The sequence below is a fragment of the Petromyzon marinus genome, chromosome 36, assembly GCF_048934315.1.
Source record: "Petromyzon marinus isolate PM22_M1 ecotype Great Lakes invasive population chromosome 36, UKy_Petmar_22M1.pri1.0, whole genome shotgun sequence".
In the NCBI taxonomy this organism is placed as follows: Eukaryota; Metazoa; Chordata; class Hyperoartia; order Petromyzontiformes; family Petromyzontidae; genus Petromyzon; species Petromyzon marinus.
In genome coordinates this window covers 10,824,947-10,968,106 of record NC_133702.1, presented here as the reverse complement: position 1 = coordinate 10,968,106, position 143,160 = coordinate 10,824,947, and the positions used below count along the sequence as shown (strand labels likewise).

General features: G+C 50.9%; 4 protein-coding genes and 1 long non-coding RNA gene across 8 annotated transcripts; all 5 read right to left on the bottom strand.

Annotated features, from left to right (window-relative positions):
• Positions 1–25,514: 25,514 nt before the first annotated feature.
• On the bottom strand, positions 25,515–32,385 carry IL17RE (interleukin 17 receptor E). Its single transcript, XM_076072121.1, has 4 exons — positions 32,139–32,385; positions 29,938–30,051; positions 28,864–29,418; positions 25,515–27,684 (listed from the first exon to the last, which is right to left on the bottom strand). Exons 3-4 carry the CDS (start codon positions 29,405–29,407, stop codon positions 27,254–27,256), a joined length of 975 nt encoding a protein of 324 aa, XP_075928236.1. The 5' UTR covers positions 29,408–29,418; positions 29,938–30,051; positions 32,139–32,385; the 3' UTR covers positions 25,515–27,253.
• A 3,768-nt stretch (positions 32,386–36,153) lies between these two features.
• On the bottom strand, positions 36,154–38,647 carry LOC142930064 (uncharacterized). Its single transcript, XR_012946013.1, has 3 exons — positions 38,318–38,647; positions 37,755–37,802; positions 36,154–36,985 (listed from the first exon to the last, which is right to left on the bottom strand). It is a non-coding gene; the product is annotated as an uncharacterized LOC142930064 (long non-coding RNA).
• Positions 38,648–52,130: 13,483 nt separating this feature from the next.
• CFAP100 (cilia and flagella associated protein 100) lies at positions 52,131–77,506 on the bottom strand. Of its 4 annotated transcripts, XM_032966412.2 has the most exons (14): positions 77,373–77,506; positions 72,819–72,922; positions 67,140–67,359; positions 65,308–65,375; positions 64,841–65,004; positions 64,120–64,200; positions 63,295–63,467; positions 62,093–62,163; positions 60,554–60,705; positions 57,781–57,916; positions 56,995–57,197; positions 56,132–56,225; positions 53,757–53,902; positions 52,131–52,244 (listed from the first exon to the last, which is right to left on the bottom strand). In XM_032966412.2, the coding sequence occupies exons 1-13, from the start codon at positions 77,437–77,439 to the stop codon at positions 53,789–53,791; spliced, it is 1,647 nt and encodes a 548-aa protein (XP_032822303.1). In that variant the 5' UTR covers positions 77,440–77,506; the 3' UTR covers positions 52,131–52,244; positions 53,757–53,788. The 4 variants fall into 4 exon arrangements, with proteins under 4 accessions (XP_032822303.1, XP_032822304.1, XP_075928235.1 ...); XM_032966413.2 differs by having other exon boundaries at positions 52,131–53,902; positions 56,995–57,294; XM_076072120.1 differs by having other exon boundaries at positions 52,131–53,902.
• Positions 77,507–82,846: 5,340 nt separating this feature from the next.
• GRAMD4 (GRAM domain containing 4) lies at positions 82,847–114,642 on the bottom strand. Its single transcript, XM_076072118.1, has 21 exons — positions 114,336–114,642; positions 108,727–108,827; positions 107,719–108,025; positions 106,366–106,465; positions 105,523–105,667; positions 104,206–104,267; positions 103,552–103,693; positions 100,868–100,893; positions 100,352–100,443; positions 97,761–97,859; positions 95,209–95,300; positions 94,062–94,110; positions 93,651–93,725; positions 91,139–91,182; positions 89,768–89,877; positions 89,119–89,270; positions 87,736–87,874; positions 87,273–87,366; positions 84,190–84,274; positions 83,570–83,638; positions 82,847–83,086 (listed from the first exon to the last, which is right to left on the bottom strand). The coding sequence occupies exons 3-21, from the start codon at positions 108,007–108,009 to the stop codon at positions 82,889–82,891; spliced, it is 2,064 nt and encodes a 687-aa protein (XP_075928233.1). The 5' UTR covers positions 108,010–108,025; positions 108,727–108,827; positions 114,336–114,642; the 3' UTR covers positions 82,847–82,888.
• Positions 114,643–121,800: 7,158 nt separating this feature from the next.
• Positions 121,801–139,346, bottom strand: TRABD (TraB domain containing). The gene is made up of 9 exons (XM_032966416.2): positions 138,909–139,346; positions 129,004–129,109; positions 128,014–128,165; positions 126,526–126,666; positions 125,955–126,065; positions 124,852–124,991; positions 123,625–123,800; positions 123,152–123,251; positions 121,801–122,391 (listed from the first exon to the last, which is right to left on the bottom strand). The coding sequence occupies exons 1-9, from the start codon at positions 138,960–138,962 to the stop codon at positions 122,256–122,258; spliced, it is 1,116 nt and encodes a 371-aa protein (XP_032822307.2). The 5' UTR covers positions 138,963–139,346; the 3' UTR covers positions 121,801–122,255.
• Between the last annotated feature and the right edge of the window lie 3,814 nt (positions 139,347–143,160).

The window sequence follows — 143,160 nt, the reverse complement described above, 5'->3', positions numbered from 1 at the left end:
TCGGGATACAAAGGCGGTCGGGCAGTAGTGCTGGCCACCCACCGCCTCGTATATCGTCCCGACCTTCATAGGTGCTCGCTAAAAGCGCTTGCCCCAAAAGTCTGTTAAGTCTTTGTCTTTGAGTGTATGCTATTGTGTTAATATCTGTTCGGTCGTGAGGTTGAGACTCCGCATAGATGTTGATACAGAAACCAGTGCAGCGACTCTCCCCTGCAGAACAAGCACCAACCTAACTTCTGGTCTTCCAGTGTCACGCATTTGGTTCGCGTAATTGCGAGAGGTTGCTTAGCCTGCGTCTTTTTGTGTTCATTTAATATCGCAGCCCTAAGCGTTTTTATGTTGACGTTGCTCCTTCAAGCGGATGGAGAAACCGAATCGGTCCCTTGGTCCCCGACGTTGACAGGCACAGACAGGGTCCTTTCTGCGACTGATCACATTCACGACAACTCGTTTTGTTTGTAACGATTCATGGCTCTCGACGGCGTAGCAACATCGAACGATGCGGCGGTAGTGCTTTTATGCGGCAACAGAAGCCGACCGAGCAAGCACCACGCCACATCCCTGATGAGGTGAGATGCCCGATCCGGTATCGTTAAAAATGCCCACTGAGTTATGTGGCTCTTTTCAGAAGCGACCTGGCCACAAATGATAGCCCAACGAAATGGCTCATCACGTGGAAACTTATAGCAGCCAAATACTCTAAGCGCACGCTGTATGTATGTTGAATTTCTTTTGCATCGTACGTAGCCAACCGTGCTTATTGGAGGTGTTGAGTCTAAGTGTGGAGGGAAAACCCGGAGGACCCGTAGAAAAAGCAATGCGACCATGCAAACTCCAAATTATACAGCAGGCGTCAGGGTCGGATTTGAACCCACGACCTCCTGTATACCAGGCGAGGTGGTTAACATCTCCTAGCCACCGTGGCGTCCTTAACCCATCTCCGTGGCCGGAGTGGGTGATGGCGGTAGCAACTGGCTAGCCCCACATCACCATCATGATCATGTGACGATGGCAGTGACTCGGTAAAACTCTGGCCGTTATCTTAATGCTCGTGCGCTATGTTCGCAAAAATGTCCAGAGTTTGCTTTCATTGAAACGAACGTCATGAGATGTATCACCAGAAGGTCGTGCAGCCGATTGGAACGTGGAGAAAAGACTTTAATCGCCTTTCTGGAGAGACATTCGTCTCGCCGCGCTTCTTTGCATACTTGTCAGCTGTTACGTGCGTTGTCAATGTCCACGATTCTAGCACACACGCTATAGCAGGGAGTACGCATCGACACTTTCCTCCTGCCACGTGCGTGCTCTGCTGATTTTTCACGATCAACTTAAGCACTCCAGACCTGCTCTCGCCCAGCCTTCATCGTTGATCGTCCCAGTCTGCCTTCAATTACTCTCTCCATCGATGCACATGGCCTGCTGCGTCTTCTGGCTGTGTCCTCGTTGGACACGGTCAAACCTGCAAATGACGAGAATAGAACACTGCGACAGAATAATAGTAGAGGCCAGAAAACCGTACATTTCAAACGATACGATTTTGAATGTGACAATTCTTGTCCATGAGTTTATTTTCCGTGAGCAATTATTTATTAATGCTAAGGCATGGGTGATCGCAACATATCCTAGAATGGAAACAGACTCGCCAAATGGTATTTAGAATTCAGTCTTTCACGCGATGCCAGTGATGAATCTCTGGCATCGAGGGGGGAACGCTTCGCCGTACGTCACCGAAATCAAATACGTCAGTCTTGGGAGTGTCGCTTAGATCATCATTCAATTCACAAAACGATGATAAAGCTAACCGAAAAACTAATGCAGATGCATTCGAATCTTAACGCACGTACTCTATATTATTATTTATTCACAAAAACTATTGGGAAGCGATGCATGGAAAATGTAGAGACTAAACATTCCGCGTCATGCAGTCGTGTTTCAGGTAGGCTACGACGTGTCTCCATGAGATGCCACGTGAGCAATGAGCACTTGGCCCACCATACCACGCATTTCCCTTCGTCACCTATTGCACTGTATTGTCCAGTGTTACCACTCTGGGATGTGTATAAATGCGTGGCCTCGTGGCTTAGCACAAGAGGTGACAACGTGCAGAGTTTACTTCTTGCGTGCGTCCGTACCCTCTGACGTCTGTCCCAGTCATCGGCGGCATTTGGTGCTCATGCGCACGCGGTTCGAAGACTGACAGTGGACGGCCCGTTGAGCCAAACACGCGCCTATGGTGCCATTGCCTCTGAATTAACTGCGTTGGGCAACGACAGTGATGATGGAAAGAATGAGCAATAGTCTCGCAGGGTCTCGGGTATTAATAGCGCCGCGCTGGGGCACAGATACCCGCAGTGGCCATGGGAGCGTGAGAGCTGTAACACCTCGGAGACATCGGCTAAAGGGGAACGCAGAAAAATTCACCATCGATGCAGAACCGACTCGGCCTTAAGACGGTGCGCATAGCCAACGCAGAGAGGATCACCGCCCACATCTGCACGGGCTCACACTGCACGTGCTCACACTGCACGGGCTCCACACTGGACGGCCTCACACTGCACGGGGCTCCACACTGCACGGGCTCCACACTGCACGGGCTCCACACTGCACGGGCTCCACACTGCACGGGCTCCACACTGCACGTGCTTACACTGCACGGGCTCCACACTGCACGTGCTCACACTGCACGGGCTCACACTGCACGGCCTCACACTGCATGGGGCTCACACTGCACGGCCTCACACTGCACGGGCTCCACACTGCACGGGCTCCACACTGCACGTGCTCACACTGCACGGGCTCACACTGCATGGGCTCACACTGCACGGGGCTCACACTGCACGGGCTCCACACTGCACGGGCTCACACTGCATGGGCTCACACTGCATGGGCTCACACTGCACGGGCTCACACTGCACGGGCTCCACACTGCACGGGCTCCACACTGCACGGGCTCACGCGGTGCAATCTCCTGCGAGCAGCTACACGGCTGTTGGGGCGCCGAGGCAAGGGTCAAGGTCAGTCTCTTGCTTTACAGTTAGGCACAGGTGAATTTGTTCCACGAGTATATACGCTGCATACATACTGTATATATGTGTGGGTGGGTGCGCCCACCTCTCTCAACACCTTGGGTGAGCGTGGAAGAGTCGAACAAATTCCCTTTGGAGCGTCTTCTAATGGTGGGGGGGGGGCACTTTCTGTCTGCAATGGCCTGAGCCACTGCATGGCTGCGCCTTCGTTACATCACAAACACACATTGCTTCCGATTCACTGAATCCGAATTGCATTAATTAGAAATAAAGCTCATTCGTTGTGGTATTTAACATTATTATTATTTTCACTCAAAGTAAATGTTGTTGTTTTTTTTTGTTCAACCGTCAGACTGATTGTGCAAAGCCCTTTCGACAGGAATACAAAGCAAGGCGCTAATGGCAGACCGGGTGAGCGGCACTCCCAGTGGCCCCAGAAGCCGCCCGCTGTTCGCCCGTGCCGAGAGGTCGAACGTTCGCCTTCCCCTGAGAGTGAACGACTTCACGGTGGGGTCATTTGGAGGTACTAATGAGGAACTGGGCTCCTTGTGGAATTCCGAATACAAGAAGGGCAAATCCTGCACGAGCAAACACAAGTGGCCATTTAGCGGTGATGCTGGGTGGGAAAGGGCTGCAGCCTTAACTGTACGCGAGGGGGGTGGTGGTGGTGGTGGTGGGAAACTTTGGCAATGAACGGCAATTGCACCACTCAACGGGCTTATTGATGCAGCCGTCGCTCGCCTTCGCGTGCTGACTTGCAGACGGTGTCCGACAAAGCACTGGAGCGTGTCGAACCCGACTTTGGGAGCCCCGATTTGAGCGGAAGTCACAACCTGCATCATGCCGGGGTGCCTCTTGATGAGCCACACCACTGCCTGCGGGGACTGTCAAGAGGGCTATGAGCACCGCCTCAGTGCTCATTGGGGCCAGGATTCCCTGTGGTGGTGGTGATCGCTCACATTGGCGCTCACAGTCGCCGAGCAACACACGGGAGGGATGCGCATGCGCTCGTGATGCAGGATTTTTGCGGCATCCCACGTGCGCAGGCAAATGCCGCGATGAAACATCCAAACTATAAGGAATGCACTTAAACTGTTTGTTATTGACCAGAGAAGGCCCGCTTGGCTATGCGGATTTGTGTTTCAGAAGCGACCTGGCTATCACAAATGATAACTCAGCGAAGTGGCTTATCGTCACGTGGACATTCATAGCAGCCAAATACTCGAAACGCGTGTGTCTGAATGCGGAGGGGAAAGCAAAGGAGAACCGGGAGAAAATCCGCGCGATCACAGAGAGAAAGACACCGCAAATTTAACACATATACAAAAGGCGGCAGAGTCGGGATCGGACCCACGACCTCCTCCATACCAGGCGAGGGAGTTAACATCTCCTAGCCACGGTGGCGCCCTCCGCTTCCCTGCACCGAGTGTTCTGAGCGAGTTATCTTTTACGGTTTTCTGTTAACATATAACCTTTTCGTTTGTCTCCACCATTGCTCAACAAAAGCTCAAAGGCGTACATGTCAAGTTGCCAGCAGAAAGACAGCACTTTCAAAGTTGTAGCAGGTACGTGTTAACGTGTACCTTGAATTGAGCAAGGTTGTTGTAATTGTTATCATACGAGTTTGGGGAACAGAGACGATGGGAGGGAATTCCAGAGCAGAGCGCGGCAGGAGAAATCGATTCGTGAAGTTTACCGCAACAGTGCTCATGGCAGCGGGGGTAGAAGAATAACCACGGGGGCGACTGGGCGCACGTGCGGAGCGAGTGACTGGCCGCAGTCAATCGGTGAGTGCTGGATCATCATTCACCTTCACGGTGGCGAGATGCTATCTTCCTCGCCTGGTATACAGGAAGGAGCTGGGTTCGATCCCGAACCCTCAACGCCTGTATATTTGGAGTTTGCATGTCTCTCCACCGTGGTTGCGTGGATTCTTCTCCGGGTCATCCGCATTTAGAAACATGCGTTTACATTATTTCGATTATTTTGTTGTAATACATTTCCACATGATAAGCCACTTCCGTTGAGCTATCATTTGTGGCCTGATTGCTTCTGCGAAAACGATTAGCTCAATGGACTTTACCTGATGAGATAAAACATGGTTACGTTTTTTTGGTATTTTTTTTAAAAGTAACTTTACACTATTCTTAGCTCTTTCGGTAAAGTCACGTTGAAGGGAAACAATAAAATAATAAAATATATAAAACAAACTGTCAAATCGCTGCCCGTGGCGCTAACGATTTGAAAATTAAAAATAAACAAATAAATACACCGTTTTGAAAATAAATAAATAAATGCGGCCCGCCGCTTCTTTCAAATGCTTCTTGCAGTTGGTTTTTCACACCTGATGATGACCGTTTGTGTTATGGTCGAAACGTCGTGAGAATTTTTTTTGTTTTATATATTTTATTATTTTATTGTTTCCCTTCAACGTGACTTTACCGAAAGAGCTAAGAATATGAATTACTGCAGTCACGAAAGCTTTAAATCAAAATTTAACTTTACACTACTATCGTGTTTGTGTTTTGTTTGTTGTTGTAACATTCTGACCTGCTCCCCCTGGACATCTGTGAAAAAGAAAACTTTATAGCTCATCGGATTCCACCAGTCTAAATAAATATTATTATGTTGCTTGGAACTGGGTGCTGTCCCTCAATATTTGACAGCAGCAGGAGTCCAACCTAAGCAGAATGTGTGCTTTGTGTAGTGGTAGTAATTGTCCGAGGTAAAAAAAAAGGCTTCACCCGATGTCCCATCAGCCAGATTTGTAAGACAGCCAAGTGATGCTGCATTTCGCAGTCGTGCACACAAATAATCAACAAAAATAAAATCAACACAATCATCAACATCACTCAAAAGAGAAAAACGAATTTTGCAGGAGACGTTTTGGGCAATGGCCCTGCTTCAGAGCATCCTGAGGAGAATAGCATTTATAACATGTTTACTGATGAATAAGAATGTTTACTGGTGACCAGATCTTTAAGTAGGTAAATGCGTTTACCTTCCATGATAGGTCAGATGTTTTTTTTTTGTTCCGAGATAATGGCTAATAATATAACTGTTAAACATGACGGGCGTAATTGTGGAATCGCCATACTTACATCTGTAGTGGATTAACACGCGCATACAGGGGGAATGGTAAAGACGCGCGAGTTATGGACAGTGGAGTTACATCGGGCCGGCCAGGTGTGGCGGCGGGTAACCGTGCAGTAATGACGGGCCAATTAAGCTGGAGAGCTATGTACGGCTGTGATTGGCTGGGGTTGTCAAGGGCGGAGTGGCGCCGGAATGGCTGGGAATAGAGGGGGCAAGTAACAGGTGCGGGGGGACGCGGGGCGTCGGTGGCACGCGACCTAATTAATTGGTTGGTAATGAGAACGGGGATGTATTCGGGAGACGGGAAGAACGAGTTGAGTTGTCGCTGGGACTGGAACGAAGCAGGTCAAGAAGAGCCGGAGCGAAGACATAGGAGACAGAACAGGCTAGCAGTAGAGCAGAGACAAGCAGAGAGAAGCAGAGACAAGCCGAGACAGAGAGACAGATACAGCAGGAGAGAGACAGAGATACAGCGAGAGACAGAGACAGCGAGCGACGGAGAGAAACAGTGACGATGCAGAGGGACAGTGAGGGATAGGGGAGGAAGTGGAGTGAGCGAGACGGGCGGAGCGCGGCGAGTGAGCTGCGGCTAAGCGGAATAACGGAGTCACGGCCATAATGTGAAGAGTTGTAATAAAAGTGGTGTCAGAGAAAACAAGAAAGTTGTCCGTGTCAAGTCGACAACTACATTTGGTGTCAGGAGTGACTACGGAACCACGCCGACATGTCAAAGAAATCGGCTAAGCGAAAGAACATGCCGACGGACTCGTCCGACGACAGCAACGACGTGGACGTGATTCCCGCGTCTGGGCAAGAAGGTGCTGCTGGTCGACCAGGTGTCTGCGGGGCGGGAGGACGGACCAAGCGGGGCCGAGACCCCGGGGCCGGCTCATGAATGGAGGGCCCTCATGACCCAGTGGGAGACCAGGCTGGCGACACTGACGGGAGCGTTCGACCGCTTTATGGCAACGGAATGGGCGTTGCCGACGGTGCCAAGCCAGGCCGCGGCCGTTCCCGCGCCGCCGGAAAGTGTCGACGACGGAGCCGCACCTTCCGCGGCGCTGCCAGCGGAATCGGGCGCCAATGGGGCGCCAGGATCACCAACCTCGGGTTCGAGACGGCGGCTTCACGTCCAACGCTTCGAGGCCAAGGTTGGCGATTGGACGGCATTCACGCAACGGTTCCGAGCGGTGTATCAATCACTCGAATGGACGGAGAGTGACGCGCTGCAGACCCTGCCGACTTCCCTCGATGACGACTCGCTGGCGACATTCAACGGGATTCCGGCCGGCATCCGGCCGTCGCTGGTGGGAGCGTTCGCAGCGATGCAGGTCGTGTACGAGCCGTGTTCGGTCGCCAAATGTAAATTTCAGCAAAGGAAGCGGGAGGGCACGGAATCTCCCCTCGCGTTCCGCAGCGCGCTGTTGGCCCTCGCGCAAGCAGCCTACCCGGCGATGGACCAGGCGGCCCTGGACTCTCTGGCCCAGGAGAAACTATTGCTGTTGGCGAAGGAGCTACTCGTCGTCCTTTCGTTACCCGACAGCAACAACAACGACGACATGTCATCTCTACAAATCGCCAGGAACATCCAAGTCAACCTGGACCTCCGCGACGAGCCAACGGTGGCGGGGGCACAGCCTCTGATGGTGAGCGCCAACGTGTCCGGGTGCGCGGTGGAGCTGGAGGAGCCGCCGCCGGCTGCAGCGGCGGCCGGATTGTCGCCTACGGGCACGCCACATTGCCCCGCGATGTACGGAGGTGGCGTGCAGTGGGCGTGCTATTAGTGCGGACGGCGAGGACACCTCGCCCGCAACTGCTGGCGGCACAGGGGTGCTTTTCCAAGGGCGCCGACCGACTACAACCAAGGATTGCCCCCGCTCCGAGGTTCACAGGCAAGTCACGATGCATTCAATACACGGCCGCTTTCCCCACATCACCCATCCGCGCCGCCTCACCTTGTAACCGCTCATTCGTACATCGCGTTTTGGGTGCCGCGCCGGGCTCGTCAGACGTGATTGCGCTTGTTCAAGGGGTGATGGTCACCTCCTTACAGACTTTTCGTTCATTGCCAACCTCGCCCCAGGCCTTGGAACCGGTTGACGGGCCGTCTATAGCGGCAAATGGGGGTAGCCTCGGTAATTTGGGCCGCATGCTCGCAACAATCCTGATTGGGAAGGTGTGTGTGACGGGATATATTTTGGTTTCCACGGCCTTGGTGGTACCGTGTTTGCTGGGTACGGATTTTTTGCAGAGGATGCCGCTCAAGATCTCCATAGAGAGGGGTTTTTTGGAATTGCCGTCTGGGAAATGTCTTAAATTTTTGGGTACCCCGTCTAAATTCACGGTGGCGAACGCCATGGTGCAGGCCGTGGTTAACCGCACCGTGCGTGTTCCGCCTGCCACACAGATGCTCGTGCCGCTGCGCTTCAAAAAAGGCTTGCCTTTAGACAATCCGGCGGGGGGTATATTGCCGACACCTTCCAACACTGTGTCACGGACGCCCACCTTGGTCGGGGCTTTAACGATGGTACCGGCGAATTGCGACCCCTTTATACAGATTGTCAATGCGGGGCACGAGCCCATTGTCATTCAAGAGGGTACCGCGCTAGCGCATGCGACGGCAGTGCCGGGTTCGGAGGGGGAGGTGTGCTTGGCAACGAGTGTGGGGGATGCATTGCCGTCGAGCGACGATGAACCAGACTGGTTGCGGGATCTGTACATGCAGAACCCCGAGCTTATGCCTGTGCAGCAGTCGCGTCTCCATGGGCTGCTTTTGGAGTTCAGGGATGTTGTCAGTTCAGGCAAATATGATGTTGGTCGTACGTCCCTGTTGCGGCATCACATAGAAACTAGGAATGCACCCCCGATTCGCCTAAATTCCCATCGCATGAGTCCGCTGGAAAAGGATTGTATTCGGCAAACCGTCGATGAAATGTTGGAACAAGAGATCGTTTCTCCTTCCTCCAGCCCGTGGGGGGCTCCCATCGTATTGGTTAAGAAATGTGACGGGTCCCTGCGATTTTGCGTCGACTATCGCAAACTCAATAAGATTTCCATTGCGGATGCGTACCCGCTCCCACGCATTGATGATTCGTTAGATGCCCTGTCCACCGCGAAATTTCTCTCGACCCTCGATCTCTTGTCAGGCTTTGGCAATTGCCCTTGGACGAGGAGTCTAAGCCAAAAACCGCCTTCCGAACACCACAGGGATTGTTCCATTTTAACGTGCTCCCGAGGGGGCTCCACTCTACGCCGGCCACCTTCCAACGCCTAATGGAACTCGTGCTGTCCGGATTGCAGTGGGAGTCGTGCTTGATATATCTTGACGGCGTCATTGTTTTCAGTAAAGATTTTGACGAACATTTGCAGTGGTTGCGTGCCGTGTTTGGCCAAGTGCGGCACGCTAACTTAAAATTTAAGCCCCAAAAGTGCCATTTGCTGAGGACGTCTGTTAAATACTTGGGTCACGTTGTTAGCGCATCAGGAGACGCCACCGATCTGGACAAAACGAGCTGCATACGCACGTGACCGGTGCCAAAAACGGTGTCGGAAGTGCGTAGCTTCGTGGGCTTCGCGTCATATTACCGCCGATTCGTTAAAGATTTTGCCACAATTGCAAGGCCGCTGCACACATTGACCGGTAAGGGTAAAAAGTTCCTCTGGGGTGATGAGGAACAGCGTTCGTTTGAGACACTTCGGGGCGCTATGGTGGACGCGCCGCCGCTTAGATATCCGGATTTCACGAAAATGTTTATCCTTGACACGGATACCAGTGACACTGGCATAGGCGCCGTCTTGTCGCAAAATATCGACGGTGTTGAGAGAGTTGTGGCGTACGGCAGCCGCGTGTTGTCTCCGGCTGAGCAAAAATATTGCGTGACGCGCAGGGAGCTGCTGGCCATCGTGCACTTTGTTCGGCTGTACCGACCGTACTTGTATGGCAGGGAATTTTTGGTCTGCACTGACCACGCGGCACTGCAATACTCCTTGCGGGTTGACCAGCCTTCGGGCCAGATGGCCCGTTGGCTCGAAATCCTGCAAGGGTATTCCTTTACGATCCAACATAGAAAGGGGACGCATCATGTCAACGCCGACATGACGCGTCAGGCTCGTGTAGGTGTGCAGAGGGCTCGCTGCGTTGCGGTCCACCGCTGCAGGACGTTCCGGCTATGGTCGCCGCGGCCGATTCGGTCACAGCGGAGGGGGTTCCCGCTGAGGGGTCCGGCATATTGGGGTTGACGCTGACCCATTGAAAGCGCCTACAGGCGGAGGATTCCTCCCTGGCCAGAATGATGCTTCGGGCCTCTCGCCCGAGGGGATCGTAGGATCACCCCTTCCTTCGGCTTGTCGACGGTCTCCTCGTGCGCTGGGACGTCGAACTGCAAAAATTCTGTATTGTTCCGTTGGAGTTGCGAGGAAAGCTCATTCACGATACGCACAAGAAACTTATGCATTTGGGTGAAAAAAAAACGCGCTGACCTTGGAGAAGGAGTTTTACTGGCCGGGCATGCATAACGATGTACAACGATTTATTAAGTCCGGCCACGAATGCGCACGGCGGAAAGCGCCAGCGCAACCCTATCGCGTACCATTGCAATCGATACGGGTTTCCCGTGTCAACGAAATTGTTGCCCTAGATATATTGGGCCCGTTTCCCGTCACCCCAAGGGGGCACAAATACTTGCTCATGGGCGTCGAGTACCTCACTCGCTGGCCTATGGCATGGCCACTGGTGGACCACTCTGCAGGGTCGATCGCGGAAGCTTTCCTGCAAGGATACGTCCTTGATGAAGGTGCCCCGGAGCACCTGCTCACCGATCAAGGCAAAAATTTCTCATCCCGGTGACTTAAAGAAGGGTGTGATTCACTAGGGACTAAAAAGATTCGGACGTCCCCGTACCACCCGCAAACCGACGGGATGGTCGAACGCCTGCATAGGACGCTAACGTCTATGCTATGCCAACAGGTCAACTCCGCGCAGAATTATTGGGACCTTTATGTTCCGGCAACCCTAGCCGCTCACAGGCTGGCCCCGCATGCCTCGACGGGGTACTCGCCATTCTATTTAATGTACAGTCGGGAGCCGGAGGCCCCGGCCCTGGTCAGATTGGGCGTGCAGACGCAAGGGAAGTCGTCGGCGGTACCTGCTCCCATGCAGGTGGCATTGGACCGTTTGAAGGAGGCTAGGGAGGCCTCGTTGGATAACACCGCGAGACGGCAAGCCGCCAACGAACGGTTGCATGGCACACAGTCTCCTCGGGAGCCCTGGCGTGTGGGGGACAGGGCTTGGCTGCACTGCCCCATGGTGCCAGTGGGCACGTCTCCAAAGTTCCATCGACCCTGGCAGGGCCCCGTCGAGATTGTGGAAACTCGTCGGGACCAGAGTGTACGGATTCGCTTTGGCCGCCGCGTATGGCATGTTCACTCGTCGCGCCTTAAGGAATTTGTACCTCCCTACGACGCGTCATCTCCCATCCCAAAGCGGCCTGTATTGGATGTGTCCGAAGAACCTGTAGTACGGTCGCATGTGAACGCGCCTCAGCAGTCTGCCTCCCGTGTGCCTGCAGGACCGCCACTATTAACTCGGAGGAGGCTTTCTGGCAGATTTTCTGGCTGGAAGCCGGTTGGCCAGCCGTAATCTCGGGAGACCGCCCAGGATGCACAGGAGCGGGATGCGATCACGCCAGCTGATGATCGCTGTGACGAAGAGGGGCACGCGTCGAGGACAGGATGCAGCCCCGTGTTAACGAGGGAGCGTTCCCCCCCCCTTGCCCCGTGTTGACCCATTCAGGGGTGATGGACCGGCTGCTGGAACCAGCTCCCGAGGAAGGACTTTCCATTGACAATACACCTCAAACGGCTGCCGTACACACGTCGGTCAAGCGACGCCATTGCTGTTGTCTGTTGTGTTATGTTATTGTTACTCACCACTATTCAGGTGTCAGATTGTTAATTCTTTAATCACAGGGGGGGGGGGGGTGATGTAGTGGATTAACACGCGCATACAGGGGGGAATGGCAAAGACGCGCGAGTTATGGACAGTGGGTTTACGTCGGGCCGGCCAGGTGTGGCGGCGGGGAACCGTGCAGTAATGACGGGCCAATTAAGCTGGAGAGCGATGTACGGCTGTGATTGGCTGGGGTTGTTGTCAAGGGCAGAGTGTCTGGGAATAAAGGGGGCAAGTAACAGGTGCGGGGGGACGCGGGGCGTCGGTGGCACGCGGCCTAATTAATTGGTTGGTAATGAGAACGGGGATATATTCGGGAAATGGAAAAAAACGAGTTGAGTTGTCGCTGGGACTGGAGCAAAGCAGGACGGGGAGAACCGGAGCAAAGACATAGGAGACAGAACAGGCTAGCAATAGAGCAGAGAGAACCAGAGACAAGCAGAGACAGAGAGACAGAGACAGCAGGAGAGAGACAGAGATACAGCATGAGACAGAGACCGAGAGAGAGACAGAGACATCGAGTGACGGAGAGAAACAGGGACAGTGAGGGATGGGGGAGGAAGCGGAGCGAGCGAGACGGGCGGATCGCGGCGAGCGAGCTGCGGCTAAGCGGAATGACGAAGTCACAGACGTAACGTGAAGAGTCACGGACGTAATGTGAAGAGTTGTAATAAAAGTGGTGTCGGAGAAAACACGAAAGTTATCCGCGTCAAGTCGACCACTACGCATCTATGGGACCTTTTTGCCAGTATCAAAATGCTGAAAAATACGTGACATCATTACCTGCGTTTTTTAAAAGTTTAACCTGGGCAGGTTTTGTCATATCGACCAAGACTCGTTGTCGATTCAGTGGCGATTGATCGAGAGGCCTCTCGCAGATTTGGGGCAGCTACATGGCAATTACTTTTAACTTGTGATTTAAATTATTATGATGCAGGACATGTGCTGTCATTTGCAAAGCAGTGGATCATATAGTGAGTAAAGCATAATATATCAAAACAGCATTGTGTAACACCAGGGTTTGTAACATTCATATCCATAATGTTTACACGTGAACATATATTCTACACACGATGCCAATCCAGCTTGCCAATGTTCATGCACAGAGCGTAGAACAATTATTCGTGAAGTCAAAGACGATAATGAGGTCCACTTGTAGTGACGCGTTCCCCCCCGTGAGTGAGCGGTGTGACGGATCTGCAGAGAGCGGGGGGCCTCACGTCCATGGTGGGTGGCACGCTTCACGGGCCAGAGGGCATTGTCAGATTCGTCCGCAAGAACAAACTGCTGTTACATTCGTATGCACGTCCCGTATGTTGTACTTCTTTCGTACCGTACATGGCCAACCGTGCTCGCCGGAGGTGCGGGAGGGGGTGGGTGGGAATGGGCAACAAACTAAAACCCAAAGATAAGTTTTAAAAAAAAAATGTGTCGTGCATATATATTAGTCGTTAGTTGTTCATTCTTGATTAGACTCGAATAGCAATGCGTCGTCTGCCCTGGGGCAAGCAGGGGCTGGTGCAGGAGGACGACCTCGATCCCATGGATCTCAGTCCAGGCCTCTGCCAAGAACTCGATTGGTGAAGAGGCGGTTTTGTTTTCATCGGCGCGAGAAAAATGAAGGCAAATTAATCGCTCGAGAAATGCACATTAGTAGCGATTGCCTCCTGCAAGCAGTCGAAATATGTGGCGTAAAGAGAACCCCCAGGCGGTGTGCATGATGATCTCCGCGAGCATGAACGCTTACACGGACGATTTTGTTTTCGTTTCTTTAGAACTGCGCTTCTCGTTGTTGTGCGTTTAGCTTGTTGTTCTTCCCCCCGCACCTGCGATTAGCACGGTTGGCTACGTACGGTGCGAAAGAAGTTCAACATACGGTACCGTACATGCTGGGCAAATTAAATCACGTTCAACGCCTCCTCGTCCTTGCCAGACACTGGCAGACGACTTCCCTCACGGCCTCTTCGTCCGACTCCGCCAACCACTGCCTCCTGGAGATGCGGCAGACCGGTCGGGCAGTTACTTGAAATCTACCGCCGCGGTGCCACCTCCTACTTTCATTTGACTTTCAATCATCGAGGGCCGTAACCGAGGCGATGAACTCAGAAGTATCAATGTGTGCAGCGGAATGGTGCGGTGAGTCGTTGACGAGAGGGGATCGTGGTGCGCGATAATTATGATGATGCGCGAAATGAATCGTGATGAGAGTGACACTGACTCGATGGTGATAATGATGAGTTGTTTTGATGAGTGTCGAACGTCTTTCACACCGTACGTAACCAACATTGCTAATCGGAGGTGCGAGGGAAGGACAACAAACTAAACAAACCACACAGACAGTCGTCCCCACCTCACACACACAGAGACAGTCGTCCACACCTCTCACACACAGACAGTCGTCCCCACCTCACACACACACACAGAGACACTGCCACCCCCATAGTCCATCCATGGCCAACCTCCACGCTAAATCTCCCTCGACTGAGTCCCCCTTCGTCGTCTTGTCTTTATAAATGCCTTCCTTTACATTATGAGACCTTTGCCAGTAACAAGATATAGTAATAGGTTTTACCCTTTTAACTGGCACAAAAAGTGACACCTTTTATTCAAGGCATCGTGTTTGCAATAACCACAACACAACCAGTCAAAATGCAAACAAAATAGACAACTCTAATAATATGCACTGTCCTTGAATTTGATTGGTCCATACATTGACAATTTGAGTACGATGTTTCGCTGGTGATTATAACCAGCTTCATCAGGCGATTTGCCATAATTATGGGTGTGTCGGGTAGTGGTGGGTTAACGATATATTTATATTTATAGGATCTAAGTCGAAAAATATTTATGATGAATAATATTAGTCGCGAAAGTGAATAATATTATGATTAAAAGTGGGGATAATAATGTATGATTCATGTAAGGATTATGGAAGGTTTAAGTAAGATTATGGGTGAAGGTTGGGCATTATTTTAGCCAGTGGAATAACTGCTATCTGTTTCCATTGGTACGGGGATAGTGTTGCCCCCTTGCGCATGTGGGTTTTCTCCACTTATAATAAAAATGTCCAAAATAAAACGTTTCGATTTGAAGATTTCGTGACTGCAAGGATTCATCTTATTTGGTTCTTTCGGTAAAGTCACGTAGAATGAGAATAAAATTCTCACGACGTTTCGGCCACAACGGAAGCGGCCGTCTTCATGATCTTGCATTGTGGCCGAAACGTCGTGAGAATTTTGTGTTATTTTATTATTTTATTCTCATTCTACGTGACTTTACCGAAAGAACCAAAGAAGAAAAATAAAACCTCAAAATATGAACCCAATGTAGGAGGACCCTCTCAGTGTGGCTCTCCTGGATGGATAAATAAGTAAATTATTATCGTGCATTGACGAGGAGGGGCCTAGAGAGGAGGGTGATGCTTCAACCATATACTTGTGTCGACTTGGGGACATTAAAGTGGAGAATCAAACAAGACCGGCAGCAGGCAACAACATGTAATGACGCAGATGTGGCCACAAGCCCACGAGTAACGTTTATATCAGGGGTGTTAGGGTCAGGGGTTTGGGGGGGTAGTGTTGTGGTTGTGGTTGAGTTACCAACGAGTAAGTTTATATGACGGTGGTGAGGGGTCGGCGTTCGCTGTGGTTACCTGTCACCCTCTCGTGGACATATTCAGTACTCTCTTATATACTCACCGTTTAGTGGTCATCGTTCGGGTTTAAGGTCAAGGGTTACAGTCATTAGGGTTAAGGGTTTAGAGGTGAAGGTTAGAGATGAGTGGTTTGGCTATAAGTCGCCCTCTGGGGGACATCTTTGGAGTCCCGGTGCAGTACTGCACGGTACACGCTCACGTGACGCCCACTTCAGGACAAATACAAAGCTACAACAGATACATTAATAAAATAACGAAGTACAGAAGCAGACACGAGCCGCTACATATTTGTCTCTGCACATAAATGATGCAAGTGCTTTACGCATCCCATCAGCCAACCTTCTAAGAGTGCATTCTATCAGCAGCATTGGTTGAACAACAAGCAATACTCTGGACAGGTTTTAACCCTCTTTTTATATTTTATTTATTTTTATTTTTTTAAAAAAAATTTTTACTTGTTCCAATTTTATTTATTTATTTTTATGTTTTCATATCGCTTGTATCAATGCTTGTAAACTGCCAGATGTTACAAGCAAGGCCCCACTCTGTCAGATATGGGTCCGAGTTGAGTGCAAAACTCCATGCAGCAGTGCCATGGCTCAACACCTGACCCTGTTGATGTTACAATGCAGTACACCTGCACATGATGCCTTCTTGTTCACAAATCTATTCTAACAGATTATTTGTACGTGCTGCGTTGACGGTGGACAGCAAGGACAATTAACGACAAACACGACTCAACACAATCGTCAATGACACCGTCTTCAATGGAATGTAAACATTAGGCGTCTGTTTCTAAGCAATGGCCGTTGTTGTCCAGACCAGTGGCTGGTCCCTTTGACAGCGTGGACCACAATCCCCGTGCACGAGGACCGCAATCCCCGTGCACGGGGGCCACAATCCCCGTGCACGAGGACCACAATCTCCGTGCACGCTTCCGTAGCAACTCCTCGCTCTTCGTCCTGAGTCCCCCTCCCACCCCTTGTTCCGTATGGCAACCCATGATCTTAGAAATAGCCGAGCAACGTTTGGGAACAACACTTTACCACACTTGTCCTACTCTAAATCACTTTTGGACCTCCAATCCCTTCAAGTTTACGTGCAATCGATCGCTCTTCTTTGCACACTTTAAGTTATTTACTTATGTAGTGACATCGCGGATGTCACTGTATGGTGCCGGCCCGAGAGGGACACGGCGCGCGACGTACTCGCATCGTGGACATCACGGATGTAGCAACATCGTGGATGTCACCGAGCAATGCACCGTCAACACGGACACCCCGTAGGTGGGTGTAGCACCAGCCCTAGAGGGGGCTCGGTGAGCGCTGGGATAGCGCAGTGGCACCACGCGTGGCGTGCAGTGCCGACTCCTACCGGAGGGAGTGGCAGAGTGTCAGCCAAGGGACGGGGTTACCCTGGGCCATGGCACTCTGGTTGACCCCGAAGGCACGTGACCGGTAAATTCTAAATGGGGCCCCCAGGTGGGGGCTAAGGGGTGGTCACGTGTCCGGGGAAAGTTGTCTCAAGAAGAGTCGAAAGAGAGAGCCAGAGCTCTCTCGAAGGTGAGCGGGGCCAAGGGCGGAGCCGGCCCCGACCCGGGAGCATATAAGCCGGGTCCCGACGAGGGACCGGGGTTCAGCGTTGCTACCGTCATCTGAAGATATACGTTCTACGTCAAGAAGAGTCTCCAACACGTGGAGCTGGACCCGGGTTGGGGTCCGGTCCGTTGTAGCTAACTCCCAGTGTTAGTGTGGTTAGCCGGGTGGTCCACCACTCGAGGCTGTTATCTGGTAAAGGGGCAGCTACCCCTTTGTGTATTCGAGTTGCCTCTAAGAAGTTCGTCTGCGACTCAGTTGGATCCACTACACTTACATATTGTGTTCACCTCGCCTCGTGTTCTGTGTGCTGATTGTGCCGTTATGTTGATGCATGACATTGCCATTCGGAACTCAACCTTGTACACTGGACCATTTACACTGGAACCTGCACACTGCAACCTGTACACTGCATTCTGGACACTGGACCCTGCACACTGGACCCTGCACACTGGACCCTGCACACTGGACCCTGCACACTGGAACCTGCACACTGGAACCTGCACACTGGAACCTGCACACTGGACCCTGCACACTGGACCCTGTACACTGGACCCTGTACACTGGACCCTGTACACGTGTTTATGGATGGTTTTGTTCGCGTTCTGTTTGCGGCAGTGACCAGGTGTCTGTGGTACAACCAGATCCCCATCGAAAGCGAGCATTTATTGCACATTGGGTTTTACAGGAGCCAAAATAAACCGGTCGCTTGGCGTCACTGCCACTTAGTTGTGAACGGCGGTCATTGGTGGAGGTAGTGGTAGAGTGGAGGTCTGATGGAGGTGGTGGTATGGTGGAGGTGGGGGTCTAGTGGAGGTGGCGGTGTCGTGAGTGTGGCGGTGTGGTGGTGGTAAAGGTGGTAGTGTTGTGGGGATGGTGGCGTGCTGGAGGTGGTGGTGTTTTGTGGAGGTGGTGGTGGTGGAGATTGTGGGTGGTGGTGTAGTGGAGGTGGTCGGATGCTGCTAGACTTCTGTGCAGCTCATGGCCTGGTAATCACCAACATTTTGTTCCAGCATCGGCGTAGACACCAGGACCTACCGTGGAGTGTATCTGACTGTTAGCTCGTCATCTGTACGATGCGCTCACCATTGTTCCACTGCGGTGGTGACTGACCATCTCGGACCCCATTCAAAGGCACAGTCGCCTGGTCTCAGCTCGCTGATACAAGTTGCAAGCGATCATTTAATCATTGCCAGCAGCTGGGGTTGGCATCCTTCCCCCCCCTCACCCTGATGCCGAGGGGGAATTGTTGAGGTTTAGACCTGTGGCTCATGCAGCTGCAATGGCTGCTTTGGTTACGCGTTCCAAACTTCCCCAGAGACCCTGGCTGACGGAGGAGGTTCTCTAGCTGGCTGAGAAAACACGAAATGCCCCCTCCCACTGTCTACAGCGTCCCACGTCGACACGAAAACACGAAATGCCCCCTCCCACTGTCTAACAGCGTCCCACGTCGACATGAAAACACGAAATGCCCCCTCCCACTGTCTACAGCGTCCCACGGCGACACGAAAACACAAAATGCCCCCTCCCACTGTCTACAGCGTCCCACGTCGACATGAAAACACGAAATGCCCCCTCCCACTGTCTACAGCGTCCCACGTCGACATGAAAACACGAAATGCCCCCTCCCACTGTCTACAGCGTCCCACGGCGACACGAAAACACGAAATGCCCCCTCCCACTGTCTACAGCGTCCCACGTCGACATGAAAACACGAAATGCCCCCTCCCACTGTCTACAGCGTCCCACGTCGACATGAAAACACGAAATGCCCCCTCCCACTCTCTACAGCGTCCCACGTCGACACGAAAACACGAAATTCCCCCTCCCACTGTCTACAGCGTCCCACGTCATCATGAAAACACGAAATGCCCCCTCCCACTGTCTACAGCGTCCCACGTCGACATGAAAACACGAAATGCCCCCTCCCACTGTCTACAGCGTCCCACGTCGACACGAAAACACGAAATGCCCCTTCCCACTGTCTATAGCGTCCCACGTCGACATGAAAACACGAAATGCCCCCTCCCACTGTCTACAGCGTCCCACGTCGACATGAAAACACGAAATGCCCCCTCCCACTGTCTACAGCGTCCCACGTCGACATGAAAACACGAAATGCCCCTCCCACTGTCTACAGCGTCCCACGTCGACACGAAAACACGAAATACCCCCTCCCACTGTCTACAGCGTCCCACGTCATCATAAAAACACGAAATGCCCCCTCCCACTGTCTAAAGCGTCCCACGTCGACATGAAAACACGAAATGCCCCCTCCCACTGTCTACAGCGTCCCACGTCGACATGAAAACACGAAATGCCCCCTCCCACTGTCTACAGCGTCCCACGTCGACATGAAAACAGGAAATGCCCCTCCCACTGTCTACAGCGTCCCACGTCGACACGAAAACACGAAATACCCCCTCCCACTGTCTACAGCGTCCCCACGTCGACATGAAAACACGAAATGCCCCCTCCCACTGTCTACAGCGTCCCACGTCGACATGAAAACACGAAATTCCCCTCCCACTGTCTACAGCGAGCGTCCCACGTCGACATGAAAACACGAAATGCCCCCTCCCACTGTCTACAGCGTCCCACGTCGACATGAAAATGTCGTGCCGCCGCAGCGGAGCCGCTCCAGCGGAACCGCGCCCACCACCGCGATGCCGTCACCGATGCCTCTGATTTCCCGCCACTCTCCCGGGGCCGGTGCCTTCTCAGACGTCCGCGTTTTGCCCACTGCACAGTCGTGAGGCCGCCGCAGCAGAGCCGCTCTGCCGAGGTCGTGCCCACCGCCGTGAAGCCGCCACCGGGGGATGCCGACGCCGACGCGGTGGACCATCGCCACCCCCCCCCCCCCCCGCACGAACGCACACACGCCCCACGTAGAGCCAGGAGGGGAGGTCACCTGGCTGATAGGTTTTTGTCCAGAAATCCCTAGTGGGATCGAACTTCATGGTTTCCTGCGGCCGGGAAATTGGGCGATCTTCCCCCTGTAGCTGACATGCACTGTGGCGCCGCGACCTAATATTTAAGTTGCATGGTCACGGCAAGGGCCATCGAGCCACCGCGAGTGGAACCACACACGCACAAGCAGGGGTCAGTGGACTGGTAGCGGGAGAACAGAGAGCGGACGTCGGTGAGATCACTGCGGCGACGTCACCCGAGCTGGGATCCGGGTATCGATAGGGCGGGAAAATCCGAGCCCCTGATTGGACGGGAGGCCAAGAGACCGAAACGGCGGAATTCCTTTGTTGTAGGTAGGATAAAGGGAGGGGGATTCAGGTAGCAAGTAAGTTCTTCAAGATCATCGCGGTTCCAGGAGCAGCAGAGTCAGCCGTCCGAGACGTCCGTGAGACGTACTCCAGCACCGACAGGCTCGCCCCCTCTACCGAGACAACTCGCCGCCTCGTCCCCTTACAGCGGTCAGCACAGCAGGTGGAAGTAAGTGCGAGGGAAAGAGGCGTATGTTTAAGCATTTTAAATCCAGGGTAGAGAGCGGGGCGATCAGTAGGAGAAATTGAATCAAAGACCTCCGAGGGATAGACTAGCGTCCACTGACCCATACCATCACACATAGATAAAATTGGTTACTCGAGGTAAATAAAATTCGCTAGTGGGGGGATGAAACTGTGTTGTGTGGTCTTTTGGGAGCGTGAAGTGGAGGGCAGAGTGTGCTGGGTGTCTACGTGTATGCGTGGCTGTTCACCTCGAGACGAAGTGTGCGGTGTTTACGTACCCGCACGATTGTTTACAGTAGCGCGTAGCGCTCGCATACTGGTGTGACGGCGTTGCGATCGCGCACCCGTGCAATTGTGTATAGTACTGTGCGGCGCGTACGGGCATACGTGGCGACTTTCGGTGGTGCCCAGTGCTCGCGTACCTGTGATATCGCTCACAATAGTGCTTAGCGATCGCGTACCTGTGCGGCTGTGTTGCGGTCACGCACCCGCACAATTGTCTAATCGCGGAGTAGCGAGTTAAAGCGCCGAGCGCGCGCGTATTCGCGCGACTGTTTGAGCAGGCCCTTTAACTCAGAGCTGAGCGACCCTCCCCAATCAGCAGCGCGCGCACGGCAAAAATCCCGCCCGCCCATCCCTCGGCTCCAACCCCCTCGCGTGCGATTGGTGTACGGGGCTGGGCAGAGGGTAGGGGCGTGTTTGTTATTATCGGAGCACGTGGAGCGCGGGTGGGAGGGAAACACGCGCCACGCCTGTTTGTTTACGGGCGGGACGGAGATTTTACTGGCGAGCGCGCTCACAGCGGCACGCCGCCTCTGAATGGCAAAGCGCACCGCGAGCGTAAAAACAGACCACTGCGTCAATGGAAACATGGTGATGCGGGCAGCCGCAAAGTCGGGGGCGCAAGGGGGCGAGGAATTGGGGGTCGGTAGCGCGGACCCCACAGAGCAGCCGGGGGTAGTGGGACGAGTGTTACGGGCGAGTCGGAGAGCAATGGTCCCGACAATACGATGATAGCGGGGGATGGTAGCCCCCACAAAAACACGAAATGTCCACTCCCACTGTCTACAGCGTCCCACGTCGACACGAAGACACGAAATGCTCCCCCCCCCCCCCCCCCCCCCCCCCCCCCCACTGTCTACGAGGCTTACTCGTGGTCGCAGGTTGCTGATGAGATGGAGCTGCCTTAGTACCCCGGGATTACAAATCACTCTTTAATTCCATCAAAAAAGTAACTTGCAACGGCACAGAATTCACAATCCTTACGGGAAAGAAAGGTGATCCGATCTGTAACCCCCAAGGACAGGTGTGCAGATTTGTGAAACATTTCTGAGGTCTTAGGGAAAGGGAAATCCCTCAACCCAGACAACATCATGGGGGAAAGTGGGGATACCCCTGCTGAGGCTGCCGTGCCTCAAATCTCGGAAGAAGGAGTCGCACCTTGTGAGTGGTTGGCTGAGATGTCATCTGTTGAGGAAGTACGGAAAGCAATCTAGAGTCTAAGACGAGGAAAAGTGCTAGGCAGAGGTGATCTCCCAAGCGAACTGCTGAGGGAGGGTGACATTTGTGTGCAGACTGCCCTACAGTGAGGGAAAAAAAGTATTTGATCCCCTGCTGATTTTGTACGTTTGCCCACTGACAAAGAAATGATCAGCCTATAATTTTAATGGTAGGTTTATTTGAACAGTGAGAGACAGAATAACAACAACAAAATCCATAAAAACGCATGTCAAAAATGTCATAAATTGATTTGCATTTTAATGAGGGAAATAAGTATTTGACCCCTCTGCAAAACGTGACTTAGTACTTGGTGGCAAAACCCTTGTTGGCAATCACAGAGGTCAGACGTTTCTTGTAGTTGGCCACGAGGTTTGCACACGATCTCAGGAGGGATTTTGTCCCACTCCTCTTTGCAGATCTTCTCCAAGTCATTAAGGTTTCGAGGCTGACGTTTGGCAACTCGAACCTTCAGCTCCCTCCACAGATTTTCTATGGGATTAAGGTCTGGAGATTGGCTAGGCCACTCCAGGACCTTAATGTGCTTCTTCTTGAGCCACTCCTTTGTTGCTTGGCCGTGTGTTTTGGGTCATTGTCATGCTGTAATACCCATCCACGACCCATTTCCAATGCCCTGGCTGAGGTAAGGAGGTTCTCACCCAAGATTTTACGGTACATGGCCCTGTCCATCGTCCCTTTGATGCGGTGAAGTTGTCCTGTCCCCTTAGCAGAAAAACACCCCCAAAGCATAATGTTTCCACCTCCATGTTTGACGGTGGGGATGGTGTTCTTGGGGTCATAGGCAGCATTCCTCCTCCTCCAAACACGGCGAGTTGAGTTGATGCCAAAGAGCTCCATTTTGGTCTCATCTTACCACAACACTTTTACCCAGTTGTCCTCTGAATCATTCAGATGTTCATTGGCAAACTTCAGACGGGCATGTTTACGTGCTTCCTTGAGCAGGGTGACCTTGTGGGCGCTGCAGGATTTCAGTCCTTCACGACTTAGTGTGTTACCAATTGTTTTCTTGGTGACTATGGTCCCAGCTGCCTTGAGATCATTGACAAGATCCTCCCGTGTAGTTCTGGGCTGATTCCTCACCATTCTCATGATCATTGCAACTCCACGAGGTGAGATCTTGCATGGAGCCCCAGGCCGAGGGAGATTGACAGTTCTTTTGTGTTTTTTCCGTTTGTGAATAATCGCACCAACTGTTGTCACCTTCTTACCAAGCTGCTTGGCAATGGTCTTGTAGTCCATTCCAGTGTAGGCCTTGTGTAGGTCCACAATCTTGTCCCTGACATCCTTGGAGAGCTCTTTGGTCTTGGCCATGGTGGAGAGTTTGGAATCTGATTGATTGATTGCTTCTGTGGACAGATGTCTTTTAGACAGGCAACAAGCTGAGATTAGGAGCACTCCCTTTAAGAGTGTGCTCCTAATCTCAGTTCGTTACCTGTATAAAAGACACCTGGGAGCCAGAAATCATCTGATTGAGAGGGGGTCAAATACTTATTTCCCTCATTAAAATGCAAATCAATTTTTAAAAAAATTGAAAAGCGTTTTTCTGGATTTTTGTGTTGTTATTTCTGTCTCTCACTGTTCAAACAAACCTACGGTTAAAATTATAGACTGATCATTTCTTTGTCAGTGGGCAAACGTACAAAATCAGCAGGGGATCAAATACTTTTTTCCCTCACTGTAAATGAATAAGTCGAGTCAGACTCGTACCCATGTAACCTTATTGCGATCTTGAGAGCAAGGATGACGAAATATCTCATCCACAGTTCAGTGTTATGTGTAGTGCTGTACATTTAGGCTGCAGCATGGTGATCACACGATGTGCCCTTAACACAGTAGCTTATTCTCCTGTATAGCTATTCAGTACTAATGTAGGTGCCTGGTCCATCCATGACCTATTGGTGAGTTTCATGTTATCTAAGACAATGTTATGATGCTGTAGTGTTCATTCATTGTATTGATATTTCCAAGTATTAACAGATGCTGCATTTGTGCTGTATTTTTCCATCAGTTTTACCTCGTTCAATTTATTAAATACGTTTGGAGTCGGATGTTCACCCTGGCTCTGAAGGTTTATTGAATGCGAGGTTATCTACTCGGATAGTGGTGCAACGCAGCGCACAGCGAGGCCGAGAAAGACTATTTGCAGCCCCGGTGGTTTCCACGAGATGAATCTCGGGAGGAGGTGTGGCTGTCGCCTGATGAAGCCATTTGAAATTACTGGCGAAACGTCGTACTCAGATTGTAAATGTTGTGGATTTGCTCTCCAACACACCGGTGTGCTGTACGAGTAAACACTTGGCATGTTCTGTTTCCGGGACAAACCTTACTAATTGGCTGTGTCGGGTGGTGGCGAGTTTAACGACACATTTATAAGCACGCGATCTAACCCAAAAAAAAACGATATTATGCGTTGTGTGTCTGCCCGCAGGACTGTTTTGCCCATCAGACCATTTCTCTGCCAAGCGGGAACCTCTCTGAAGCCTTCTAGAATGTTTAAAAGCACCCTGGGGTGATCATACGATCATCTTGGGTTTCCATTTGCACACCCGTACATTACGTAAATACCATATTTGTAAATTCAATAGAAATCCTGAATTGGTACAATTTGTCATGGTTGTTTTGTTTACAAATATCAAAAATCATTGGTGTTCCTGGTGTGGAAACAGAAAAACTAACTCCAAAACATGCACAAATAAACACGACGAACATGAATGGCAAAACAAAAACTCACCGGGCATGACACGAACCAGGCCTTAACACGGAAACAGACAGGAGAAATAACCACGATGCATTCATTGTTCTTTGGTGAAGACTACAACTTTTCTGGGAGGCTCAACCAAGACACATGGTGAATTGGTAGCCCCTCTCTCCATCTGCCCCTCTTACTTTTACAAATCCATGCCTATACTACCAGCTGTTCATATACCCTGCCCACTGATCATAGGCCCCGCTCACCCATAGAGCAGCAATACCGGAGGATGCCGAGAAAAATCCAGGTGACCACTAAGTAGAGAGAACACGCAAGCTCTAAATATACAACGGGCATCGCCAGTGTCCAGGGTTGAACCCACGCGATACTGCATGCCAAGCGAGCAAGACAACATCTCCTCGCCAAGGTGATGCCACGAGTTTGAGTTATGGTGTACCGAACCTCACTAGATGCCCAGACTTCGCACCAGAGTTCCAAGAACACAGCGGCAGTCACGTCACACGTTTCTCCTTCATCGCTTTTATTTCAGATTCTTAATATGCAAACGATTCCACGCTTAAGATGATACGTATTTTGCGTTGAGATGATGCACAATGATAATTGTTTTTTACCCTTTTATCTGGCAACAAAACTGACACCATTTTTTACAAGGAGTCATGTTTGCATTGACCACAATACCTGCGGTCGGAATGCAAACAAAAAACATGACCCTGATAATGTATGCATTGTTTGCATTCCGACCGCAGGTATAGTGGTCAATGCAAACATGACTCCTTGTAAAAAATGTGTCAGTTTTGTTGCCAGATAAAAGGGTAAAAAACAATTATCATATTTTGCTACTGGCAAAGGAGGTTCCAATGGTATGATGCACAATATTTGCAAAGGAGTTTCCACGTTTAATTGCCAACAACAACCACCTATAATCACCCACAACTTTAACAATTAACCTCTCAGTCGACTCGAGTCCCAATCCCTCCGTCTGGGATTGCGCTGTCCCCATTCAGGAATCTCACCCCGATCTGGAAGAACGCAGGCGAAGAGAGTGGAACGACGCGGACGTCCAGAAATACCTCGTTCAAGACCAAAACATCACATACCTGGCTATGACATTCCTCAAATACCGCTGTAATCATCAACCACGTGAGAACATCAACGGGCTGATGCACACATCTCCTTAATGAATGAAACATTAAAGACACAAGCCACAGGAGTGTGGCTGTGGCCATGCATTTTAAACTATGGACGGTATCGTAAACCACTGTAGTCTGTTCCTTCAACGGAGGAGGAAGTGGTACAGCAAAACTACACAAACTCTCTCTGCTGAAGCCCTCTCGTCGTGAATCGCAGCAGACCTCGACATTGGCATTTAACTCCTGAACACATTGCCATCATACACACGCATAGGTCAGAATATCGTCATATCGTTGCCTGTTGATTTTTTAATTTCCTCACAAAACATTTGGAAATGCAATGATTAAAGTTTACAATATTAAAGTTCTGATATAGTTATTACTCTTGAGCACCTTGCTTCATTCAGACTCGACGATTTCATCTAATCCCACTCGCTCACGAACGCTCATCTGTGGTTTAGCACCAGTCATCATCGTCACGCGTGGCGGAAGTCGTCCGCTCACGGTCATCGTTGACTTTAAATTAAAAAAAAGGAAAACACTGAGACGAATTAAATTTTCACCAATTTCCTCAATGCAGTTAATACTGGGTGGGTGTTGCGCATCCACACTCACGGACAGCGCCATTCGCAGCATTTCACAAACACCACGTGAATAACTTAACCATTCACATCCCCCTTGTCAATCCACTGCTGGATGAAAGCCTCCTCCGAATTGCCGTGCTTTGCAATTTCAGTTTGTCTGACCGGTGAAGCCCCCTGGGCTTGCAATCCAGCAGAGGTCCCCTCCCGTTCGATGCGATCTCCAGATGTGGTGGTTTAAACGGTGCGAACGTTTTCTGAAATCACAACCTCCCCTACACCCCTAACACTCCTCACCTCTGTCCACTCAGCAAGTCATGTGTGTTGGGGTAAAATGTGGGTACTCCTATTTCTCACAGGACGTCTGGGCAGCATGGAAGAGTAGGCCAAACACATTTTAGAGTGACTCTCTGGAGTTCTTATAGTAGAGGCCTTTTTGCCAGCAGTGGCATCACAAAGAAATTGTGGGGCTGCGCTTTTGCCTTTATCTAGTAAAAAAAATCTCAGTCCAAATGTCCGGGCAGCTGGCCGTCAGATGGCCGTCGTGACATCTCCTCGTCCCGCGTCGGTCACGCTGGACGCGAGTGAGCGTGGTGGGGCAAGGCCACCCCACACCCCCTCCCGCTCCTCGTCCATGCCCAGCAGGTTCACGCGCTGCCTCGCGTCGTCCAGCTCCGAGAGCGTCGCCTCCAGGGCCTCCAGGGCCCTCGAGGCTTCCAGGTCCTCCCGGTGGTCCCAGGCCCCTCCCCGGTGAGTCCCCAACCCCTGGGCCCTGGGCGCACCCTGCAGGAGCCTCGCGCACAGAGCGTCCAGGTCGCGCGGGAGCGAGAAGCAGGGCTGCGACCTCAGCGCGGGGGGCACGTCCGAGGGGCCCCCCGCGCCGCGTAGACACGCCACCAGGACGCGTGGCCCCCCACCGCAGTGGGGGGCACCCAGCAATAGCTCCAGGGTGGCGTCCAGCACTGTCATAAGGTGTGGGAGGTGAGGGGTGAATGGGGCAGAGGGGGGCAGGTTAGTGCGCACTTTGGGTCCCGTGTTTAACGTTTTTAGTTTGTTTGGGTTTGTTACCCTGGTGGTTCCGTTTAGCCGGCTACCCGGATATTTGAGACGGGAGATCCGTGGTGCTGCGTGAATAGAGCGAGCAGCGGCACCAACGAGTGAAGCAGGGGCCTTGATGAATATTACACAACTAGTAAATGAGGCGTTTAACGGTCATAAACTGAACTAAAACTAAACTATTTTATTGTTCTAAACTATTTTTATTTTACCAGGCGAGGCTCACTGAGCTATATAGCTCGTTTTCAGAGGCGACCTGCCACAAATGATAGCTCAACGGAGTGGCTTATCACATGGAAATATATAGAAGTCCAAAACAAATGTTTATACATCTGGATAGAAAAAGAAGACCCAAAGAGAAATCCACGCAACCATCAGGAGAGCATGCAAAGTCCCAATATAGAGGCGTCAGGGTCGGGAAGGAACCCATGAGCTGTACATCAAGCGAGGTAGTTAACATCTCGCCACTGTGGCACTCCGTAAAGTGCACACGAGAACAATATGAGAGACAAGTTACATGTGCAAAGTAAGCTCTATATTTCAGTCCAACAGTGACATAAAACACGTAATTACCGGGTTCACAGGGAACCGTCCACAGGGGGTTATTTTCTGGGAAGGGATTGGAAGGTGGAACAAGCTTGAATGGGACTAAGGGGATTAATGGGACTAGGGGAGTTAATAGGACTAAGGGGGGGCTAAGGTGCACTATCTCTAGGAAAATGTATGGCCCAGAGGGATAGATTGTGGGGGGGGGGGGGGTCCCATACACTGTGGTATGATTTTGGGTCCCATTCGCAGGGGTATAATTAGGGGTCCTGTATGCTGGGGCACACGGTGTGGTCAAAATAAATGTAACCGGGGGGGGGGTGGGGAGGGGGGTTGTACGTTGGGGTATAATTGGGGCTCACGTATGCTGGGGGTGATAATTTGGTATGAGTAGAGGGTTGGTCGATTGTAAGAACCGAAGAGCCGGGGTGAATTGGCAGCATAACTGAAGTGGAAGGCAGGAGTGGAGATGCTTCAGTAACTTTGTGTGTGTGTGTAGTGCGTTAGTAGTGGTGGTGGTGAGGGGGTTCCCATCTCACCGTCCCCTCTGGGCTCAGCCCCCGCACCCCGACCTCGCGTGCCCGGCGAGCAGATGACCAGCACGGTGGCACGCATCTCCTCCTCGCTCCTCCTTCTCCTCCTCCACGACCACCACCACGGAGAGGAAGCGGATGACGACGATGACACCGAAGGAGATGACGGGGATGAGGATGCCGTGGAAAATGCAAATGGGAATGCTGTTGCTGGGGATGATGGTGAGGACGTTGAAGAGGAGGTAGTGGAGGAGACAACGGAGGTTAAGGAGGTGGCGACCCAGCGAGCTGGGCCCAGCTGGGCGAGACGCACGCTCTCCCACGCGTCAAGGACCACGCGCAGCGCGTGCCCGCAGCGAGCGCGCAGCAGCCACGCCAGCTGCAGCACGGCCCGGTGAAGTATGGCCTGGTCGTGCGAGTGGACGATGAGGAGGGGCGGCCAGGGTAGTGGTGGTGGCGGCGACGACGGCGGAGGCGACGGTGACAGTGCTAACGATGATGGCGGTGATGGCGTCGCGGTCGAAGAGCGGAGGAGCGGCGATTCCGTCATCGGTAATCCACCTGGCAGGGGATGAGACAACGGTTATTTGTTGCCGCGTGTGATTTCACCATCTGATTTGCAACGAATATCTTGACAAAAGTAACCCGAATTGTGCTGGTTGTGCCCTGGGTGCTGTGTCGAGAGGTGAAGCGTCCATTAGGAAAAAAATTCAGCGAGCAGTGCACGCTTGTGACGGCGAACGACGCCCAGGATTGGACATTATAAAACTACTCCTGAAAATCTGTGTTATTTGATTGGTCGAGTAATCGAACTAGTAATCGGTAGGGAAATCAATCACTCAAATCACTCAAATAATCGGATATCGCAGCACGAGTGGTAAGTGGTGCAGGGTGTGGTGGTGATGGTGAGCGGTGTAGGGGGTAGTCGTGATGGTGAGCGGTGCAGGGTGTGGTGGTGATGGTGCGCGATGCATGGTGTGGTGGCGGTGAGCGGTACAGGGTGTGGTGGTCGTGGTGGTGAGTTGTGGCAAGTGGTGGTGGTGAGTTGTGGGGAGTGGTGGTGAGTACGCCACCGCTCACCTCCCCGTGCGTGGGACCTCTCTCTGTGCCGCGTTCCGCGTGCAAACCGCACAGCGAGCAGCACCGCCCCAACGAGCGGGAGGAGGAGGAGGAGCAGGAGGAACTGGAGGGATCCTAGAAGGAGCGTGCGGGGCGGTGGTAGAGAGGCAAGAGGAGCGGCTTAGGAGGACAAACATTACGGACTCGACTCCCCAGCAGCTTGGGATTAATTTATGAAAAGCTGCTAGGCTGGCTTGCAAGTAGGGACTATTGGCATAAGGCACTACCACTACAACACAAGGTATGCCTGGTCCACAATAATCCTATATTATTGTGCCATGCAATCCTATCTTGGGTAGCGAAAACAAGTCGTTGCCTTATGGACAGACCCCCCCCCCCCCACCATAGGAATGTGGAATTTCCACCGCTGGTTCCCAGCTGTAAACTAGAGATAAGCACCGCCGTAACTCTCATTCGAACAGGAAATCACTTTGCCTTAAAATATATATATTACTAGCTTTACCACTTGGATTCTTGTCTACGATTAATTTCAAGTTCTATTTTACTGAAACCCCTTTAACAAAAATTGATGCAAGCAATACAAAATCCGAAACGAATCAATTTAACAAAATGGGATGTTTTCACTCAAGGAAATGCAACCTTACCCCACTACTTTATACGTAAGGCCGATTTAGACAAGTCGGGAAGGGAGTGACGTGGCGAGCTGAAACGAGTCGCGTTCCCTTAGAAATTCCAGACAGCGTCAGCTGTGCAAATTTCATGACGTCAGAGCTCAGCGTTGGAGAGTTTTTGCTGCTTCACACAAACAGATGGATTTTCTGCTTTATATTTAAGAGCGAGCTGAAAATAGCCGCGTTGACTTAGAACGTCGAGACAGCTGTGCCGCGCAGCATTTGTGCCTTCGCGGAGGGTCGGGGGGAAGATGCGTGACGTCAGCAGGCACACTGCGTGACGCTGCCGCATGCGGGTGACATCACAGATGTGACATCACAGATGTGACGTCACCGCTCACTCGCCGTGCAAAATATATCCATTATTGCGCCCCCCCCCCCCTCAATATACAAAAGTCTATTTTTATACTTTTTGCATTGTGTACAGTCTGGAAGCTACCCACATGCAAAATTTCAGGTTTGTTGCATGTCGGGAAGTATGCTAAACACACATATTCACAAATGTCCCATTTATATACAGTCTATAGATTATTTGAATATGTATTATATTATTACACTTGTTTACCGTGGAAAGCCTTACTGAGTCTCACGAGTCCTTCCTTAGGAGGGTCCTGCCAAGTTTCCACAGTAGGGGGGGGCGATGATTGCTCTGCACAATGCTGAGTGACTCGACCAACATTGTTATGGAACCTACGAACAGGTCCGCGAGCCCTCGTTAGCAAGAGGCCACCACCAGGGAAACCCGAACACCACCAGAACGTTGTTCCGGCTGAAATCAAGCTGCGGGTCGCGAAAGCCTACGTGTTAAACTGCGGGTGTCTGTCGGGACCAGATGGGGGCGCTGCACGCATGCGTGGCGGTGGAGCCGGGCGGCATGCACGCTGCTAGTGCTCCCGTCGCTCTTCGCGAGAGGGGCCCGAGTTGGTTTGGGTCAGGTCTAAAGCAGGGGTGGGGAACTTTTTTTCCTGCCAAGGGCCATTTGGATATTTATAAAATCATTCGCGGGCCATACAAAATGATCAACTTAAAAAATTTGCCCGTTATATTTGGTCAAACATTGAATTAACTCACCCCTAATGCGATGGCTGGAATTGCTTCTCTTTGGCGAGGCGTGTGATGATGTTAGCCGGTATTGACGATGTTGTTGCTACTCGCAACTGCTTTTCCAGGTTTGCTTCTAGATTTATTGAATTTCGAGTCCCACCTGCGGTTGCCTTGGCAGGGCCACACCAAATGATTTCGCGGGCCTTACACGGCCCGCGGGCCCGGACGTTCCCCCACCCCTGGTCTAAAGACTCCCATCTGGCGGGCAAGTTAGCTTTGAGCCAGGGTTACAGCTCGTGCTAGTCTCTGGATGACCAGGTTTTTGGCTAGGGGTAGAACCAGTGCTAAGTTTGCTCTTCCCTCCACACCGCTTGCCCCTTCCCCGGCCATATTTGTGATGCAGGTGTTGTCCTCTGTTCCGTGAAGGTGTTCATTGCGAGCCTGTGGCACGGCGCGTGGTGAGGTGGCTGCTGCGCACTCCGGCACCTGCAGGGGTGGAGATGCAGTCCGTGTGGCTCAGCACCCGGTACTCGCTGGAGCTCCACACCTAAGCCACACACACACGAGCGGTCACTGATGGGCCGTGATGGGCCGTGATGGTCTGTGATGGCTCGTGAAAACCAACGATGGCTAGAGATGGTTTGTACAAGTTCAGGGGTCAGCAACCTTTCAAAGAAAAAGATATCTTTTTTTGTGTTTTTTCTAACAAAATATTTCGAGAGCCGCATTTCACGCAGAAAGAGATGCTTGTACACAACACATAGCAGCAGGTATACAGCAGATGAGGCCACACATTTTGACTTATAGAAACAATAAAAGTAATATTTAAAAAATACTTTTTTAAAAACAAGCTTTAATGAAATGTATCGTACAAGTAGTGGCAAAACTCCACGACTCCAGAAAGTGGCCCCGAAGCTTGCCATAACGTAAGGGGACCATGGTGAATTACAGCCAACGTCTGTTGAGCGTGGACAATTAGACCCAAGCCGAAACATAACAAATAAAAAAATATGGTTTTATTTTTTTTGTAATGATAGAATATAGTATTGTCATCAGTATCACATAAGTATACCAAGTTTGCAGTCGATACCACATTGGGAAGTGGGTTAAAATTGAGTAACAAGATTTGAGGATACAACAATAACAGACAGTGAGCTAAATAAAAGCGTGTAAAAAAATATAGTTGATCGAATCAACTGCGTCTATTTAGGTGTCTTTTTTTCTCCTGTTTTATTCCTTAGCAATGCGGTTTGTCTGTTGTACATTTTGTTGTCACCAAGACGCTGACATTGCATCTGTAGTGCTAACACTCACGCGATCCGGGGGTAGAAATAACCACGGGATCCCAGGTTACTATGAAGATGACGTCACAAAGGAAAACAAAGAGAAGGCGGGGCGTGAGAGAGAAGGCGGGGCGTGAGAGAGAAGGCGGGGCGTGAGAGAGAAGGCGGGGCGTGAGAGAGAAGGCGGGGCGTGAGAGAGAAGGCGGGGCGTAAGAGAGAACGCCCAGGAGGAGAATGGTGACGTCACCAGCTGAGGCGGGGCGATCGGGGCGCTTCCTGGTGGGATCTGGAGTGGAGTGGTTGCACGCAGTCTGACCTCGTGCAACTCATTACACATCTATGGGGGCGGGATCCGATTGACGACGGGGTGTCCAGGAATGCATTGCAACGTCATAAAAGCGGGGAGACCGCCAGTGCCACGTTTTCCAGCGTAAAGAACTGAATGATCTCAATTCAGCTTTAAAAAAATGGCTGCCCGCAAGGTGGCAACCACAGAGCTGCAAGGGGTCAGTCAAAGAGCCACCGCATGCGGCTGCGGAGCTGCAGGTTGCCGACCCCTATACTAGTTCATGATGGTGTGTGATGGGTCACAATGTTTTGAGATTTGCCCTAATAGCCAATTGATGGCTATGGATATTGATGGTGATCTGTGATTATTGATGATGGCCCTTGATCGCTCATGATAGCCTACGAGATTCCACAATGGCTCGTGTTTCTCCACGCACAAAGATCCCCCATATAGCCCGAACAGACTGTTAGGGCAAGAGCTGTTAGCGAGCGCCTACGAAGGCCGGCACGGCGCACGAGGGAGTAGATGGCCGACACCACTTTCAGCCGTCTTGGTCTCTTCAGTGGTGATGTTGGGGCTAATTCGACCTACGGAGGCCAAGGACCGATTTGGATAAGTGTCACTGGTGTTGACCGTGGGTGAGTTCATAGTGCACCACGCTAACCACTACACTACCGCTCCCCACTTCTCCACGCACACACGCGGACGCACATTCGTGCGCGTGCAGGTGTGTTACCTGCACGCACACGGCCCCGCGGTGCAGAGCGTCCATCACGGGCTGCGTCAGCTCAAAGGTCACGGGGAAACTCTGGCAGACAGGGTGACACTGGGTCATACAGGGTCATTGAGTGTGTGAGTGAGCGGGTGAGTGAGTTCGTGAATGAGCAAGTAAATGAGTGAGTGAGAAAGTGGGTAGGTAGGTCATTGAGTGACTGAATGAATGATCAATTAATTTAGTGAGTGTAAGTGAATGTAAAAATGAGCGAGCATATGAGCCAGTGTATAAGTGAGTGAGTGTATAAGCGAGTAAGTGTAAGAGTGAGCCGGTGTATCAGTGAGCGAGTGTGTGAGTGAGTGTATGAGTGAGCGAGCCAGTGTATGAGTCGGTGTACAAGTGAGCGAGGGTAAGAGTGAGTGAGTGTAGAAGTGAGTGTATAAACGAGTGAGTGTACGCGTGAGTGTACGCGTGAATGTATAAGTGAGTGAGTGCACGAGTGAGCCGGAGTATGAGTGAGTGAGTGTGTGAGTGAGTGAGTGTACGAGTGAGCGGGTGTACGAGTGATCCAGTGTACGAGTGAGTCACTGAACAGGTGAGCCGCTGTAAGAGTGAGCCGCTGGTACGAGTGAGTCTGTGCGTGCACCTCGACGCTGAGCTCCAGTGTGTTGGCGAGCGCCGTGCGCGCGCTGCCCTCCTCCGGCGTGCCCCGCGCGTAGAGCGACGCGAGAACGAGCAGAGCACAGCCGGCCGGCTCCACGGCCACGCGCGCGTGCAGCGCGCCCCCCTCTGGTCCCGATAGCCACACCCGCAGCTGCAGGGTGGCTGTGGGAGGGTCAGCAGGTAGACGACACACGCTCAGACAAGTGGGCGGCTGAACGGATTAGTGGGTGGGTGCATAGATTTTTGGGTGGGTGAACCGATAAGTGGATGGGTGAATGTATTAGTGGGTGGGTGAATGGATTAGTGGGTGGGTGAACGGAGTAGTGGGTGAGTGAATGGATTAGTAGGTGGGTGAATGGATAAGTTTATGAGTGAACGGATTAGTGGGTGAGTGATTCGATTAGTTGGTGGGTGAATGGAGTTGTGGTTGGGTCACTGGATTAGTTGATGGTTGAATGGATGATTGGGTGGCTGGGTGAATGGATGGGCGGGTGGGTGAATGAGTGTAGTGAATGGATGGATTAGTGATTGAGTGGATGATCGATTTAATGTCCCACAGTTGAGAGGGTGTCTGGGAGGACAAAGTTGTTAGTGGGTAAGTGAGTTGGGTTAGTGAGTGAACGGGAGTGAGTGCATGGGTGGGGGTGTGACAAGGTGGATGAGTCAGGGGGTGATCGATTGAATGGTCAGTAGATTAGTGAGTGGATAAGTGAGTGGGTGAGTTACTAAGTGTTCAGGTAAGTGAATGCATGGGTGAGTGAGTAGTTGAGTGTATGGATAGGTAGCTGAAGTAGGTGGACAGGAGGGTGGGGGTGTGGGTTAGTGAGTGAACAGACGGGTGGGGTAGCTGCGCGGGTTGGTGGATGAGTGGGTGAGGTGCGCTGTGGTGCGGCACTCACTGTCCATGAAGGGGCACACCTGCACTCGCTCCTGGGCGTGTGCCAGTAAGAACACCTGGGGGGGTGGAGGAGAGAGGTGGGGGGGAGGAGGCAGCGAGAAACATGAGAGCCGAGGGATTACCAATTACAGGCCAGTAGAGGAACCGCGGTGCTAATCAAACTAAAACTAAACTTCAAACTTGATTTGAAGCTTTCGTGACTGCAGGAATTACAAAGAGTAAAACTAAACTATTTTATTTTAACAGGAAAGGCCCACTGAGCTATTTAGCTCTTTTTCCAAAGCGAGCTGGCCACAAATGGTAGCTCAACAAAGTGGCTTATCACGTGAAAATATACACAAGCCAAATAATAGAAATGCGTGTTGATTCTGAATGTGGAAAAGAAAAACTGTAGGGCCCAGAGAAAAATCCACGCCACCACGAGGAGAACATGCAAACTCCAAATATACAGGCGTTAGCGTCGAGATTGAACCCATGATCTGTATACTAGGCGAGGTAGTTAACATCTCGCCACCGTGGTGAGCCCCAGCAGGCGAGCACACAGCTGTGAACACGCGTACCTGTGTACTCACGGAAAAATATGCATGTGTGCGTGCACACAGACCTGTGCACTCACACTCATACACACCAGTGTATGCATACACACCTGCCCTTGAGTTTGTGCACACAAATACAAAGATTCATCCTATAGCCTTAACAGAAAGTTGGGGCAAGTGCACATAGCAAGAATTTATGAAGGTCGGCCAACATGGTACTCGAGGGGGTGGGTGGCCAGCAACACATGCCTGGCCACCGCTGTCTCCCCAGTGATAAATGTTTACACATGCATCAGGTATTCATCCCCTTTTAAGTCTTAACAGAATCTTGGGGTAAGTGCTGATAGGAAGCATCACCTATGAAGGTCCACACAAAGACAAAGATCCCCAGTATAGCCTTAAAAGACTGTTGGGGCAAGTGCTGTTAGCGAGCACCTTGAAGGCCGGGACAACAGACGAGGGGGTGGGTGGCCAGCACCACGCCGGACGCCTTTACCTCCCCAGTGGTGATGTTTACATATCTCACCAGGTACTTATTTGAGGCTGAGTCGACCTAGGGGAGGCCCAGGACCGGTTCAGATAATCGTCACCGACGTTGGCCGTGTGCGGGAATCGAACTTCGGTCGCCGGGTTCGTAGCCCAGCACGCTAACCACTGCACCACCGCTCACCCCACTGTCGATTATCCTTCCCACAGACACAAACCTGCACACATACGCAGGGCAGCCTGGGCACTTGTGTCAGCACGGCACCCCACTCCTCCCCCTCCTCCTCGCCCTCGTCCACGCTGAGCTGCTCCAGCTCCCAGGAGCAGGCGCCCGTGGCACTCCGCTGGCATGCCCGCACCACCCAGCGCCCTCGCCGTGGCGCAGACTGAGGCCCACGTGCGAAGCTCACGTTCAGCCCCTGGTCCCCCACGGGGAGGACTCCCACCTGCAGCTCCGTCTCACCTGGGGGGGAGCACGGGGAGCACGGGAGTGGGGAATGGGTAGGCGATTTAGGAGCTGGTGTGTCCACAGCAGGGGTCGACAACCAAAACAACAAGAAGAGCCGTTTTTGTTTGAAATTTGGTAAAATATATTTCAAGAGCCACAATGCATGTGAATACAAGACAGTCCCTAATAAATAACGTCCCGAAACAGTCCTCAATGAGCCACATGTGGCTCCGGAGCCGCAGGTTTGCCGATCCCTGCCCATAGTAAACTGGACTTCCATGGTGAACTGGACTTCCATAGTCACGGGTTGGCAACCAAAATAACAAAACCCATTTTTTTCGAATTTCAAGAGCAGCACTGCAGGCCTTAAAGAGCCACCGCATGCGGCTCCGGAGCCGCAGGTTACCGACCCCTGGTCTAGAGAAACGAGTGGGGAGGTCTTCTCGCAGGGGCAAGAGAGATTGAGGGGGGGGCAGCGGACGTCTCTGTGAGTAGCGAGGTCCACGTACCAGCTGGCGGTTAGGAGTCGTTATTCCGAAAGAGGATGAGGTCGCGCAAAAGCTGATAGCTCGGCTACGGAGCCAACCACCTTGAGCCACGTCCACCGCTCACGCGCGGGGGTGACCGAACGCTCGCGAGACGCCCACGGTGGTACCGGATCGTACCGCGACCAAGCATATCGCGGCAGCCCTAGCTCGGAGCGTGGGCGTGCCAGTACCCGTTGTGAGTCTGTGCCATTGTGGATCGGCGGGCACGGGGGGCAGGCGGGCAGGAGGGAGCTCACCGTGGCAGCTCCACGTGGCGCCCCTGGCTACCTCCTCTTCGTGGCAACCTGCGGCAAGCGGCGGGACAGCGGCCTGCGGTTAGGTTGTGTACGACCGCATCATCGTCATCATCAGCCACCATCTATCGACTGCTGGGTGAAGTCTTTCCCATTCTGTCGCCATCTCTCATGGTCGACCCAGCACCTGCGCACGACATGAGCTGATTTCATCGCTCCATCTCCTTTCTAATGACTTCCGTTCCTTTTCTGCAACTCCATAATTAGTGTTGGCCATCGACTATCGTCCCTTCTAGCTGTGCCGTGTCCTGCTCGATCCCACTCACTTGTCTTGACAGTGTGACTGATGTCATCCTACGTGCGTTCTACAATCAACGCATTCGCAATGCGACCCGAGGCAAGCGTCCGTATCACCGCGCTTCTTTAAACAAAAACAAAAAAAATCCCAATTTTGTTCGTGCATTTCTGAGCCACGTGTCAAGAGCGGGTGGCACGTGACGTGCACCCGCACAGCCAGTGGTCACCGCGGCGAGGCTTCGTACGGCGTGGCAGCGTGCGGGCGGTACCGGGAGCAGTGTAGAACACGGACGCAGCTTCGCTGCCCCCCGGGAGGCTGTACACGTTCACGAGCACCGCCTCGCCGGGCGCCACGCACGCGCACGCCTGCACTCGCCACTGCGGCACAACAGCAACGACAACAACGACCGCCGATCAACAATAAGCGGCGGTGACGTCGCCACGTGAAAGTGTCGAAGACCCGCTGGCTGGAGTCCATGGGACAGACCCGTGTGGCATGGGTTGACTGAGACGACCGGCAAATGCACCAACTATCCTCCTCACAGTGCTAACTCTGCGTCTTAGCCGTCCGGAGCTCCACTCATTGTTGTGAGCGTCGTTCGTCTGCCCCCCTTTGAGGGGAGCCCTTCGGCCAGTAGTGGCACGAGCGAGCACTTGCAGGGCTACACCTTTACCCTTTTTGATAAGGGGCCGTCCATAAATGACGTCACGCATCTAGGGAGGGGGGTTGAGAAATGTGACGTCACATCAAAATGCGCAACTTTAAATAAATATAAACAACACTTTGATTTAAAGCTTTCGTGACTGCAGTAATTCATATTCTTAGCTCTTTCGGTAAAGTCACGTTATTTTATTGTTTCCCATCAACGTGACTTTACCGAAAGAGCTAAGAATATAGACAACACGTTCTGCTTAATTAAATAGACCTTTTTTTCTCCTACAACATCAGAGTGCAGCGCCATATTAAATACGCACTAAAATGACAATAGTGTAAAGCGATTTGAAGCATGTTTTCTTTTTGGGGGGGGGGCAGAGCTTTGTGACGTCATATTTGAGGGGGCGTCTGACTTTTTGTGACGCCGTGTGACGAAGGGGGGGGGGGTGGTAAAAAATCGTCCAAAATCGCGTGACGCAATTTATGGACGGCCCCTAACAGTTATCGCATGTCTGGAATTGAGCAAGGTTATACAAATTTAGGAACCGAGATGACGATGATGATGATAGCAGGAGGGAATTCTAAAGTGTGACAGTGCGTGGGAAGAAGCAGAAAGAGAAGTGAGGTGACCGGCGGCGTCATGAGTGAGTAGGGGAGTGTGTGTTGTGATCTGCAGTGTGGCACGTGGGTGAGTGAGTGTGACCTGCAGTGTGGTGGTGGTGGTGGTGACTGAGCACCGTGTGAATGAGGAGACGAAACGGTCAGCGTCTGGTAGACCGTGGTCCTGCAATGTGCGTGGAGGAAGCAATGAGCGAAAGTTCACAGGTACAGTGACAACGGCAGTATCGAGTGACAAGGAGGAGCGCTTGTCCAGCCGGTGAGCGAGAGTGACTGGAGCTAGAGCTGCAGCTGTCGGTGCAAACGGCGTGTTTGTCCGGCAGGAGGGTCATTGTTTGTGGGGCACTCGTGCCGTGCGCGTGTTATTCATGGTGGCGGTGTCAGGGAACATGCGAGCCTTCTCTCGTATTCGCGATCGGTTTGGGTACCGTTCTTATACTTTGGTTCTTTCGGTAAAGTCACGTGGGTAGAAAAAGAGAAAAATAAATCACGACGTTTCGATCGCAACACAAGCAATCGTCATCAGGTGAAAAGATACAGCAGTAGAACTTCCGAACAGGAAAGAGCTGCTGCAACAAGAGGTTATATAGACAGGCTTGAGGTGGGTGTCACCTAGGGGTAAGTAGGCTGGGCCAGAGATGGGAATGAGTCCCGTCGCCGCACGCACGCACAGCAGCTGCGTTAGAGGGAGAGATTGGCATGTCAACGGTGCTCGTGTGCGACGACGGGGCTCATTTTCCATTATACTCGTTTGCATTAACAAGTATAATGGTACTCTTGGTTCTTCCGGTAAAGTCACGTTGAAGGGAAAAAAATATATATAAAACAATAAAATTATCACGACGTTTCGACTGCAACACAAGCAATCATCATCAGGTGTGAAAACCACAGCAAGAAAATTTGAAAAAAGATTGTCAGTGATGTTTTCACATTTTTTTTGTTTCCCTTCTAAGTGACTTTACCGAAAGAACCAAGAATAATAATCCCTGCAGTCACAAAAGCTTTAAATCAAAGTGAATAATGGTGTGATCGTTTATCTTGAAAGTAGATGGTCCAAACAATATCACGGCCCAAACAATCCACATTCAGCGCTCTTTGGAGATGGTGGTCTATGTATGTATCTATGTTGAACTTCTTTCGCAACGTACATACACAACAGTGCTCATCGGAGGTACACGCAATGTATAGCGTCACGTGCTATGCATGTGGAGCAAATGGTTGGGAGCAATGTCTGCCTGACGTGTGCGAGTAGCACAGCTCTTTGAGTTGGTGATCTAGGCAAGGCTGACAGTGTCGCACACGCAATGTGGTGACCACGTGCCACTCAAGCAGGGCGAGTGGATTGGGAGCAGCGCAACTCTGCGTGTCGCTTTCTACGCGAACGCTTTTTGCAAAGAGAGGAAGTCATCGGGAAAGTTGCGTAAAGCAGAGGGGTGAATAATTTGTCTATCAGATGATCACCCCAGTTGTTGGACTGCTTTGCACAATCGCGAGAACAGGAGACACGATAAGAGGCAATATTTTTTTTTCGTTAGCCGGTTTCACACACGCAGGGGGCGTTAGTGACGCTGAGGCAACACAAGATGTCGCTCACGCGAGAGTTGGGCTGCTGTCGTGATGCCCGATACTATCTCCTGCGACAAACAATTGTCAACATTTTGCTTGCTTTTCAACATTCCTCCCTCCTCCTCTCCTTTGGATGAAACAACAAATCAATTGGGACATATTGCTCGTGATGTGTAACAACTTGATTTAATTGTCTCTGAACTAAACCATTTTTATTTTACCAGGTAAGGCCCTCTGAGCTATTACAGTTCTTTTGCAGAAGCGACCTGGCCCAAATGATAGCTCAACGAGTTGGCTTCTAATGTGGAAATGTACAGCAGCAGCCAAATACTCTCAAAGCGTGTCTCTAAACGGCTCTGTCGGGTAGCGAAGGGTACAGCTGAACATTTGCATTATACCTATACAATGATCTAACCCAAAATGAACAAGCTACGAATAACGCTGTGGCGTTTAAAGGCTTAAACAATATTCTTCTGTGGCAGTGTGTTGGCAATCGCACACAAACAGACGTAACTAAAACTCAAAACATTCTTCAATAAGACCGCGGCCTTATAATTAATTATTACATAAACGAGCATAATTGCTCACGTCTCGGGCAATGGCCCTTCTTCAGAGACGCTGATGGAGAAACTTGTTATCAACGCAGTCTCCAGGAGTTGGGTCCACGTTGATCTGAAGAAATATAGGACGAGATTGCCCAAGAGATTTCTGAGGATGATTTGAGATTTAAGGACATAAACCCAAGGGAGCCAAGGGATAGAGCGAGTCTGAGAGCCCATCCACTGAGGAGATGGAGCGATGATTTTGGTTCATGTGCAAAGCGCTAGGTAGATTATTATTACATTGCAGCATCGTGAGGGTTAGTGGCTGTTTGGGGAGACATTCAACCCGTAGTGGATTGTCTACGGCTGCTGCTGATGAAACTCAAGGGAGAGATGTAGCATTGATGTTTAATGTGGGCATTTATAGTGTCGAGATCTCCATGCTCTCGTGACGCCAGTCACAAGGCCATTCCACTGACACGAGATCAGCGACCAATTTTCTCCTCTCCTCTCACTCCCAACTCTTCTGGACCTCTCCACTGCTCGTGACACCAGACACCACTCGCTCCATCCTCTCCAAGCGCACCTTCGTGGCTACGTTGGCATCTCTTAAATCTCTCCCAGTGGCACCCTCGCCTCTCACGCCGCTCTTGCTGTGTCTCCGTGCGAAGGCCGTGGAACTCCTCATGAGACCCTGTGCCGTGGAGACCCCAGAGGCTGCATCTAGGGCCCTGCTGCGCTGCCCAGTAGATCTCCTCCCGCTCGGTAAAAAACACATCTCCAGTTTTAACATTGACAGTAACTCTCTGTGCTGATGACACCGGGCTCTGCATCGCCACTGACGCCATACCAATACCAACGCCTGCCATTCACCACCAAGTAACGGTGACGTCACCACGGTGCCTGTGCCAGGCCAGGTGCACTTTGAGACCATGTAAAGTGTCGAAGGCTCACTGACAGGAGGTAACGGGACCAGACCCAGGTGCCATGGGTTGACTGACTGGCAGATGCACCAGCTGTGTCCCCGACTGTGCCAACGTGCTGCATTTTAGCCACCCGGCACTCCGCTCGTTGTTGTAAGTGTCGCTGCTCTACCCTCCGTCGTTGCTGGAGGGCGACTGCTTCTAACTGAACAGCAGTGACACCCTTCAAGAGCATCCTCCATGAACCCAGCCTCACCATTCACTCTCACATCGTCGTGGATTGGTTCAAACTTCCACCAGGTAACCGTTTCCAAAACAGGCGTCCTGCTCATCAGGGAAGAAGTCCACTCTCACTCTCAACAACTCCAGTTTGAGTATCCAATCCTGCCACTGGTAAGGAGTGTGAGAAACATTCGAACTGCCATTGGTGCTAAGCTCCCCATGTCCCCTCGGCTACAGCTCATCCACACAGCTACACTCAGTCTCCACGTGTTTTCTCAGCTACAGCTCCTCCACACAGCTACACTAAGCCCTCCCCGTGTCTCCACAGCTACAGCTCCTCCACACAGCTACACTAAGCCCTCCCTGTGTCCCCTCAGCTACAGCTCCCCCACACAGCTACACTCAGCCTCCCCATGTCCCCTCAGCAACAGCTCCTCCACACAGCTACACTCAGCCTCCCCGTGTCCCCTCAGCTACAGCTCCCCCACACAGCTACACTCAGCCTCCCTGTGTCCCCTCAGCTACAGCTCCTCCACACAGCTACACTCAGCCTCCCCATGTCCCCTCAGCTACAGCTCCTCCACACAGCTACACTCAGCCCTCCCCGTGTCCCCACAGCTACAGCTCCTCCACACAGCTACACTCAGCCTCCCCATGTCCCCTCAGCAACAGCTCCTCCACACAGCTACACTCAGCCTCCCCGTGTCCTCTCAGCTACAGCTCCTCCACACAGCTACACTCAGACTGCCCGTGTCTCCACAGCTACAGCTCCTCCACACAGCTACACTCAGCCTCCCCGTGTCCTCTCAGCTACAGCTCCTCCACACAGGCTCCTCACCTTGTGGCCCCGGGGGTCGCGTGGGGTGGGCACGGGGTGATGCAGGAGCAGCAGGGTGCACTCTCTGCGCAGGTCGGTGAATACCAGCTCCACGCGCCAGCCCTGCAGCACGAGGATGCTCGCTTCAACGACACCAACAACGTCATCATCACGGTCCATCATAATCATTATGGTTATATCGTCATCATTGTTACGACTATATTAATCGACAGCATCATTGTAGGGTTATTGTCATCAGTCAGCATAATACAGTCGTGTCAGCGACTTATCATTTTAACCATTAATCTTTACCGTCATTTTCACCATCACTGTCATAATTACTGTCATCATAATACAGTATTCATGACGATGATTATGCTGGTCATCCTCATCATTAATCATGATCATCATCAGCCTCCATCATAATCTTTATCATCATCAATCTGTCAACATCATCATAATCTTCATCATTATATTTGTCAACATCATTGTCAGCGTCATTATCACCACCACCACACAATCCAGTTGTACCACAACAGCCAGACTATCTTGATCTTATCTCCGTCAGCTATTGTGATCAGAAGAACAACATTCTCTTGTCCGTGGGATGTCTGCCAATACATGGACAGGGCCTAGGTTCTGAAGTGATTTAATCTGTCATCCATTTACCGAAGGAGAAACCGAGTCCCAAGACTCATTGTCAGCAGGGTGCTGCTACTTCGGGATGTTTTGGACAATTCCGTGGGCGAGAATGTGGCTTCACTTGGGAGTCACCGAGGTAGTCATAATTAGAATACTGCCGAGTTAATCGTCGATTATTCGGCTGCTTCCAACATGATCCGGCAATCCCGAGCCGATCCGGCAAAACCTCTCCAAAGGCTGTAACCCAGCCCGACTGTCGGCACCGCGTGCGTGACAAAGGGAGTAGCTCTAGGCTTGATTTCAGTGTTAAATATTGTATACGGTACATTATACACTACATACAACTTAAGCAATGAATACACTGCACCACATACATCACCCCGTGATGCAGAAACGTCGAGATTGGAGTGGTAATTACGGTGCAGTAAGTACAGTAACCGTTTACAGGATATGTATTTTTGTCTATGTGTACATTTATTTATGCGAATTTCACGTAGTAAACAAATGTAAAACACAAAAATACAACATCGATTATCTGTATTTATTTATACAGCAGGAGGAATCCGATGAGCTATAAAGCTCTTGTTCACAGATGTCCAGTAGGGGCGGGTCAGAATGTGACAACAACAAGCAGTATAATAAGTAATATTTAAAAAAAAATTAAACACGCTTTAATGAAATGTAACGTTCTCATAATGGCAGAACTCCACGACTCCAGGAAGTGGCCCCGAAGCTTGCCACAACGTAAGTGGAACGTGGTGATTTACAGCCAACGTGAGTTGAGCATGGACAATTAGACCCAAGCCGAAACATAACATATAAACAAGATGTTTTTTTCTTTTTTTATAATAGAATATAGTATTGTCATCAGTAAGACATAAGTATACCAAGTTTGCAGTCGATACCACATTGGGAAGTGGGTTAAAATTGAGTTACAACATTTGAGGATACAACAACAGACAATTAAATAAAATCGCGTCGTAGAAACACGACACGAGTGTAAAGTACCGTATAGGAAAGTAAACAAACCGTTACAAATTTCGATACAAATAAAACCAAACTATTTTTGTTCATCTTACCAGGTGAAGCCCAACAATGATCTGGCCACCATAAATCTCAATCTCAACTAAGGGGCTTTAACCATCGTGGAGAAAGCCACAGCGGCAAAGCCATCTGAGCATTCCACTTGGGAGAAAAGCCCACCACGCAATGTGCGAGGGAGGTGGTAACGCTCAAAGTGGTCCACACGAGACCCACTCACTTACTCTTTGGTTCTTTCGGTAAAGTCACGTAAGTATAAAATAAATATTCTTTGGTTCTTTCGGTAAGTCACGTAGAATGAGAATAAAAAAATAAAATAACACAATAAAATTCTCACGACGTTTCGGCCGCAACACAAGTAGCTACGAATCTTAACAGCGTTCATTCAAGCTCTGTCGTCCCGACAGTTCTGTTCTTTCACCTGAAGAAGGCTACTTGTGCTGTGGCCGAAACGTCGTGATAATTTTATTGTCTTATTTGATTATTTTATTCTCATTGTACGTGACTTTACCGAAAGAACCAAAGAAGATGAATCCTTGCAGTCACGAAAGCTTTAAATCGAAATTTATAAAATAAATCATAAAATAATCATGAATCATGACGTTTCGAGCGCAACACAAGCGACTGCTTGCAGTCTGCCTCAGCAGCAGACCACGGCTTTCCCACCTGATGACGGACGCTTGCGTTGCGCCCGAAACGTCGTGATTTATTTTATTTACTATTTACGTGACTTTACCGAAAGAACCAAAGAGTGTGGATTCCTTGCAGTCACGAAAGCTTCAAATGAAGACCCACTCACTTGCTTCGTTACTCTGCCATCTCACAGCCCACGGGGGTGATTTTTCGACAGACTCGTCAAATCTTCCCGTGATCCACCAGCCCCTGGGCATGGTGACGACGCCGTGGCATCTCGTCTCTTTTAAGTCTTCCCGGGGACATTACGAGTCCTGTGTTTTTTTTGTTTTCAACTGTGTAAGTACAAGTAGTCGTCATAACAGGAGTTTACGCCACTCAAGCCCACGGATTATCGGGCATTGTGATTGAGTATCAGGTGCAGTTCTATATTCTTCCAGCGACATGTCCCAGTGTTTTTTAGCCTCAGGAGGCGGCAACCCTACCGTCGGGGCTCACGGCCCAGCTGATGTTGAGGAGGAGGCGGCCCTCGTGGAACGAGGAGGAGACGAGGAGGTCCCGGGGGGAAGCGGGGGCTCGCCACGCGGGTAAAGGTGAGTCGCAGGCACCTGGAGGACACGCAACACACCACGCCACAGCGTGCAGTGCCACGCCACACCGTTCCGTGCCACACCACACCGTCCCGTGCCACGCCACACCGTCCCGTGCCACGCCACACCGTCCCGTGCCACGCCACACCGTCCTGTGCCACGCCACACCGTCCCGTGCCACACCACACCGTCCCGTGCCACGCCACAGCGTGCAGTGCCACGCCACACCGTCCCGTGCCACGCCACAGCGTGCAGTGCCACACCACACCGTCCCGTGCCACACCACACCGTCCCGTGCCACGCCACAGCGTGCAGTGCCACGCCACATCGTCCCGTGCCACGCCACAGCGTGCAGTGCCACACCACACCGTCCCGTGCCACACCACACCGTCCCGTGCCACACCACACCGTCCCGTGCCACACCACACCGTCCCGTGCCACACCACACCGTCCCGTGCCACGCCAAACCGTCCTGTGCCACGCCACACCGTCCCGTGCCACACCACACCGTCCCGTGCCACGCCACAGCGTGCAGTGCCACGCCACACCGTCCCGTGCCACGCCACAGCGTGCAGTCATCCACGCCATAGCGTGCAGTGCCACGCCACACCACGTGAACGCGCCGCTTGTAGGTCATCCCACACGCGCGCCACACTCACCTCACCACACTAAAGTAGACGGGCCCACGCGCCTCACCGTATAACTCCACACCGCACCGCATCACCGCGTTCGCTCCACACGCATCGAACGCCCGCACACACACACAGGGGTCGCACCTGGCCTCACCTGGTCGCGCAGTGCAGTTGAGCTCCTGAGCACGACACACAGAGACACACACACGGACACACATCCCCGTTAGAACTAGACGCACGGCCCTGCAGGGCCCCCTTGAAGGGGAACGCAACGATTGGCGAGCGGGGGAAGGGGGAGCGGAGGATTTGGGGGTCTCTCACCGAATCCCAGCACCAGGGGGGTCGCGGACAGAGAGATCCTCCTGACAGTGCGTTGGAGGCGATGGCTCCCAGTAGCGCAACGGAGACGCACAGACAACGCAGCCTCTGGCTCAGCAGCAGCGGGTGGTTACTGCTCCACACGGCCACTCTGGGGCCCATCAGCTCGTGTCCTTCATGCCCCGGCGCCCTGTAGCAGAGGCGCCCGCCTCCGTGTCTTGAAGCAGTGGGGGGGGGGGGGGGGGGCCTGGACGGTCAGGGATGAACCGTGAGCTGCAGGGGATGAGCAGCGTGGTTAAACGATGCACATAGGCAGCACCCAAAGAGAGACATGCAGTCGCAGGGGTGAGCGGTGAGGTGCGAGGAGGCGCAGGTGAGAAGTCCCCGGCACCAGCGGTGCTCCGCGGGGACACGCGGCAGAGTGCAGGAGGCGCCAGTGGAGACGCAGGGAACACGAGAGCCTCTCTCCCCCGCCGTCCCTCTCGTCAAGCGGAGTGGCCCCTCCGGTAATTCCTGTTCGCTTCGCGATCTCCTCTCTTGCTCGGCCCGCATCGACTCCTGAGCGGCGTGGGTGGTGGTGGGGTGGGGGGTTGGAGGTCGTCTGTTGTTGTGGTCGGGCGGTGAACCTGCGGTGGCGGTGGTGATGGTGGGAGGAGCAGGAGGCGAGGTTGAGATTGGGAGGAGAGAGATGAAACACCGCGTGTTGAGGGGGTGGAGGTGGGGAGATGTGGGGTGATGGTGGTGGTGGCTATCTCATTGTGTTCGAGCCGGCGCCGCCGGTGCGAGCCTGAGTCGTTCACATTCCTCGGCGCGCTTCACGCGCCGCGTGCCACTGAGGAATTCGTGCGGCTGCGTGAAAGATGTGCGGGGTGCGATCGCTGTGATGATGATGATGGGGGGGGGGGGAGCGGCGGCGCAGTGGTTTCGCGCGCCAAGTTTGATTCCCGCTCACGGCCAACTTCGGTGGCGAATATATGTACCGGTTCTGCCCCCCCCCCAAGTCGACTTAGCCAGATGTGTAAACATCACTGGGGAGACAAAGGCTAATACTACTACACGAAGTCGTCTTAGTCGCGCCCGTTCGGAGACACTCGAGAAACCTCCATAGAACCACGGCAATTTGAATCACCGTGGGTGGAGTGGTGGCGCTACGATTAGCGCACTGCACCCCTTAAATTCCGCGATGAGCGATTTCCCAAGCGGCCTTTGTCTCTCCCCCCCCCCCCCCCCTTCATCAACCCGCACGGACCACCGTGGTGAAGTATGGCCAAACAATCCCGATAATCAGAACTACACGTGCTAAAACATGTTTGCCCTTAGAGCAGTGGTTCTCAAAGTGTGGGCCCCGGTCCCAGCGGTGGTCTGCGACGGTTCTCCAGGTCATCCGCGGGGCTGTGATGCAAATGCAGGCTGACCCGGACAGTAATGACAATGTTCGTACCTTCTGTTTCGTACACAAATTCATATGTTACTCATGGTATTTAATTGAAAAATGAAGTTCGGTAAACTACTCTGATTAACCTACCATAAACCTAAGATCAAAATGCCCCCCCCCCCCCTGCCTAAAAAATACCCTTGTAGCTGCGTTTTAAAAACAACATGTTTAATGTTACAAGGGGTAATATGAATAATTATTTTTGAATTACTGGCTTGTCACCAGGCGTAGGTGTGTGTGGGAGGGGGGGGGGGGGGGAGTTCACGGAAATGTTTGCATTGGCCGAGTGGCACGCGGGGCCAAAATAGTTTCAGAAACGCTGCACCCGAGGAAGCAGATTCCTACCCCAGAAAATGTGTGTCACCTCATTTGATGACCCCGGCTTGAACACACACCTGCCATTCGGTAAGCGCTTTAAAAGCTGCTTCGAACCCTTGCCCATTACATTTCACGAGTGCCGGTTGCAGTGGTTCACAGCACATTCGAGTTTACAAACAATAACAAATTAATCATACGCTTTGGTTCTTTCGGTAAAGTTACGTAGGTAGAAAATAATAGATCACGACGTTTCGATCGCAACACAAGCGACCATCATCAGGTGAGACAATCACAGCAGGGAAACTGCTGAAAATTCTTCTGAAAAACATTTTCAGCAGTTTTCCTGCTGTGATTGTCTCACCTGATGATGGTCGCTTGTGTTGCGATCGAAACGTCGTAATCTATTTTATTTTCTACCTACGTGACTTTACCGAAATAACCAAAGTGTATGGATTGCTGCAGTCACGAAAGCTTCAAATCCAAATCAATTATAATTTACAGCCCTCTGGCGTGCACGTCAACCCCCAAAGGGCTCACAACTGTAAGACCTGAGAGAGAAACCCCAAAAAACGGAGATAAACCCCTAAGAACCCAAGAGGGAAACCCAATAAACTGAGATTTTAAAAAAACCCCTAGGAAAATGAGGCACAGAAAAGTGTAAGTGTCACGCTGGGAAGGACGAGTCCACTTTTGGATCAAAGAGTTTTCGTGGCAGAAGTAGGTGGTTAATGTCGCTATTTGGTGACTCCCCCCCCCCTCCCGCCCGCCCGCCATGGTAAATATAATAATTTTGGAGGGTGGTTTTTAGTTTACTGCTGTCCTTCTCGTCGAAGGGCTGTGAGGAAAGACAATTCGTGGAGCGGAGCATTACACGAGACCTGCACCACCGTCAGCAGCTGCCGGTCCGGCGCTGCAGCAGCAGCAGCTGCAGGGGCTGTGAGACGCTCACATTTGACACTTGACATGTGTACCCTATATATCTCTGCTCATCTACTGATGGGTGAAGACCTCCCCGTTCCGCGCAGGCAGTGATGTGTGTGTGTGTTTTTGACCTTCCTTCGCAACGTATGCAGGCAGCCGTGCTAATCGGAGGTGCTGATCAGTGAGTGGCATTTGCTCACACGTTGAACAGCGCCGGTTGGAGATGTGGGATGGGGGAGCATAGATTTTGAAGCATATGAGTACAGTACAGTAAAAAATAACGATGCACGTTGCAGCCAGTCTCCTCTGCTGCCCACGATGTAGCCCTTAGACAAAGATCTCCCGTATAGCTTTAACAGACTTTCGGGGAAAGTGCTGTTCGTGAGCACCTATGAAGGCCGGCACGATACATGAGGGGGTGGGTGGACAGCACCACGCCCGACTGGCATTGTCGCCCCGGTGGCGATGTTTACATACCGAATTAAGTACTCATTTGAGTCTGAGTCGAACTAGGGGAGGCCTGGGACGGGTTCGGATAATCGTCACTGGTGTTGGCCTTGAGCGGGAATCGAACCGGGGTACCAGGTTTATCACGCTAACTGCTAAACTACCACTTGCCACACACACAAAGATCCCCCGTATAGCCTTAACAGACTGTAGGGGCAAGTGCTGTTAGCGAGCACCTATGAAGGCCGGAATGGTACACGAGGGGGTGGGTGGCCATCGCCATGCCCGACCGCCTTTGTCTTCCCAGTGGCGATGTTTACACACCGCGCTGGGTACTCATTTGAGGCTGAGTCAACCTAGGGGAGGCCCAGGACCGGTTCAGATAATCGTCAACAGTGTCGGTGACCGTGAGCGGGAATCGAACTCGGGTCACCAGGTTACGAAAATCAGCGCGCGAACTGCTACATTACCCACCACATAGCCCCGCAAACTCTGTGACAACCTGTTTGTCCACGCTAGTCACCCATCGAAGCACTACCCAGACTCAACTATGTTTACTTTCTGACATCCTTATCTCGATTCACGTGACTTTGTCTTCGAAGTGGCACCTTGCAAGCAAGTCTGACGGCTGTTGAGACGCCGAATGTCAAAACCAGTCCGGAATTCGCTTGTGTCGAAACAACGCTGTTAAAATTACACACTCCCCGAGGGCCGTATGGCTAATGGTATGTAAGAAAAAATCTACTTTTATTATTTATGTGGTAGCGTATTGTCTGCTTAATGGTGTTACCGAAAGAGGTATTGTTTCTTGTGTCTCGTTGGGTTGACTTCATCTTCTGCTTAAATGAACGTATTGGCAGTACATCGGTAATTGTCTCTTGTGTTCAGCCCACCTCGATCCGAGGGTTTTTAGCCGCACCATGGGCAATCCTTCACCAATGACTTCTGTCTTCTGGTCCTCCTCATTGCTTGTTCCAGCGTGAGCCTCGTCCATGCTTTGATGTTATCTATCCATGTCATCCTTGGTCTTCCTCGTGCACGTGAACCGTGTATTCTGCTTTGCATATGCGGCGGTATGCGGTATAACAAAAAAATGCAAATTGACGCATTATTTATTTATTTACCAAACGGAATTTATATATTTTTTTGCACATTTTTGTACGCAGCATAAACAAATGGTGCTTTTTCTGGAAGGCTTTATTGTTTTTGTAGGGGATGTTTACATTTGCGTACAGTAAATTTTAAATGTATCTTGTAATTTTATTGGTTGTTGCGGTTGTATCCGAATCAAGAGCCGAATGGCTCACAGGGTTATTCCAAATAAATTAAATTGAAAACTGAAATTTACCCGCGATTCGCAACCCCGGTCAGAAAATCTTCCAGGGTGGTGCGAGTCAAAATCAGTTCTCGCGATGTCGTAGCAGCCGGAAGACGAACGTCAGTTCAAATTTACTTTGTAGACGGTTTTATTAGGACCGGTGTTGTTTTGCTGCACTGGTGTACCGCCAATACGTCCAGATACAGGATAATGACCGACTTCTGCCAGCGTGAGAGAAATCTCAAATCCGCATCGCCAAAGTGGTTTGAGAAATATCGACGGGTATTCTCACGCGTGAGGGCTGCTTCAAGCCATGATTTAACCTTCCTCTTGCCCCCGCCCCCACCTCCCACCCGTGTATAAACCCAGAGTGGATGGTGATGATGAGGACTTTGCACACATCATCACTGTGCTTTTAAAAGCAACATTCAAGATGTCAAAAGGTGGTGTCGATAGAGAGGCATTTTTTTATTCTTTTTTAATTATATGGCACGCAGGCAGCTTTGCATGAGTAAGCAAGCGCGTGTGAGTTGATGGACACACACAGCAGCAGCAGCCCTGTAGAAACGGGGAGGGGGGGCGAGGATGGAGGACCGCACAGTCAACGTTAAACAAACTTTTAACAAATGTTAAAACGCTGAACGGACAGAGCAACAACATTTTTGCTTGTGTCGATCCGTGAATTCTACTCGGGTTGTATGGTGCAATCATCTCTAATTATATCGTGAATGCTTCTGTCGTTTGGAAGGGCGATGTACCAGCAGAGGGCAAGCTATTTCAAACACGGCAGCCCTTTGATGCGTTTTTTCGGGTTGTATCTTTACGTCCTATGTTTCGGACCACATGCTGAGACCTTCAGAAAATGAATTGAGGGCTATGTATGCAGTCGCTTGCCCTCTGCTGTTGGATCTGCATTGATTTAAAAGTTCCTGGCACGTGCAACGAAACGTCGGACATCATGCCCAACAACAAGCAGTCCAACGCGATAGCTTGACAGCACAACCGCGTAAAACTATGCAGCGGTATTCCGGCACACACCTATGGGTGAGTTGTATACTTATGCACGGCGGTGAAGCAGATGCACACAGGCACATTTTAAATGGTTATGGGCGTTCTCAGAATCAGTGAACTCTGAAAAAAACCCGCCACTCCTGTTAAATATTGTACGAACATATTTTGACTTAACGATGAGAATCTTTTTTTTTATCTCTGCAAGGAATCAAACGCAACAAAGTGTTTGAATTCACAAGTACTTCAGGCAGAGTTACACAACTCATCTTAACTCCCATATTGATATACGTTCATGCAAATTATAAGCCCCAGACAAGTCATAAACATCCATAATATAAGTTTTTGGGTTAGATCGTGTAAATATATAAATGTGTCGTTAAAACCCGCCACCACCCAACACGGCCAACTAGTAAAGGTTGTCACGTAAACAGAACGTGGCCAATTCGTCACTAGTACAGCACACCGGTGTGTTGGAGAGCCAAGCCACAACATTACAGTAATTACTGGCGACGTAATTACTGGCGAAACGTCGTACTCAGTTTGTTCTGTTTGCGTGACAGCCCTTACTAGTTGGCTGTGTCGGGTGGTGGCGGGTTTTAACGACACATTTATATATTTACACGATCTAACCCAAAAAACCTCTATTATGGATGATATTGGTCGCGAAAGCCTACGTGTTAAACTAAGTCATAAACTCGTATAAGTGGAGTCCATGTATATAGAGAATAACTTCTGAATGAGAACACACTAGGTCGCATTGGGACACTTCAATACAAAGGTATGGAATGATGATGACGATATTAATTCAGGAGGGCGGCCCGATGCTTCACCAGGGGGAGGGTGTCAGCCCTTTACAACTCCCCACCCCCCCCCCCCACTATGGGGCTGATGACACACAGCCAACCACATGCGGCACAGAGGCGGCGCTGTGTAGGGCCGTCGCACGGCTACACCGGGCTAGAAGATTCATCTTCATCACCAGTCACGGTCAATCCGATGCTGGATGAAGGCCTCCTTCAAACCTCTCGCGATCGCGCGACGTGAGAGTCCGCCCGGCACCTGCACGCGAGCTGACGTGTCGTCGTGAATCTTCAGCTGAAGAAATAGCGGGCCTCCTCCTGCTCCCTCTCGCTGCTCTCCTGACCGCGCTCCTTATGGGTGCGGCGCGCGGGAGGCTCCGAGCGGAACACCAGCCGGCGCCCCGTCTGCGAACGCCAACGCACGCGGGGTCGCCGATCGCCGGCGTTCCCGCGATATCGTTTTGACGTGACAGATAACGCGCGCTATCGAGTTTCACGTTGCGATGGTCACCGCGATACCCTGCTTCCCGCAGCTTTGTAATTGTATAGCACAATGTTATCGTCTGCTTTTTTTTTGTCCTGTGATGGAATTTGAATAGAAATAAAAAGTGATTAAAAGTAATTTGACCTCAGCTCACTCACCATAACCGTGTCGCAAGTCTTCTAATCATTGTAATCTTGAAATCGATATCATGCTTATAACGTGCACGTGCTGTCAGAACGCGATAATGTCACAACATCGCCATCCCATCAATTACTCGTTTAAGAAAACAAAAAAGGAGTTTAAAAGTGTAATGCAATAACTATAATATTAGAACTTTAATACTGTGAACTTTAATCATCGCTGATTCCTAAATATTTCATCAGGAAATGAAAAATGAATGGACAACGATATGACGATATTCTGAACTGTGCGTGTGCATGATGGCAATGGGTTCAGGAATTAAATGCCAATGTTAAGGTCTACGAACCATGAGATGGCTTCAGCAGAGAGAGTTTGTGTAGCTTTGCTATTCCACCTCCTCCGTGGAAGGAGCGCAGACTAACAGTAGTTTACTTTATGTTCCACACTTTGGGTTGCATGGCCACGATAGCATGACTGTGGCTTGCCTTTAAATTTCCATCTATGAAGGAGCTGTGTGCGTCGGCCTGGTGGTGATGTTCTGATGCGGTTGATGGTTACACCACCGGTGTCTATCAAGGAGGAGGAATGTCAAAGCCAGGAGAGGTGCTTTGTTTGGTTCCCGAATGAGGTGTTTATTCTGGACGTCCGCTTTGCACCACTCTGTTCGCAAGGGTTTTTCCGGATTTGGGGCGAGATTTTAGGATGGTGAAAGCGCGATCTCAGACGGGGGATCGGGACTTGAGTCAGCAGCGAGGAACATTGTGGAGGTCTCGGTTGATGGGTAGGTGGTTAAATTTTGATTTAAAGCTTTCGTGACTGCAGTAATTCATATTCTTAGTTTTTTCGGTAAAGTCACGTTGAAGAGAAACAACAAAATATATATAAAACAACAAAAAATTCTCACGACGTTTCGACCATAACTCAAACGGTCATCACACCTGATGATTCTCACGAAACGTCGTGAGAATTTTTTGTTGTTTTATATATTTTGTTATTTTGTTGTTTCTCTTCAACGTGACTTTACCGAAAAAACTAAGAATAGGGTAGGTGGTTGTCAAATAATTACGACGATACGTAGCAAAGTGGACAATGTGTTATTGTCGTTCTTATATCGTACGATGCATTATCGTACTGCCATACATTGGCAGCCACAGTAGTTACCGGAACAACTTGTGTACATATTCTTAGTGACTTTACCGAAAAAACTAAGAATATGAATTACTGCAGTCACGAAAGCTTTAAATCAAAACTTGTGTACATATATAGCATAGGCAGCGCTACAATGATGCAACGGGGTTAGGGATGGGGAGATGGAGGCTGGGAGGTGATATTTCAGATGTTTAACATTTTTGTTCTATTAAACAAGTTTTATCACCAACGTGCTGCAGGCGTCCGGTGACCAAGAATCCATTTCTCTCGTAAAGGAGTGTCACCGTTTGTGTGCACGTGTGTGTTCAAGCGGGGTGTATGTACGCGTGGTATGATACTGTAGTTTGTGAGCGTGTGTATGTAGTAGTTCAGTGTGTGCGGCAGTGTGTGTGCGGCGTGAGTGCGATTTGTATGTGATGTGTATGCGGTGAGTGTGGTGTGTGTGCGGTGAGTGTGATGTGTGTGCGGTGAGTGTGGTGTGTGTGCGGTGAGTGTGGTGTGAGTGTGATGAGTGTGATATGTCTGCGTGGTATCTGGTGTGAGTGCGGTGTGAGTCTGGTGAGTGCAATGTGTGTGCGTTGTGAGTACGGTGTGTGCAGTATGAGTGCGGCATGTGTGTGGTGTGTATGCGGTGTGAGTCTGGTCAGTGTGATGTGTGGTGTGAGTGCGATGTGTGTGCATTGTGAGTGCGGTGTGAGTACGGCATGCGTGTGGTGTGTATGCGGTGTGAGTCTGGTGAGTGTGATGTATCTGTGTAGTGTGAGTGCGATATGTGTGCGTTGTGAGTGCGGTGTGAGTACGGCATGCGTGTGGTGTGTACGCGGTGAGTGTGGTGTGTGTCTTCGGTGTAAGCACGGTACCCGATGTGTGATCTCAGCCTGCGCTCGCTCCAGCGCCCGGCGCAGTCGCTCCTCCTGGTGCTGCTTCTGCTGCCGGGCCTTCTCCTCCCGCATACTGCAACCACATACCACCACCAACAACAACAGCCACCATTCACCACTAAGTAGCGATGACGTCACCACGGCACTTGAGCCAGGCCAGGTGAACTTTGAGGCTACGTTAAGTATTGAAAGCTCACTGAAAGGAGGTCACGGGACAGACACAGGTGCTATGGGTTGACTGACTGAGATGACTAGTAGATGCACCACCAACTCCACATCACCAGATACAACCACATAACATTACAATCACATAACACCATGTACAGCCACACACCACTCCATATGATCACACACCACCAGGTGTGATCATACACACTGTCGTACACGATCACAACGTAATTGAACCGATTATTGAGAGCGTGAGCGATTACATAAATAATCAGATGGCCTGGTGCTACGTACGTAGCATGCATCGGCAGCCGGAGTAATGGCTGGAAGGGAAAGGAGAAGAGAAGGAAGAGAGGAGGGGCACCGCGGTGGGGGATGTTAACTACCTCGCCTGGTATGCAGGAGGTCGTGGGTTCGATCTCGACCCTGACGCCTGCTCTATATTTGGAGTTTGCACGTTCTCCCTGTGATCGTCTGGATTTTTCTCCGTCTCTCTGGTTTTTCCTTCCATACTTAGAAACGTGCGCTTAGAGTATTTGTCCGCGGTAAATTTCTACATGACGAGCCATTTCGTTAAGCTATCATTTGTGGCCAGGTCGCTTCTGAAAAAGAGGTGCACATAGCTCAGTGGGGCCTTACCTGGTAAAATAGTAACAGTAGGGGTAGAGTCTCACCGCAAGCGTCGCTCCTTGTGCTTGGCACGCTCGGCACTGTGCACCCGCTCCGGTGGCATCCCCTCCAGCTCCACCAGCAGCTCCTCGAGGCGGTTCTCCACGCTCGTGAGCATCTGCAGTGTTCCCAGATTCCCCTCGCTGGTGCCCACACATGCCCGGTACACGGCGCACACCTTGGCGCTGAGTGCCTCCAGCACTTGTTCCTGCGGCGGTCGAAGCGGAGGGCGCGAGCGGAGATGAGGACAATGCGTGGCTAGCGGGGCGCGCGGACGGAGGGCAGCACGTACGGATACGAGGACCCTGTAAAGACAAGGAACCAAGGAGACCAGGGAACACAGAGACCTGGGAACCTAGACACCATGACACACGGAGACCAGGGCACTTAAACACTGGGATGCATGGAGACCAGGACGCTTAGACACCAAAGAGGCAGAGCGGTCAGGAAACAAATAGGTAGGGACACTTAGACACAAGAACATACAGAGACCAGGTCACTTAGACACACAAACATATAAAGACCAAGACACTTTGACACCAGGACACAAGGAGACCAGGACACACAGACGCCAGGAAACTTCGACACAAGAACATACAGAGACCAAAACACTTAGAAAAACAGAACATGTACACGGAGACAGGGACACAGATACCAGGAGACATGGCGACCAAAACACAGGGCCACGGGAGTAGTTGGCGATGGTGGAGGTGCGAGGAGAGTGAGTTGGGTGGGGTAGGAGGCGTGGTGATGGTGAGCGAGGGCTTGGGCCAGCGGTCGGGGCTGCTCACCTGCTCTTCCTGGCGGAGCTCGCCGAGGGAGAACACGTTGGCCCGGAGCTCCAGGTCGGACGCCCTCTCCTCCTCGCGAGCGATGGCGGCACGCAGCTCCTGCACTTGGATATTGAGGGTCTCTGTCTCTTTGTTCCTGGAACGTCGAGCATGACCACACATCCCCTCTATAGCCTTAGCAGACTGTTGGGGCAAGCACTGTTAGCGAGCACCTATGAAGGCCGCACCTCCGATTAGCATGGTTGGCTACGTACAGTGCAAAATAAGTTCTACATACATAAAAGGCTGATACGGCACACCAGGGGGTGGGTCGCCAGCACCATGCCTGGCCGCATTTGTCTTCCAAGTGGTGATGATTTCCACATAGCATCAGGTACTAATTTGAGGCTGAGTCAGCCTAAGAGAGACCCAGGACTGGTTCACAATAGTGTGATCATACGCAGTAGTGTGTGGTTGTACGTGGTGTTGGATGATTGTAGTATTGTGTGGTTGTATGTAGTGGTGTGGGATTGTACTTTGTGGTGTGGGATTATATTTTGTGGTGTGGGATTGTATTTTGTGGTGTGTGGTTCTATGGTGGTGTGTGGTTCTATGGTGGTGTGTGGTTGCACTTGTCTTGGTCGTGAGCGGGAATCGAACTTGGGTTGCCAGGTTCGTAGCACAGCGCGCTAACCACTACCACCACACACACACACACACGTGTGTGTGTGTGTGGTGGTGGGGAGCGCACCTGTGATCCAGCGCTTTGGAGACAATAACTCGACACATAAAAAATATAGAATAGGTTATATTTCAGGCAATGGCCCGTCTTCATAGCAGAGAGCAATGCTATCAAACTTTGACTTAAATCTTTCGTGACTGCAGGAATTCATATGCTTTGGGTCTTTCGGTAAAGTCACATAAATAGGTTAAAAGAAAATAACAAAAAACTACGACGTTTCGATCGCAACACAAGCGGTCGTCATCAGGAAAAGGGGGTTAGCTTCTAAAGGCTAACTGTTGATAAAGGTGTAGTTGGTCCAATCACGGTGCACACTAAGGCTTGGAGGAAACACAGTTTATTAACCAACATAACCCTTAACGGAACAACAACATAAGTTGGTAACCCACCATTCCTACACTTAGCTATGTAGACTTGGAGTAGATGGCTATGTACATTCTGGATGGGCAACTACAAATCGGACCAGGTTAGCCAACACGCTGCCTGGTCCAAGTGCGCGACGCCCGGAGACCTCAAGACCCGCCGACCCACGATGGTTTCTTCTTCCCAGGACCAACCCCGGCCCCCCCATGGGGCTCGGCTTTTATCCTTACGGCGTGGCCAGGTCCCACCCTTGGCCACGCCTCTTTTCCCGATCCTTCGTGAGGGTTCAGGACCCACCTCACATGTTCCTCAACCCTGGTCCCCCGCCGTCCGCACCACATCCGGTCACGTGCCCCTTCCTGTTTACCCAGCCTCCCCTGGTATGCCCATGCGGTGTCTGGGAAGAGGCTCCGCCCCTACAGTAGCACCCACACGGTACTGTCTCTACACAACGGTACTCATACCAACGACACTACAAAGGTTTGAAATGAGTGTAGCCCAAATGTCAGCAGCTATTGTTAATGTAGGTGGTGGGCAGCAACCACGATGGTGGTTGGTTTTCTACCAATCAAAGGGCTGCCAGGTGAAAATTAGCATGTTAATGTAAGATCGGTGAGCAGCCTCCATGGCACGCGTGCTGAGGTGGCTATGTTAATGTGAGAGATTAACATGTTAATGTCAGATCGCAGAGCAACAACCTCTAAGGTGGCGCGCGAAGTAGCTGTGTTAGTGTGAACTTGTTAATGAACAACTAACATCGGAAGGTGGTAGGATCGGAAAATCATAGCCAGTTATGACTTAAACTGGTTGATAATGTCCTTCCAATGATTGCTCAATTTGTACCCATCTTCTCGGTTGAAATTGTGTCTGTATATGTAGATGGCTTCGTGAACGAATCTTTGTTGATAGCCAGTGGGTTTGCAAAGTACCTTCATTATAGAGAAATTAATTTTGTGTGAGCCCACCGCATTAAAACAACGATCAGCCACGACCGAGGTATTGGTCCTACCGTGTTTCAGATCTGCCTTATGTTCACGAACACGGTCCGAAACATGTCGCTTAGTTTCCCCTATGTAACTACTGCCGCAGATACAGCTTAGTTTGTAGACGCAGGGGTATTGCATGACAGGGATCACATCCTTCACAGATGGGATCAGATCACGAATTTGATGTACTGTGTTAAATCGAACCTGGATCTTTTTAAACAGTTTACCTTTTCCTGATGATGACCGCTTGTGTTGCGATCGAAACGTCGTAGTTTTGTGTTATTTTCTTTGAACCTATCTACGTGACTTTACCGAAAGACCCAAAGAATATCAAACCTTGTCAATATCTGAACAGGTCTTGGGCCTTCCAAGGTCAACTCAGCCTGAAACAAGTACCTGGTGCGGTCTAAACAATGGCCACACCACTTACTTGTGCATCGTTCCAGCCTCAATAGGTGCAAACTAATTTCACTTGTCCCAGCAGTATATGTAAGCTATATGGGGGATATTTGTCTGTGCTTTGTGCAGAAGTTTGCATATTTTCTTGCGTGAATTCAGCTCCTATCCGAGTGGCCACGTTCTCATGCTTGACCATGATGCAGAACATGAGTGGCATGTGTTATGCGATCCTGTCCTGGACCTCCCCTGGGTCAACTCAGCCTTAAACGAATACTCGGTGCTGTATGCAAGCATCTGAACTCACAGCCGCTGGTTCGTGCTGGCGATGTTCTGGCGTGCCTCTTCGAGGGACTGCTCCATGTCCTGGGAGTTCTGGATCAGGGAGAGGTTCTGCTCCTCCAGCTCCGTGAACAGGTCCAGCAGCTCCTGGGGGCTGCTGAGAGGCAGCTCAAACTCCTGAGTGAACAACGGCATCCACATTTAGATATATTTTTCACCACCAGGTAAGGCCCCACTGAGCTAAGTAGTTATTTTTCATAAAGCGACCTGGCCACTAATGATAGCTCAATGAAGTGGCTTATCACTTGGAAATTTATAGCAGCCAAATGCTTTAAACACGTTTCTAAATGTGGAGGGAAAAACCGAAGGACCTGGATAAAAATCCACAAGACCACAGGGCAGAACATGCAAACTCCAAACATACAGCAGGGGGTCAGGGTCGGGATTGAACCCACAACCTCCTGTATACCAGGCAAGGGCGTTAACATCTCGCCAGGCCGCATAATGGCCCGGCCAGCAGAGGAGCAATCCAGCTCATGACGATTCTCCAAGACTGAATTGGACGATAAAAGTAAATGAGCAGCCCTGAAATTGCCTACTCATGCCACTGCTGGTGGCAGGGCCTCCACTAGAGGGAAATTTAAAGGGTATGTGGCCTACTCTTCAACCACATAATACCTGTGGTGTAGCCATTTATAATGGTGGGAGGACAGATGTGTGGGGTGTTTACAACTGCTGCACCGCAAGAAGGAACTGGTAACCTCTAGAAAAGTAAATTGCTCACCATTACACACGCCAGCATCCATGATTAGTATGGAAGTGAAACGATGGCACATTAATTCAAGGGAGGCTAAACTGGGGCATATCGAGAGATGACAGCCCTATGCACTTTTACATAGCCACACCCAATCACTATCCCCATCCATTCTAGATTTGAAGCTTTCGTGACTGCAAGGATCCATACCTACGTGACTTTACCGAATAAAAACAAAGAGTATCCCCATCCACACAATGAGGGGATTGGCTCTTTCTGATTCACTCATAGGCCCTGCCCACCCCTCTGATAGCCCCGCCCACTGCACATGTAGCCCTACTCACTCATCAGGTAGCCCTGCCCACTAGCCAGGTAGCCCCGCCTACTACTCAGGTAGCGCCGCCCACAACCTGGGTAGCCCTTCCCACTAACACAAGTAGCCCCACCCACTGCTCAGAGAGCCCGACCCACTTCACAGGTTTACCTGCCCACTACTCCGGTAGCCCCATTCACTGCTCAGGTAGCTCCATTCACTGCTCAGGTAGCTCCACCGTTTGTCTGTATCATGAGTCGAGCATGAGGCCAGAACATTTAGGAAAATACTTTTTAAAACCAGGACTGTTCTGGCCAAACCGGGACACTTGGTACCTTTAACCTGCAGTGAACTAGTCAGTGATCTGTTTAGTGGACTAATAAATAAACGAACCATTTACTTGTCGGATATCTATTCAGTGAACGACTGAGTGAAATTACCAGTGTAAGTGGTGAACTAACCATTGACTTAGCAAGGGATGGAGATGCCTCACTCACCCCCTCACTGTCGTCAGAGTTGTCCTGGGAGGCGTTAGAGCTGCCTCCGTCTCCTTTGCTGTTCTCTGGCTCTGCAGGAATTGCACGCACAATCACCCTCATGATGCAGTCACCAGTGATCATACACACACATCATTGTAGTGCACCCACAATGGTAAATGTTGAATTGGCCACAGCGGTGCACCATCACCACTGTGATTTAGAGCAGGTGGCCAGAAGTTGGCACGACAGAAGTTGGGGTTTGTGAACCCGTCTGGTGGTGGCGGCAAGGTTGACCGCCTTAGAGCTGTGCCTCTCTCTTGACCTCCACTTGGGTGGACGTGGCTGTATATTGGTGGTGATGTTGCTGCTGTCCAACACAAACCTTCCCCACGTATCCCCTCTGCCTCCTTGTTTTACGGGCTTTTCCCCGACCTAATTTGTCTTCATTGCTCCCCATAGCTTGACTGAACTGACACAAACTTCCTCCTGACCCTTGCCTGACCATTCCTCAGCGTTCTTGTTCCCCATGCCTCCTTTCTTGGTTTGTTGCCGGGGCTGCCCTGGAATGGAATTTGTCAGTGCGACCTTGGCTGTCCCTGAGAATGATTGGTGAATCACCCCGGACCCCAGCTCCCTGAGGATGCCTTAAGACTCGTTGGTGCTGCCCTGGCTTTCCCTGGGGATTGTTGGGTGTTGTTGATGCTGGGCCACAGTTGTTTCAGCCTTGGCTGTATGTATGTTGAACTTCTTTTACACCGTACGTATCCAATCGTGCTAATCGGAGGTACGGACTGTCCTGTGGTGTTGCTCTCTTCTTTCACAGGTTTCCCTGGCCTGACCACATCCCAATCCTTTTACCTTCATGTCATGATCACACTTGTAAACATATTGAGATGTGGTTGTATTTAGATGCTATATAAATTGAAATTAGGGCTGTTATTGTCCGTGCAAACTCTTCAGCATTATCCTCACAAACATTCTGGATTTTAATCTGGAACTCCGATTTCCTCCCACGTGAATCCCAACTCTCTTAAAAAACTAAATTGGCAAAACATTACAATGTAGCGCAACCCTCCAGCAGAACAATCTTCAGACTCCGCTGGGCTTTCCTGCAAACACGAATGTTGAAACAGTGAGAGGCACACACGTGCAGGTCACAGAACAGGGGGGCTTAGCGTGAGAGCTCAGGATGGGTGGCCGTCCTATTTGCCGTGTCTCACTGCATGGGGAGGTTCCCTCCGTTTCCACTGCTCCCTCCCCGGGTGCTGCGATCGCTCGTGCCGCCCGCTTGCGCTCACGCCGCCGCTGGTGCCACTCCGGTGGCGCCAGCCCCTCCAGGAAGCGCTTATACAATCGGTACTCCTGCAGCAGATCCTCCTGCCGTGCGATCTCACTGAACAATGCAGCACGAAGCGCGAATCAGCCACGCGCCCGCACAGGAGCATACACACCTCAGACATCGCTCTCTGCAAAGAGGCACCTGCAGTGATATAAGTGACCGAGTTCGTTCGAATTAGAAACAGTGCTGGCAATTTGCAAATATTCCCCTCCAGTACCCAATTTGTGTGGCTCTGATGCTGACAGCGATGGATAAATATAATTGCAGGCCATATCTAAGTGATAGTCTCGAAGTAATAGTCACTGGCCTAATATTCTCACCGAGTAATTTTGATGCTGCTGGTTAGTTGGAGTAGGTGGCACGTGATGAGCAGCCAGCCATGAAGAGAGGTATACTTGATGGTAGTGTGCCATGTGCGGATATTATTTTCCGATTTCACTGACGTGGAGACACCCGGCTGAAATTAAGCTCTTGGTAAGACTCAAGAGACCATGGGCCACAAAACAAAAACGAAGTTGTGGGCTGTGTGAAATGAAGCCACAGGCCATATGAAATGATCGTGCGGGCTGTGTTAATTGAAGCCACGGGCTGTGTGAAATGAAGCCGTGGGCCATGGGAAACGAGGCCACAGAGCCATACGTTGCCCACCCCTGGCCGAATACAATGTCGCTGACAAGCGCACTGCAGAGCGGAACACAGGCCTCACCTCTTGGCGGACACGATCTGGGCCGTCAGCTTCTTAATCTCAGCCACCTGCTCCATCCGCGCCTTCATCTCCATCTCCGCTCTGGAGCACGGCGCGCCAATGAACACGCACACAAACCACGCGGCACATCAGCCACCCCGACTTGGGACTTGTTGAGTCACGCTGGGCAATGCTGCAGGTGAGTCTAGCAGGTAACGTGGTGGTAACGTGGTATTGGTAAGGCACCGGTGTGGAGATTGTGCAATGATGGTTCTTGCACGTGTGGTGCCGGTGAGATAATGGTGCAGTGCTGGTGTGGTAATTGTGTGGTGATGGTGTGGTGCCGGTGCAGCGTTGGTGTGATAATGGTGTGATACTACTGTGGCAATGGCGTGATGATGTCGTAGTAATCGTGTGGTGATTGTGTCTTGCTGGTGTCATGATTTGCATTGCTATGCTGCTGTAATATTACCATGGGAATGGTGTGGTGCCGGTGCGTTGTCGGGCCTGCGCCGGTCCTGCGCCAATGCTGCGCCGGTACGGTACCAGTATGGTGCCGGTCAGTGCCGGTGTGGTATCAGCACGGTGCCGGTGCTGCGTCAGTATGGTGGCGGTGCTGCGCCAGTGCGGTGCCGGTGCAGTGCCAGTGCGGTGCCAGTACGGTACTGGTGCGGTGCCGATGCGGTACCGGTGCGGTACCGGTGCTGCGCAAGTGCAGTGCCGATGCGGTGCGAACGCTAACACCCTGATGGCCTCCACGGCGCTGCGATCGTTCTGCTTGAGGAACTCATCGAACATGGCCGCGTCGTCCTCCAGAAAGCGCTCCGCTTGCTCAAGCGCTCGCTCCTCGCGCGCTCCCTGCTGCTCCAGGGCGCGCATCTCCTCGCGCTTCACGCTCAGGCCGTACTGTGCACGGCACGCACAGCATGCGCACGACGATTCAGCGGGATTTATCAATTAAAAGCGATTTTCGCATTCAGGGTACAGACATTGAATCGTGTATTTTCAGAATCTCTATATTTAGTGGAGGAATCCGATGAGCTATAAAGCTCTTTTGCATACGATTTCAATGCATGTGTGCACACGCGTACATTTTGTTGGGTTCAGGAATAGTCGGAATAGTACCAGATAACGGGCCGGAGCGAGACAGTCTCGTTTGTGTGTGTGAGCGAGAAGTCCAGCACCGGCATGTTGGCCATTGAACTTTACCTGCACAAGGAACATCTCTCGCTTGCGGGAGACAAATTCAGAGAGCCCCTCTTTCTCCACCTGGCGATCTGTACGAACACACACGATTACACCAGTCACAACACAATCCCAACTAGATTTGAAGTTTCCGTGGCCGCAGGGATCCACACTCTTTGGTTCTTTCGGTAAAGTCACGTGGGTATAAATAAAATAAATTAAATCACGACGTTTCGATGATGATTGCTTTTGTTGCAATCAAAACGTCGTGATGTAATTTATTTTATTTTATACCTACGTGACTTTACCGAAAGAACCAAAGGGTACAATCCCAACTCGCAGAGTTAACGTACAACACAAAGATTCCCAAATAGCCTTTCATAGACTGATGGGGCAAGTTCCGTGAGTACTAACCAGCATCACGCCTGGCTGCCTTTGTCTCCTCAATGCTGACGTTCACTCACTGCACCATGTACTCATTTAAGGCTGGGTCGACCTAGAGGAGACCCAGGACTGGTTCGGATATCGCTCGCCAACTGACAGCCATGGCTGGGATGTGAACTCAGTTTGCTGGGTTCCGTAGTGTAGTGCGCTAACTCCTTCGCCACCTCGACCCACATACACACACGCTGCCAGCGAAAACATGGGAGGTTACTGCGACACACACGGTGTGACCTTGCTGTCCCCAGGCCACACTGCGTGTTGTCAAAACACACGAGGCGTGACTTGAAAAAAAGAAAGGGGGCTCAACATGACAAGGGTGAGGTAAGAATGACCTTACATTGACACGCACGTGAAACAGGCAGCCGACATTTTTTTTACAAAAAGAATTATATTCAATAACGAGTTATGCCTAAAGAATGAGGGAGATATGAGAAAGTGGTCAGGCATTCAAAACTATCTACAGAGGAGGGAATTTCCTTGACAGGGTGACCAAGGGAGGATGAGAGAGAGCAAGTTAGAATTAGTTTATTATACTTGTTTACCAGGTAAGACCCACTGGGCTATATAGCTCTTTTTCAGAAGCGACCTGGCCACAAAATGATAGCTCAATGAAGTGGCTTGTCACATGGAAATGTATAGCAGCCAAATACTAGCGCATGTTTCTAAATGTGGAGGGAAAAAACGGAGGACGCGGAGAAAAATCCACGCGACCACGGAGAGAACATACAAACTCCAAATATGCAGGTGTCAGGGTCGGGATCGAACCCACGACCACCTATATACCAGGCGAGGTAGTTAACATCTCGCCACCACGGCGCCCTGCCAACACTGCTGAGATCCTGGATTCAAAGCCGGGTTCCAATCTTCCCTGACTGAACTGGGTTGTAAAGTGTAGCGAGTTCACAATCTCAACTGGGACAACAATGACAGCACACACACAACAACCCCATCATGTCAAAGTTGAAATCTCACTTAATTTGGCATAATTCCAGCTCTGAGATGAAAAATTCGAGAACAAGCCCAGGCACATAACTTTTCTATCATCCAAAGTTATGCAATAATTTCCCAGCTATGGCTATCATAAGTGGAAAGCAATATTTTGTTTATCTCGATTAAAAACTCATTTCTTTAGAAATGCTTTTTGTGTTTACTTTGTTGTCCTTCCCCGGCACTTCCAATAAGCACGGTTGGTTACATGCGGTGCGAAACAAGTTCAACATTCATACATCCAGAGGTGGAGTACAGAGTGAGTTCACATCACCACTACTACCACTATAGGCGCTACCATTCGCCAAAACGTTTATACTGTCTAAAAACCAGTGGCGATCCATCAATTGTGACGATTCATACAATTCGAGAAAGGTGGAATGAATCATTTCACGGGCAGAAAACATTCACGGATCGTCACGCACCCCTCGTGAGCGCCAGGGTCCACGCGGGGTCCTTGCCGAGGCTGGAAGCTCCGGACCCCTTTTGCAGCTTGGACCCCTGCTCAGCATCGTCCCCCTCCTCCTCCTCCTCCCCCGCGTCGTGAAGGGGGCCCCCGTGCCGGCTCCGGGCTTGGTTTGCGCGCACGCGGCTCGCGAATGTGCTCTTGTCCTGCACGCGAAGCCCGCGGGCGTTCTCGCGTTCCTGCACGCCATGAGTTCACGCAGCCGGGATTGGAGCAGGGTTATGTTTAGAGACGGGAGTTAAGGGGCAGGGTTAGATTTATGGAGAGGCTTATGGGCAGGTTGAGGTTTTTAGAGATAGGGTTAGGGGCAGGGTTAGGTTTAGAGATAGAATTTGGGACACGGTTTAGGGCTAGAGACCCGGGTTTGGGGCAGAGTTCGGGTGAGAGATTGGGTTAGGAGCGGAGTTCGGTTTAGAGATAGAGTTAGGGACAGAAACAAAGTTAGGGTTAGAGACAGGGTTCGAATTACGGAGAGGGTCCGGGTTAAAAACAAGGTAAGAGACAGGGTTAGAGACAGGTTAGATTTACCAAACACCCCACCATCTCCAGCTCCACAAATCCATGCTGATCAGCATGGTAAGGTATAGTCAAACAACCCCTTTGACCAAAACGCCACCAAGAGTCTATCATGCAGCAATACATGATTATGGTTAATCACAGTTATGGTTAGGCAGGGGTCGGGAACCTTTTTGACTAAGAGAGCCATGAAAGCAAAAAATTTGGAAATTCATTTCAGTGAGAGCCATATAATATATTTTAAAAGTGAATTCAACTAAATGTCAGTATAATAAGCCTCTGAATTTATTCTTTTAAATAATGTTGTTATAACACTCACCATTAATGCGACTTCTGGTGCTGCATGGATTTGCTGATGTCTTTGTAGTCGGGTTGGTACTTGGTGAGGTTAAGCTTCATGCAAGCGTTGAGGCTTTCATCCGTTAAACGTGATCGTAGGTTGGACTTGATGTTTTTAAGATGTGAGAATGACTGCTCACATGCATACGTAGATCCAAACATGGTCAATACAGCAATACTCACACGCTGCAGTGTGTGGTATGTGACAGGAAGCGCGTTCCAAGTTTTGAGAATCAGCTGGTCTTCGGGTTGGAGTTTTTTCATTTCTGTCCACATGTGCTTGCTCGCCAACTCCGCTTTCTGTCGTGTGATTCTTTCCAAATCTTCATTCAGTGACTTGAACTTATTCACCCACATGTCTGAGGCCTTCAGGTCAGCCACTTCTGCTTCAAAATCTCTGACGGAGACACCAGGGATGTAATTCAGGTCGGCTGTGTTCAGTGAACACTCGTTTGGATGGGTGATGAACTTAAAAAGACGAGTGTGCTCACGAAATTCTCCAAAGCGTGCTTTGAAGGACTGTAGGAGACTGGATGTGCAGCCAGCTAGCTGGTGGAGATCAAGGTTTTGAATGGGCTCACTTGCTGTGCATGCATCTTTAAATTGGCTCAGTTTTTCAAAATGTAGTAAACGACCTGTTTCAAGATCCGTGATGAAAAGCTCCAGCTTGTTTTCAAAAGCAAATACAGCTTGTTGAAGGGATAACACTGTATTTCCAATGCCTTGCATTTTCACGTTGAGCTGGTTCAGATGTTCAGTCAGATCTACGAGATAGTAAAACTTGAGGAGCCACTCGGTGTCGGCTAGCTCAGGATGCCCGATGCCTTTCATTTCAAGGAAAGTCCGGATTTCGTTCAGGCAAGCCGCAAAACGGCTAAGCACCTTCCCTCTTGACAACCAACGCACATTGCTGTGCAAAAGCAGACCAGGATAGTTATTTACAACTTCATCCAGCAGTGTTTTAAACTGGCGATCATTTAAGGCTCGGGCAACAATAAAGTTGATCACACGAATGACCAGCGACATCACTTCGCCAAACTGCCTGTCACACATCTGAGCACAAAGTGCCTCCTGGTGTATAATGCAATGGAAACTTAGGATGGGTCTATTTTCATGTTCACGGAGAAGCGCCACAAATGCTTTGTTTTTCCCCACCATACACGGAGCACCATCAGTACACACTGAGAGAAGTTTATCCATAGGTAGACTTTTTTCTTGAGCAAACTCCATGAAAGACTTGAATAAATCCTCACCTCTTGTGGACCCTTTTAATGGCAGAACAGCAAGACTTTCTTCGCGCAGTGTGTCACCAACAGCATATCTTGCAATCACGCTGAACTGCGACAAATGGCTCACGTCTGTTGACTCATCCAAAGCCAGAGAAAAGAACGGCGCTACATTTATGTCCTTCACTTGCGTTTCCTCCACTTTGTTTGCCATCACGATGGTACGATCATGAACAGTTCTTGCCGACAGAGGCATGTCTTGTATCCGTTTGATTATCTTGTCTTTGTTCGCAAGATCATCAAAAAGTTCATTGGCTACATCCAGCATGAACGTTTTAGCATACTCGCCATCTGTGAATGGTTTTCCGTTCCTCACTATTGCTAAAGAACCAGCAAAGCTAGCCGAATTATAGTCACCTTGCCGGGTCCATACGCGGAGTTGCTGCTGGCTAGCTTGCACCCTGCTCAGAAGCTCTTGGCACGCTTTCTTTCTGCTGTCTCCCGCAGGGTATTTTGATGCAAAGGTAGCGTGGCGCGTGTCGAAGTGCCGCTTTACATTCGACCGTTTCAACGATGTAATTTTGTCATTGCAAATTAGACACACCGCAGAACCCGCTCTCTCCACAAAGGCGAATTCTTCGGTCCATTCGTCCTGAAATGTACGATACTCGTCGTCTTTTTTTCTTTTCGCCATCTTCTTCGTCGAAGGGTTAGCTTTGAGCTAATGACCGAGCAGACGCAGTCTCAGACTGATTCAAAAGGGGGCGTTTACCTGTTTTACCCAGCAACGGCAAACGTAGGCCAGTATCATCCAATTAAAATAATGGACAATTGCTCCTGCAGCCCTGAACAGGACATGCGCAGTGAAAAATCGATGGATGGATTAAAACAAGTGAGAATATTTTGTTTTATCTGCGAGCCATATGCAATCATCAAAAGAGCCACATCTGGCTCGCGAGCCATAGGTTCCCGACCCCTGGGTTAGAGGAAGGGTTAGCTTTAGACCAAGGCTGTAATTATAATATATATTGGGTGGGACACATCCCACCCAATATATTGCTATTAAAAAATATTTAAAAATAATCATTGCGATGCTATGTAAATAAAAACAACAATTTGCTAAACCTTGGCCACAATATCTGGATTTGTCTTCATATAACAATGCATAGATTTCTGTTTATATGATTGTGGCTATGGTTGTACTTTATGAATCCCTAATCTCTGCCATCACATACAATGAAACAAGAAAAGGTAAGAAAGTAAAAACAGAGCAATGTAATACAATACACTCTTAGACATTATTGTAAAAAAAAAAATCTATGAAAAGTCAATCCCATGTGTTAGTCAATTTTTAAATATTTTAGGCAGGAAATGGCAGGAAATGAGTTTCCAAATTTAGATTTTTTTCTTGGGGTGGACCCCCAGGCCCCCTGGAAGATTTGGTCCCCCCCAATGTTGACTTCATGGCTACAGCCTTGCTTTAGACACGCGGTTAAGGTTATGGACAAGTTTAAATTTGGAAACAAAACGAAACAGGTTTAGAGTTAGGGGGAGATTTAAGGATAGGTCTAAGAATAGAGACGTGCACAGGGTGAAAAACACGGGGTAGAATGTATCGCGAGGCAAGATGTCAGGTGGCGATAGAGTCACAGGCAGATGGCGCAGGACGAAACAGGAGCAAAGATAATGCGTGAAGCATGACGAGTCATTGAACGAACCTAACTACAGCATGTGGGGGACCTTCATCTAGCAGTGGCTTGATTACATGTGACCATGATGGCCGATGAGAGTGCTGGTGGCCGTGGCGTCACGTGAGCTCTGTTTTTGATGACGGATAACAAACCCTGTACAGATGTGGGTAATCATTCGTGTGATCACGGATTGGCTTTTTTTTTACTTTGGGTGTTGGTACGTCAGCAAATTATGACTTTGATTAACGTAGAAATAAAGTGTCCACCGTTGTTGATGAGGGAGAAATGCTCGTAAAATACCGCGGTGTCAGACACACTCCAATGAACTGAATATTTCATGCATGCTGGGATGGTGGTGATGGTGCATTCAGATGTTGTGTACAACACATGTTAAAACACTGACTCGCTGTAAAAATACATTTTCTCAAACTTCAATCGCCTTCACAGTGACACCCCGCATGTATTTTCAGGGCCATTTAGAAAACATTGATTGTGCTTCCTAATTTGTGAAACTGCCCCAACAATCTATGACCATGTAAACCATGCAAAACTAAGTACACATAATGGACTGTATTTTCAACACGTAAGCAAGTTATACTCCACCTCTTGGTGGGCAATACAGTACAGTAAATTGAAAAGCTGTAGTACATACAGTACCGGTGCACTTAACTACAGTACCGGTGCACTTAACTGCAATGCCAATACCTGCCATTCATCACCACAGCGCCTGTGCCAAGCTAGGTGCACTTTGAGGCCAAGTGTAGTATCGAAGGCTTGCTAACAGAGGTCACGGGACAGACCCAGGTGGTGCCATGGGTTGACTGACTGAGATGACTGGCAGATGTACCAGCTGTACCCCCTACTTGTGTACAGCAGCCCTTTTTACATGCGCAGAAACAAAAATCACTCCCTTGGAAAAAAAGGGCTGATGTAAACCAGTTCAGTGTAACTTGTATGCACTACAGATTTTCAACACACTGTTATTACCTGCCAAGAGGTGGAGTATAACTTTCTACTTGTTGAAAAAAGACAGTCCATTATGTTCACTTAGTTTTGCATGGTTACGGCTGCTTGATTGGCACGGGTTAGGTTGGGTCAAGTCAGGTCGGGATGGGTCAGGTCAGATAACCTCACCTGTTTGGGTAATTTATAATCGCATCTGGTTGTGTAAATTACAACCTCATCTGGTCGGGCCATTTATGGTCCCATCCCCATTGTCAAATTTACAATCCCATCCAGGTGGGGTCAATTTACGATCCCCTCCAGTTGGGGTCAGGTTGGGGTCAATTTATGATCCCATCCGGTTAGGGTCAATTTACGATCCCCTCCGGTTGGGGCCAATTTACGATCCCCTCCAGTTGGGGTCAGGTTGGGGTCAATTTACGATCCCCCCCGGTTGGGGTCAATTTATGATCCCATCTGGTTGGAGTAAATTTATGATCCCCTCCGATTGGGGTCAATTTACAATCCCCTCCAGTTGGGGTCAGGTTGGGGTCAATTTACGATCCCATCTGGTTGGCGTCAATTTACGATTCCATCCGGTTGGGGTCAAGTTACGATCCAAACCGGTTGGAGTCAATTCACGATTCAATCTGGTTGGAGTCAATTTACGATACCATCCAGTTGGGTCAATTTACGATCAATCCCGGTTGGAGCCATTTTACGATCCAATCCGGTTGGAGTCAATTAATGATACCATCCGGTTGGATTAATTCATGATTACACCCGGTTGGGGTAATTTTACAATCCCATCCGGTTGGGGCTCAATTACGATCCCGTCCGGTTGTGGTCAATTTACGTATCCCAATGCGATCAGATCATTTACGATCCCATCCTGTTGGGTGAGACGCGCGGTGCCATCATCACCTGGTTCGCGCGTTCCCTCTCGCGAGCCCGCAGCTGCAGGACGTCCACGTCTGGCGGGATTCGGAACGGGTTCCCTCGGGGAGAAGGCGCTCCTGTGCCGCCCGCTGCGTAGGCAAACGCACACGGAGACAAAGATCCCCCCACACTGGATAGCTGTAACAGACTGTTCGGGCAAGTGCTGTCAGCGAGCAGCAGCTATGAAGGGGGGTATGGTACGCATGGGGATGAGTGGCCAGAACTACCTCGCCCAATCGCCTTTGTCTGTTGTCCCAGAGGCGATGATTTTGAGCCTGAGTCAACCTAGGAGACGCCCAGGACCAATTAAAATAATCGTCGCTGGTGGTAGCCGTGAGCTGGAACCGAAATCGGGTCGCCGTGTTTGTAGCTCAGCGCGGCTAACCGCTACCGCTCCCCACAATATGCACACACGCGCGGGCACACGCGTATACAAGCAGGGTTTCATTTCAGCCGGAGCTGTCCGGGGCTGACCTCCGGAAAATATTTCCACCCCTTGACTTGCAACTTAATGAATTTTTGATGAGTGGCGGATCAGAGGGGCGGGGGAGGTCCGGGGGGACCATGAAAAATCACCATCGGCCTTGGTCAGAATCAGAATATCTATTTATCCTGGAGGAGGAATCCAATGAGCTATAAAGCTCTTTTTCACAGATGTCCAGTGGTTTTACGTGTCGTATGGGGCTATTTGACCGATTAGTGTTTCCCCACGCTGGTGGGTGGGGGGGTCGGTGAAGGCGGGAATCATCGACGTGGGTTTGCATAAAAGTACGGAAAAAATGATGCATTTTACTAATTAATGATGCCCTTTAGCCAGGAAAGCGCCATTGACAATATGGCTAAATGTGGAAGGAGACTGGAGAAGCTGGATAAACCCCACCGTGCACAACGACAGTGGGACGTGGGTGACGCTCAATGCTACGTACAGATGGATTCAATAACACTATGTAACACGATTTTTGTTCCTGGGTAGTCAGTGTTATTTTCTAATTGCTTATGCCTCAAAAGTATAGAAAATTGCTATTATTCCCCACAAACTTTGCTTTTGTGACCAAGGAATGACACAAATGCACACCACGTTTTCTCATTGAAAATAGGTGAATTTCTAAATATCACTGTCCTGGTCACAAAAGCAAAGTTTGTGGGGAATAATAGCAATTTTCTATACTTTTGAGGCATAAGCAATTGGAAAATAACACTTACTACCCAAGAACAAAAACATGATTTAATCGTACATAGCCAATCGTAACTAATCGGAGGTGCTGGGAGAAGGACAACAAATTATGGGTCTCTGTGTGAGTCTATGGGTCTCTGTGTGAGTCTATGGGCCTCTGTGTGAGTCTATGGGTCTCTGTGTGAGTCTATGGGTCTCTGTGTGAGTCTATGGGCTTCTGTGTGAGTCTATGTGTCTCTGTGTGAGTCTATGGGCCTCTGTGTGAGTCTATGGGTCTCTGTGTGAGTCTATGGGTCTCTGTGTGAGTCTATGGGCCTCTGTGTGAGTCTATGTGTCTCTGTGTGAGTCTATGGGCCTCTGTGTGAGTCTATGGGTCTCTGTGTGAGGCTATGGGTCTCTGTGTGAGTCTATGGGTCTCTGTGTGAGTCTATGGGCCTCTGTGTGAATCTATGGGCCTCTGTGTGAGTCTATGGGTGTCTGTGTGAGTCTATGGGTCTCTGTGTGAGTCTATGGGTCTCTGTGTGAGTCTATGGGTCTCTGTGTGAGTCTATGGGTCTCTGTGTGAGTCTATTGGTCTCTGTGTGAGTCTATGGGTCTCTGTGTGAGTCTATGGGTCTCTGTGTGAGTCTATGGGTGTATGTGTGAGTCTATGGGTCTCTGTGTGAGTCTATGGGTCTCTGTGTGAGTCTATGGGTCTCTGTGTGAGTCTATGGGTGTATGTGTGAGTCTATGGGCCTCTGTGTGAGTCTATGGGTCTCTGTGTGAGTCTATGGGTCTCTGTGAGTCTATGGGCCTCTGTGTGAGCCTATGGGTCTCTGTGTGAGCCTATGGGTCTCTGGAGTCTATGGGTCTCTGTGTGAGTCTATGGGCCTTTGTGTGAGTCTATGGGCCTCTGTGTGAGTCTATGGGTCTCTGTGTGAGTCTATGAGCCTCTGTGTGAGTCTATGGGTCTCTGTGTGAGTCTATGGGTCTCTGTGTGAGTCTATGGGTCTCTGTGTGAGTCTATGGGTCTCTGTGTGAGTCTATGGGTGTATGTGTGAGTCTATGGGTCTCTGTGTGAGTCTATGGGTCTCTGTGTGAGTCTATGGGTCTCTGTGTGAGTCTATGGGTGTATGTGTGAGTCTATGGGCCTCTGTGTGAGTCTATGGGTCTCTGTGTGAGTCTATGGGTCTCTGTGAGTCTATGGGCCTCTGTGTGAGCCTATGGGTCTCTGTGTGAGCCTATGGGTCTCTGGAGTCTATGGGTCTCTGTGTGAGTCTATGGGCCTTTGTGTGAGTCTATGGGCCTCTGTGTGAGTCTATGGGTCTCTGTGTGAGTCTATGAGCCTCTGTGTGAGTCTATGGGTCTCTGTGTGAGTCTATGGGTGTCTGTGTGAATCTATGGGTCTCTGTGTGAGTCTATGGGTCTCTGTGTGAGTCTATGGGTGTATGTGTGAGTCTATGGGTCTCTGTGTGAGTCTATGGGTCTCTGTGTGAGTCTATGGGTCTCTGTGTGAGTCTATGGGTGTATGTGCGAGTCTATGCGTCTCTGTGTGAGTCTATGAGTCTCTGTGTGAGTCTATGGGTGTATGTGTGAGTCTATGGGTCTCTGTGTGAGTCTATGGGTCTCTGTGTGAGTCTATGGGTCTCTGTGTGAGTCTATGGGTGTATGTGTGAGTCTATGGGCCTCTGTGTGAGTCTATGGGCCTCTGTGTGAGTCTATGGGTCTCTGTGAGTCTATGGGCCTCTGTGTGAGTCTATGGGCCTCTGTGTGAGCCTATGGGTCTCTGGAGTCTATGGGTCTCTGTGATTCTATAGGTCTCTGTGTGAGTCTATGGGTCTCTGTGTGAGTCTATGGATCTCTGTGTGAGTCTATGGGCCTCTGTGTGAGTCTATGGGTCTCTGTGTGAGTCTATGGGTGTATGTGTGAGTCTATGGGCCTCTGTGTGAGTCTATGAGTCTCTGTGTGAGTCTATGGGCCTCTGTGTGAGTCTATGGGCCTCTGTGTGAGTCTATGGGCCTCTGTGTGAGTCTATGTGTCTCTGTGTGAGTTTATGGGCCTCTGTGTGAGTCTATGGGTCTCTGTGAGTCTATGGGCCTCTGTGTGAGTCTATGGGCCTCTGTGTGAGTATATGGGTCTCTGTGTGAGTCTATGGGTCTCTGTGTGAGTCTATGGGCCTCTGTGTGAGTCTATGGGTCTCTGTAAGTCTATGGGCCTCTGTGTGAGTCTATGTGTCTCTGTGTGAGTTTATGGGCCTCTGTGTGAGTCTATGGGTCTCTGTGAGTCTATGGGCCTCTGTGTGAGTCTATGGGCCTCTGTGTGAGTATATGGGTCTCTGTGTGAGTCTATGGGTCTCTGTGTGAGTCTATGGGCCTCTGTGTGAGTCTTTGGGTCTCTGTAAGTCTATGGGCCTCTGTGTGAGTCTATGGGCCTCTGTGTGAGTCTATGGGCCTCAGTGTGAGTCTGAGGCCTCTGTGTGAGTCTATGGGACTCTGTGTGAGTCTACAGGCCTCTGTGTGAGTCTACGGGCCTCTGTGTGAGTCTATGGGTCTCTGTGTGAGTCTATGGGTGTATGTGTGAGTCTATGGACCTCTGTGTGAGTCTATGGGCCTCTGTGTGAGTCTATGGGTCTCTGTGAGTCTATGGGCCTCTGTGTGAGTCTATGGGTCTCTGTGTGAGTCTATGGGTGTATGTGTGAGTCTATGGGCCTCTGTGTGAGTCTATGGGTCTCTGTGTGAGTCTATGGGTCTCTGTGTGAGTCTATGGATGTCTGCGTGAGTCTATGGGTCTCTGTGTGAGTCTATGGGTCTCTGTGAGTCTATGGGCTCTGTGTGATTCTATGTATGTTGAACTTCTTTCGCACCGCACGTAGCCAACCGTGCTACTCGGAGGTGCTGGGAAGGACAACAAAAATAAACACACAAAAGTAATATAAAGAAATACTTTTTTTTTAAACAGGCTTTAATGAAATGTACCGTACTAGTAATGGAAGAACTCCACGACTCCAGGAAGTGGCCCCGAAGCTTGCCACGACGTAAGGGGACCGTGGTGAATTACAGCCAACGTCAGTTGAGCGTGGACAATTAGACCCAAGCCGAAACATAACATATAAACAAGATTGCTTAAACAATTTATTTTATTTTATTTTGAATTATAGAATATAATATTGTCATCAGTATGACATCAGTATACCAAGTTTGCAGTCGATGCGCCATTAGGAAGTGGGTTAAAATTGAGTTGCAAGATTTGAGGATACGACAACAACAGAGTTAAATAAAAGCGTGTAAATGTAAATAAAAAATAAAAAGGAGTTATTTTAATAATCTTCTGCACTACCACTTGATGGCCACCGCGCGGCCGCTGATGTTCGGTATTCGTCATTTTACCTTTCACCCGCACCGCTCTCTCCTTCTCGCCCGGAGCGGAGCGACGTGAGGGGCGGCCTGAAGACATGAGGCGACGAGGTGGAGGTGCTGAGAGACGAGGTGATGAAGGTGGTGATGAGAAATAAGGTGATGGAGGTGGTGGCGAGAGACGAGGTGATAGAGGAGGTGATGATGAGATACGAGGTGATGGAGGAGGTGGTGGTGAGAGACGAGGTGATGGAGCTGGTGATGAGAGACGAGGTGATGGAGGTGGTGGTGAGAGACGAGGTGATGGAGGAGGTGATGAGAAACGAGGTGATGGAGGTGGTAAGTGAGAGACGAGGTGATGGAGGTGGTGGTGAGAGACGAGGTGATGGAGGTGGTGGTGAGAGACGAGGTGATAGAGGAGGTGGTGAGAGACGAGGTGATGGATGAGGTGGTGAGAGACAAGGTGATGGAGGTGGTAGTGAGAGACGAGGTGATGGAGGAGGTGGTGAAAGACGAGGTGATGGAGGAGGTGGTGAGAGACGAGGTGATAAGAGACGAGGTGATGGAGGTGGTGATGAGAAACGAGGTGATGGAGGTGGTGGTGATAGACGAGGTGATGGAGGTGGTGGTGAGAGACGAGGTGATGGAGGTGGTGGTGAGAGACGAGGTGATAGAGGAGGTGGTGAGAGACGAGGTGATGGATGAGGTGGTGAGAGACAAGGTGATGGAGGTGGTAGTGAGAGACGAGGTGATGGAGGAGGTGGTGAGAGACGAGGTGATGGAGGAGGTGAGAGACGAGGTGATGGAGGTGGTGGTGAGAGACGAGGTGATAGAGGAGGTGGTGATGAGAGACGAGGTGATGGAGGAGGTGGTGGTGAGAGACGAGGTGATGGAGGAGGTGGTGGTGAGAGACGAGGTGGTGGAGGTGGTGGTGAGAGACGAGGTGATGGAGGAGGTGGTGGTGAGAGACAAGGTGATGGAGGAGCTGGTGATGATGGATGCAGCGCTGTCACGCGGCGTCAACACGCGGTTGTCTAGGCAACGCGACTAATAACGCGGTCTCTGATTGGCCGAGGTGAACGCCTTGCGGAGTAAAGCGAACACTGATTGGGTGTCGCTACGGCGTCGCCACGTAAACAATACGGCAAGCGACGAAGGGCACGCACCACGTGTTTCGCGTTTTAACATCGTCCTCAGCCACTTGGCCGTGTTGTCAGAATCTTATTCTTGGTTCTTTCGGTAAAGTCACGTAGAAGGGAAATAATAAAGTAATAAAAATACAACAATACAATTATCACTACGTTTCGATTGCAACACAAGCAATCATCATCAGGTGTGAAAAACCACAGTAATTATTTGTTTTCACACCTGATGATGATTGCTTGTGTTGCAATCGAAACGTCGTGAGAATTTAATTGTTTTATTTTTATTATTTCCCTTTCATCGTGACTTTACCGAAAGAACCAAGAATGTGAATCCCTGCAGTCACGAAAGCTTTAAATCGAAATTTGTCAGAATCTGTTTTATATACCACAGGAGGAATTCCGATGAGCTGTAAAGCTCTTGTTCACAGATGTTCCAGTAGGGGCCACGGGGTCAGAACGTTACAACAAACAGTACAAACACACGACAGGAGTTGCACATTATACGACAGGTAAAAACAATAACTTACAACATATACTAATATAACTAAACTATATATATTTTATTGCAGTGCCTGCGCTTTGAAGCGGAAGGTTGAGGAATTTAATCCAGGGCACTCCATGTTTTATTTTCTAAGTATTTATTTTAACGACCTCAGTATCTACACATAATTGTCTACATGTTAAAGATAAGTGTTCAAATATATTCTTTGGTTCTTTCGGTAAAGTCACGTAGAATGAGAATAAAATAATAAAATAAAACGTTTCGGCCACAACACAAGTAGCCTTCTTCACCTGAAGAAGGCTACTTGTGTTGTGGCCGAAACGTCATGAGAGTTTATTGTTTTATTATATTATTTTATTCTCATTCTACGTGACTTTTCCGAAAGAACCAAAGAAGACGATTCCTTGCAGTCACGAAAGCTTTAAATCGAAAGTGTTCAAATACTTTGTGGGGGGGGGGGGGGGGTGAAGACTCCCTTGACTGTGTAACACTTCAAACAACGACGACACAACCACCCCGAATCATCCAGACACAACCCCAACACATGCGTGGTGCAGTGGGTGACAAGTTTAATGACTTTACCCCAGCACCGCTAAGTTCACATCCCCACTGCAATATGCATAACTGGCATTTAAAACATTCCGGGGCAAAGGCTCACTGAGCCAAGGGCTCTCTTACAAATAAAATCCAGTTAATCGAGCAAAGCAAGGCGATGGCAGTACATCATCTTTATTTATCCCGGAGAAATCTGATGAGCTATGAAGCTCTTTTTTCCACAGACGTGGCAATGCTCAGCGAGCGAGGGTCAGTGGCACGCATTGCTGTTCCCATCCCAAACAGCGCCGAATCTGGCATTCCATACCACGTGCAGTCGAATTAAAATATAACCACCTCCCGGGAAGTAATGTTTAACGTAATGTGCTGCACCTTTGCAGTGACGGTACTTGTCACTGTGTGGTGCCGGGACTTGTGAAATCACGGCCGGGTAATGTCATTGCGGGCAGCCCGGGTTTCGGGCTGCAGTACCAACTCTAGCGGTGGTTGGGTGAGCGCTGGTGAGCGCCAAGGCACCGCGAGCAGCGTGCGGTGCCGGCTCCCAGTGAGGTGGCGAGGGGGAGCGTCAGCCAGCCAGGGTTACCCTGGGGCATGACACTCTGGCTGACCTGTTGTCACGTGACCGGACGATACTGGACCGGGGGGGGGCACCGGTGGACGGGGGCCGAGGGGTGGTCACGTGGTCCCGGAGAGCTCTCGGGAACATTCGAGAGGGAACCCGAGAAGCCTGGAAGGTGGGCGGGGCTAAGGGCGGAGCCAGCCCCAGCCCGGGGGCATATAATGAGAGGTCCGTTAAGAGCTCGGAGATCTTCAAGTGTTGGAAGATCCTCGTCGGGGAGAAGAAGCCTCTCGCCACGCGGTCCGGGACCCAGCTTGTGGTCCGGACCGGGATAGCGAACCGTGTCTCGTTCTGCCGCAGCGTGGTTAGATGGGCATTCGAGACCCGAGCGTAGGTTGTGTTATGTTCGTGTTAATAAATATTGTTGCTCCGAAGATAACGTCTGCGACTCAGTTGGACTCACTAGACCTTTAACGCTATGATTATTGTCCGCAACTCAGGAGGTGCAACACAAACACTGCCTAAAACAACCTCAATCACACACTCGTGCGAAACCACGTCCCCTGGTGTTCACCAAACTTGTCATGGACGTTTTAAGGTTAATCTTTCCAACCGGGCAATGATTGTTGAAACAATGTCCTTCGGGCAAGGTAGAATGTATGAATAATATATAACTAATGTTTCATCTTCTTTGGTTCTTTCGGTAAAGTCACGTAGAATGATAATAAAATAAGACAAAATTCTCACGACGTTTCGGCCACAACACAAGTAGCCTTCTTCAGGTGAAAGAACAGAACTGTCAGGACGACAGAGCTTGAATGAACGCTGCTAAGATTCGTAGCGTCTTTTAATAATGTTTCACTGGCCGTTGGCAATCCACTGCCGGATGAACCCCTCCCCATGCAGTGTTAGTCATGGGAGTCGGTGCTGGGTTTTTGGTGAAAGACCTGTTCAGATATCGTTCGTCACTGATGGTGTCAGCTCTAGCGGGGAATCGAACTCGGGTGGCTGTGTTCATTGCGCAATGAGCTAACACACTGGTGTTTTTAAAAATATAATGCATGAAACCTGATTGCTTTTTAACCCGTGTTATGTGAAACTACACAGGCAGTCGCATCGTGGCATCAGTGTGGACGCAGTGTGGCTGCTGTTATTTTCTTTGAACCTATCTACGTGACTTCACCGAAAGACCCGAAGAATATGAATTCCTGCAGTCACGAAAGCTTTAAGTCACGATTTAAGAGCTTTATAGCTCATCGGATTCCTCCAGTATAAATGATTATTCCGTTTTTGAGCTAGGCCACCCTCAACTCGAGGTGCAGGTGCCACTGTGGGTGTCGTGGTTGTCCAGATACCCCTCTCCCAACAGTTTACAAATGGATGAGACAATACTTGCGCCCCTGGTCACCAGAAAAATACAAAGATTCCCCCTAAAGTATACACAGGTTGTTGGGTCAAGTGCCGTGAGCGAGCAACCTGGTCTGCACACACACAGCACACACAATCATAGTTACCGCGCACACACACAGACCACAATCACAGTTAACATACACACAGCAGACAATCACAGTTAACACACACATACACCACACAATCACATTTAACACACACACAGACCACACAATACAGTTAACACAGTCCACACATGCACTGTCACTACACACAATTCCGTCAGGAAGCATATATTCACAGCAAAAACACGCAATCGCAATATACCATTCAGAAAGCACATGCAGTAGTCAGCACACACATACACATCCATAAAAGGAATAGCTTTGCATAATATTGAAATTGTAAGTTGTGTATTCAATTAAATGTGAAGCTGCGTGGCGCTTACCATGCCCACGGGGTAAGTTTTTTGTAATATTGCATGTCATCAAAAGGAGTAACCGCCAGGAATTGTAAGTAGAACATAGTCCAACTTCCAAAAGCACTCAACACATTCGTCAGTAGGCAACGTTTCGAGAAATGGCCCTTCATGGCACGCAACATTTCAAAGCGTGGCTGTGCCCCTGCGCTGTGAGATGAAGCGGTGATGTTGATCTCGGGTGGCTGCAGGTTTCAATGGAAATATTCCATTTATTGGCACTTGACGAGCAGCTACAGCCATTGCGAGATGTATACTAGATGTGGTGTGCTGGTTTCAGAAGTATTTTTCCGGGTCGCGGTGGCGAGATGTTAACTCCCTCGCCTGGTATACAGGTGGTCGTGGATTCGATTGTACATTTGGAATTTGCATGTTCTCTCTCCCAGCCGTCTTGTGGATTTTTCTTTGCGTCCTCCGGTTGTTCGCTCCACATTTAGAAACGTGTTTAGAGTATTTGGCTGCTATATATTTATAGATGATCAGCCACTTCATTGGGCTATAATTTGTGGCCAGGTCACTTCTGAAAAAGAGCTATATAGCTCAATGGGCCTTACCTGGTAAACTAATAATAGTTTCTAGTTTAGTTTGGTGTGGACTCGAGGACACTTGAAGGGATCTCTCCGAGGTCGTTCTGTGATATCCTCTTCCATGGTCCGTTCTCTCGTCGATGCACGGCCTTGCCATTTGGAACTTGAACATGTACACTTGTTTTTGGATTGTTCTGTTCGTGTTGTTCGCTGTAACCGGGTTTCTATGCGAGATTTCCTAATGGATTCTCTGCCTTACAACACAATGCCGAAAGCACAATCGGGATAAAACTGGCGATTGAAATCGGAAACGATATGGGGGAGATACAGATGACACCGACACACGAAGGAGTACAATCGTACGTGTATTTTAAAACACCATCCTCATGCACGGTCACTTTTTACAAGCAGTCTTTGGCAAGGTGTGCGGCGATGCCGACCCGTCGAATTTAATGCCGGCGGCGGAGGGTCCGCGTGGGAGGGGCAGCGAGGGTGGAGGCGGGGGCGCGGGGGGTGGCCCCATCCGCGAGTACTGCTCCATGATGGCGTCGTAGGCGTCGTCGCGGTGCACCATGGCTCCAAAGATCAGGGGCTGCGCGCGCACGGGGCGATCACGACACACACAGCGTGCAAACTAGGGTCGTACGTACGTATGTATGACTTTTTTCGCACCTTACGTAGCCAACCGTGCTAATCAGAGGTGCGGGGGAAGGCCAATTATAAATGTGGAGGGGAAAACCAGAGGACCCGGAGAAAAATACACGCGACCACGGGGAGAGAGAGACATGCAAACTCCAAATATATAGGCGTTGTCAGGGTCGGGATCGAACCCACGACCTCCTGTATACCAGGCAAGGTAGTTAACATCTCGCCGTGATATTCATTTTTTCACGAGACGATGTGACTTTTTTACAACATTAAATTATAAAAAAGTAAAAAAGTAATTTTCATGACCTGGCAGTTAATGCCATATTGCTTTCCTGTTGATATACGATTTGGTTTCGTGTTCATTACTGTGTTGTTTTTGTGCTTTGCTGAACTTCCAGTGGCAATAAAATATTACTCCCCTTCTTACCTTCACCGTGTCCGGGGTCTTGATGGAGATGCCCATGCCAGCTCCAGGCAGCATAGACAGCACCTTGTACTGCATCACACAAAGACAACGATCTCCCTATGTAGCCAACATAGACTGTTGGGGCAAGTGCTGATATGCACAATAACAGTGCACAAGAAGGTGATGTGACCAGCAACATGCGCAGCCCCCTTTGTATCCACAGTGCCGATGTTTGCTGGGGTACAACGCAAGTTCAGATGTTACTAATGTTAGCCATGGCTGGGAATTTTATTTTGGTGGTTGGGTTTTAAGCGTAGCGTTCTTCCCACCGCACCACTACCCCACCAAAAGAGAAAGATCCCCCGTAATAGACTGTTGGGGCAAGTGCTGTTAGTGATCTCCTATGAAGAGCAGCACGGCACACGAGGGCGTGGGTGGCCAGCACCACGCCCGGCCGCCTTTGTCTCCCCAGTGGCGATGTTTACACACCGCACCAGGTAATCATTTGAAGCTGAGTCGACCTATGGGAAGACCAAGACCAGTTCGGAAATTCGTTATCGATTTTGGCCGTGAGCGGGAATCGCACTCGGGTCGCCGGGTTCGTAGTGCAGCGCGTTAACCACGACACCACCGCACCGTACCTTCTGTACTTCGGTGATGGACTTGAGGCTGATAACCTTGTTCTTTTTGGAAGATACCGACCTGGTGTTTTCAAAGCATAGGTAGCTGCAGAAGATGACACACGCAACACAATGAGCTCAGATCTTGGCACAAGGAACACGGTAAACAACGGACACACAGCGACTCGTCCAGTATCACTATCGTTTACGAGAACTCCAATTAATAGAAATGAAAGCTATGCGTTTTGTTCATGGACTCGAATACAACTGTAACTGAGAGTTCATCTCATGTAAAGGATGAGAACAGAACTAGAACAACAGGGAAGGTGGGTGAAGGTGGTTCAAGGTGGGTGTAGGTGGGTGAAGGTGGGTGTAGGTGGGTGAAGGTGGGTCGAGGTGGGTATAGGTGGGTGTAGGTGGGTGTAGGTGGGTGAAGGTAGGTGTAGGTCGTTCAAGGTGGGTGTAGGTGGGTGAAGGTGGGTGTAGGTGGGTGAAGGTGGGTGTAGGTGGGTGAAGGTAGGTGTAGGTGGGTGTAGGTGGGTGTAGGTGGGTGAAGGTGGGTGAAAGTGGGCGAAGGTGGTTCAAGGTGGGTGAAGGTGGTTCAAGGTGGGTGAAGGTGGTTCAAGGTGGTGAAGGTGGGTGTAGGTGGGTGAAGGTGGTTGTAGGTGGGTGTAGGTGGGTGAAGGTGGGTGAAGGTGGGTGAAGGTGGTTCAAGGTGGGCGAAGGTGGTTCAAGGTGGGTGAAGGTGGGTGTAGGTGGGTAAAGGTGGGTGTAGGTGGGTAAAGGTGGGTGTAGGTGGTTCAAGGTGTGTGTAGGCGGTTCAAGGTGGGTGTAGGTAGGTGTAGGTGGGTGTAGGTGGGTGTAGGTGGGTGTACAGTGAGGGAAAAAAGTATTTGATCCCCTGCTGATTTTGTACGTTTGCCCACTGACAAAGAAATGATCAGTCTATAATTTTAATGGTAGGTTCATTTTAACAGTGAGAGACAGGATAACAACAAAAAAATCCAGAAAAACGCATGTCAAAAATGTTAGAAATTGATTTGCATTTTAATGAGGGAAATGAGTATTTGACCTCCTCTCAATCAGAAAGATTTCTGGCTCCCAGGTGTCTTTTAAACAGGTAACGAGCTGAGATTAGGAGCACACTCTTAAAGGGGGTGCTCCTAATCTCAGCTTGTTAACTGTATAAAAGACACCTGTCCACAGAAGCAATCAATCAATCAGATTCCAAACTCTCCATGGCCAAGACCAAAGAGCTCTCCAAGGATGTCAGGGACAAGATTGTAGACGTACACAAGGCTGGAATAGGCATACAAGACCATTGCCAAGCAACTTGGTGAGAAGGTGACAACAGTTGGTGCGATTATTCGCAAATGGAAGAAACACAAAAGAATTGTCAATCTCCCTCGGCCTGGGGCTCCATGCAAAATCTCACCTCGTGGAGTTGCAATTATCATGAGAACGGTGAGGAATCAGCCCAGAACTACACGGGAGGATCTTGTCAATGATCTCAAGGCAACTGGGACCATAGTCACCAATAAAACAATTGGTAACACACTACGCCGTGAAGGACTGAAATCCTGCAGCGCCCGCAAGGTCCCCCTGCTCAAGAAAGCACATATACATGCCCGTCTGAAGTTTACCAATGAACATCTGAATGATTCAGAGGACAACTGGGTGAAAGTGTTGTGGTCAGATGAGACCAAAATGGAGCTCTTTGGCATCAACTCAACTCGCCGTGTTTGGAGGAGGAGGAATGCTGCCTATGACCCCAAGAACACCATCCCCACCGTCAAACATGGAGGTGGAAACATTATGCTTTGGGGGTGTTTTTCTGCTAAGGGGACAGGACAACTTCACCGCATCAAAGGGACGATGGACGGGGCCATGTACCATCAAATCTTGGGTGAGAACCTCCTTCCCTCAGCCAGGGCATTGAAAATGGGTCATGGATGGGTATTCCAGCATGACAATGACCCAAAACAAACGGCCAAGGCAACAAAGGAGTGGCTCAAGAAGAAGCACATTAAGGTCCTGGAGTGGCCTAGCCAGCCTCCAGACTTTAATCCCATAGAAAATCTGTGGAGGGAGCTGAAGGTTCGAGTTGCTAAACGTCAGCCTCGAAACCTTAATGACTTGGAGAAGATCTGCAAAGAGGAGTGGGACAAAATCCCTCCTGAGATGTGTGCAAACCTGGTGGCCAACTACAAGAAACGTCTGACCTCTGTGATTGCCAACAAGGGTTTTGCCACCAAGTACTAAGTCATGTTTTGCAGAGGGGTCAAATACTTATTTCCCTCATTAAAATGCAAATCAATTTATATCATTTTTGACATGCGTTTTTCTGGATTTTTTTATTGTTATTCTGTCTCTCACTGTTCAAATAAACCTACCATTACAATTATAGACTGATAATTTCTTTGTCAGTGGGCAAACGTACAAAATCAGCAGAGGGATCAAATACTTTTTTCCCTCACTGTAGGTGGGTGTAGGTGGGTGTAGGTGGATCAAGGTGGATCAAGGTGGGTGAAGGTGGGTGAAGGTGGGTGTAGGTGGATCAAGGTGGGTGAAGGTGGGTGTAGGTGGATCAAGGTGGGTATAGGTGGGTGAAGGTGGGTGTAGGTGGATCAAGGTGGGTATAGGTGGGTGAAGGTGGGTGTAGGTGGATCAAGGTGGGTGAAGGTGGATGTAGGTGGTTCAAGGTGGGTGAAGGTGGGTGTAGGTGGGTGTAGGTGGGTGAAGGTGGGTGTAGGTGGGTGAAGGTGGGTGTAGGTGGGTGAAGGTGGATCAAGGTGGGTGAAGGTGGGTGTAGGTGGGTGAAGGTGGATCAAGGTGGGTGAAGGTGGGTGAAGGTGGGTGTAGGTGGGTGAAGGTGGATGAAGGTGGGTGAAGGTGGATCAAGGTGGGTGAAGGTGGGTGTAGGTGGATGTAGGTGGTTCAAGGTGGGTGAAGGTGGGTGTAGGTGGGTGTAGGTGGGTGAAGGTGGGTGTAGGTGGGTGAAGGTGGGTGTAGGTGGGTGAAGGTGGATCAAGGTGGGTGAAGGTGGGTGAAGGTGGGTGAAGGTGGGTGAAGGTATGTGTAGATGGGTGCAGGCGCTGGCTTACTTCTGCGTGACGTAGAGGAAGCCGCTGCGGATGTAGTCGGAGGAGATCCTGCGGTCCCGCTGGATCAGGCAGCACCTCCACCCGCCCTCACACACTGGGCAGTGGTGGTGGGACGGGGGGGGGGGCAAGGAGGAGGAAGAGAGAGGAGACACAGACACGGTCACCATCTCCACGCACCTGAACTGCTTGTGCCCAGGGAAACCGCACTTCCTGCCCAGCGGTGCACGTCGCGCCAAACCGCTCGTGTGCTCCTGTCACTCCCAGAACCCAGGCCGCGCTTTATTTGACCCAGAAGCGACCTGGCCGGACGAAGGTCTCCGCCCGCGGATCCCAGCCCGGAATCCAAGACTGGCACGACTCCCAGCCCGGAATCCAAGACTGGCACGACTCCCAGCCCGGAATCAAAGACTGGCACGACTCCCACCGTGCCGAGTTCCCCCCGGCGCACGCCGAAGTCGTGTACCGGGCAGCGGGCGCTCCGAATCGGGGAGGCTGAAGATGGCGTGGAACGAGCGACGGCGGGGGTCCAACGCCTCCTCGGCGCTGCCTGAACCCACGAGGCCCTGGGCGCTGCTGCTGCGGCCCAGGTGACTGCCACCACCCTGCGAGTGAGGGACAAAGGGCGACAATGAGCTGGGGGGGGGGGGGGGCAGCTCTCGCCAACGTGCGGCCGATTACATAAACGTACGCCCCACCCCCACCTCCCCCCCCACCGTATAGAACGACAACAATCACAATGACAAATTTAATCTGTAAGCCGCTAAATCACGTAACCCGACGTTTGGAAAGCGCCGCGTAGTTGGAAGAGTACGTGTTGGACACCGAGCAGGGGGAAAGCGAGAACTATGGAGGGTGGATAGCACGGTCGGTCATATCAATGTCTACTGGACATGTTTTAGTATTGTTGTTGTAACGTTCTGAGGCCCCGTGCCCCTACTGGATATCTGAAAAAGAGCTTCATAGCTCTTTGGATTCCTCCATTATGAATGAAATATTCTAATTGCGAGATGAGTTTAAGTCGAGGCTTGTAGGTGGGTTAGTGAGGAGGAGTTGGATGAGAGACGACGATGAGTGGGGAGTGAGTTCCGGAGGGTTGGAGGGCGATGCACCCGCACCTCCGATCATCACGGTTGACGATGTACGGCACAAAAGGAGTTCAACATACAAACGTACAAACTCTGCACCCACTCCACATGGAAACCGTACAGGCCTACCATCGTCTCTCTCTCTTCACAAGTTCTCATAACCATCCTCAATTCCAAAACCGTATTAATCTCTTCTCTGTTATACCCTCAATATTGCTGTTTGTTTGTGGCTTTTGGGCCGGTCATCAGCAACTGTGATATATAAAAGAACAATAGTGCACATCCATATATTCACACCACGTAGAAATCTTACAACAACCATCCAATCCTTATGGAAATTATACATGCGCACCATACATAGAGTCGACCTCAGGGTTGCCCAGGCCTGGTTCAGAAAGTTTTCACGAATGTCGACTGTAAGCGGGAATAGAACTCTGACTGCCAGCTTCAGAGTGCAGTGCGCCAACCACTACACTACAGCGACCCACACAACCGTGATCCAGAGGCAGATCCATAAACTTCTCAAGGAGGGGTGGGGGGCAAAATGTCAATCTTCTCAATTAGGGCCTCCTATATTAATAATTTAAGAAGATATGCAATATATTTTCTCCCCCTTGGATCTGCCACCGAATTGATCGCAACTGTGCGTGCGTCAGTTTGTGCGTGCGCGTGCGTCTGTATGTGCGTGTGTACGTGCGTGTGTACGTGCGTGTGTACGTGCGTGTGTACGTGCGTGCATGCGTGTGTACGTGCGTGCGCACCCTGCGCGTGTTGAGAGCAGGGCGCTCGTTGCGCTGGGCGTCCGTGGGGAGCTGCTGCCAAAGGCGCCGCGCCGTGTCGTACTTGAGCCGGATGCTGGGGAAGCGGTGGAACACGGGCGCCACGAGGAATGCGCGCACGCCCAGGCCAAGCCCTGCCACGTACGGGTGCACGCATGGAAAGAAAAGGGGGGGGGGGGGGGGAGACAAGCAGGTACGATGCACGCTGGCACGACGGATGGAAACACATGGACACGACACACGGGAGCACGAGGGTAAAACGCACGTGAACTGGTGGGCACGACCAGAGGGGAACACGTGGGCACGACGGGTGGGAATATACGCGGGAAAGATGCATGGGAACACGTGGGCACAACACATGCGAAAATGGGGGCACACACAGCACGGTGAGCTCACCACTGTGCCATCGCTCGGTGTAACGTGTGGGGTTCTCGCTCATCGCACTTGCCCCAACAGGATTGAAACGGGGGGCCCCCTACCCATCCGGTATGCTCCCCCTCTTCGTAGCCTGGCATCTGGAGACCTCTGGCCCATACGCTCCGCTGCAGTTTCACCGCCTGCACACGCGATAGCTGCGCCAATGCACGCGCGCGTGTGTGTGCGTGCGTGCGTACGTTGCGGCGTGCATTACCGAATAGAGTCCAGAGAAGGGGTGCGGGCAGGATGCTGGAGGCCACGAACGCGATCCACAGGACCCGGTAGAGTTGCCGGGTGGCCTCTAGGTCGGCCCACATGAGCAGACTTAAAGGAACAGACAGTGCCACGGGGTGATGGACACCGGTCACAAAATCATGCACACGACGGTCAGAGGTGACACAGTGAGAGACACGCAGAGGACACGCGTCAGCGTGTGAAACAGGTGCTCGCGGATTGTGCACATTGGGATATGAAGTCCGGATGCGCTGTTCATATTCACACAAACTCACTATGTGTTGTTATTGTTGTTGTTGAGAATTATGGGCAATTAACATGAATAACCAGGCCTCTATCGCTTTGACAGAGTACTCTTGCTAATAACAGCCCATTTGTCAATCCACTGCTGGATGGAGGGCCTCGCCGTGCTCCAGGATAAATAAAGATTCTGAGTCTGGATCACGGCGAGAGGGAGTTAAATGACTATACTTCACCAGACTGGTCAGTGAGGGCTGGTGAAGGCGGGACCATACAAGTAGAGTACAGCAATGGGTGTTTCTGGCGCCGCCCTCTGCTGCCCATAACGTAGCCCCCCCGCAGCAGCCTCCAGCTACCGGAACTCTGTAAGCGGCGGTCGCCCATCCCACCGCTGTACAGGCCCAACCCTGCCGAGCCGCCGAGGATCCGACGAGACTAGGCCACACCACCGATCAGCACGGTTGGCTACGCTTAGGTCAGCTGATTCTGCTTTACTCATCATTCCAAAGGCAAGACTGTGATGATGATCTGCAGGAGACACGGAGCCTTCTGCGGCCAGGCTCCCCCGCAGTTGTGGAATCCATCGGGGATTCCGAGTCTGTGCGTCACTTTTTAAATCACAGTCTTAAAAGTCACCTATTTGTACTGCAGGATATCCCTGTGACTGAATATGTAAAAAAACTATTCTGTTATCTTATTTTATTACTCTGCAATGATTATTATTATCATTCGCTTTCATCATAGTTCATTTGATTGGAAATTCGAGAGTCGTCTCTGATATTGTTATCAGCTTTCTATTTCGCTTAGATTGTATCTTTATTTGTGAGTGTAGTTGTATTTTCATGTACAGCACCTCAATATGAAAGGCGCCTCATAAAATAGAGGTTATTATTATTCCCACTCCGCACGGCTGCGAAATAATTTCAACATATACGTACATATATGGGCCTTGTCACGGCGACGTCATGCATCGAATCCGTCGACGTGAATCAACTCAACTTGATCCGAACTTACAATGGAGGGCAGCGCTAGAGTGAGACTATACGGGGTGGTGGAGGTGAGGTCTCGAGTTCATGGGGCGGGGGGGGGGAAGGAGGGAAGAGCCACTTACTTTTTAATCTTCTCAAGAATGTCAGCCACTTTGCCGAAGAGGTTCTGCACACGCACAGACAGCGTCGTGCTCGAAGCGTCACTGAGAGCTGGGTCTGTTATGATGATGATGATTAATCGACGAAAAAACTGAGGGACTGCTTGTGTGGTCCATTAATCAGGACATTTCATAGAAGGCGGACGCCGGCCAGGGCTGGAAATGGGAAGAAATTACTGAGGGAGCCCATCAATGCCCCCCCCACTCATCGCTCGTTCTGGACTGCTGTGCCGACTGAGACTGAACGCAAGGGGTGGGGGGAGGTGGACATGAGCATTGACTTGTAAGTTTAAATAGTTGTGCCTGTGTCAGCACATTCATTGAAAATAACAAAGCAATGTTACCTATTTGTTAAGTATATTTCTAGACCTTTTACACAATTGCATTACGTACATTTTCCTCCCACGTAGCTTTCATGAGATCCAGAGCGTGACGGATGGATACTTTAAAGTTATATAACTTACTAGCTGTACTACCCGGCTTTGACCAGGACTTGGATTCACCACACCCGGCCGCCTTTGTCTCCCCAGTGGCGATGTTCACACCACAACAGTTACTCGTTTGAGGCTGAGTCGACCTAGGGGAGGCCCAGGACCAGTTAAAATAATCATCACCGGTGGTGGCCGTGAGCGGGAATTGAACTTGGGTCGCCGGGTTCGTAGCACAGCGCGCTAACCACTACACTACAAAGCGTTACGCTTCCACACACAGACAGATACACACAGACACACAGACACATACACACAGATATACACACAGCGCACTAACCACTACACTACAATGCGTTACGCTTCCACACAGACATACACATACACACACACAGACACACAGATACACACACACAGTGCGCTAACCACTACACTACAATGCGTTACGCTTCCACACACACAGATACACACAGACACACACACAGATACACACACACAGCGCGCTAACCACTACACTACAATGCGTTACGCTTCCACACACAGACAGATACACACAGACACACACACAGATACACACAGTGCGCTAACCACTACACTACAATGCGTTACGCTTCCACACAGACAGATACACACAGACACACACACAGATACACACACACAGCGCGCTAACCGCTACACTACAATGCGTTACGCTTCCACATGCGAGGATCACGTGACAGATTTGACGTCATAGCTCACTTGCCGTGCAAAAAATAAATGCATTATTGAGCTCCCCCCTCCTAAAAAAAAAAGTGTATTTTTATCATTTTTGCATGGTGTACTGTCTGGAAAGTACCCACATGGCAAATTTGAAGTTCCTTGCATGTCGGGAAGTACTCTAAACATTTTGAACAGACACACATATTCACAACTTTGCCTTTTATATATATATGGAGATATACACCGAGATTACTCGCTGATACATTTGACCCTGGGTCCAAATCTTCACTGCCACCACGGTGTTCAAGGTCATTCCTGTCCATTTCCACCCCTGCCGTAGACACAACCTGCCTCCCGAAAGAGGGAAACCCCCTACTACAAGCCATGCCCAGCGTGGCGAGGTTGGTCACGATGCCGATGATACCAACAAGCCCCCCCCCCCGCCCAGCCATCACCTCCTGTCCGGGTGCACGCGTAGACGCAGAGTCGGTCAATTATTATTTTAAAAGATTTCGCGCTATCGGTTGTTTAGGCGAGCGATTGACTGCCGCTATTGTGCTGCCATCTCTCCCACGTGTTGTCGGGTCAGACCGCGTGTTGTTTGGTGCGACGTCCGACGTTTCGCCCCACGTGCTGGGCGCTTACAGCTTGACGACATAAGAGATTGGTGCCAGAATGATGTGGCACCGCTTGAGCGTATTGGTGCAAGACAGAGGATAGCGGAAACAAATTACAAAACGTGTGATGGACACCTACTATGGGCCATCTGCCCATGGATCGTGATGGTGAGGATGACGATGATGCTCGGAGCTTCTTCTGAACAGAGTACAGAAGTCCCTCGGTTAACGATTTTCATCCGTTCCACGAAAACTACTGCAAGCCGAAATAACTGTTAATTGAATAGAGGAATTCCATGTTAAATAAGCACAAATCACCGAGTCTGCAAGAGAGCCGTTTCCACTGCCAAAACAGAAAACTTAAAATGTAAGCAAGGCCAGTCGAGGTCTAAACGCTCATAAATGGGCATCGCTGATTGGCTGAGGGCATGGCTCATCCCCACTTACGGGCGCTCAGATTGGCCGAAATTGTCACCCACGTGCATGATGTAATCGCATTACCGTTAATCAAAATAATTCCAGTCGAAACCATGGGGTTGCTATGGGAGGGCATGAAACGTTAACCACAAAAACCGTTAACCGATGGCGCTGCTGATCGAAGGACTGCTGTGGTAGTGGATTTTCTGAACGAATCGGATCGGCCAGCTGTAAGGCGTGGGACCGTCAGGTCGTGGGCGGCGCGGGGTGCCGATGTTGCCGCGGCGACGTTCGGCCCGACGCCGGAAGCCTCACCTGTGCTCTCTGAGCGACGTCCAGGACCAGCTGGAACTTCTCCGTGACTGAGAGGTCGTCCCGCGGCACCTCGGGCTGAAACACACGAGCGTAACTCGACAATAAGATCCCCCCGTGTAAACCTTTAACAGACTGCTGGGGCAAGTGCTGTTAGCGAGCACCTATTGAGGCCGGCACGGCACATCTATATTAGAATCTGTACGCAGACGTGAGGGCGTGGTGTGGACATATGCCCGGCTGCCTTTGTCTCCCCAATGCTGATGTTTATACATTGCACCGGGTACTCATTTAAGGCTGAGTCGACCTACGGGTGACCCAGGACTTGTTCAGGTACCACTTGCCAACAGTGCATGTGTCTGTCTCAGTGTCCCCATCTCCCCATCATCTCTGTGAGAAGCTGCTGGGGCTCACTTCAGGTATCACCAGAGCTGGGACGATGCTCCAATGGATTTTCCAGCCCCTGCTCACACACACGCACAGACATGCAGACACACGCACGCATATGCACACCAGCACACACAAAAACACGCGCACACACGCACGCACGCGAACATACACGAACACATGCACACGAACGCACACGCACATATGCACGCACACAAACACACCAACTCACACACGAACACATGCACACACGAACACACACACGCACACACAGAAAAAAATCCATTAACAAGTCTGAAGACAAACTAACGAACAGGACACATGTGAAGGCATGGAAGCACGTTCGTGAATATGGAAATGCACGTGTGGGGAAGCGGTAGTGTAGTGGTTAGTGCCCTGCGCAACTAACCGGGCCCCGGACCGCCCCAAGGTCAACTCATCCTTAAATGGCTACCTGGTATAGTGTACATACAACAATGCAGCGAGGCGTGGTGCTGGCCACCCACATCCCTTTTGAGCCTGGCGGCCTTCATAGGTACTCGCTAACAGCTCTTGCCCCAAGTCTGTTAAGGGTAGAGGTGGGATTTTTGCGTCGTGGTTATCGCACTACGGTACGAACGCCGGCAATCACAGCTTAATTCATGGCCACGGCTCACATCGGTGGTGAGTGAAATCTGATGCGATTCTGGGCCTGCCCTAGGTTGGCTCGTCATGGTGGCAAGATGATGCCAAGGTGGCGAGATGTTAACTCCCTCGCCTGGTGATACAGAAGGTCATGAGTTCGACCCCGACGTGTATATTTGGAGTTTGCATGCCCCTCTCTCCGTGGTGGCGTAGATTTTTCTACAGGTCCTCCGGGTTTTTCCTCCACATTTAGAAACGCGCGTTTAAGGGTATTTTAGCTGCTATAAATTTCTACGTGATGATAAGTCACTTCGTTGAGCAATCATTTGTGGCCAGGTCGTTTCTTAAAAAGAGCTATATAGCTCAGTGGGGTAAAATAAAAATAGTTAATAGTTTATAGCCTCAGCCTTTTTAACGAGTACCTGGTGGGGTGTGTAAAACCACACCACCCGCGGTTCTACCGCACCAGGCTCACGAGGTGCTCACTAACAGTACTTGCCTCAACAGTCTACGTAGGGCTCAAGGGGGATCTTTGTCTTTGGGTTCTCACTTGGCTATGAGGTAGTTGAGCGAGAGTCGAATAATGGCGAAGAGCAGGAACATTGGCACAGCCCAACCGTGCCACACAGCATACATGTATACCTGTACACACACACACACAGCATACACACAGCATACATGTATACCTGTACACACACACAGCATACACACAGCATACATGTATACCTGTACACACACACAGCATACACACAGCATACATGTATACCTGTACACACACACACGGCATACACACAGCATACATGTATACCTGTACACACACACACGGCATACATACAGCATACATGTATACCTGTACACACACACACGGCATACACACAGCATACATGTATACCTGTACACATACACAGCATACATGTATACCTGTACACATACACACACACAGCATACATGTATACCTGTACACACACACACGGCATACACACATCATACATGTATACCTGTACACACACACAGCATACACACAGCATACATGTATACCTGTACACATACACACGGCATACACACAGCATACATGTATACCTGTACACATACACACACAGCACACATGTATACCTGTACACATACACAGCATACACACAGCATACATGTATACCTGTACACATACACACAGCATACATGTATACCTGTACACATACACACAGCATACATGTATATCTGTACACACACAGCATACATGTATACCTGTACACATACACAGCATACACACGGCATACACACAGCATACATGTATACCTGTACACATACACAGCATACATGTATACCTGTACACATACACAGCATACATGTATACCTGTACACATACACAGCATACATGTATACCTGTACACATACACACAGCATACATGTATACCTGTACACATACACACAGCATACATGTATACCTGTACACATACACACAGCATGCATGTATACCTGTACACATACACACACAGCATACATGTATACCTGTACACATACACACAGCATACATGTATACCTGTACACATACACACAGCATACATGTATACCTGTACACATACACACAGCATACATGTATACCTGTACACATACACACAGCATACATGTATACCTGTACACACACACACGGCATACACACAGCATACATGTATACCTGTACACATACACACAGCATGCATGTATACCTGTACACACACACAGCATACATGTATACCTGTACACACACAGCATACACACACACAGCATACATGTATACCTGCACACACACACAGCATACACACACAGCATACATGTATACCTACACACACAGCATACATGTATACCTGCACACACACACAGCATACACACAACATACACACACACACAGCATACATGTATACCTGCACACACACAGCATACATGTATACCTGCACACACACACAGCATACACACAGCATACACACACAACATACATGTATACCTGCATATACACAGCATACACACACACAAAATACATGTATACCTGCACACACACAGCATACACACAGACAGCATACATGTATACCTGCACACACACAGGATTCACACAGCATACACACAGCATACATGTATACCTGCACACACACAGCATACATGTATACCTGCACACACACACAGCGCACACACAGCATACATGTATACCTGCACACACACAGTATACACACACACAGCATACATGTATACCTGCACGCGGCACACGACACAGTACACACACACAGTGCACACACACACAGTACACACACACAATACACACAGTACACACACACGGCACACACACACACACAGCGCACGCACACAGTACACACACACAGTGCACACACACACAGTACACGCACACACAGCGCACGCACACAGTACGCACACACAGTACACACACGGCACACACACAGTACACACAAAGACAAAGATCCCCCGTGTAGCCTTAACATACTGTAGGGGCAAGTGCTGTTAGCGAGCACCTATGAAGGCCAACACAGCACACGAGCGGGTGGGTGACCAGCACCACACCCGGCCGCCTTTGTCTCCCCAGTGGCGATGTTTACACACTGCCCCAGGTACTCATTTGAGGCTGAGTCGACCAAGGGGAGGCCCAGGACGGATTCAGGTAATCGTCATTGGTGTTGGCCGTGAGCGGGAATTAAACTCTGGTCACCAGGTTCGTAGCACAGCGCGCTAACCGCTACACCACCGCTCCCCACTACATATACACCACACACATACACCATATGGCATGCACATATTACCTAGCACATACCACACACACATGGACCACACGAGCCAGATGGCACGCACACAACACTCCAGACACTGACAGGGAGAACCGTTCACCTGTAACTAGGGTGTTGTTGTTCTCATTTTCCCGATATTGCTTTTATTCAGAGCACAAATGTCAAGAAGAAGTCAGAGAGAAAGGCGAAGGAACAGAGGAACGAAGAAACGAGGGAAGGAACGGGGGTCACCGGTGCTGCTGCTGCTGCTGTTAAAGCGAAAGAGATTGAGCGGACATGGGCAGCATGCGTCAAGGGACCAGCTGACGGGACACGAAATCAACTGAGGAGCGCAGACCATGAGAAGGGAAGAGAAGCAGTGGGAGGAGACAGCGGAAAAGACGGTGGCCGTAAGACGACATCGCAAGAGGTCAGAGGTCGCTACTGGACAGAGCAGCTGGGGGAAGAGGAAGGAAGGGGAGAGATCGGAGGACACTTTTGCAGTGGGAAGTTACAGCTGACAACAACAACCCTTCGGTTGAGACCGAGAATGTAGAAGTGGTTACCTAGGAACACTGCACTTTACTTATCATGGGAAACGATATCAGATGGCAGTAATAACCTAAATATAGGCGTGTGAACCGAGTTTGCCGTGTGTGTGTGCTCGTGTCTATGTGTGCGTGTGTGCACGTGCGTGTCTGTGTGTGTGTGTGCTCGTCTGTGTGTGTGTGTGTGCACGTGCGTGTGTGCGTGTGTACGTGCGTGTGTGCGTGTGCGTGCTCGTGTCTGTGTGTGTGTGTGCTCGTGTCTGGGTGCGTATGTGTGCTCGTGTCTGTGTGTGTGTCTCTGTGCGTGTGTGTATACGCGCGTGCGTGTGTGTGCGTGTGTGCGTTTGTGTGTGCGTGTCTGTCTGTGTGTGCGTGTGTGCTCGTGTCTGTGTGTGTGTGCGTGTCTGTGTGCTCGTGTCTGTGTGTGTGTGCGTGTCTGTGTGTGTGTCTGTGTGTGCATGGGTGTGTGTGTGCGCGTGTGTGTGCGTGCGGGTGTGCTCGTGTCTGTGTGTGCGTGTCTGTGTGTGCGTGTGGGTGTGCTCGTGTCTGTGTGTGTGTGCGTGTCTGTGTGTGCGTGTCTGTGTGTGCTCGTGTCTGTGTGTGTGTCCGTGTGTGTGTGTCTGTGTGTGCGTGTGTATGCGTGTGTGTGCGTGTGTATGCGTCTGTGTGCGTGTGCGTGTCTGTGTGTGTGCGTATGTGTGTGTACGTGCGTGTGTGTGTGTGCTCGTGTCTGTGTGCGTGCGTGTGTGGGGAGTGGTGGTGTCGCAGTTAGGGCGCTGCGCTATGAACCTGGCGACCCGGGTTCGATTCCCGCTCACGGCCAACACCAGTGACGATTATCTGAACCGGTCCTGGGCCTCCCCTAGATCGACTCTGCCTCAAATGAGTACCTGGTGCGGTGGATAAAAACATTGCCACTGGGGAGACAAAGGCCGTCGGGCTAGGTGCTGGCCACCCACCCCCTCGTGTACCGTTCAGGCCTTCATAGGTGCTCGCTAACAGCACTCACCCTACAGTCTGTTAAGGCTATACGGGGGATCTTTATCTTTGTGTGTGCGTGTGTGTGTGTGCGCGTGTGTGTGTGTCTGTGCATTTATGGGCCAAGGAAGATAAAGAGCTGCCACAAAACCACCACCCCCTCGTCAGCCCGACTGGTGACACAGCGGGCGAACCACAAACCTGGCCACCCGAGTTTGATTCCCAGCCACATGGCTAACATCATTGCCGAGTCACATCAGAATAAGTATCCGTCACCTTTGAGTAAACATCTGCCCTGGGTGGCGTCGTTGGTGTGGATCTATCATCACCCCCCCAACTTGTGTGCCGTGCCGACCTCAATGAGTGCTTATTATAGCATCGCGTGCCCCAGCAGCCTATCAAGGCTATATGGGGGATATGTATTTGTGCATATACATGTGTGGGGGGGTGCACGTCCATGTTTGTGTAGGAGGCTCGTGCAGGACGCTGCTGCTACTGGGAAGTTGGAGGCAGTCTTCCTCCAGCGACAACGGAGGGTGGCTAAAACGCAACGAGGTGGAACAGTGGGGAGCACAGGTGGTGCATCTGCCAGTCATCTCAGTCAGTCAACCCGTGGCACCTGGGCCTGTAGCGTGACCACCTATCAGCGAGCCGTTAGGACTTCAAGTGGCCTCAAAGTGCACATAGCCTGGTACAAGCGCTGTCGTGGTATCAGCAGCGCTTGGCGGTGAATGGCAGCTGTTGTTGTTGTGCATGTGTGCATGAGTGCACGTTAATGCATTTGTGCGTTTCTGCTTATGTGTGCGAGTGCGCGTATGTGTGCAGAAACGGTTAGCGCTCTGCGCTTCAAACCCGACGACCCGAGTTGGATTCCTACTCACGGTCAACACCAGTGACGATTTTTTTTTTATCGGCCCTGGTCATCCCCTAGACCTGCTCAGCTTCAAATGAGTACCTGGTGCAGTGTGTAAAAAGAATCGCCACTCGGGATACAAAGGGCGGGCGCTGGCCAGCCACCCCCTCGTGTGCCGTGCCGGTCTGCATAGGTTCTCGCGAACAGCACTTGCCCCAACAGTATGTTAAGGCTATATGGGGGATCTTTCTCTTTGTGTGCAGGAAGTGTTCATGTAGCGGTAAGTGAACCTGATAACCCGAGTATGAATCCTCGCTCACGGCCAACATCTGTGACAAATGTCTGAACCAGGCCTAGCCTCTCCTAGGTCAACTCAGCCTTAATTGAGTACTTGGTGCCAAGTATAAAACTTGAGCACAGGGGAGACAAAGGCAGTCAGCCAGCCGTGGCGCTGGCCACCCACCCCCTCGTGTGCCGTGACGGCCTTGTGCACTTGCTCCAACAGTCTATACGGGCTATACGGGGGATCTTTGTCTGTGTGTGTGTGCGAGTGTGCGTGCGTGTACACACAACAAACGCGATGGCGGACGTGTAAACGGACTGCCACACGGAGAGTGCCTTGAGGTTGCGCATGAAGAGAGACACCGGCTTAAAACCTCGGCCTGGCACACACAAACACACGCACGCACAGGTACAATGAGTGAGCCGCGCTCATCTAGGCAAACACCAGCGTCTGTGAAACATAAAGCAGTGAAGATGCGTGTGTGTGTTTGTGTGCGCGCGAGTGGCGCTGGGGGGGGAGCGGTAGTGTAGTGGTTAGCGCGCTGCGCTATGAACCCGGTGACCCGAATTCCCGCTCACGGCCAACAGCACTGACGATTATCTGAATCGGTGCTGGACTTCCCCTAGGTCGACTGGGGAGACAAAGGCAGCCGGGCGTGGTGCTGGCCACCCACCCCCTCGTGTGCTGTGCTGGCCTTCATAAGTGCTCACTAACAGCATTTGCCCTAATAGTCTATGTCAGGTTACACGGGGGGGTCTTTGTCTTTGGTGTATGCGACTTGTGCCGAGAGCCAAACTACTTACGCACTCTCCGCATGTTCTCAGTGAGCCTGTGGGCGTCAAACACAACGGAGTCACCATCGAGCAATGGCACACCTCAACCACACCCACGCCGGACCACCACACACGCACACGTACACGTTTGTCAATCCACTACAGGACGAGGGCCTATCCACACCGCTAGGCCATACGTCACCGCGCTGGTCAGTGCAGGTACGTGAAAGTCGATGGAGTACAGCAGAACATTCGATTTTGCCCGCGCTGCCCTCTGCTGCTCACAATGCCTACTGCACCTGTTTTCTCCATGGTGGTCGCCCATCCAAGCACTATCCAGGTTCAACCTTGCTTAGCTTCTGAAGTCCAAAAGGACTGGGGCGCGTCACGGGTGATTTGGTCAGAGGGCACACTCTGCAATTACATCACCCTATCATCACATTGTCCCAGAATTCCATTCCATTTCACGCTGTGATGCTGACGGTGTGTTTCATTCAGAGCTCATTCATTAAGCACCCCGTGTCAGAGAACAGCCTCTGGAAAAAGGCTTCATAGAACTACTTCTGAGCCCCCTTCATCCGCACGAGGGGCCACATCTTCCCACATGCCCTCCTATGGCGATGCTCGTTGTACGGCAATGAAACTTCAGGGTTTGGTCCTCCAGAGCTGGAAATGACGCTGCTGGTTAAAATGAAAAGCAAACTTAAAGTGAATATTCTATCCTTGCGCACGATGGCAGCAAAATGTTCAGGCGCTGAATGCCAATGGTAAGCTCTACTGGCCACGACGAGAAGCCTTCAGGAGAGAGAGAGTGTGGTTTTGCAGTTCCTCCTCTGTTGAAGGGGGGCAGACCACAGTGGGTTAACTGTGCGGGCCACATTGGGATGCATGGCCACAATCACATTGCTGTGGCTTGTATTTAATTCTCCCATTCATGGAAGAGATGTGCGCATAGGCCTGCGGTTGATTTTCTGCTGCGGTTGATGGTCACACGACCGGTGTCATGGAGGAAGAAGAATGTGAAAGCCAGAGGTATCCATTCTGGACGTCCGCGTCGTTCCACTGTTCAGTGATTATTAATGTACTATTTCTGGTGACATGGCAGGGACCACCAACCAGTTAATTTTCAATCATTATTTGAACGGTAACTTTTATTTCGTAATAATGGACTGTGTTAATATTTTAATTACATTTTTATTATTAAAATAACATAATTTGCATTTATTGACGACGAGGCTGGGAAATCAATTCACTGCACTTGAAAACCCAATTAAATAATTGTATCATAAAACAAACGTGTCCAACACAGGAAGTGACTAACAGTTGCTCTTCATTGGTCGTACAAATTCAACCCTTGCTCAATCAGATAATTAATACACTTATCGATGACAGCTCCAGGTGCTGGGTGTAAAATGAGGTGGCAGGTTGGTGAGAGGTGGCAGCGGTGGCTTGGGAAGGCCTTCATCCAGCAGTGGATTGACCACGGCTTATAGCACGGTTGGCTACGTATGGTGCGAAGAAGTTCAACATACATGATGATGATGACAAGATTTAGACAATAACTATTACTCTATTATAATTATCGTATTGGTCACACAGCTGAGACAATCGTTTCACTCACTACACTGGAATAAAAAAAAAGAAACCTGCTTTAATGACTGGTGACCGCCGAGGCTTCAGTGGCAGGATGTCAGCAGGGCTGGTGATCCGACGTGACAGCACCGCCGAGCCACACGGCCACCTCGTCACGCTATCATCAGCGTGACACGGCTGTCAGAGCGCGCGTCCTCACCACGCCTATACTGCCACCACCGGTGACCTTCCCTACGTGACGAGATCCCCCCCCCCTACCCGACCGCACCCACGAGAAGGAAGACACTGTACCCTACCAATAAAATAAACCGCGCCCATCTTGTAGCTGCACGCCGGGAGCTGTGCGTCCAGAGGTTATATTTAACGCAAAATACGATGCTTCCAGAGTGAGGGCAAAAAAACTTAGAAAATGTCAGTCAGTGGCAGCGGGATGATGCTGCTGCTACTGCTGCCGCTGCCACAGCGGTGGCCCAGTGAGCACACTGGACTTGCAACGCAGAGGTCGCCTCTTCGGATATCCCCAAGCGGGAGTGGAAACAATTGGGCAAGTTTCTGAAATTCCCCGCCTCTACCCCTTGCCCCCGCCATTCCCACCCCTGTTCACTCAGCAGTACGAATGTGTTCAGAACGTTAAGTTACTTGGCATGTCCAGCACCTGCGATTAGCACAGTTGGCTACGTCCGGTGCGAAAGAGCATACACACGTGGTGGGGTATAGTGTGGGTACTCCCACCTCTGCCAAGATACATCTGGCCATCGTGAAAGGGTAGGCCGCAAATATCGTCTCGAGGGCCTCTCTCGAGCTCACTATGGTTTAGGCGCCTTCCACCAGCAGTGGCGCGAGCCGGGCAATTGCAGGCGCCGAGTGTTGTCACCGAGTGTGCGGTGACATCACTCGAGCGCGTCTGACTAACGCGGCACTCTGTGGCGCGCGGCTACGGCGACGGATGTGTCCGTGCCTCACTCCACCGCGCCGTGTTCCCGCGCTGCTCGGCGATAGCGCCCGATTCTCGTCAAGACACCCGAAGCCAAGCAGGCACCGCGGGCCCGGCAAGAAACGAGGAAGCGAGGGGGGGGGGGGGCAGGCAGGGTGACGGCGGGGGGGTGGAGAGCGCGGGTGACCTGCGTCCGCTGAGTGGCTCGTCGGGCTCTGGGGGCGGGGGTTCCGGGTTGGCGCCCAGGTCCGAAGAGAGGGCGGCCAGCGCACGGCGCCAGCGCAGCCGAGCCGGGCCCAGCAACCCCCGCGGTGGAGACGCCGAATTTGCTGCTCGTACGCACGGGGTGGCGGGGGGGGGGTGAAGGGAAGTGGGGGGGGGCAGAGAGAGAGGCAGCCGGAACACCGGGCCACATTTACCTCAATCACACCGTGGGAAAGTTAAACCTCGCAGACCAAGCCACGCCGCAGGAGGCCACGGAGTGGCGTGGTGTTGAGGAGTGTTGGGAGGGGTGGTGTGGTGAGGCATGGTGTGGGTCTTGAGCAGTGTGGTGAGGCATGGTGTGGTGTGGCGTGGAGAGCAGCGGTCTGGTACCGAGCAGCGGTGAGGTGGTGAGCAGCGGTGAGGTGGTGAGCAGCGGTGAGGTGGTGAGCAGCGGTGAGGTGGTGAGGTGGTGAGCAGCGGTGAGGTGGTGAGCAGCGGTGAGGTGGTGAGCAGCGGTGAGGTGGTGAGCAGCGGCTGAGGTGGTGAGCAGCGGTGAGGTGGTGAGCAGCGGTGAGGTGGTGAGCAGCGGTGAGGTGGTGAGCAGCGGTGAGGTGGTGAGCAGCGGCTGAGGCTTCACCTGAGTCTCTGGAGTCCTCTGCCAGTGGAGGCGCCGGTATTGCGCTGTCTGCGACTGAAGCCCTGAAGCGTGGACACAGAGACACATGGAGACACACGGAGTCAAGCGGAGACACGCGGAGACAAGTGGAAGACACGCGGAGGCACACGGAGACACACGCAGTCACACGGAGCTAGACGGAGACACACGGAGTCACACGGAGTCACACGGAGACACACGGAGTCACACAGAGATAGACGGAGACACACGGAGTCACACGGAGACACACGGAGTCACACAGAGATAGACGGAGACACACGGAGTCACACGGAGACACACGGAGTCACACAGAGATAGACGGAGACACGGAGTCACACGGAGACACACAGAGTCACACAGAGATAGACGGAGACACACGGAGTCACACGGAGACAGACGAAGACACACGGAGTCACACGGAGACAGACGGAGTCACACAGAGATAGACGGAGACACACGGAGTCACACAGAGATAGACGGAGACACACGGAGACACACGGAGTCACACAGAGATAGACGGAGACACACGGAGTCACACAGAGATAGACGGAGACACACGGAGTCACACGGAGACACACGGAGACACACGGAGTCACACGGAGTCACACGGAGACACACGGAGTCACACGGAGACACACAGAGATAGACGGAGACACACGGAGTCACACGGAGACACACGGAGTCACACAGAGATAGACGGAGACACACGGAGTCACACGGAGACAGACGGAGACACACGGAGTCACACGAAGACAGACGGAGTCACACAGAGATAGACGGAGACACACGGAGTCACACAGAGATAGACGGAGACACACGGAGACACACGGAGTCACACAGAGATAGACAGAGACACACGGAGTCACACAGAGATAGACGGAGACACACGGAGTCACACGGAGACACATGGAGACACACGGAGACACACAGAGATAGAAGGAGACACACGGAGTCACACGGAGACACACGGAGACACACGGAGTCACACAGAGATAGACGGAGACACACGCGGTATGCCCTGACGGGCTTTCGTACAGGGGTCCCCAGCAGGGATCTCGTGTAGAGGTCCCCCCTTAAAAGGGGCTCTGTGGAAGAGTCCTGCTGAGGGGTCTCATACAGGAATCCACTGTAGGGGTCCGTATGTAGGGGAACCCACGTAGGCTTCCCATGGAGGGGTCCCCGGTGTGAGTGGGGTCTCTAACCCTCCCCTACCCCCGTTTAGGGGTCCCCGGTGTGAGAGGGGTCTCTCACCCACCCTACCCGCGTGTAGGGGTTCCTGGTGTGAGTGGGGCCTCTCACCCCACCGTGGTGGCGGTGGTGGCGGCGGCCGCGTTCTCGTCGCGCAGCCTCTGGAGCTCGAACTCGGCCTTGCGGCGCCGCTCCTTCTCCTTCTCCAGCTTCGCCTCCAGCCCCGAGTCACCACGCAGACGCTGCAGCTCCTCCTCTGCGCGGGAGACACGAGCGGGCGCTGCCAACCGTCGCCCGAGCTCTGCGGCCGGATATGTTTGAGATGTTTGGCCGACTCCATTTGTATGTGTGTATGTGTGATGAACTTCTTTCGCACCGTACGTAGCCAACCGCACTGAACGAAAGTGAGAATGAATGAGTGTTGAACGTTGCCGCAAATTCTTCTTCTTCTTGCGTCTCTTACACAAATTATTAAGTGGATTCGTGCGGAACAATCGTGCCGGTTTTCAGCAAACTGGCTTTGTACATTTACAGTGTCGCAATTATACAACTGCATCAAACGCACGTACGCATGCATGCACATACGCAGTGATGATGGTTATACACCGCACCAGGTGCTCATATAAAGCCGAGTCGACCTAGGGGAGGCCTAGGACCTGTTCCAATATTCGTCACCGACGATGGCCGTGAACGAGAACCGGAAACTCGGGTCGCCAGGTTCGTAGCGCAGCACGCTAACCGCTGCGCCACCACTCCCCGGTCTCGTGAGCGCACACGACCGAGCGGCCGCAGCTCACGAGTCCACGCGCACGTCCGCTGGTGCGTCGATCCGAGTCGTCGTCGTCACGCACCAGCGAACGCGTGGCAGACGCCCGGGCACGGCACATGCCACGCAACCACCCCACGCTGCACCCAGGCGCCCGTGTGCATCGCGTGGACGGTGCCGAGACTCACGAAGGTAGTATTTCTCCAGGAGAGCAATCTCGAGGTGACCTTTGACTTCAGACAGCTTGTCGTTGTCCAGCTGCTCGCCCTGTGAAGTGCCGAGCGTCTCCTGCACCATCAGCAGCAACCACGCGTAGCCACGCGTGCGTTAAACCCTCAAAGAGATAAAGGTCTCCCCTTATAGCCTCAAGGCTTACTGGGGCGAGTGCTGTTAGCGAGCGCTTTATGAAGGTTGGAATGGCTCGTGAAATGGCGGTGTCGTTAGAGTTGTGTCCGGCCAGCTTCGTCTCTATCCCCGGCGCTGATGTTTACACACCACACGAGGTACTCATTTAAGGCTGAGTCGACCTTGGGAAAGGCCAGGACCGGTTCAGTTATCACTATCCACTAATGCTGGTCGTGAGTGTAAATCAGACACTGGCCACTGGATTGTCGTGCAGCGAGCTAACCATTGCACCACTACTCCACCGCATTAAACCCTGCCACAGACATAACCACCTGGCTATTATATAATGACAGTCACACGTAAGAATAATACTGTTTAAATTTACATACACTGTAACATCGTCATTCATACAAATAGCCTATAAAAACGCACAATTAGAATTTGTAATGCATGCAGACTTTCGCACGGAGACGCAGGGGAACCAACAGACAAGAAAGCGCTCGTGAAGGCATCTGGAACCGGCGCCAGAAATTTCCCGACCTTTGTAGTCCCGTTTATATTGGGATGTTTAGCAAAATTATTCAGTGGACTCGTGTGCACAATCACGTGTTCGGCAAGTGATTTTTTTTTTAGTTTACAGTGCCACAAATGTATAGCTCCATCGTTGCAAGCTAACGTCGTCAAGGGTTTTTCAACGATTGTAGAACAAATACACCGAGTGCATGTTTTATAGAGAGGGAGAAATGAGGCAGCGTCGCCTCTCGGTATTGATCACTGTTACAAATCACTCCATCGGGATCACACGCAGCATCAATCATCGCACACCCTACTGGCAGACGAACGCCAGCTTGCAGCCCAGGTGCCGAGTCACCTTGTGCCGCACAGGGACAGCTGCCACTGGGGGTCCCCTTAGCTATACTACACAGAAGCAATCATCGCACCCTTCCGGCAGACGGATCCCTGCTGGCAGGCCAGGTGGCCCAGTCATCTTATGCCGCACAGGGACAGCTGCCACTGTGAGGGGGGGAGGAGGTGGCCTCTGAAATGTGTTTGAGATGGGATGCGACGAAGTAAGGCGAAGCACTCTGTGACATCCCGGAGGGTGATGAGGGCGGCCCTATCGAACGCAAATCACCGTCACCGTCGCCACCATCATCCGCCCCGCCGCTACTCTATCGATCGGCGCCGCGCCGTACCGTTCGCCCGGGCTCTTCGTCCTGCTCCGTGCGCAGGAGGTCGGGCGTGCTGCGCGACACCCTGGAGAGAGGCGCGGGAAGGGCGCCGGCCAGGGCGGCGGCGCCGGCCGCGGCAGCGGAGTCGGCCGACTTTGCGAGGAGCAGCGGGGGGGACGGAGGAGGACGGGAAGGGGGTCCGTCCTCGCCGGGGCCCATCTCGGTGTCGGACGCGTACGGGGAGTCGAACAGAACCCCCTGGGGCGCCGACTGCGCCGAGCGGAAGCCCATTTTCTCCCGGAGTCGGCGGCGCATGGTGCTCAGGCGGCTCCTGTGGCCCGGGGGATTGGAATCAGTTGGGGGGTCGAAGGTGAACGGGCGAACGGGTACAGATTCTGCGTTGATATAAATACAGTGAGGAGATGGCAACTGGCCCAAATCTATAAAGCATTGCGCACCCGGAGACGCTCACGGCCCTGCCAACACTCGGCGCCACAGTCAACACCACTCGCACGTCACGCGCAGCACGGCACCACTAAGTGCTCACACGCACACACTTACACAAGACACAGATCTCCTGTATAGCCTTTCACACACTCTGGGGGCAAGTGCTGTTAGCGAGCACAGCACTGGAGGGAGTGGGTAGCGAGCACCACGCTCAGTCGCCTTTGTCTCCCCAGTGCCAATCGTTTACACACCGCACCAGCTACTCATTTAAGGCTGAGTCGACCTAGTGGAGGCCCAGTACCAGTTCAGACATTCGTCACCGATGTTGCAAACTCAGATCGCCGTGTTCGTAGCGCAGCGATCTAAACACTGTGCCACCGCTCCCCAAATATCCGTCGACACTACCGCACACCTACCACACACTCACTCACACTTAGACCGCATGCCTTACCACACACCTATCACACTCGGACCAACAGCCCTACCTGCTCACACACACGCACTTACCTACCACAGCAAACATTCACACCGAGATCCGCGCACCCACCTATTCATAGCCACGCTGCAACACACCTACCCACCTACCTGCGAGAGCCCGTGCTTGTATCCCGGGGGTGGCTGGAATCCGGTTGGGCCGGCCACACCCGGCGCGCCTCGTCCAGGCGCGCGTCTGCATCCAGTGCGCGCTGCGGGGAGGGGAGGCGGGTTATGCGGAGGCTGCACGGTTAACCCGGTTATATTTATCCCAGCCCCAAATATCCAGCGACATCACGGCCACGATGTCGGTTCTCGTAGCCGCTGCAGACATCCCCGAGACGCCGACGCAGGGACACTGATGCTGGGGCCGCCGGCGCTGGGGGCACCGACTCCCTTCGTACGGCGCGTCGTGGAGAGAAGCAGTTTTTGTAACGGCAGCAAATTTGATAAATGTATGTCTGGGTTCTTCAGCGAATCGATTGGGTGCGCCGTAAGTTGATGGCTGAATCGTGTTGGTGCTGACACTGAGACAATCACATTCACAACAAGGCTGTGAGGTGGCCAGCAGATGGCTGTGTGGCGGTGGACTACTGAATCCATCTGTATGGAACATTCAGCGTTCCCTTTGTACACGTGGTGGGTATTCTCCGGCTTATTCCAGTTTCCTGCCACGTGAAGCCAAACTCTCATTGATTAATTTGATGGCCAAACATCGCAACGTCGCAGCAACCCTTCCGAGAAATAGTCTTGATGCTCGGACACTTTCCAGCTTTAATAACGCCCATTCATCATCTATCCCATCAGCTTAATAGGCAACGATCGGGTGCCAAATTAATTTCCACATTGGGTCTCTTTTTTTCTTCGGCCGGCATTCCCGATTCACCGACTCTCACATCTTTCTCTTATAGTTTTCTTTTGCCCGCTGCACCTACCCCCTCCGGCTTTTCTGTCTTTTCGTGGATCACACAAATGTTGCGAAACCTCCTTCCCGTGGCCATCGATCGAGGTCGCAATGCCCTGGCTTGCCAGGGCATGGCCGACAGCAAGAAGATTAATCTGTGTTGTCCCCCCCCCCAGGCACGCATGGGTTTGAACTCCGGTTTCCTCCCACAGATATCAACACTCGTTATCGGAGTTGGCCAAATATCTCAAATGAGGGCCACAGAGCATGGATAATTATTTTCGCCAACAGTTCTGGCTGCCTTCCAACTCCTGGGTGGTTTCCTGCGCCTCTGAACGAAAACCTGCGCAACTTAAAAAACAAAGCTTCGTGCGTTTATTTATTTCTGGACAAAATTCCCTCTGGAGTGGAGACCGAGAGACGATAAAAGAGATGCAGAGATGGGGCAAGAAACGGAGGCAGTGAAACGGCATCACAGATATCTGTGTTCACTACAGGGGCAACTGGGGTCAGTCAGGAAGGGAGTGGCTGGCTGACAGCCACAACAACAACAGCGACTCTTAACAGTTTCTGGAATCCGCCTTGCCCACTACGATCTCTCCCTCTCTCTCTGGGACTGGGGGCACTGCAAAACACCGACGTGAGCCTCGCTGTGAATTGAGAAATCACCAAGATGCCCCCAAAACTCCCTACCAAAAACAAAGGCACCCCCGTAAAGCCTTGAGCGGACTGTCTGGGCAAGTCCTGTTTGCGAGCAGGAGGTGGGTGACAAGCACCACGCCCGACGCCTTTGCCTACCTAGTGGCAATTTTATATATTGAACCAGGTTCTCATTTGAGGCTGAGCCGACCTAGGCGAGGCCCAGGACCGGGTTCAGATATTCGCCACTGTTCTTGGCCATGAGCGGGAATCGAAATTGGGTCACCAGGTTCGTAGCGCAGTGCGCTAACCACTGCACCACCGCTCCCTACAACAACAACTGCAGTTCACCATGGCGCTTGTGCCATTCTAGGTGCACTTTGAGGCATCATTACAATCGTCTGGTCTACAGGACGGGTCCCGTTCGAAACTCCCTCCCACACACTCACCCAGAGACCTCTTTCTAACCTGGGCGTGATCTGTTTTGCAGTGTGTGGGTGTTTATGGAATCTGTGAGTGCATGTGCGTATCCATATCCGTGTGAGTCAGTCCCTGTGCTTTTGTATTCTGCATGTGTCTGGTTGTGTACTGGATATCTGCGATTTGTTTTGTACATGTGTGATTGTTACGCGTGTATCAGTCCTTCTGGTCTAACTCTGTGTAAATATGTAATTGCGTGTAGAGGTCTACTTTTATGTGTGTTAATGTATAACCTGTGTGTGTTAGTGTCTTGTTTTATATCGGTGTGTGCGGTTATGTCTAATTATTAGTAAATGTCCTCGCCGATCTTAGCCCTTCCCTAGGTCAGCTGAGACTTAAATAAGTACCAAGTCGTGTCTTTAAAAAAATCATCACTGGGGGAGACAAAGACAGCCGAGCGTGGGGCTCGCCACAATACCGATAACCCCGCTCGCCCAAATGATCCGCTGAAGGCCAATTCTCCTCCGTGTTTGTGGACATACACGCTGCTTGTCCAGGGTGCATTGGGAGACTGCTGGATGCGAGGTGGTCGCCATCCAAGAACTATCCAGGCACGGAACCTGCTGAGCTTCCGGGAACTGGGCACATTCCGGATGAGCTGCTCATAACCTGGCCAACTCGGGGGATATTCGGCACAACCTGCCGTTTTTGAAGTTGACATTGTCCCAACAGGTTCCTCAATAGCACTGCCGTAAAAAACGTCCCTCGATAGCACTGGCATAAAATGGCAAACACACATTTTATCTATCGAATAAGTGACGACGTTTAGTGCCCGTGGCCCTTCGAACACAACGTAGGACACGGAGACACGAAGAGGGGAATTTACCCAAAACGTCGCCTTTGATGTCCTTGTAGTGTTACCAGTTTGTTGCTATTTGTACAGTATGTGTTCATCACGACCAACAGAGGGGGAGGGCTCATCACAAACACACGTTCATTTTACACGCGGTGACTTTGGGTTTAACCAAAACAAAAAACAAAGATTCCCCCTTGTAGCCTTCATAGACTGTTGAGGCAAGTGCTGGCACCTATGAAGGCTGGCACGGCAAACGAGGGGGTGGGTGGTCAGTACCATGCCCGGGCCGCCTTTGTCTCCGCACCAGGTACTCATTTGAGGCCGAGTCGACCTAGGGGAAGCCCAAAACCTGCTCAGATAATTGTCACTGATGTTGGCTGCTGTGAGCGGGAATCGAACTCGGGTCGCCGGGTTTGTAGCGCAGCACGCTAACTGCTACGCGACACAGAGTGAGACAACAATTAAAGGCCATTGTGCGAAACGTCGCCTTTTATAACACTAGTTTCTGTTGCTATGTGTACAGGACGTGTACATTACGAAAAAACACAGGAGGGGGGGTCATCACAAACACACGTGAAATTTCCACGCGGGGACTTTGGGCTTAACCCACACAGACACGCGCACGCACTCTTAAGACAAACCACGAACGCATTAACAGAGCAGCACGTGGGTTAGCCCGGAAATCCATAACACAGATTAATTTTAGTTAGATCGCGTAAATATTTAAATGTCATTAAACCCGACACAGGCAATGAGTAAGGTTTGTCACGTAAACAGAACATGCCAATTCGTTACTAGTACAGCACACCGATGTGTTGGAGAGCAAAGCCACAACATTTACAATCTGAGTACGACGTTTCGGCAGTAATTACAACCAGCTTCATCAGGCAACAGCCATATTTGTGGAAAAATCCTCCTGTTTTCTCCTTACTGGCGAAACGTCGGTTTAATGGCCATGCACGCTCAGATGGGGGCCCAAAAAGTCAAAACTACAGAAGACTGTCGAGGGTCTTGCTGACCGCCCCACTCATTCACCACAGACGCTCGGGGCAATGGTATGCACAGTCACTGTGCTCAACGATCAGCGTGTCTGTCTGGGTGTGTGTGTGTCTGTCTGTGTGTCTGTGTCTGGGTGTGTGTGTGTCTGTCTGTGTGTGTGTCTGGGTGTGTGTGTGGGTCTGTGTCTGGGTGTGTGTGTGGGTGTGTGTATGTCTGTCTGGGTGTGTGTGTGTCTGCCTGTGTGTCTGGGTGTGTGTGTCTGTCTGTGTGTGTGTATCTGGGTGTGTGTGTGTCTGGGTGTGTGTGTCTGTCTGGGGGTGTGTGTGTCTGTCTGGGTGTGTGTGTGTGTCTGTCTGTGTGTGTGTTTGGATGTGTGTATGTCTGTCTGTGTGTCTGGGTGTGTGTGTGTCTGTCTGTGTGTCTGTCTGTGTGTCTGGGTGTGTATCTGTCTGTGTGTGTGTCTGGGTGTGTGTGTATCTGGGTGTGTGTGTGTATCTGGGTGTGTGTGTCTGGGTGTGTGTATGTCTGTCTGTGTGTATGTCTGTGTGTCTGGGTGTGTGTGTGTCTGTGTGTATGGGTGTGTGTGTCTGTGTGGGTGTGTGTGTCTGTGTGTGTCTTTCTGTGTGTGTCTGTCTGTGTGCGTCTGTCTGTGTGTCTGAGTGTGTGTCTGGGTGTGTGTCTGGGTGTGTGTGTCTGTCTGTGTGCGTCTGTCTGTGTGTGTGTCTGGGGGTGTGTGTCTGTCTGTGGGTGTCTGTCTGTGTGTGTGGGTGTGTGTGTATCTGGATGGGGAGCGGTAGTGTAGCGGTTAGCGCTACGCTACGAACCCGGCGATCCGAGTTCGATTCCCGCTCACGGCCAACACCAGTGACGATTATCTGAACCGATCCTGGGCCTCCCCTAGGTCGACTCAGCCTCAAATGGGTACCTGGTGCGGTGTGTAAACATTGCCACCAGGGAGACAAAGGCGGTCGGGCGTGGTGCTGGCCACCTACTCCTTCGTGTACCGTTTCGGCCTTCATAGGTGCTCGCTAACAGCACTTGCCCCTACAGTCTGTTAAGGCTATACGGGGGCTCTGTCTGTGTGTGTCTATCTGTCTGTCTGGGTGTGTGTGTGTCTGGGTGTGTCCGTATCTCTGTCTCCGTGTTTACCTGATCCTGTGTCACTGTTCACCCGTCTCACTGCCCCTGTGTCTCACTGTCTTGGCCCCCGTGTCCCTCTTGTCCCTGGTGTCTCTCTGTTCCTTGTGTCTTTCTGTCCCCGTGTCCCCGTGTGTGTGTGTGTGTCCCCGTGTCCCTGTGCGTGTGTCCCCGTGTCCCTGTGCGTGTGTCCCCGTGTCCCTGTGCGTGTGTCCCCGTGTCCCTCTGTCCCCGTGTCCCTGTGTGTGTGTCTGTGTCCCCGCGTCCCTCTGTCCCCGTGTCCCTCTGTGTGTGTCCCCGTGTCCCTGTGTGTGTCTGTGTCCCCGTGTCCCTCTGTGTGTCCGTGTCCCTCTGTCCCCGTGTCCCTGTGTGTGTGTCCCCGTGTCCCTGTGTGTGTCTGTGTCCCCGTGTCCCTCTGTCCCCGTGTCCCTGTGTGTGTGTCCCCGTGTCCCTCTGTCCCCGTGTCCCTCTGTCCCCGTGTCCCTCTGTCCCCGTGTCCCTGTGCCTGTGTCCCCGCGTCCCTCTGTCCCCGTGTCCCTCTGTGTGTATCCCCGTGTCCCTCTGTTCTCTCTCTGTCCCTGGCCGCCCTCTGTCCTTGTGTCCCACATTCCTCTCTCCTTCTGTTCCCGTTGTCCGTCTCTTCGTGTGCCTCCGTTTCCTATCCACCCCCACGACACTGTCCAACTTTCCTTCCCATGTCCTCCCCTCCGTGTCCCTGCGATGTCTCGGTTTGAAGGTCCCGGCACGTGGGTGTCCCGCACCCACCTTGCAATCTCTCCTCGCTTTCTCCTCCTCCTCCTCGCTCCCTCCTGGCTCCCTCCTGGCTCGCTCTCTCTCCTCCTCGCTCTTATAAAATCGCTGCTCCCAACTCTTCTCTTTGAAGTTTCGCGCGACGCCACCCCAGGCCGCTGTGGCGCTCTCACTGCGGCTGCTGCTGCTGCCGCTGCTTCCTCCTCCTCCTCCTGCTTGATGGCGCTGCTGGTTTGCTGATGTGGGGTCTCTCTTCTGTTTAAAACCGTCGAGTCGATGTCGCGCTTCTGCTCTGAGTAGGAGGAGGGAGCTGTGGAGGGGGGGGGGGGCAAGGGAGGGAGGAGGAACAGAGCTGGGCGGGGCGTGGGGAGGGGGCAGTATGGGGACCAATAAGGGGCCGTCCATAAATGACGTCACGCACCTAGAGGGGGGGGGGGTCAGGCATTTGTGACGATGTGTGACAGGGGGGGGTGGATGATAAAGTATTAAAGCTTTCGTGACTGCATAAAATTACTCATTGGTTTTTTCGGTATTTCTACATACGTGACTTTACCGAAAAAAACAATGAGTAGGGGGGGGTGGAGTTTGATAAATGTGACGTCACATCAAAATGCGCAACTTTTAATAAATATAGAATTGTTATAACAACAATACTAATTGTAATAACAACACTCCTACAACGTCAGAGTGCAGCGCCACATTAAATACGCACCACAATGACAATAGTTAAAAGCTATTTGAAGCATGTTTTATTTTCAAAATGGAAATATGGTTTTGAGGGGGGGGCAGAGCTTTGTGACGTCATATTTGAGGGGGGGTCTGACTTTTTGTGACGCCGTGTGACGAGGGTGGGGGGGTAAAAAATCGTCCAAAATTGCGTGACGTCATATATGGACGGCCCCTGAGATGGGCAGTGGGGGGGAGGTGGGTGCAGGGGGGGATCAGGCAGAACAGGTGGAGCAGAGAGGTGCAATTGAGAATTGACACGGGGAGTCAGTGGGGGGAGTAACTCTATAGATTCTGGGGGGGTGGTCATCGAGTGTCAGTGGGGGGGGGGGCAGAGGGAGCGGGTCAAGAACAATGGGGGGAGCAGAGGGGAGGGCACAGGTGGGCATGAGGTAGTACAGGAGCGTAGAAGGGATCAGAGAGAGAGAGTGTTTAGGGAGGGGTGGGGGGGAGAACAGGAGTCTCGTGTTGGTAGAGGACCTGGGCAGGGTTGAGAGCTGGGAGCTCCCCTTGCCCGACTCCTGCTTCCTGTAAGAGCGCCCCCTCGTGGAGGACCGCCGTACCTGCCCCCCATGCCCCCCCCCCGTACCTGCCCCCCATGCCCCCCCCGTACCTGCCCCCCATGCCCCCCCCGTACCTGCCCCCCATGCCCCCCCCTGTGCCTGCCCCCCATGCCCCCCCTGTGCCTGCCCCCCATGCCCCCCCCGTGCCTGCCCCCGCGTGCCTACCCCCCGTGCCTCGTCTTCTCTCTCCCAGCTGCTGCTGCGTCTCCTGGTACTGTGGGGGCACAGGCAGCGTTGGGCAACGGAGTTCCTGGTTCGACAGAACGTCTGGGAGCAGCTTGATATTTAACTCGTAGGCTTTCGCGACCAATATTATTCATAATAAAAAAGGTTTTTGGGTTAGATCGCGTTATTTATAAATGTGTCGTAACCCTCCACCACCCGACACGGTCAATCAGCAAAAAAGTGTCACGTTGACAAAAGACAAATAGTTCACAACTTTAGCCCAGCGGTGTGTTGAAGAGTGAATCCACAACGTTTTGTAAATGTTGTGCTTCAGGCCCCCCACTGCATGTACATACCCAGTAAACATAGAACGCTGGGCCAACTGTTCCAACCACATGCCAAGGCTGGATGTTTACTGGGCATGTACACACAGCCGTCAGCGATCCTGCCAACGCCCGGTCTGAAATCTCCATACATATAAAAGGCAAAGTTGAGAATGTGTGTGTCTGTTCAAAATGTTGAGCGTACTTCCCGACATGCAACACATTTGAAATTTGCCATGTGGGTACTTTCCAGACTGTACACCATGCAAAAATTATACAAATACACTTTTTTTTAGGGGGGGGGGGGAGAGCTCAATAATGCATTTATTTTTTGCACGGCAAGTGAGCTGTGACGTCAAATCTGTCACGTGATCCTCGCATGTGGAAGCGTAACGCATTGTAGTGTAGTGGTTAGCGCGCTGTGTATGTGTATATGTGTGTCTGTGTGTGTGTGTCTGTGTGTATCTGTCTGTGTGTGGAAGCGTAACGCATTGTAGTGTAGCGGTTAGCGCGCTGTGTGTGTGTATCTGTGTGTGTCTGTGTGTATCTGTCTGTGTGGAAGCGTAACGCATTGTAGTGTAGTGGTTAGCGTGCTGTCTGTGTGTGTATCTGTGTGTCTGTGTGTGTGTCTGTGTGTATGTGTCTGTGTGTATGTGTCTGTGTGTATCTGTCTGTGTGTGGAAGCGTAACGCATTGCAGTGTAGTGGTTAGCGCGCTGTGTGTGTGTGTATCTGTGTGTGTGTCTGTGTGTATCTCTCTGTTTGGAAGCGTAACGCATTGTAGTGTAGTGGTTAGCGCACTGTGTGTGTATCTGTGTGTCTGTGTATGTCTGTGTGTATGTGTCTGTGTGTATCTGTCTGTGTGTGGAAGCGTAACGCATTGTAGTGTAGTGGTTAGCGCGCTGTGTGTGTGTATCTGTGTGTCTGTGTGTGTGTGTCTGTGTGTATCTCTCTGTGTGGAAGCGTAACGCATTGTAGTGTAGTGGTTAGCGCACTGTGTGTATGTCTGTGTGTATGTGTCTGTGTGTGTGTGTATGTGTCTGTGTGTATGTGTCTGTGTGTATGTGTCTGTGTGTATCTGTCTGTGTGTGGAAGCGTAACGCATTGTAGTGTAGCGGTTAGCGCGCTGTGTATGTGTGTCTGTGTGTATGTGTCTGTGTGTATGTGTCTGTGTGTATGTGTCTGTGTGTATGTGTCTGTGTGTATCTGTCTGTGTGTGGAAGCGTAACGCATTGTAGTATAGTGGTTAGCGCGCTGTGCTACGAACCCGAGTTCGATTCCCGCTCACGGCCACCACCGGTGACGATTGTTTTAACCGGTCCTGGGCCTCTCCTAGGTCGACTCAGCCTCAAACGAGTAACTGTTGTGGTGTGTGAACATCGCCACTGGGGAGACAAAGGTGGCCGCGCGTGGTGGATCCAAGTCTCGGGCGAAGCCGGGTAGTACAAGCTAGTAATGTATAAATATCAGTGCGGTGGGCAGAGCCCGCGTTAACACATCCCAAGGGGCATTGATCTCGCTGAATCTGAGACAGACCAGGACCGTATTTAATGACGGTGTGTGGCAAGGTCGCCGAGATCAATCAGCCCGTTTCAGAATTGTTTTTATTGATCAGAAGACTGGAGGAACCCAATGAGCTATGAGGCCGTCCATAAATGACGTCACGCATTTGGGGGGGGAGTCAGACATTTGTGACGATGCGTGACGAGGGGGGGGGGGGTTGAGAAATGTGACGTCACATCAAAATGCGCAACTTTAAATATAGACACGTTCTACTTAATTAAGTATACTTTTTAATAAATGTTTTCTCCTAGAGAGTGCAGCGCCACATTAAATACACACTACAGTGAGGGAAAAAAAAAGTATTTGATCCCCTGCTGATTTTGTATGTTTGCCCACTGACAAAGAAATTATCAGTCTATAATATTAATGGTAGGTTTATTTGAACAGTGAGAGAGAATAACAACAACAAAATCCAGAAAAACGCGTGTCAAAAATGTTATAAATTGATTTGCATTTTAATGAGGGAAATAAGTATTTGACCCCTCTGCAAAGCATGACTTAGTAAATGGTGGCAAAACCCTTGTTGGCAATCACAGAGGTCAGACGTTTCTTGTAGTTGGCCACCAGGTTTTCACACATCTCAGGAGGGATTTTGTCCCACTCCTCTTTGCAGATCTTCTCCATGTCATTAAGGTTTCGAGGCTGACGTTTGGCAACTCGAACCTTCAGCTCCCTCCACAGATTTTTCATGGGATTAAGGTCTGGAGACTGCCTAGGCCACTCCAGGAACTTAATGTGCTTCTTCTTGAGCCACTCCTTTGTTGCCTTGGCCGTGTGTTTTGGGTTATTGTCATGCTGGAATACCCATCCACGACCCATTTTCAATGCCCTGGCTGAGGGAAGGAGGTTCTCACCCAAGATTTGACGGTACATGGCCCCGTCCATCGTCCCTTTGATGCGGTGAAGTTGTCTTGCCTGTCCCCTTAACAGAAAAACACCCCCAAAGCATAATGTTTCCACCTCCATGTTTGACGGTGGGGATGGTGTTCTTGGGGTCATAGGCAGCATTCCTCCTCCAAACACGGCGAGTTGAGTTGATGCCAAAGAGCTCCATTTTGGTCTCATCTGACCACAACACTTTCACCCAGTTGTCCTCTGAATCATTCAGATGTTCATTGGCAAACTTCAGACGGGCATGTATGTGCTTTCTTGAGCGGGGGGTCTTGCGGGCGCTGCAGGGTTTCAGTCCTTCACGGCGTAGTGTGTTACCATTTGTTTTCTTGGTGACTATGGTCCCAGCTGCCTTGAGATCATTGACAAGATCTCCCCGTGTAGTTCTGGGCTGATTCCTCACCGTTCTCATGATCATTGCATGGAGCCCCAGGCCGAGGGAGATTGACAGTTCTTTTGTGTTTCTTCCATTTGCGAATAATCGCACCAACTGTTGTCACCTTCTCACCAAGCTGCTTGGCAATGGTCTTGTAGCCGATTCCAGCCTTGTGTAGGTCTACAATCTTGTCCCTGACATCCTTGGAGAGCTCTTTGGTCTTGGCCATGGTGGAGAGTTTGGATTCTGATTGCTTCTTTGGACAGGTGTCTTTTATACAGGTAACAAGCTGAGATTAGGAGCACTCCCTTTAAGAGTGTGCTCCTAATCTCAGCTCGTTACCTGTATAAAAGACACCTGGGAGCCAGAAATCTTTCTGATTGAGAGGGGGTCAAATACTTATTTCCCTCATTAAAATGCAAATCAATTTATAACATTTTTGACATGCGTTTTTCTAGATTTGTATTGTTATTCTGTCTCTCACTGTTCAAATAAACCTACCATTAAAATTATAGACCGATAATTTCTTTGTCAGTGGGCAAACGTACAAAATCAGCAGGGGATCTAATACTTTTTTCCCTCACTGTACAATGACAAAGGAGTGGCTCAAGAAGAAGCACATTAAGGTCCTGGAGTGGCGTAGCCAGTCTCCAGACCTTAATCCCATGAAAAATCTGTGGAGGGAGCTGAAGGTTCGAGTTGCCAAACGTCAGCCTCGAAACCTTAATGACTTGGAGATCTGCAAAGAGGAGTGGGACAAAATCCCTCCTGAGATGTGTGCAAACCTGGTGGCCAACTACAAGAAACGTCTGACCTCTGTGATTGCCAACAAGGTTTTGCCACCAAGTACTAAGTCATGTTTTGCAGAGGGGTCAAATACTTATTTCCCTCATTAAAATGCAAATCAATTTATAACATTTTTGACATGCGTTTTTCTGGATTTTTTTGCTATTCTGTCTCTCACTGTTCAAATAAACCTACCATTAAAATTATAGACCGATCATTTCTTTGTCAGTGGGCAAACGTACAAAATCAGCAGGGGATCAAATACTTGTTTCCCTCATTGTACAATGACAATAGTTAAAAGCGATTTGAAGCGTGTTTTATTTGGGGGGGGGGGGGGGGCAGAGCTTTGTGACGTCATATTTGAGGGGGGGTCTGACTTGTGTGACGAAAAAGGGGGTAAAAAAATCGTCCAAAATCGCGTGACGTCATTTATGGACGGCCCCATATGGTGCTGTTTTTTCGATAGATGTCCCGGTATTTAATTCCACGCTCGAGACGCCACTATAAGGGACGATACGCAAGGGATTTGTATTTGTTGGGGACACACGCAAACACACACAAAGCCCAATTCAGCCGCAGGCAACCGCCAGAACAATCCGCCCGGCCTGTTGCAGGGCAATCGAGCGAGCTGGCGCCGCCCAATTGCAGTTGCAACCGATTTGTAGCGACGCAAGGTGGACTGAATCAAAGTCCTGGGCTTCCTGCCACCATTGAGTTATGCAGTGGATTGATAAACGGCTCGACATTTCATTATATTCTTTTTATTTACACACCACACAATGGCCCCGTGTGACCAACGCATATCCAGACATCAATCAAACCGCAACGCCTCGGGACGTTTTCGCTGGCCTTGTTGGTTTCACGTGGAAATAATGAGACGCCTGCAATCTGTGGCAGGACTCTGCTTGGAAATGAGACTTGAATCTCGAGGCTTTATTGTGGTTAAACATAGTTTACAATTACGTCAGATTCTAGGCAACTACTTTCTCCCACACGACCTAGGAGTCTCAAGCGTGTACGTGCTCAGAAGTCGTGATTGTGACATATGTGAATTACCTAGCGCTGCAACGATGCATCGATTAAACTTGATCCCTGACCCAAACGAAACGCGCATTGATTCATTTGCCAACAAATCGATTATCATTGTGGAAATCGCAATGAAAATTATACGACGATGTCGTATTTCTGTGTTCATATTCACGCCGACGTGGCCCAGGGGGATAGCAGTGCAATGAGAGGCAGAATGAGATGGACAAACCGGGGCAGAAAAAAAACACAGCACGGACAAATTAAGGACGACAATACAGTACTCATTAGATAATACAAACCAGTACAAAAGTGATTGGAGAACAGCTGTGCCATTGTACGAATACAGCGCAAATTTACAACAAAAAGCAGTGCAGACAAAAGAGACTAAGTGGACAGTCAGTGGACAAGACAACACATAGGGACCAGTACAAAATGTGACACTACTAAAAGAAACAAATTCGGTTTTTTTAACCATTATTTGGCTTACTCCAGCTCCAATTACAAAACATGGCTTTATCTGACAATGTAACACGTTTGCTGAGCATATGAAAAGGAAAATTCTGCACCCCGAGTAGGGATAAAAGCCCGGTGAAGTGACTACACAGAAGTATTAACATCACATCGTCTTCTGGGACTATTTTCTGCATTGCTATCTCCCAGGGTTCCAAATGTAAGCTTTTCCTTGTCTCATGTCATTGAAATCACAATTAGAACATGATTAGGGAGATTATGGCCATGCAGCCCAACCTATGGACCATATAATAAATCCACTGTTAGTGTGTGCTCCTTCAACGGAGCAAAACTAAGTGAACTCTCTCCTAAAACCATCTCGTGGCTAGCATACCTTAACATTGGTGTTTAAAAAGCAGACAAACTGTATGACTAAAAACAAATACGGACAGGGCATGCGGTCACGCTGAACACCATGGCACATGGCCTCAGTGGCCTGAAAAGCGGCACCAAGTGGAGGCCAGTGCAGGCCCTGGATGCGGTTTAAGGGGTGTAGCCGAGAGGCAACGGAGGGAAGGGCGCGAGCATCACGCACACCACAAGGCCACGTCTGTAAAAGTAATTTTTATTACCAACTCGTAATCGTGTAGAGAGCAGCAGAGCCTTCACACGGTGCGGTGTGCAGCTAAACAATCGTGACAACAGCTTTTGACAACGTAACGCTCGCTCCCCACAGACACTCGCTCGTGCTGTCGCGAGGGCTTACGGCGAAAAAAAAACTGCAGATACAAATTGCACATGGTTTTTCAGGTGCATCTGTCCCCTCAATCAGCGCCAGGAAGCGCTAACCCCTCTGCCTAAGCGCACGCAGTCTCATGCAAGTGCCAAGTGTTCAGCAGCAGCAAGGCTGACGCGAGACCGGCGCCTGCCAGGATGTCAGTCACCCAACCACCAGAGAGCTGCTGCGTCTCCCGTCTCTCGCCCTCTGTAAGGCGGCATCCCGATGTTGGGGGACGTTGGTGTTGGCGAGGAAGAAGAGACCGTGGGAAAGGTGTGTGGCCCGGTCACCAGCGAAGGATCCGCACGCCCCAGCGGCCGCCCCAGCGGCCCAGGCGGAAGCAGCCGTATCCAGCCAGACCCAGCACAGTGGCCTTCAGGATCAGCCTCACCGCGCGGGCAGTGCGCGTTGGCGGAGGTATCCTGAGACAAAGACAACGATCCCCCATATATAGCCTTAACATACTGTAGGAGCAAGTGCTGTTAGCTGACACTTATGAAGGCCGATACTGCACACGAGGGGGTGGGGTAGCCAGCACCGCACCCAAGCGCCCTAGTGCTCATGTTTACACGCCGCAATAGGCACTCTTTTAAGGGTGATTCGACCTAAGGGAGGCCGAGGATCGGTTAAAATATTTGCCACTGTTATTGGTCGTGAACGGGACTCAAACTCAGGTGGTTGGATTCATAGTGCAGAGCGCTAACCACGAAATTGCCATTCCCCACAAATACGCGCGTGTGCGGAGCACGGCGTTCACACTCTCCTTCTTCACTATGCGCCTGAGTTATTGGGACCAATGGATCGATTCACTTCTTAAATTTGATTCTTATGCTCACAGTACATACACAGCATCACACGCTTGAGAGTCAATTTGTGAGTTATGCAACCGAATGATGTGTGTATGTAAATTGCATGCTGTGACAATTATGCTAATGTTTGGAGTAAAAACTGTACAAATGACACAAAGACTGAGAATACAATCAAGGCAGCTAAATATTCCAAATAAACACAATCTATTCTTTACGTGAATTGTAACCTCAAATCATAACAATCTTTTGAATCTCGGGGGGGGGTAGGGGGGGACAGTGGACAGGAGAATAAGTGCTCAGTGGCTGCCAAAACTTCTCGCATCAGAGGAGCAGTGCAGGCCTCCTATGCAACCGTGCATCTCCACGTGATCACCTGACGACAGCTTGGATGTCCAGGGGGAGGTCCCAGTTTTTCTCAATGCCGGGGACGTGGCCAATCCCCACCACGCCCACCACCACCGCCGGTACTGGTGCTGTCACAAACAAAGACAAAGAGCCCCCGTATAGCCTTTAACAGACTGTTGGGGCAAGTGCTGTTAGTGAGCATCTATGTCTCCCCAGTGGTGATATTTACACACTGCACCAGGGACTCATTTGAGGTCGAGTCGACCTAGGGGAGGCCCAGGACCAGTTCAGATAGTCGTCACCGGTGTTGGCCGTGAGCAGGAATCAAACTCAGGTCGCTGGGTTCGTAGCGCAGCGCGCTAAGCGCTACACTACCGCTCCTTCAACACACACAAGTTGGTAATGTGGCTGTGAATGAGTTCAGTGAGCGGCGATGCGACTGTGGATGTCTTTCCGCATGTGCGCGGGGTGGAGCGGGGGGAGTGAGGGGGTGGCGGGTACCGGCGTGCCGCGAGTGCGGGGGCCGCAGTGGCCGCGCCGCCTGCCGTAAAGTGTATGCCAGGTAAATGTCGCGCTCCGACACGATGGTGCGGTGAAGGTCTGGGAACTCCCCGATCATCTCCGCCATCGTCTGCTCAAGCAGATCCTTCTGCTTGCACCGCTCCACGTCCTCCTTACTGACCACACGCGAAAACTTACCAACCACACAACCCCCTTACTAGCCATACGTACACTAACCACACGCACTATTAATAACCGCATGCACACGACCCACACAAAATGTCAAACCCACAGCCATCACTTACTAACCCCGCACCCTCCTTACTAACCACACATATACACATTTACTAAGCAGGTGTACCACTTATTAACTGCATGCACACGACATGGTGTGCCACTTACTAAGCACTAGGGTAAACAAAAATTGTATCGTCTGATCTGCTAATAATCGCAATGATCCTTGAATTTTCTTCAAATATTTAATTTCTTTACAAATTGTTTTTTTAATGTCAAAATCAGAAAAAAATGTCAAAGTAAATAGCTATAATCCATGAAACTAATGCTTTTCGGAAAAATTTTTGGCATGGTAATGACGTCATTGTTTTAAAAGCTTGTGGATTATAAACGTTATTGCAATGAATAAAATACACATGGCAGGCAGACTTAAGCTGCGTGAACTGCAGTTGCAGAACGTAAGGGATTCTTCATGCAAGCAACAGCAAAGTACAAATACGATTCAATGAAATTGTGCAATAACTACAAAGTTATGGAAAATAAATATTGTGATAATTATTGTATCGTGATATTTTATTTTGTATCGTGTCTCAAACGATTATATCACAGCAATCCTAAAAGCTGCGAACCACACACACACACACAACTGCATTCCAGCTGCTGGAGCAAGTGCCGTTAGCGCGCACCTACTAAGGTAGGGTATGGCGCTCGAGGATGTGGCGTGGACATTTTACTCAGTTTGATTATGCAAAGCAACATTGTCCCCCGACTGAAAAAAGACATGGCAAGATCCTCTTGAAAAAGTCCTGAGACTCAGTGAGGCTTTCCTGGGTAAATATACAAGATCATAACAATAACACATCATAAAAAACCTTGTCAACCGTCCTTACTTAAGCACCCGGTAACCACAGACTTCTCTGCTACACAACAACATGCCGACTAAAAGTCCCATACATCTGCCAACTAGACGCACCTGCACACACAGGGCCCTACCTGATGGGGTCGGACATGAAGACTAGCCCCCATGTGAGCTTGAGCTTCTGCCAGAGCGACAGCGCTGCAATGGCTCTCTTGAAGGTGATGGGGATGGGGCGGTCTCCCAGCTGGAATCGGCACAGGGGCACGTGCCCGGCCTGGTGCACACAACGGAAAAAGACAAAAGATTAAACCGTGTAGCCTATAACAAAATGTCGGGGCAAGCGCCGTTAGTGAGCATCTGTGAAGGTGGCCAACGGCACGCCCAGCCGCCTTTGTCTCCTCAATGCTGATGTTTACACACTGCACCAGGTACTCATTTCAGGCTGCTGAGTCGACCTACGGGAGGCCCAAAATAGGCAAAACAAAATTGCCGCTGTTATTGGTCGTGTGCGGAAATTGAACTTGGGTTGCCAGGGTCGTAGCGCAGTGCACTAACCACTACACTGCCGTTGTGTGCGTATCCATGCACAAGAGCACACATGCGTGTGCACACTACTAGCCTTTATGTTAAGTGCACTTTGAGGCCCAGTGAAGTGTGAAGGCTCGCTGGAAGGTCTCGGGAGAGACCCAACTAATATTGGCTAACTGAGATACCTGGCAGGTACACACACAGGCGTGTTAGCAAACAACCATTACCAGACTGTTGGAGCAAATTTCCATTAGCGAGCACCTATTAAGGCTGGCACGGTGGAGGAGAGGGTGGAGCAAAGACAAAGATCCCCAGTAAAGCCTTTAACAGAGTGTTGGGGCAAGTGCTGCTAGCGAGCACATAAAGACTGGCACTGTACACTAAGAGGTGGGTGACCAACACCATGACGGGCCACCTTTGTATCCACAATGCTGACATTTTCTTACAGATGGCACCAGGTACTCATTTAAGAACAAGTTCAGATAATCCTCACTGGTGTTGGTTGTAAGCAGGAATTCAACTCTGGTGGCCGGGTTTATAACGCAGTATGCCAACCACTACAATAACGCTCCACACACTAGCATACGCATGCATGCATATATACACACACACTGCACAAACGCTTACAAACTTGAGACGGTGCTCCACCAGTTCAATGTCACATGTAGTGATGCACACTGCGTACACACAGCAGCGGTAGGGCAGCTACCTCCTGGTAAGCTGTGCGGAACTCCCCTCCGGGTGCCATGCCCAGCTGCTCCGTGATGTGAGCCGACACCTTCAGCAGCAACATCTGCATCAGCCCTGACATAAGGCCGTTCTGCATGCCCACAAACACACACATACACACACACAAAGGTAAATATTCTCCATATAGACATACTAAGTATTGGGGCAAGTGTGTTACCAAGCACATAAGACTGCCATGGCATATAAGCGGGGCTGGTGTGGCCAAAAATACACGCAGCCCATCTGTGTATCCGGAGTGGTAATGTTTACACAGCGCATCAGGTACTAATTTAAGGCCTAGTTGCCCTTGGGGAGGCACAGGACAGGTTCATAAATTATTTCCCTCTAATGTTGAGTTCCGCACTGACGTTACCCACAGACATTCCACAAACATTCACATAGGAGACTGTGTGGAGGGTTGAAGAGAAAGACAAGAGGTGGGAAAGGTAGGATAGTGTGTGGAGGGGTGTAAATTGTGATGGGATCGGATGAGGAGCCTGTGGGGGGCGATCGGAGGCTTCATTTACAGGTGCAGGTGAGGAGTCGGGCACCTGCTTGATGGCCTGCTGCAGCTTGTCAAGGCTGAGCTCGCGAGCCTCCCGCAGCAGCGTCGTCTCATCCAGCTTCAGCATGGACACGCGGTACTGGCACAGCTCAACCAGCACCACGTCCGGCTGCACCGCGCGAATCGTCTGCGCCGTGCCACCACAATCGCCGACGGAAACGGTCACCCAGTGTGGCCGAGATATGCCACTGTGAGTCTTGCCATCCCCCCGCCCCCCCCGGCTCCATGGAATGTGCTCAGGTGTTACTGGCGCCCGAGCGCTGCTGATAATAAAGCTGCAAGATTCGCCTTTCTTGCCGACGTATCCTGGTATCTTCAACTCACACAATGCTCGGCTGACATCGTAACGCCCCCTGGGGTCTGAACTTTCACTTCACAGCTTCTCAATAGGGTGGCCACGATATCGTTTTTCACAACACGATACAGGATTAAAGTTCATGATGTGACGTTTAGCGCAAGATCAGTTTCCCAAAATGATGTAATTGCATTTCACAATTTTGTTGCATCAATGGTCTGCTTTGCTGCACTTCCAGTACAAATGAAGGTTACTTAAAAGTCCATTGACTGCACTTATTTCAGTGATGCTGTCCCTTGCACAAAAGTAATGAGTAAACAACGAAATTAATTACAGCACAACAGCCCTGCTGTCATTTCCTCTGGAAAACATACTGCAAAGCACAAAGTTCATTGGTGATGGCTACTGAATTTGTATATATTCAGGATGTTTTTTTAATAGATTTATATTTTTGTCTCCCAATTATTTCAATTGTATTATTGGCATCATGTCAAGACTCAAAGTATCCATTTGGAACTCTCACACAGCAGTGTGCCACTCGTGTTACCAAAGAGCCCACGAAAGTAGAAATCGTATAACCACTTCTGAAATCCATTCAATTGACCATTTTTATCTACAAAACTAAGGGAAAGGGTAAAGGGAAAGTACATTACCACACACCCTGCTACAGAGAGAAATAACCTTCGCAATATTACAAGAAAGCAAAACCAATATTTAAAAAAATGTTAGGGCTGAAGTTTAGCCACGTTAAATGTTCAACTCAATGGGGAAATACACGGCAGCATAAATCTCCTACTGTGAAACCTAGCAGGACCCTCATCAACAAAAAGTCTTGAGACTCATAAAAAATTTAACACAAATGTAAACTTACAACGTGCATGGTATTCACTCACTCTCGAGAACGACTCAAGTGCAAGGAACCACAGACGAGTGGGCAGACAGTCACACGGTGAGCGGGCGCTAAAAACTGTCCCAGGCTCTCTAGCTTGTGATCCACCGACTCTCGGCAACCACAGTGCTGGATTACAGGTGTGCGCCGCCACCACCGCCGCCTGGCTAAAAAAATAGGTGAGGTTTTCCTGGGTTAATGTCACGACTAATGTCCAAAGAAAACTATAATTTCGTGGAGCTACCGGGTAACTGGACTAAAACTTGAGAGGGGAGGCGATTTCACGTTACCGTGGCGACGTCCTCCTTGCTGCTGTCACTGAAGTGCGCCGTGCCGACCAGGAACACGCGCCCACCGTCCGCCGTGTGTAGCTCCGTCACCGTGTCGGGCAGCACAGGCCGAGTGTGCCGCATCGCCTGCTTGCCTTCCCACAGCGCCATGACTAGGGTGCGCGAAGACAAAGGTCCCCCCATGTTTGTGGTGTGGCCATCGTCACACATGACTGCATTCGTCTCCTCTGTGCCGATGTTTTGGACACCGCGCAAAGTACTCATTTGAGACCGAGTCGAACTAGCAGAGCCTCATGACCGGTTCAAATGTTTAATGCCGATGTTAGCTGTGGTTGGGAATTGAACTCGGGTCACTGGGTCTGTAGCGCAGTGCTACCCACTGCACTCACACTCACCATATTCACACAAAATACAAGGACACTCTATAGCCTTTAACATAATGTTGGGGCAAGTGCTGTTGCGAACACCTATGAAGGCCGGCACGGCACACAAGGGGGCGGGTAGCAAATACCACTCCAGGCCACCTTTGTCTCCCCAGTAGCGATGTTTACACATCGTACCAGGTACTCATTCGACCTAGTCGAGGCCCAGGACTGGTTCAGATCAGCAATGGTGTTGGCTGTGAGCAGAATCGAACTCGAATCGCTGGATTCGTAGCGCAGAGCGGCTAACCAGTATGCGACCACTCCCCATTTTATACACACAGCCTCACAAACACACAAATAGACACACAACAGCAACAACTGCTGCCATTCTCCACGAAGTGATGGCGACATCACCACAGCGGTTTTTCCAGGATAGGTGCATTTGAGGCCACATACAGTGTGAAAGGCAGGAAGTCACAGGACAGACCGAGGTGTCAAAGATTAATTTATTGAGATGACTAGCAGATGCACCGCTAGTGCTTCTCACTATGCCAACTTGCACACATACCGTCGTACAGTCACAAGAGGTCAGAGGAAGTGCAGATAACAATCCGGGGTTACAAACCAGCACTGTCAGCATCATACTCGTCAGCGTTCCCGTGCAAATGCCGATGAGAACATCCAGCCCAATCGTTGCTTCCAGAGGGGGTAGGGGGCGGTTCCATGTAACCCTGGGTGGCACAGGAGCACACAAACAAACATGGGCATGTATTGCTTGCATCACACACATAGTTAAAACCCTTGCTCAGTGGGAGGTTGCTGTTTCTCATCTGCTGTCTCCCACAGTCTGGAATTCTTTATCCCAGTCATCCATGCTGATCACTCAGTGCCAACCTCTCGCCCCTCTCATCTTATTCTACTCCCCTACATGCACTCTCCTACCTCTCTCACCTCATCTTACTCCATGCTACTCCACGTGCCGTCCTACCTCTCCCCTCTCATCTCACTCGAGATATTCCCCTTCAAGTACTCTACAAGGAGCCAAGGCTTTCTGTCAAAACCCCCAGTGAACCTTCGCTCAGTGGGAGATCGCTCATTCTGCTCTGCTGCCTCCATTATCTGGAACTCACTTCCCCCATTAGACCGTGTTGTCTATAAGTCCACTCAACGCATTCCTTTTTTTTACTCTGCCTACAAGTGGCCGACCACCTCTCTATGAAATTAATATGACGATTTAATTCCTCTCCAGGGCCTTGAGATGCAGTCACGTTGAGATGATACATACATCCACCCTTTACTTTAGTGCATATTCAGCTGACATTTCCATTGTAAAGGTGATTTGTTGCACAAATGCAAAAAAATAAGCCATCGCATTATTTTTCATTTGTTCTTGTGCATCACTGCCAACAACGTGCTGTGCAATGTAAAAGTCATTTGTCAATTCACTGCTGAGTAAAGGCCTCTCCACACGCTGTGTTGGTTATGGGGCTTGTTTGACCATACCTCGCCATTCTGGTCAGTGTACGCTGGTAACGGATGGGGGCTTCCAGGACAGGTTCAGATATCATGCGCCACTGATGTTAACAGAGGCCAGGAATCAAACTCGAGTAGCTGGGGTTCATAGTACAAGACTTTTTCATGAGAGAAACACAACATTCCTCATGCAAATTGCAACAAAAACTTTCCACGTAAATTAAGGTTTGCTAAAATTTGAATCTCCATTGCTATTGTAGGAGGGTGGCACGATGATTAGTTGCGGGTGATATCAGAACCGGTACCAGTCCTCCGTCCTTCATCAAGCTGAACCGACCAGCCCGTTCACGTAAGGTCTATCACCCCCCTTCGACCGAAAAGGCGTGGGGAGACCATTCATTATCCAGCAGTTGATTGATAAAGGACTATACATTATTATTGTTACGCTGTATACATACCCATGCCAAATATAATGCGACTATCTGAAACAAAACAAAAAAAGTATTTAACTCTCCGTGCACACACGACTTGCCTGGGCATTCCAATAGCACGTGTGCATTTTCCCACACACACAATCGTAATATGCTTGGCACTATACGCACACGTACATTGTCACGTACTGTATAACCATTTACATTCCTGTCAACCCCTTATCGGTGCCGACTTTATTACAGACCAATTCAGACCTTATTGGTCACCCCGCGCCCTTATAAATATCAACGTTCATCCATCAACAAGGGAGAAACACAAACGAAACATTGTTTTTTGCCCGTATTGAAACGGATGTACGCCGTATGGATCTGAAAACTCAATTTCCCTGTACAAGAATACGGGTTAAACCGTATGGGTTGACAGGTTTGCATTTACCACCCCTTCCCATGTAACTCAAGCTCTATAGTTAAAACGTAGGAACCCACATCCCCGGCACACACACACACACCCAACTTGATGTGCCACATTTCACCCAGTGTACTACACCCTGAATATAATATATCATAATACAATGTGGATGTATTTATGCGTCCTAATGCGACCCCTTCTCAAGACGATGAACAGAAACGGCAGTGGGCACATTTGCTGTAAATCCAGCAAGTGGCAGTCGGTTATTGGCAGATAAACAGAGGAAGGATGCGAGCCTGGGATCTGAACCGCACAGACGGCTGTTGGAAGGGAGTTCCAAATGATGTCGGCAGCAGAGAATTCGTGAACCCCCACTGGGCAAAGGGTGACTTTGTGCTTCAAAATACGTCTTCGATTGCTGGTGCGGAGGGTTGAGGGGAGCAGAGGGAGATGAGAGGAGGTTAGGGGTGTGTGGAGTGAGATAGTAGGGGGTGAGTGCGTGGAGGGGAGTAGAGTGAGATGAGAGGGGGGAGTGAGTGGAGTGAGATGAGAGGGGAGAGTGAGTGGAGTGAGATGAGAGGGGAGAGTGAGTGGAGTGAGATGAGAGGGGAGAGTGAGTGGAGTGAGATGAGAGGGGAGAGTGAGTGGAGTGAGATGAGGGGAGAGTGAGTGGAGTGAGATGAGAGGGGAGAGTGTGTGGAGTGAGATGAGAGGGGAGAGTGAGTGGAGTGAGATGAGAGGGGAGAGTGTGTGGACTGAGATGAGAGGGGAGAGTGAGTGGAGTGAGATGAGAGGGGAGAGTGAGTGGAGTGAGATGAGAGGGGAGAGTGAGTGGAGTGAGATGAGAGGGGAGAGTGAGTGGAGTGAGATGAGAGGGGAGAGTGAGTGGAGTGAGATGAGAGGGGAGAGTGAGTGGAGTGAGATGAGAGGGGAGAGTGCGTGGAGTGAGATGAGAGGGGAGAGTGAGTGGAGTGAGATGAGAGGGGAGAGTGAGTGTAGTGAGATGAGAGGGGAGAGTGAGTGCAGTGAGATGAGAGGGGAGAGTGAGTGGAGTGAGATGAGAGGGGAGAGTGCGTGGAGTGAGATGAGAGGGGAGAGTGTGTGGAGTGAAATGAGAGGGGAGAGTGAGTGGAGTGAGATGAGAGGGGAGAGTGTGTGGAGTAAGATGAGAGGGGAGAGTGTGTGGAGTGAGATGAGAGGGGAGAGTGTGTGGGTGAGATGAGAGGGGAGAGTGAGTGGAGTGAGATGAGAGGGGAGAGTGAGTGGAGTGAGATGAGAGGGGAGAGTGTGTGGAGTGAAATGAGAGGGTAGAGTGGAGTGAGATGAGAGGGGAGAGTGAGTGGAGTGAGATGAGAGGGGAGAGTGAGTGGAGTGAGATGAGAGGGGAGAGTGAGTGGAGTGAAATGAGAGGGGAGAGTGAGTGGAGTGAGATGAGAGGGGAGAGTGAGTGGAGTGAGATGAGAGGGGAGAGTGAGTGGAGTGAGATGAGGGGAGAGTGTGTGGAGTGAGATGAGAGGGGAGAGTGAGTGGAGTGAGATGAAAGGGGAGAGTGAGTGGAGTGAGATGAGAGGGGAGAGTGAGTGGAGTGAGATGGAGAGGGAGAGTGAGTGGAGTGAGATGAGAGGGGAGAGTGAGTGGAGTGAGATGAGAGGGGAGAGTGAGTGGAGTGAGATGACAGGGGAGAGTGAGTGGAGTGAGATGAGAGGGGAGAGTGAGTGGAGTGAGATGAGAGGGGAGAGAGGTGGAGTGAGATGAGAGGGGAGAGTGTGTGGAGTGAGATGAGAGGGGAGAGTGAGTGGAGTGAGATGAGAGGGGAGAGTGAGTGGAGTGAGATGAGAGGGGAGAGTGAGTGGAGTGAGATGAGAGGGGAGAGTGTGTGGAGTGAGATGAGAGGGCAGAGTGAGTGGAGTGAGATGAGAGGGGAGAGTGAGTGGAGTGAGATGAGAGGGGAGAGTGAGTGGAGTGAGATGAGAGTGTGTGGAGATGAAAGGGGAGAGTGAGTGGAGTGAGATGAGAGGGGAGAGTGAGTGGAGTGAGATGAGGGGAGAGTGAGTGGAGTGAGATGAGAGGGGAGAGTGAGTGGAGTGAGATGAGAGGGGAGAGTGAGTGGAGTGAGATGAAAGGGGACAGTGAGTGGAGTGAAATGAGAGGGGGAGAGTGAGTGGAGTGAGATGAGAGGGGAGAGTGAGTGGAGTGAGATGAGAGGGGAGTGAGTGGAGTGAGATGAGAGGGGAGAGTGAGTGGAGTGAGATGACAGGGGAGAGTGAGTGGAGTGAGATGAGAGGGGAGAGTGAGTGGAGTGAGATGAGAGGGGAGAGTGAGTGTAGTGAGATGAGAGGGGAGAGTGAGTGCAGTGAGATGAGAGGGGAGAGTGAGTGGAGTGAGATGAGAGGGGAGAGTGCGTGGAGTGAGATGAGAGGGGAGAGTGTGTGGAGTGAAATGAGAGGGGAGAGTGAGTGGAGTGAGATGAGAGGGGAGAGTGTGTGGAGTAAGATGAGAGGGGAGAGTGTGTGGAGTGAGATGAGAGGGGAGAGTGTGTGGGTGAGATGAGAGGGGAGGTGAGTGGAGTGAGATGAGAGGGGAGAGTGAGTGGAGTGAGATGAGAGGGGAGAGTGAGTGGAGTGAGATGAGAGGGGAGAGTGTGTGGAGTGAAATGAGAGGGTAGAGTGGAGTGAGATGAGAGGGGAGAGTGAGTGGAGTGAGATGAGAGGGGAGAGTGAGTGGAGTGAGATGAGAGGGGAGAGTGAGTGGAGTGAGATGAGAGGGGAGAGTGAGTGGAGTGAGATGAGGGGAGAGTGTGTGGAGTGAGATGAGAGGGGAGAGTGAGTGGAGGTGAGATGAAAGGGGAGAGTGAGTGGAGTGAGATGAGAGGGGAGAGTGAGTGGAGTGAGATGAGAGGGGAGAGTGAGTGGAGTGAGATGAGAGGGGAGAGTGAGTGGAGTGAGATGAGAGGGGAGAGTGAGTGGAGTGAGATGACAGGGGAGAGTGAGTGGAGTGAGATGAGAGGGGAGAGTGAGTGGAGTGAGATGAGAGGGGAGAGTGAGTGGAGTGAGATGAGAGGGGAGAGTGTGTGGAGTGAGATGAGAGGGGAGAGTGAGTGGAGTGAGATGAGAGGGGAGAGTGAGTGGAGTGAGATGAGAGGGGAGAGTGAGTGGAGTGAGATGAGAGGGGAGGAGTGTGTGGAGTGAGATGAGAGGGCAGAGTGAGTGGAGTGAGATGAGAGGGGAGAGTGAGTGGAGTGAGATGAGAGGGGAGAGTGAGTGGAGTGAGATGAGAGTGTGTGGAGATGAAAGGGGAGAGTGAGTGGAGTGAGATGAGAGGGGAGAGTGAGTGGAGTGAGATGAGGGGAGAGTGAGTGGAGTGAGATGAGAGGGGAGAGTGAGTGGAGTGAGATGAGAGGGAGAGTGAGTGGAGTGAGATGAAAGGGGACAGTGAGTGGAGTGAAATGAGAGGGGAGAGTGAGTGGAGTGAGATGAGAGGGGAGAGTGAGTGGAGTGAGATGAGAGGGGAGAGTGAGTGGAGTGAGATGAGAGGGGAGAGTGTGTGGAGTGAGATGAGAGGGGAGAGTGAGTGGAGTGAGATGAGAGGGGAGAGTGAGTGGAGTGAGATGAGAGGGGAGAGTGAGTGGAGTGAGATGAGAGGGGAGAGTGTGTGGAGTGAGATGAGAGGGCAGAGTGAGTGGAGTGAGATGAGAGGGGAGAGTGAGTGGAGTGAGATGAGAGGGGAGAGTGAGTGGAGTGAGATGAGAGTGTGTGGAGTGAGATGAAAGGGGAGAGTGAGTGGAGTGAGATGAGAGGGGAGAGTGAGTGGAGTGAGATGAGAGGGGAGAGTGAGTGGAGTGAGATGAGAGGGGGAGAGTGAGTGGAGTGAGATGAGAGGGGAGAGTGAGTGGAGTGAGATGAGAGGGGAGAGTGAGTGGAGTGAGATGAGAGGGGAGAGGGTGTGTGGAGTGAGATGAGAGGGGAGAGTGAGTGGAGAGAGATGAGAGGGGAGAGTGAGTGGAGTGAGATGAGAGGGGAGAGTGAGTGGAGTGAGATGAGAGGGGAGAGTGATTGGAGTGAGATGAGAGGGGAGAGTGAGTGGAGTGAGATGAGAGGGGAGAGTGAGTGGAGTGAGATGAGAGGGGACAGTGAGTGGAGTGAGATGAGAGTGTGTGGAGTGAGATGAGAGGGGAGAGTGTGTGGAGTGAGATGAGAGGGGAGAGTGAGTGGAGTGAGATGAGAGGGGAGAGTGTGTGGACTGAGATGAGAGGGGAGAGTGAGTGGAGTGAGATGAGAGGGGAGAGTGAGTGGAGTGAGATGAGAGGGGAGAGTGAGTGGAGTGAGATGAGAGGGGAGAGTGAGTGGAGTGAGATGAGAGGGGAGAGTGAGTGGAGTGAGATGAGAGGGGAGAGTGAGTGGAGTGAGATGAGAGGGGAGAGTGCGTGGAGTGAGATGAGAGGGGAGAGTGAGTGGAGTGAGATGAGAGGGGAGAGTGAGTGTAGTGAGATGAGAGGGGAGAGTGAGTGCAGTGAGATGAGAGGGGAGAGTGAGTGGAGTGAGATGAGAGGGGAGAGTGCGTGGAGTGAGATGAGAGGGGAGAGTGTGTGGAGTGAAATGAGAGGGGAGAGTGAGTGGAGTGAGATGAGAGGGGAGAGTGTGTGGAGTAAGATGAGAGGGGAGAGTGTGTGGAGTGAGATGAGAGGGGAGAGTGTGTGGGTGAGATGAGAGGGGAGAGTGAGTGGAGTGAGATGAGAGGGGAGAGTGAGTGGAGTGAGATGAGAGGGGAGAGTGAGTGGAGTGAGATGAGAGGGGAGAGTGTGTGGAGTGAAATGAGAGGGTAGAGTGGAGTGAGATGAGAGGGGAGAGTGAGTGGAGTGAGATGAGAGGGGAGAGTGAGTGGAGTGAGATGAGAGGGGAGAGTGAGTGGAGTGAAATGAGAGGGGAGAGTGAGTGGAGTGAGATGAGAGGGGAGAGTGAGTGGAGTGAGATGAGAGGGGAGAGTGAGTGGAGTGAGATGAGGGGAGAGTGTGTGGAGTGAGATGAGAGGGGAGAGTGAGTGGAGTGAGATGAAAGGGGACAGTGAGTGGAGTGAAATGAGAGGGGAGAGTGAGTGGAGTGAGATGAGAGGGGAGAGTGAGTGGAGTGAGATGAGAGGGGAGAGTGAGTGGAGTGAGATGAGAGGGGAGAGTGAGTGGAGTGAGATGACAGGGGAGAGTGAGTGGAGTGAGATGAGAGGGGAGAGTGAGTGGAGTGAGATGAGAGGGGAGAGTGAGTGGAGTGAGATGAGAGGGGAGAGTGTGTGGAGTGAGATGAGAGGGGAGAGTGAGTGGAGTGAGATGAGAGGGGAGAGTGAGTGGAGTGAGATGAGAGGGGAGAGTGAGTGGAGTGAGATGAGAGGGGAGAGTGTGTGGAGTGAGATGAGAGGGCAGAGTGAGTGGAGTGAGATGAGAGGGGAGAGTGAGTGGAGTGAGATGAGAGGGGAGAGTGAGTGGAGTGAGATGAGAGTGTGTGGAGATGAAAGGGGAGAGTGAGTGGAGTGAGATGAGAGGGGAGAGTGAGTGGAGTGAGATGAGGGGAGAGTGAGTGGAGTGAGATGAGAGGGGAGAGTGAGTGGAGTGAGATGAGAGGGGAGAGTGAGTGGAGTGAGATGAAAGGGGACAGTGAGTGGAGTGAAATGAGAGGGGAGAGTGAGTGGAGTGAGATGAGAGGGGAGAGTGAGTGGAGTGAGATGAGAGGGGAGAGTGAGTGGAGTGAGATGAGAGGGGAGAGTGAGTGGAGTGAGATGACAGGGGAGAGTGAGTGGAGTGAGATGAGAGGGGAGAGTGAGTGGAGTGAGATGAGAGGGGAGAGTGAGTGGAGTGAGATGAGAGGGGAGAGTGTGTGGAGTGAGATGAGAGGGGAGAGTGAGTGGAGTGAGATGAGAGGGGAGAGTGAGTGGAGTGAGATGAGAGGGGAGAGTGAGTGGAGTGAGATGAGAGGGGAGAGTGTGTGGAGTGAGATGAGAGGGCAGAGTGAGTGGAGTGAGATGAGAGGGGAGAGTGAGTGGAGTGAGATGAGAGGGGAGAGTGAGTGGAGTGAGATGAGAGTGTGTGGAGTGAGATGAAAGGGGAGAGTGAGTGGAGTGAGATGAGAGGGGAGAGTGAGTGGAGTGAGATGAGAGGGGAGAGTGAGTGGAGTGAGATGAGAGGGGAGAGTGAGTGGAGTGAGATGAGAGGGGAGAGTGAGTGGAGTGAGATGAGAGGGGAGAGTGAGTGGAGTGAGATGAGAGGGGAGAGTGTGTGGAGTGAGATGAGAGGGGAGAGTGAGTGGAGTGAGATGAGAGGGGAGAGTGAGTGGAGTGAGATGAGAGGGGAGAGTGAGTGGAGTGAGATGAGAGGGGAGAGTGATTGGAGTGAGATGAGAGGGAGAGTGAGTGGAGTGAGATGAGAGTGTGTGGAGTGAGATGAGAGGGGAGAGTGTGTGGAGTGAGATGAGAGGGGAGAGTGAGTGGAGTGAGATGAGAGGGGAGAGTGAGTGGAGTGAGATGAGAGGGGTAGTGTGAGTGGAGTGAGATGAGAGGGGAGAGTGAGTGGAGTGAGATGAGAGGGGAGAGTGTGTGGAGTGAGATGAGAGGGGAGAGTGAGTGGAGTGAGATGAGAGGGGAGAGTGAGTGGAGTGAGATGAGAGGGGAGAGTGAGTGGAGTGAGATGAGAGGGGAGAGTGATTGGAGTGAGATGAGAGGGGAGAGTGAGTGGAGTGAGATGAGAGGGGAGAGTGAGTGGAGTGAGATGAGAGGGGACAGTGAGTGGAGTGAGATGAGAGTGTGTGGAGTGAGATGAGAGGGGAGAGTGTGTGGAGTGAGATGAGAGGGGAGAGTGAGTGGAGTGAGATGAGAGGGGAGAGTGAGTGGAGTGAGATGAGAGGGGACAGTGAGTGGAGTGAGATGAGAGTGTGTGGAGTGAGATGAGAGGGGAGAGTGTGTGGAGTGAGATGAGAGGGGAGAGTGAGTGGAGTGAGATGAGAGGGGAGAGTGAGTGGAGTGAGATGAGAGGGGTAGTGTGAGTGGAGTGAGATGAGAGGGGGAGAGTGAGTGGAGTGAGATGAGAGGGGAGAGTGTGTGGAGTGAGATGAGAGGGGAGAGTGAGTGGAGTGAGATGAGAGGGAGAGTGAGTGGAGTGAGATGAGAGTGAGTGGAGTGAGATGAAAGGGGAGAGTGAGTGGAGTGAGATGAGAGGGGAGAGTGAGTGGAGTGAGATGAGAGGGGAGAGTGAGTGGAGTGAGATGAGAGGGGAGAGTGAGTGGAGTGAGATGAGAGGGGAGAGTGAGTGGAGTGAGATGAGAGTGTGTGGAGTGAGATGAAAGGGGAGAGTGAGTGGAGTGAGATGAGAGGGGAGAGTGAGTGGAGTGAGATGAGAGGGGAGAGTGAGTGGAGTGAGATGAGAGGGGAGAGTGAGTGGAGTGAGATGAGAGGGGAGAGTGAGTGGAGTGAGATGAGAGGGGAGAGTGAGTGGAGTGAGATGAGAGGGGAGAGTGTGTGGAGTGAGATGAGAGGGGAGAGTGAGTGGAGTGAGATGAGAGGGGAGAGTGAGTGGAGTGAGATGAGAGGGGAGAGTGAGTGGAGTGAGATGAGAGGGGAGAGTGATTGGAGTGAGATGAGAGGGGAGAGTGAGTGGAGTGAGATGAGAGGGGAGAGTGAGTGGAGTGAGATGAGAGGGGACAGTGAGTGGAGTGAGATGAGAGTGTGTGGAGTGAGATGAGAGGGGAGAGTGTGTGGAGTGAGATGAGAGGGGAGAGTGAGTGGAGTGAGATGAGAGGGGAGAGTGAGTGGAGTGAGATGAGAGGGGTAGTGTGAGTGGAGTGAGATGAGAGGGGAGAGTGAGTGGAGTGAGATGAGAGGGGAGAGTGTGTGGAGTGAGATGAGAGGGGAGAGTGAGTGGAGTGAGATGAGAGGGGAGAGTGAGTGGAGTGAGATGAGAGTGAGTGGAGTGAGATGAGAGGGGAGAGTGAGTGGAGTGAGATGAGAGGGGAGAGTGTGTGGAGTGAGATGAGAGGGGAGAGTGAGTGGAGTGAGATGAGAGGGGAGAGTGAGTATAGATGAGAGATGAGAGGTAGGAGAGTGAGTGGAGGTGAGTAGTGAGGTGAGAGGGGACAGGCAGACACGTGTGAGTCCATCATGATAAGTAATCTGGGTCTGGACTGGGAGCCGGTGGAGTCCGTCACGGGAGAGTTTGTCGAGGAGGGGAGTGCAGGGCCTCACCTGCTGCTCCCTCTCCACGGGGTCGTCCTCGGTGTCGCTCCCGTCGCTCGACATGACTCAGTCGTAACGGTCCCGGTGGTGGGGGGGGGGGTGCGAACGTCGACCTGAGGTAACGGGGCCCGGGAGTAACGCGGGCTCAGAATAAACTGCACCCCGGGGTAACGCAAAGTAACGAGGGTGTCAGGCCGCGCGCACTGTACTACAGTGCGCGCCACATCAGCACTCTCGCTCTCTCTTCTCTCATCCCCCCAGCTCCTCTCTCCCTCTGCCTCCCCCTGCCCGGGCCTCTCTTTGGCTGTCTCTGCGGACTCCGCGAGGCGTCGGGGGGTGCTCAGAAGGGAGCTGTTGCTCGCACCGCCGCTGTCTTCTGCTCCTGGCTCCCACACCCTGGCCCCATCACCACCCCCACCCCCCACCCCGGCACCTGTGAATTGTGGCGTCATCGCAGTTGCAAAATGACGTCACCGTAAATTCAGTTCGATGGCGTCACACTTGGTTATGTGGGGTCGTCGTTGCAAGGGTTGTAAAATTACGTCACAAAAAACTTCAGTTGGATGGCGTCACATTTGGTTTGGTGGTGTCCTCGTTGCAGGAGTAGTTGTGGAATGACGTCACAATCACTTCAATTGGATGGCGTCACACTTGGTTTGGTGGGGTTCTCGTTGTAGGAGTAGTTGTAAAATGACGTCACAAGAACTTCAATTGGATGGCGTCACACTTGGTTTGGTGGGGGTTCTCGTTGCAGTTGTAAAATTACGTGACAAGAATTTCAGTTGGATGGCGTCACACTTGGTTAAGTGGGGTCCTCGTTGCAGTTGTAAAATTACGTCACAAAATAATTCAGTTGGATGGCGTCACACTTGGTTTGGTGGGTCCTCGTTGCAGGTGAAGTTGTAAAGTGACGTCACAATAATTTCAGTTGGATGACGTCACATTTGGGTTGGTGGGTCCTCGTTGCAGTTGTAGTTGTAAAATTACGTCACAAGAACTTCAGTTGAATGGCGTCACACTTGGTTTGGTGGGGCCCTCGTAGCAGGTGAAGTTGTAAAGTGACGTCACAAGAATTTCAGTTGGATGACGTCACATTTGGGTTTGTGGGGTCTTCGTTGCAGTTGTTCTTGTAAAATGACGTCACAAGAACTTCAGTTGAATGGTGTCACATTTGGGTTGGTCGGGTCCTCGTTGGACGCAACACCTTGCTCGCACATTGACACGCAACGATCACGAGCGCCGTTGTGGAGAATTATAGCTGCGGAATGTCATCAACAATTGGCTCAGGTGGCCGTGTCCTGTTCGACACTTAATGATTGTTTTTTGTGACTGATGGGGATGTGTTAACAATAGGAATAGAAGGGTTTTTTTGTGGTTAGTTCGCGTAAATGTAAATGTGTCGTGAAACCCGCCACCACCCGACACAGCCATTCAGTAAGGCTTGCCACGGCAACAAAACGTGCCAATTAGTTACTAGTTCAGCACACCGGTGTGTTGGAGAGTGAACCCACAACGTTTACAATTCGAGTCCGACGTTTCACTGGTAATTACAACAACCAGCATCATCAGGCGACAGCCAGAATTGTGGAGAAATCTTTCTGTTGCGAACTAACCAAAATACATCTCTGTTAAAGATTTAACTTTAATATGGAAAGACAGATATTGGGAGGCGAGGCGAATTCGCCTGCTGATTGATTTCGTTATTTTATGCCACACACCAATGATGATTGTTTTTTGTTGATGCACGTGGCAATGATTACCTGTGACGCCATCACACAAAGTCGCAGCGCGCGTCGCAACCGGCACCCTCCTCTGGTGACGTAATAGAGTGACGTCACGGAACAATTGAATGACGTGCCGCGGAGCGACGTCTAATGAAGTAATGACGCAATCGCGTTACGACTTTAAACCGCCCTGCGGTGTAAAAACACGCGACAGTGACGTAATCGCCGCATTGGAAGCTCACGCCGAGGATGACGTCATCGCACGACGACATCGACCGTTTGTAAAATGTAAACACAATTGGGAGGGACGAAGACGTCACATCAAGATAACTTTTATTTTATTTTGATTATAAAAACAGACGCCGATTAAGGCTCCGATGAGGAGGCGCAGATACGCACGCATCGACTAACATAATATTTGTTTATATTCTTAACAATATTTAATTCTTAAACACAAGGCGAGCAGTCGAGAGACCAAGGACAGCAGCCTGCCTCGTTTGCGAGGGTCACCTCGGGTCACTTAAGTTGCAAAAAAACTAATAAAATAAACAAGTGCCGTACTTGCAGAGCCACGAAGCAAATGGAAAAACAACAACAACACACAGCAGCGCCGTCACGCCAGAAATCGGAAATATTGCACAAGCATAAGCCGGTGTTAAATAATGAATCCTCTGGCTATTGCGTAAGTCGGCTCGAGAGAGAATTATTTTTAGACTGATGAATGTACAATCATCTGAGCCTTGTGAATCACGACGCAGCAGACAACAGGGCGGAACAATCCACGGTTATAACGTGGATTTGTTCCTACTAAGGCCGTAATTATAATATATATTGGGGGGGACACATCCCCAAAATACATCTCTGTTAAAGATTTAACTTTAATATGGAAAGACAGATATTGGGAGATGTTCAACTATTTTCAAAATGTCCCCCCCCCTCCCCCCAATATATTGCTATAAAATAGATTTATGTTTATACGATTGTGGTTATGGCTAGTCTCTGCCATTACATACAATGAAACAAGAATTGGTAAAAAAAAAACACAGCAATGCAATACAATTAACTATTACGGTAGACATTATTGTAAAAAAAATATATAAAAAGTCCGTCCTATATGTTCGTGAATTTTTTTTTATATTTAAGGCAGGAAATGGCAGGAAATTTGTTTTAAAATTTAGATTTTTTTTCTGGGTGGTGGAGGGGGGGGGACCCCCAGACCCCCTGGAATTTTTGGTCACCCCCATCCCCCCAATGTTGACCCCACGGCTACGCCCTTGGTTCCTAGGCCCCTCCATCAAGCCGGGGTGTTACACATTGGAGAGCCGTACAACGTTGCTATTGAGTGTAACGCGTTTCTCGAATTGAGAAAGGTTAATGCGGTAATAGCTGGGAGGAAAAGTAGAATTTCCACGGGAGGAAATTCAAATGAGGAGGGCATTTGCCATTGCACACAGCTCGTTATCAAGGACAGATCTCAAGCACGGTTGGCTACGTACGGTGCGAAAGAAGTTCCACATACAGTACACACACACACACCGCGTCAACCCAGCACGGTTTATTACCCCGTAGTCTTGTAGAGGCAAATCGAGTTTTCAGCATTCTCCCTTGTGATGGGACTCTGTAGGCTGAACGTTGAGATTTATAAGGGCACGGGGGTGACCAATAAGATCTAAGTTGGTCTGTAATAAGTTAGGGGGCACTGATGACGGGTTGACAGGTATGTAGTGGTGAGTGTACTTGTGGTGATTGTATATTTGTTTGTGTTTCTCCCTTGTGATGGGACTTTGTAGGCTGAACGCTGAGATTTATAACGACACGGGGGTGACCAATAAGGTCTGATTTGGTCTGTAATAAGTTAGGGGGCACTGATGACGGGTTGACAGGTATGTAGTGGTGAGTGTACTTGTGGTGATTGTATATTTGTTTGTGTTTCTTCCTTGTGATGGGACTTTGTAGGATGAACGCTGAGATTTATAAGGGCACGGGGTGACCAATAAGGTCTGAGTTGGTCTGTAATGAGTTAGGGGGCACTGATGACGGGTTGACAGGTATGTAGTGGTGAGTGTACTTGTGGTGATTGTATATTTGTTTGTGTTTCTCCCTTGTAATGGGACTTTGTAGGATGAACGCTGAGATTTATAACGACACGGGGGTGACCAATAAGGTCTGAATTGGTCTGTAATAAGTTAGGGGGCACTGATAAGATATAGCGTCCGTGATATCGGCTGCCGACGTTTGTGACGTCTCGCAGCAATGACAGCTCTCACGTGGCCTGACAGCTGCGAGTCTCCTGCTGAGGGCAGCAGAGGGCAAGTGCAGCACCAAATCCACAATGTTGTACCGTACTAGATGCCACGCACTGGCCCGCGTTGACGGAGCAACATGGGAAAATCATATCCGCAAAACCCACACTGCTTGGGGAAGGAAGCCCTCTTTCAGCAGATTAACAAAAGGCTGTGCGGAGCTCATACACTGTAAGCTACCCCAAACTCCCCCCCCCCACCTCACATTTGTCAATAACACTGTGGTCTGTCTTT

What these genes read in the sequence shown, in the direction of transcription:
- IL17RE (XM_076072121.1), bottom strand. Translation starts at nt 29,407, where the DNA reads ATGACGGAATCGCCGCTCCTCCGCTCTTCGACCGCGACGCCATCACCG. An exon ending in GGCTGAGCCCAGAGGGGACG is followed by an intron (nt 27,685 to 28,863) that starts GTGAGATGGGAA and finishes ACCTTATGACAG; the next exon opens with TGCTGGACGCCACCCTGGAG.
- TRABD (XM_032966416.2), bottom strand. Translation starts at nt 138,962, where the DNA reads ATGTCGAGCGACGGGAGCGACACCGAGGACGACCCCGTGGAGAGGGAG. An exon ending in TGCAGCAGGCCATCAAGCAG is followed by an intron (nt 126,066 to 126,525) that starts GTGCCCGACTCC and finishes GTGGGCATGCAG; the next exon opens with AACGGCCTTATGTCAGGGCT. An exon ending in GACATCCAAGCTGTCGTCAG is followed by an intron (nt 122,392 to 123,151) that starts GTGATCACGTGG and finishes TCTTTGTCTCAG; the next exon opens with GATACCTCCGCCAACGCGCA.
- CFAP100 (XM_076072119.1), bottom strand. Translation starts at nt 77,439, where the DNA reads ATGTCTTCAGGCCGCCCCTCACGTCGCTCCGCTCCGGGCGAGAAGGAG. An exon ending in GAGAGATGTTCCTTGTGCAG is followed by an intron (nt 65,005 to 65,307) that starts GTAAAGTTCAAT and finishes TGCCGTGCACAG; the next exon opens with TACGGCCTGAGCGTGAAGCG. An exon ending in GGAGGGAACCTCCCCATGCA is followed by an intron (nt 62,164 to 63,294) that starts GTGAGACACGGC and finishes CAATTCCTGCAG; the next exon opens with AGCCAGAGAACAGCAAAGGA.
- GRAMD4 (XM_076072118.1), bottom strand. Translation starts at nt 108,009, where the DNA reads ATGCGCCGCCGACTCCGGGAGAAAATGGGCTTCCGCTCGGCGCAGTCG. An exon ending in CCATCACCGAAGTACAGAAG is followed by an intron (nt 83,639 to 84,189) that starts GTACGGTGCGGT and finishes TGTGTGATGCAG; the next exon opens with TACAAGGTGCTGTCTATGCT. An exon ending in AGACCCCGGACACGGTGAAG is followed by an intron (nt 83,087 to 83,569) that starts GTAAGAAGGGGA and finishes GTGCGCGCGCAG; the next exon opens with CCCCTGATCTTTGGAGCCAT.